Genomic DNA, 121896 nt, shown 5'->3' with positions numbered 1-121896 from the left:
TACAGTCCACGGGGTCACAAAGAGTTGGACACGACTGAGCAACTTCACTTCACTTTTTTCTGTTGGCACAAGCGGAAGTCTGCTTAACTGTAGTGAATGAGTGAATGAGAGTGGCTGTTGGTTTCTCACACTGAGATGGGACAGGGTGGATTTGAGGCATAAACTGAAAGGACTCTGTGTTCCCAGGACCATAAGGAAATGTCTTTGTTCTGACACACAAAATTAAGTGTTCATCAGTCAAGGGAACGAAAGAACTGGAGAGAGACAAGTTGCCTCCAGAACACTAGGAGCAATGGGAAGTCCAGTGTCAGAGGACACTCAGCTAACAGTATTTGTCATGTGATTCTCAAGCATGACCAATGTCTGCCTTGTGTTCAGGCTAGGACGTGAAGTAGGCAGTTAAGAGTCTGTGAAAACTCTCCACAAGCTCATAGTCACACATAACAGTACAAAGGCTGGACTTTAAAGCGGGAATTAGAACCCAGCTCAAAACGGAAGCCGCTGTTGCTACGGGGTCTATGGAGGCATATGAAGGGTCTCCCAACAGCCAATCATAGCACCAGACGTGTTCAGGTGGCGTAACCATGGAGAGACGTTGGCCAATGGCAGAGAGGACCGTGAATAGGCTGAGAGCAGCCAGCTCTCGAGGACAGCAGAGTGCAGTGGCCAGAGGAGGTTGAAGAACTCTAGCTAGGTTGGCGGTTGGACTGTTGATGTAAACGGTAGTAGTACTTAAGCTGCCACCAAACTTCTCGCCTGCCATTAAAGATCATGGAAGATTCACGGAGTGAACAACAGCGGATGTTACGACGCCACTACCGTGAGAAGAAAGAGCTACAGGCCCGCATTCAGTTCATGAAGAGTTCGGTCCCCAAGACCGACAAGAAGAAAAGAAAGCAGTTGAATCTCGACGTGGCCCGCCTTGAGGCCGAGATGGAGCAGAAGCACCAGCAGGAGCTGGAGAAGTTCCAAGAGAGTTTCCCTAATATCAGCATCATTGATTCTGTCACTGAAGATCTAGCCAAGATGGATCTCGAGAACCAGCCTCCGGGCTTCTCCAGGGCACAGAGAAAGCGCGAAAGAAGGGCAGCCCTCGAGAGAGCACGCCAGGAGAGGATTGCGGAGGTTGACATGGAGTATCTGGCCAGCTTCCGCCAAGATGAGGAAGAGAAGCTCAGCGCCATCCTGGAGGCCAAGCATCTAGACATGAAGGATATGCCAACTGATAGCCACTGCATGTATCGTGCCATCCAAGACCAGCTGGTGTTCTCCGTGACCGTGGAGAGCCTGCGGAGCCGCACCGCCGAATACATGCGGAAGCACATCGATGATTTCTTGCCTTTCTTCAGCCACCTCGCACCCGGTGACGCCCACAGCCGCGACTACTTCTTGAGCTACTGCGACGACATCGTGGGCAGTGCATCGTGGGGAAGCCAGCTGGAGCTGAGGGCCCTGTCACACGTCCTGCAGACCCCCATCGAGGTGATCCAGGCCGACTCGCCAGCCATCGTCGTTGGAGAGGAGTACACCAAGAAGCCGCTAATCCTGGTCTACGTGCGCTACACCTGCAACTTCGGGGCGCACTACAACTCCGTGAAGCCGCAGGAGGCCGGCGCCGCTGGGGGCGCAGCCCCTCGTCTCTTCTAGGCCCGCCTTTGCCATCGCTGTGGCCGTTGCCACCAGAGCCAAAGCCGCGGCTACCGCGTCTCCTCAGTAGGCTCTGTTTTCTTTTTTCCTTCGGTTTTCTTTTTCTTTTTTTTTTTCCTTCATTTTACTCAGAGCTCACCCCCTCTCTCTCTGCCCTCCACCCCCTACCTACCCACCTCGCTCTTCTATCCCCTACCAAGAGATCTGTATAGTCCTCTCTAAGGGGAGTGAGTTTGCCAAGTTTTCACCACTTCTGGCCCTGAAGGGTCTCTCTCCCCACACTCCACCGTGAGAATTGGTCTTGTTGCAAATAACTTTAAGGTTCAAAAAATGGCAACTTGGTTTGATGCTTTCTTCACCTGGGTGGGGGGGAATCAGTTTAGCTCAGAATCTTCCCGTTGTCCTGTGAATGTATTAATTACTTAAAGGAGCTGATGTGATCAAAATGATTTGTTTTGAGAATAACTTTTGCTTAGTTCTTTGGGGAAAAATGTACTGTGGGCTGTTGGAGGGGGTTGATTTTCCCTTTATCTGGGCTACTCAGGAGATGTCTCAAGTTACAAACAAGACCTCCTCTAGTATTTTGTTTTGTTTTTTCATAAAACCTTGTGTGGTTGCAAATTAATTGTAGTTTAGATGTTTGCTGAATTCTAAATAATAGCATTTGTTAAATTTAGAAGTTAAATGTAAGCATTAAATATAGAAATAGATTTACCTAAACTGATAAGCTCTCTAAGATGTGAAAGATCTCAATTTAATTTCCTTTATTAATGACAGGAAAGGATGTGACTTTATTCAAGTAGTTGATCCATTTTATTATATCTGCAATTGGTGTGAAGTAAAAACAGACAAACTGATAGGTAGCTTAACTTACTGTGAGGGGTGAGATCTGAACTAGTAAGTTTCCTTTATTCTCAGACATAAGAGGGTATAACTGTATTCAAGTAGTTGGTCTACTTTGTTCTATCTACAACCGATATGAAGTGTGAAAATCTGAACTTAGTAATTTTCCTTAATTCTTAGAGATAACAAGTATTTTAAAAGATTTTAAAAATATTAAAGTAGTTGATTATTGTTAAATCTGCAATTGGTATGAAGCAAAAAAAAGTGAGCAATATACTTTTGTTGATATTTGAGACATGTTGTTATCTTGAATTTGCCAAAAAATAGTTGAAGTGAAAAAAAATAACCTTTACATCCTGTATTTCAGTGAGATTACTTACATTCATTTAAGAATTGTTTGTACACATCAGATTTCTAAAATAAAATATATAACATCAGAAAATGTATGCTATGTGTTTAAAGAATAAAAGCAGTTTAAAAATACCTAGTTCTCTATTTTTGTATAGCTGGCTTAGTTCATATAGAGCTTGTATCCCAGAATCTACTTCAGCAAAGGAAGCCTGGAGGGTTAGGGAGTAGGAGTGAAAGGGGAGGACACAGTAAAAGGTGAGGCTTTTCCTCCCAAAGGGGAGGAGGTATGGGCCTGCAGTCTTGGTGGTAGCATGGAGTGGAATGCCTTCCAGGGAAGGATTTAGGGAGTAGCAAGATAGTTGAAGCTATCCTGAGTTGATGTTTCACTCAGTGAAAACATGAAATGGCTTCAGTTAAGGGTGTTCTCATTGCTATGCATGAAAAAGTACTCCCACTTTCCAAAACTTGCCAGTCCAGGGCTAGTTGCAAGAGTGAAAGTACCACTGCTTTTTTTTTCTAAGGGTCAGGGGTCATGTTCTCAAAATACAAATATGGAATCTTGCCAGATTGCTCACTGTAAATGTAAATGTGTGCATCAGTTACATTTTCATATAGACAGCTGGCTGAGAAGAGGAAGTCCCCGAGAAAACTGAGTATTTGGATGCATTGTGAGAGGAGAGCCTTTTATAGGGGTGAGAATGCTGGCTGGGGAGAGAAGAATAGGCCAGGAAGGGAGGCATAATCTGTAGAAGGAGGCCTGGCTGGGAAGGAGGGTGAAAACTGGGGAAGGGGTCAGTCTAGGAGGATGAATGGGACATGGCAGGGGAAAGGGGAACAGGCAGAAGAAGGGGAGATGGCTAGTTAAGGGAACCTGGCACAGGGTGAAGAGGGAGGCCAGGCTAGGAAGGGGATAATGGGGTGGGGCTGGTTAGGAAAGGAGACGTGGCTGATCAAGGGAAAGAGGCCTAGTTGAGTTAGGGGGCAAAGGATAAGAAAGGAATACTTGACTGATAAAGGGGGGAAAGACTGGGAACTGGCACCTGACCAGGGAACATATGGCTAGGAAAGTAGGTTTAAGCTGGGGAAGAGAGAGAGGCTGGGGAAAGAGGCCTGTCTTAGATAAAGGATCACAGACTTGATAGGATGGCACAAGCTGAGGATGGGAGTCTAGCCGGGATGGGGGGATTAGGAGGTGAAAATATCCTGGCAGGGAAAGGTGGCCTGCCTGGGGAGGGTTTCTGGCAAGGGAGTGGTGCCTGGGAGGGAGAGGACATCTGCCTAGGGAATGAGAGGGTGGTGAGAGGCTAGAATGCTGAGATCGACACAGGCTGGGCATGCAATAATAGGCGGGTTGATGGACCTGGCTGGGAGAGGGGGCTTAGCAGGTGGGGAGAGCCTGCTAGGCAGGGATTCTGCTTGGGAACAAGGGTGTGTATCCTGACAGGTCCTGGCTGAGGGAGGGCACATGGTTGAGGAAAAGGATCTAGCTGAGGGTGCGGGGCACAGGCTAGGGATGGGGGGAAGGTCTGGCTGAGAAGAGGGAATAAGCTAGGGAAGGGGTTTGGCTGAGGAAGGGGTACAACAGTTGAGGAAGAAGGCCTTCCTGGGAAGGAGGCCAGCCTGGGAAAATAAGCTTCAATTTGGAGAGAGGCTGTAGGTTCTGGTGTGAAGAGAGCCTGGCTGCGGGGATGGATCCAGATGGGAAAGAGTTGCCAGCTGGGGGTATGTGTGGGTTAAGGGTTCCTGGCAGGGAAAGGTCACTTGTTTGGGGAGGGACCTCACTGGTGATGTAGAGCTGAGAGAGGGGGATGCCTGCCTGGGGAAGGAGGCACTGGCTATGAAAGGCCAGTGAAGGGGAACTCCTTAGAAAAGTGGTCCAGCTGAAAAGGGAAAAGACGGGCACAGGCACCTGGCTGTCGGAAGGAGGCCCCTTCTGGGGTAGGGGTCCCATGAGGGCAAGGGAACAAAGATTTGAAAAGGGGCCTTGCCTGGGGAAGGGTAGCTTGGCTAAGGAGGCTGTCAACAGGGTCGCAGATTTGGGGAGGAGCCTGGCTGGGTGAGGGTCCTGTGAGCAGACGGGTCCTACGTGGGGAAGAAGATGGACTGGATTGGGGCCTGTCTGGGGAGGGGAGGCTGGGGCCATAGGATGATACAGAGGCCGGGCTGCAGCACAGGGTGGGAAAATTTCCAGGTAAGTGGTTAGAGGCTGGAGAGTTGGGCACAGGATAATAAGATGGCTGGTTTAGAAAGGGGCAAATCCAAAGAAGGAGGCATAGGCTGAAGAAGAGGGTCTGGCTGAGAAAAGGGTCCTGGCTAGGTAAGGGGACATAGACTGGGAAAGGAAAACCAAGTTGGGTCAGGGAGCCTGGGTACAGGCTCGGAGAAGGGAGCAGTAACACTCTGGGACAAGGGCCTGGGTAGGGTTGCTGCAAAAGGGGGATACTGGCTGGGAACATGACTCGGCTGGGGAGAAGATCTAGGTGGGTATAGAGGAAGCCTGCCTAGTTGGAGAAGGAAACCAGGCTGGAGAGCTAGACTTGGCCAGGGAAGCAGGCATAGGTAGCTAGGGTGGAAGGCATAAATAGATAAAGAGAGCCTGGATGAGGAGGGTCTGGCTGATTTTGAAGTACAGGCAGGTTATGGGCTTCTAATAGGGGATGGGTTATGTACTGGAGCAGGCTGCATAATGTGGGGAAATGGGACTACCTGGAGGGGGCAGTGGGGCTGGCTCCAAGGATACGTAGACTGAGGAGCAACATTTGGGAAATGAGAAAGGAGGAATAGGCTGGTGACAAGGACTAGGGGCCTGGTTGATAGAGGGTATAATTGGTATAAGATGAAAAAGGGATTCCTGGCTTTTGAAGTAGGAAGGCCTAGGGCGTGGCACCTGGCTAGGGAAGATATCTGCACATAAAGTAAGGAGGGGCTGGGTAGAAATCGGGGAGGAAGGGTGCACTGGCCGAGGAAGGGGGCATGGGTGGAGAAGAGGCCCTGAGTGGAAAAGAGGGCTTAGGTTGGTGCAGACGGCACTGTCTGGATAATGTGGACCTTGCTGGGAGTGGTGGAGGAGGGGCTGGTGCTGCCCAAGGAATTCTTTGGCAGAAGGCACCAAACAAATCAGCAGAGTCCCATTTTACAGGCTTGTCCTTAAAAAAAGAGAAATAACTATTTCTGTCTTGGGAACCCTTAAGATCTTACTGGGTCTGTCCCAGCATCCTCCACTGGATTTGCCTTCTTCTGGAAGTACAGGGAAGAGTAAACCCAGGCCAGATCCCACCTAGGCCCAGAGCACAAAAAACAAGGGGCCTTCACTGAGGGATCTGGCAGGACAGAGGGACTTGCAGTCTGTCCCATTTTGTAACAGTGACCACAGTCACTAAGGACAGCGATTGTTCTGGGCAATTTTGTGTGCAAAAGCCATGGGGTGCTGTTCCCAAAGGAATCCAATTCCAGAAGCAACTTCATTAATTTGCTTACTCTTCTTCATTCACTCATTATCATGTCTTTTTGCCTTAGGAGCCAAAGACAAGGACATCTAACTGGATTTGAAGCCCAGTCCCTGGTGGCTCAAACGGTAAAGCATCTGCCCGCAATGAGGGAGACCCGGGTTCGATTCTTGGGTCGGGAAGATCCCCTGGAGAAGGAGATGGAAATCCACTCCAGCACTCTTGCCTGGAAAATCTCATGGACGGAGGAGCCTGATAGGCTGCAGTCCACAGGGTCGCAAAGAGTCGGACACAACTGAGCGACTTCACTTTCATCTATCCACTTCTTGTTTTTGTGACTTGGATAAGTCATTGAATCTTTCTGGGCTTCAGTTTCCTCATCAGTGGCGTGGGACTGTTAATACTTGTCTTAGAGGTATCTCTTGGGATGGTAGGTACATTAAATGAAAATACACATAAAATGTACAATAAATGTTGGTATCATTACCTAGGGGCCTAAGACTATGACACTATCAGGTATGGCAGCAGCCACTCCTTCATTTTGTCTGCAGTAACTTTTGGAGCCACTTAGCTTCTTTCCACGGGTCCCACAGTGGGAGCCAGAGCTCCTTGGTCTACAGTGTAAAAGCAAAAGCCACTGGAGTTTACCAAAGTGCCCTCTTGGGGACAGGGTGGCCCATGTACAAGGACTCTTCAGGTAAGTCAGTATCTTCCTTCCAGGCTTTTTCTACACAAACACATAGACACACATATTGTAAAAAATCAAACTCGTATCATTCTATTCAAACTACTTTTTTCTTTTACCTAACAATACAATATAAGCATACAATATAAACTTTGTCCTTAGTCTTCAATACAATGATTTTAATGCCTGCATTCTAGCCTGTGAATGTGCCATGATTTATTTATTCTATTCTATTGTTGGACATTTAGATTGCTTTCAATTTCTCACTGCTATAAATATGCCATTGTAATATCCTTGTAGCTGAGTCCTTGTCTATATTTCTGATTATTTCCTTTTGATAAGATTTCTAGAAGTGATCTAGATCAAAAGGAGAGGCTTTTAATGCATACTGGTAAATTGCCCTCCAGAAGAGTGCACCAATTTACACTCCCAGGGAATGAGAGTGTTATTTTTCCATATAGTTGTGAACACTGAAAATTATCATCTTTGCTACTTTGTTAGGTGAAAAATGTTGTATTAGTTCACCCTTTGTTGATTACTACTAAGATGGAATATTCCTCTAAGTATTTATTAGCATGTATATTTCATTCCTGACCTTTGCTTAATTTTCTATGGGTAAGTTTGTATTCTTCTTAGGGATTTTTAATAGGTCTTTCCACTTGTCATTCAGATTTTTAAAAAATAATTTTTCCCATATATTATTAACCTTTCAGTTTTCCATATGCTAAAGTTTAAAATTGTAGTGGAGTCTATCTACTGATCTTTTTCTTCATGGTTTCTGTCTTGTTATCATGCTTAGAAAGGGCTTCTCCATCCCTAGATTGAATCAACATTTGTATACACTTTCTTTCAAGTTATTTATGCTTTCTGTTTATATTTAATACTAGCATATCCACCTGGAAATTATTTGGGTGTAAGATAAAGACATACATTGATTTTCTCCAATTATGGTAATTAAGCAGTTAGCCCAATGCCCCTTATTGAATAATCCACCATTTCACCACTGATTTGAAGTGCCACCTTCCACATATATTCCATTCTTAATGAGAGGGTAGATTGCTTTTCAGTCAGTCACACAGAATAGCTGCATTCCAGTGACCTCCATTTGAAACTGCCAGCTGTCCATTCATCCATTCACTTCATATTTATCGAGGAGAATGATGATAAACAATAGAGGTAGAGAGATAAAAAGTCTAGTCCTAGTGCTCACCATCCAGTAGAGGTGGCAGATAGGAAAACATAAATAAACAGAAAGTAGCATGATCAGTGCTGTGATGCAAGGAAGCACAAACGAAGGACACTTCATCAGACCTGGGGGTGGCAGGGAGGCTTAGGAGCAGCTCACAGGGAACACAGCCAGACCAGAGGCAGGAGTGAAAGAACAGGGTGTCTCGTGTTCATTGGAGCCGGGGGATAGAGGTGAAAGGTAAGGGACCTGTGGGAAAGAGGCTGCAGGGAAAAGCTAGCATGGTCTCACAGCTTTAGTTTTACCCATCAGTTTTACCCATAATATTACAAATTAAGTAAATACAAATGAAATTAGATACCATTTTTCATCAGCCAGATTAGCAAAGAAGTCAAGTTTGATAATATTCTGTGTTCATGGGAGAATGCAGAAATAAGCATTCTCAAACATTGTTGATGATATGTAAACAGGAGGACAATTTGGCAATAGATACCAAGTTTAAGGTGTGAAAAACCACTACTATATATATATAAGTATATTTCATAGATATAAATATACTGTTTCCCTTGTACATGACTACAGAATATATTTTAAATGATAAGATTGGTTGCTTTTGAGGAAGGGAACCAAGTTGCTAGGGAAAAGGATGGGAGAGGGCTTTGCACTGTGTAATCTCTTAAACAGCTGAACTGTTTTGAACTATATGAATTCATAAATAAATCTAAATAAAATGCATGTAGCTTTTGACCTAGCAGTCTATATCCAGGGATCTATACTACAGATGTACATATTATACAACAGTATATTTCAAAGTTATTCATTACAGTGTTGTTTGTCAAAGCAAAAACCTAGATATAGCCTAAATATCCTCAGTAAGGACTAGCTGAGTAAATTTTGGATCATCCATATGAATTGTTTCCTCTAGGGAGAGGGAAAGAAATGGGTGAGTAGAAGGAGAAATGTGTTGCACTGTTAAACTATATACTTCGATATAGTTTAATTTTTTTTCTGTAAAGCTATACATCTCCTCATTCTCTCTCACACTAGCCCCTGGCAACCAACATTCTACTTTCTGTCTCTCAAATTAACTACTCTATGTACCTTATATAAGTGGAATCATACAGTATTTGTCCTTTTGTGACTGGCTTACTTCACATAGCATAATGTCTTCAAGATTCATGGACATTGTAACAGGTGTCAGGATTTCCTTTTTAAAGCTAATATTCCATTGTGGTATATACCACATTTTGTTTATAATGATATCACTGAATTTTTAAGTAGAAACTTTTAGCTATGTATCAACTAAAAAATAGAAAAAATGATTTCAAAACACTATTTCCTTTCTTCCTCTTCCTCTGGGGTAATTTTAATAGCATAGAAATTATCTGTTTCTTGAAAGTTTGAAATAGTCCATTCACTTGTGAAACTAGGCCTGGACCTTTTTATGAATGAGACTCTTTGGCAGTCAGGTACAGTCCTTGGAAGAAAAGCTATGTGATGAAAAAATAATCATAATTAATCTAAAACAGATAGGGACAAAAACTAGACAACAAAAATCAGGAGGTAAAGAATAAGTGTGAAATTTTTCTTATCTCTCAGAGGGTAAATCAGAGATACCACTTCACTTTTGAAATTGAAAAATTGAGAATTAGAGGCTTAAGCATGGTGCTTACCATCACAAAAATAACTAGTAGAAACTAAAGGCAAATTGCTTATGCTACCATTTAGAAGATTAAAAAAAAAGAAGCAAAGAGAAAACTTAGCCCTTGGAGCAACAGATAGAAAACAAAGGAAACAGAAATAAACAGTGGACTGCCTTTTGTCATCGGGTAGGGGAGGGTGTGGGAGGAGCCAGGTAGCTTGTGCCTTTTTTTCCTGGTGTCTTTGTTTTTGTACTTTGGTTTAAACTATTTTGCCTATGGAGATACCAAGGTTGTGCTGTGCGACTGTGGCCTGTTCCTAGTTTGAAAAAGAAGACATTTTCTTATCTCATTTTGATTCTTTTTTCAGTGGTATCTCCTAGGGAGATTATGCAAATGCACATTTACTCAACCATCAAGTCCCAACTTCACTTTGAATAGGAAAAATGTGCCCCCTAAATATGTTTGTGTGTGTGTGTTCGTCACTCAGTTGTGTTCAACTCTTTGCAACAAGGTCTCCTGCATTGCAGGCAGATTCTTTACCACCTGAGCCACCAGGGAAGCCCAAAATATGTTTATTGCTCCTGAATTAATCTTGCCAAAAACTGTTAACCACAGACCTAGATGATCTCTATAGGCCCTTTCAGTTCCCTCTGTGTCTGTTTTGGTCACCCTCATCTCTCTCTCTCTCTCTGTCTCTCACACACACACACACACACACGCACACACACAAATTTAGGACCTGTCTCTGAACACTGTATATGACTCCTGCAACACCACATGGCAGAACCAATAGGAAAGCAGTTTTGGTTTGGCATAAAAAAGGTTTTAATCATCAGAGCTAGTCCAAGATATGAAGAATCATCTCACGGTGGTGAGTTCTCCGTTATTGGAGGTATGTGAGCCCAGGCTGGATAACCATCACCTCACAGAGGTTTTCAGGCCATTCAAGCATCTAATGGGAATTTAGAAGCTTTCCACTTTACCTGAGCAATTTGAAAATGAAATAGGTTTCTAGAATCTTTCCTCAGAGAAGGCAATGTCACCCTACTCTAGTACTCTTGCCTGGAAAATCCCATGGATGGAGGAGCCTGGTGGGCTGCAGTCCATGGGGTCACCAAGAGTCCGACACGACTGAGCGACTTCACTTTCACTTTTCACTTTCATGCATTGGAGAAGGAAGTGGCAACCCACTCCAGTTCTTGCCTGGAGAATCCCAGGGACAGGGAGCCTGGTGGGCTGCTGTCTATGGGGTCTCATAGAGTTGGACACGACTGAAGCGACTTAGCAGCAGCAGCAGGGAGTGAGCCAGAAGAGAACCACAGAAGCCCCAGGGCATGGGGGAAGGCTGGGCTGGAAGCTGGGGGAGTGCTGAAGGAGGTTTGCAAGGCCTCTTTTACTCAATTGAGTCCTCTTTTTAGAACCACAGAAATGTTAATCCCTTCTCCAGGCCCTGATCAGTCTTGAGTTTGGGAAGACACCACAGTATTGGGTAGCTGCATGAAGACCCTAAGGTAGAGACACTACAGCTGCAATATTGACTCTAGCCCATGTTCCTAAGTGCAAAACTACAGATTCAGCGGGCTTCGAGAGTTGCCCAAGGGACCTGTTCTAATGAATAGCCTAGAAACACTGGAATACATTAAGTGTGTAAATAGTGCTTCTGAAATATTTGAGGGGCCTTGAAAACAGTTTAAGTATCCTAATCAGTTCAACCAAATACATTAAGTGTCTCTAATAGCAGGCACTGCTGGCTGCGTAGGGGCCCAGGAAGGCCAAGCGAGGAGCCCCAAAGTAATTAAGAGTGAGTTTGTGCTCTCCAAGGTGGCCTTACAGCCTCGGAGATGAGAACCATACAAATCCTAGTGACTGCCAACCCAAAGCCCACCCTTAAGTGCTGTAGTCCACCAAGAAGATGAGGAAATGAAATGGGAATGCTCGGGGCCAGCTTGCAGTGGGAAGAAGGAACCGGGAGCCTTGAAAGTTCAGCTCAGATTTAGGGGGAAAGCACTAAAGGGAAAGGCATCCCAGGTTGTGAGGATCCCAGTAGGCAAACACCAGAAGTGGCAGTGGACAAGACACGAAGTAAAGAAGGCTTGTTCACATCTCCAGCATCTGTTTCCCTCCATCCCCACAGAAGCCTTCAATTTCCTTTTGGGGGTGTTCGGTGAAAGTGGTTCACCCCCTAGGACCCTCCTCTTAAGGTCTGCCAATCAAAGCACTGATTCTCCCTGACCACAGTGATTGGCTCAATGTGAATCTATGGCTTGGGCCCGTCCAATCAGAGTGAAGCCCATTGTTTGATGGGCACATGCACTTTTGAACCTGTGAGAAACAAAATCTGGAGCCCCAGCCATCTTAGATCTGTTGAGTTGGGGGCTGGGGGACTGCAGTGACCAGGGCTGCTCAGGTGAAGCCACCGTGGTATATCACCAAATTGAATCAGCTCCTGCTGCTGCTAAGTCGCTTCAGTCGTGTCTGACTCTGTGCGACCCCATAGACGGCAGCCCACCAGGCTCCCCTGTCCCTGGGATTCTTCAGGCAAGAACACTGGAGTGGGTTGCCATTTCCTTCTCCAATGCGTGAAAGTGAAAAGTGAAAGGGAAGTTGCTCAGTCATGTCCGACTCTTCGCGACCCCATGGACTGCAGCCTACCAGGCTCCTCCGTCCATGGGATTTTCCAGGCAAGAGTACTGGAGTGGGGTGCCATTGCCTTCTCCAGAATCAGCTCCTAGAGGAGGCTAATAAGATTGGCCTTCCTGGAACCGGAGGCGAGTTCAAAGTTCTTGGAAAATCCCAATCAGAATTTTGGTTTAAAGAAAAGAGGAAGGAGATTGGTAGCAAAACAGTGTTTTTCCATGTCCTTGAAGCTGTTTTATCTGGATTTCTTGGCTACCTTGGAACCAAGGAGCTACGCAAGGTATTCTAACCCCTGGCAAGTGGCTTCTCAAAGGAGTAAGTGGGAACTCTGGGACCTGTGGCAGTCTAATGTGAATTAGTATTTGTCCATTCCCAGGAATGCAAGTATCACTGGGGGATCTTGGGAGTATCCAGTTTCTGATCCTTATCATGAGTTTCTGATCATGAGCTGCCTTCCTGTAGGGACCAGATGTAGTAACGAGCCACACCTGAGAAGAGAGAATACTTCTACCACTTGCTTCGTGCATCCATGCTCAGTCGCTTCAGTCGTGTCCAACTCTGTGCAACCCCATAGACGGCAGCCCACCAGGCTCCTCTGTCCATGTGACTCTCCAGGCAAGAATACTGGAATGGGTTGCCACGCCCTCCTCCAGGGGATCTTCCTGACCCAGGGATTGAACCCCTATCTCTTATGTCTCCTGCATTGGCAGGCAGTTTCTTTACCACTAGAGCCGCCTGGGAAGCTCCCCACTTGCTCCACCCTTCCTGAAAAAAATCTTTTGTACTGAGGAGTTACAATGTTACACTAGAGGCAGTGGAATCCATTAAAAGGTTGTTTTTCAGAAGGAATGAGACATCAGAGCTCTGCTTTGGGGATAAGGAATCTTAGGGAAAGAAAAGATTGCAAGAACAGAGATTGGAAACAAGAAGATGATTTGAGACGCTCTCTTTTAATCCATGACAGAGGACACTGACCTGGCCTGGGGCTGTGACAGCAGGGAGAGAACAGGGGACCAAAGTGATGGACACTGGGAGTAGAATTAACATTTATGTGGACGGTAAAGACAAAGGCGATGGCACCCCACTCCAGTACTCTTGCCTGGAAAATCCCATGGATGGAGGAGCCTGGTAGGCTGCAGTCCATGGGGTCGCTAAGAGTAGGACACGACTGAGCGACTTCACTTTGACTTTTCACTTTCATGCATTGGAGAAGGAAATGGCAACCACTCCAGTATTCTTGCCTAGAGAATCCCAGGGACGGGGGAGCCTGGTGGGCTGCCGTCTATGGGGTTGCACAGAGTCGGACACGACTGAAGCGACTTAGCAGCAGCAGCAGCAAAGACAAAGGAGGGAACAGAGTTGATTCCTTGGTTTCCGTCTGGAGTAACTCAGGAAATGGTCCACTGACATAGGCCCTTAAAAATTCCTCAACTGCCAATCAAGTAACATGTCCCCAGTTTTTCTTTTTGTACCTCTGAGCCAAATTGAAAGGAGTGTGTGAGTGAGCAGACTATCTTAGAAAGGATACATAAGAAACTCCCAGGAGATGAACTCAGCAGCTGGGAATAGGGTGGGAATGCATTGCTTAATCAAAATACAAGTATAGTTTAAAATTTTAAATATATAGTCAAAATTTTAAAAAGCAGTACAGGATTTCCCTGGTGATTCAGTGGTTAGTACTCCACACTTTTAGTGATTCGTGCTCTACTGCCAAGGGCCCCAGCTCAATCCCTTGTCAGGGAACTAAGATATCACAAACTGCATGGTCCAGTGCCCCCCCCCCCAATTACTAATACATAAATAAAAGCAGTAGCAAGGCGAGTGTGTGTCACCCAACAGTACTGTTACCAAGCTTGCAAGTTTTCAGTTGATAATAATAAGACAAGAACTTCAGCAGGACAATGCAGGGAGGGCTCTGCATCCTTCTTCCTATAGTTCTCTAGTAGATAATATTTGACCACAGTGCACAGCCTCTCTCTTTTTCCTATGCACATCCCACTGCTTTCAAGGAAAGCAATGAATTCTCAGAGATAATTGTCTGAATTCCCTATTTTAAAAGCAATATAATTTTTTCCTGAATTCGGACCCACAATGAATTTTGAGTTTTGCATCATTTGCAAAGCAAAATTTCTTTCTTCAGCTTCTACTCATACAGAGATCTGAGGTCCACTACAATGCCTTGTCTAAAAGCAGAACCACTAAACTGTGGTGACACAGAGAAATTGCAGCAGAAGCTTTGAAATTTAATAACTTTTTGTTTTGCTTTGTTGTTTGTTTGTTTTTTACTTTGAGCCACGTCAAATTTTTAGCCTTGATGTATTTCCCTCGCTGATCTTTGAAGACAGAAAGGAAGTCCCCAGAGGCTGAGGTTGGAAGGGTGATAGGTGGACAGGATGGCAGGGAGCACCTCTTAGAATTCTGTCAAAAAACAAAAATCACCTGAGTAAATCTGAAGATCAATTAGCTTTGTTCAACAATTCATAAATCAGGCAGCATCCCATCTAGCAAGTAGAGAGGAGCTCCAAAGAACTGTACAACATGGAAGGGTTTTAAAAGCAGAGGTCTATGTGGCAAATTATCTCAGTAGTACTGGCCAGGAAGTTCCAGACTGGCTGGTTAAAGTCACTTTCCTGGGATGGGCTAAAACTGCAATTTGATTAGGTGTTAAGTCTGGGTTTACTGGTACGGAACTCAGCTCAGGCAATTCCATTTGGAGCCTGTTGTTTCTCCCACAGTTCCACTTGTATAGAATAGGTATGGTAAGAATAGACACAAAACCCTAACAGAGGCTCGCTCCCAGTGGGATCACGGACTTTAACTTCTCCAGATTATTTACAGCATATATTACAGTTTCATTTTAAATTATATTGCAATAAGAACAAATCAGTGTAGAAATACTGTAAGAGACTCATTAAAACTATTTTGTAGTATTTTTTCTGCAAACAAAATACCTTTTTTCAGTTAAGAAAACAAATCATTTAAAATTGCAAATGCTTTCCTTTTTTAATGAAAAAACAATCAGCCATGATTTTTTTTCAGTGAATAAAAATTTCCCTAATAGGCTTGGTCTAATTGTTAACTTTTACAAATTTCAGTATTATAGTGTGCTAACTCTGTGCACAAAGCTAACATGATTAAAAGTTAAACTCTTTCTTAAAACACTGAAAATCATTATAATGAATAATTCAAATTAAAAATTCAGTGTTTTCCTAAAAGTAGCTTCATATTTTAAGTACTCAGAAAAATGAAGCTGCCAAGTAATTTGTAAAATGAGACTATATAAGTAAATAGGTAATTTATAAGAAAATTAATTGTTCTAAATTTTTAGGTATTATATTAAAACAAAAAATGTTTTAAAAATTCATTTGTACAATGGGAAAAGCGACTAAGAGAGTGGGTGGAAGCTTCTGAGTGTAATGATACTACTACTCCATTTCTTAATCTGAGCACTGATAATATAAGCATATTCATTTGAAAAAACTCATGGAGTTGTACCCTTATGAAATGGGCACTTTTCTGTATGTGTATTATTCTTCAGTAAATAATATTAAAAAGAGGGAAGTCAAACAGAATTGAAGGTCACAGAATTTCAGGATGAGGACTGAGACTAGATTGTTGGCTATTGTGAATAATCATAATAGCTACCATGTACATGGTTCATAATTATTATATTGAACACTTGCCAGGAATTACTTGAAGCACTTTGCATATGAAATGAAATACTAAATGAAATCCTTCCTTATCCTATGAAGTATGTGCTATTATAATCCTCGTTATATGTATTCACTATCATAATCATCATTTTACAGTTGAGAAAGCCAATGTACAGAGTGGGTTAAGTAACTTGTCCAAGGAGGTTATAAACTACTCTTGCTAGAAAGTGAAAAGTGAAAGTGTTAGTTGCTCAGTCATGTCCAACTCTTTGTGACCCTATGGACTGTAGCCTGCCAGGCTCCTCTGTCCATGGAATTCTCCAAGCAAGAATACTGGAGTAGGTTGCCATTCCCTTCTCCAGGGGATTTTCCTGACCCAGGGATTGAACCCAGATCTCCTGCATTGCAGGCAGATTCTTTACCATCTGAGCCACCAGGGAAGCCTCACTCTTTCTAGAATTTGATAGTAAATGAGAACAGTAATTCATGTAGAAAGCAGGAAGGTTTGTTTTTTGTTTTTCTGTTGGTCTAGGCAGAGCTGAGTGCATTTATGGTTTGAGGAGAGAAGCCAGAGAGGAGGGGAAAGAGAGCAAAGGTGCTTGATCCTCCCCAGAAGCCCAGGAGGGGATGGATCAAGAACCCATATTTGTACAGTTTTGCCCAGGGCAAGGCACCTTTTAAAATCTGAAGAAAGGAGAGGTCTACGCAGTGGAGAGCCGAGAGAGCCTAACATTAGGAGATGGTGAGAGCCTTTGCTGGCCAGAAGGAGTCCAGGAGTGGGTAAAGAGAGCTGGAGAAAACCTGCAGTGATGATTACTCAGTGTTCATAACAGTGAAAATTATGGCAATTGCTCATTTCTGGATCCCACCTCAGGCCTGCCGAATCAGACTCTCTGGAGGCGGAGCCCCAGTGCCTGTGTTTTTAATAAGCTCTGAAGGAGGTTCTGATAGCCCCTGAGTTTGAGAGACATATTGGCTTATAAAATCCACAGGCCTCAGAAAATGAAGCAAAGATGGGTTCACCGTGTATGATTCTGATAGAGGTGGTCTGTGGATACACTGCAAAATTTTTCCTCTACAGTGACCGTGGCTAGTATGTGGGCTTTGGAGCTGGATTCTAATTAGTACTATAGTCTATGGCCATACCACCCTGAACATGCCCGATCTTGTCTGCTGCTGCTGCTGCTGCTAAGTCGCTTCAGTCGTGTCCAACTCTGTGCGACCCCATAGACAGCAGCCCACCAGGCTCCCCCGTCCCTGGGATTCTCCAGGCAAGAATACTGGAGTGGGTTGCCATTTCCTTCTCCAATGCATGAAAGTGAAAAGGGAAAGTGAAGTCGCTCACTCATGTCCGACTCTTCGAGACCCCATGGACTTCAGCCTACCAGGCTCCTCCATCCATGGGATTTTCCAGGCAAGAGTACTGGAGTGGGGTGCCATTGCCTTCTCTGCGATCTTGTCTAAATAATACTATATATCTCTCATGCCACTTTTGGCAGAGTTAGTTAACCTCTCCATGCCTCAATTTAATCATCTGGAAAATGGAGCTAATAATAGTATTCACTTCAGAGGGTTGTTGTGAGGATTAAATAAGTTAATGTATGTAAAATGTCTGAAACATAATCAACACTTAACACTCAATAAATGATAGCTATTATTGTTGCTATTTTTATTATTCACCATAGTTGCAGGGCCCATGGCCACTGAAAGTATGATCTATGAAGAGCAGCTTAGGCAATGGAATGTTCAGGCAGATTCATGAAAATCACCCAGAGAATAAAAAAGACAGTCTTGTGATCAGAGAAGCACTCATGAGGAGAAAGGAGAAAGGTGGCAGAATGAGGGCTTTTCCCTGTCCTGGCTGGCCTTACAGGGGTTCCTGGCTGGCAAAGACAGTCACTGACCAGGTGTTCTGGAGTTCCACCCTACTGATTTAGTGAAGGAAGGCTCAGTGGGGGGAAAGGGAGTGGCAGAGAGATGAAAGTGCTGGTATTCCCTCTCCAGGGGGACAGGAACCAGTATGCATCAAGGACTAACTGCTTAAAACCTGCCTTGATTTTCCTCTGGTGGAAAGTACCAGGTTCTAAAATATTATCAAATGAAGAAAAGTCCTTTATTATTTATCTGACTAAAGGCCTGCCCTTAGATTCTAAGCCAAGCCTCTTGGACATACACTCGGACCCCTCCCTTCAGCCATGGGTTCAGGCTGCTGCTTAGCCTCTTGGTCTCTCTTTCTGCACCTTTGAACTTAATCCTGCTAGGTTTCCAGTTAAGGGGTGCCCAGACAGCTGGGGAGAGAGCTAGAATCCAGGTCCCATAAGAAGCAGTTGAAGGAGGAGCTGTTAGCTTGGAGAAGAGAAGACTGAAGACAGTGTGGAACCTGTATCTCTAAAGGGCTCTTACAGGACAGCAAAAGCAGGTGGGGTGGGAGTCCCGAGGGGCAGAGCTAGGGCTTATAAATGGATAGAAACAGTGGGAAAGCATATTTCAGCTCAACACAAGGAACTGGCTTTCTAACAGAATCGATCATCCATGAATCAAAATAGATACCTTGTGAGGTAATGAGCTCCCTGACACTGAAGTGCAAGCTGAAGTTGGATGATAGCTTGATAGAAGAGAACACTTCAATGTCTGCTTAACCTTTATAGCTAAAACACTTGTTCTGTGCTTTTGTTCAACAGCATGGTTTCATTCCATAACCATTGGTATACTTAACCTTGCTTTAATATCTGGTAACCAGGTCATATCTAAATATACTGCATGTGTGCATGCTAAGTCACTTCAGTCACGTCCAACTCTGTGCAATCTTGTGGACTGTAGCCTGCCAGCTCCTCTGTCCATGGGATTCTCCAGGCAAGAATACAGGAGTGGGTTGCTGTGCCCTCCTCCAGGAAATCTTCCTGATCCAGGGATTGAACCTGTGTCTCCTATGGCTCCTGCATTGCAGGTGGATTCTTTACCACTGAGCCACCAGGGAAGCCCATCTAAATATACTAGAGAATACCTATTGGGGAGCATTCTGAGTTTCTCACAGGCCTCGTGTGGGTCTACGTGTGTCTCTCCTTTCTATCTACCATCACCTCTCCCCTCCCAGACTACCTACAAAGTCTGCTACACTGCTCTAGTTCCCAGCTTGTTGGCTGGCCAACAACAGACTCATTGGCTGTTTAGGATCTAAGGTATAAAGTCAGTGATGGAAGGTGAAAAAACTGGAAACGTGGCAAGTAATCCAGAGGCCCAAGAACTCTGGCCAAGTTCCCGTGGCTGTTGTCCGTGGTCTACGGAACAAGTGTTTCTCAAAGTTTAGTGTGCATAGAATCACCTGGGATCTTGTTAAAATGCAGATTCTTGTTCAGAAGCCTGAGATCCTGCATTTCTAACAAGCTTCCAGGTGCTAATGATTAGCCCAGTCCATGAATCTAAATCATTATACAAATAGGAGGGTTGTTGCTGTGGTTATATTTACCAGTGTGATTATCATTCATTGTTTCGTGCCAGAGTTGTAGTAAGGGTTGCAAACTCAAATGCCCATCAACATTAATAAAAGTGGGTGAGAGAAGGCAGATGTACAACAATGAATTCTAAACTATTTGGATTGAGACCCAGCATAGCACCAAATAGAGGGCGTCCCCGGTGGCTCAGCTATAAAGAATCCACCTGCAGTGCAGGAGCCGCAGGAGATGTGGGTTTGATCCCTGGGTCAGGAAGGTCCCCTGGAGAAGGGCATGGCAACCCACTCCAGCATTCTTGCCTGGAGAATCCCATGGACAGAGGAGCCTAGCAGGCTACAGTCCACAGGGTCACAAAGAGTCAGACACGACTGAAGCGACTGAGCGTGTATGCACATAGCACCAAATACAGAGGGTAGACACCTGGCAGCCACCAGCCCAGGAGCTGTGTGAGTCTACATCCACTCTGCATGCGTGTGTAATTCTTTGTGAGAAGCCTCTAATCTTGATGTCAGTTTGGTGGAGGTCCCAGGGGTTCTGAGGGGGAACAAAAAGCTAAATCAGTTACTCTTCAGGTGCCTCCAGACCCCCTGGGCCTAGAGCACCTCTCTCTTTTGCAGAAGTAAAGCCCTCCTTGGTTCTTTGCTCAGATTTCTTGCTTCGAAACAAAGGGTTCATTTTTCTTCATTCAAAACAATTAGCACTGGGTGTGTCTCTTTCAAGCCCTATGCCCTCCTACATGCACATTAAACAAAAGGTTTGCTGTGGGCATTTTTGGCCAGTAGACTACAGCACAGGGCCCAGTTCAGAGGGGTAAGAGGTGAACTGGGCAAAGGCCTGACGGCAGAGTCCCAGCTCAGCGCTCTGTCCCTAGGTTTGGGGAGAGAAATTCCTTGGAAGAGGAAATGATTTCTCAAGCTGTCACTCAAGCCAGATCAAATGATCCCTGCAAATATTTGCCTTTGCTCTGAATCTCCCAGATGGAGGAGATCTTACAAAGTGCCATTTCACCCAACTCACCATGGCTGTCTCCCACTCAGCAACACCTTAATGTCTTCTTTATTCCCTAAGCATGTTTTTTGGTTGGCCTTTATTTTCCTGAGTGATTTTCCTCCCCTAAGCAAGAATTTTACCTGTCAGGAAAACACTGTTCTTGAGTATAAGTTAGTCTTCAGGGACTGTGAGCTCTTTAAGATTTCAGGGCCTGATTTCTCTGTCAGGGTCAGGTGCCAGAAGTCACAATGCTCAATGAGATGTATTGTTCTTCCACAAGAGGCCCATCCAGTAAGAAAAATGGCAACATAGCAGAAGGCTTAATCCCAGGTTTATGACCAGGGATAGGAAACCCCCCCTCAACCCCCTTGGTCCCTTGGGAAGTGGCACTGGAGAGTCAAGTCCAGCTATTCCACAGAAGAGACAGGACAGTGCGCTTCATTTTCTCACAGCCCCAGCCCTTTTTCACAATGGCAGCACCAACACCTCCTGGAAAGGAATGGTGCTAACTTTCAAGAGTGGGCAGCCCATCATTGCACACAGCCTGGGCACAGAGCCAAAGGAGCCACAAATGGGGAACATCAAGGATGCCAAGAAGGGAAAAGGGCTCAGAGAATTAGCTGCCTCCCCTGGGAGGAGGAGAAGCTGCTTCCAAGGCTCCAGGGACACTGCGATGGTGGTGGGGGGACCCTCTCCCCCCTAGAGTGTCAAGTGAGACCTCTACTGGCCTATCTCTCCACACCATCCCCCTTAAATTGCTCCTCTGTGTGCTGGGTCAAGGCTGATGAGAACTTACAGGAGCTGAGGCTGGTCCTTCACAGGTGTGATGAGAATGTGGCCAGTCATGAAGGTAGGCCCCAAGACGGAGAACCCCAAGATGGGTCTGCTCCCAGGTGGCCTGCTTCATCGGAACATCCAGCTGGTGAAGAGAGACTGTTGAATTGCAGGAAAAGCTTGCTCTGGGAACTAATCCCATTAGGTTGGAATTTGGTTCCCCACGTTCTAGCTCTGTGACCTTGAGCAAGTTATTTCACTGCTCTGTGCTTCGGTTTCCTGATCTGTGAAAACAAAAAAGTACCTACCACTTAAGTGTACTATGAGGATTTAAAGAGGTATTTGTAAAAGCACCTTTTTTACCATCTGAGCCACCAGAAGACCTAGGTTCGATCCCTGGGTTGCAAAGATCCCCTGGAGAAGGAAATGGCAACCCACTCCAGTATTCTTGCCTGGGAAATCCCATGGACAGAGGAGCCTGACGGGCTACAGTCCACGGGGTCACAAAGAGTCAGACACGACTTAACGATTAACATTTTCACTTTTTGTAAAAGCACCTGATGCAGAGATGTGCTCATAAGTGTTTCTTCCCTTCCCTTGGCTTGGTAGAATATGTTTACTAAGGACAGGTGAGATACACAGAGGCCTGCCCTATCCTTCGGACTGGTATCAAATTGGAGGCCTCTAGATACCATGCCCCCCAAACAAAAATAAGACCAGAAGAACGTTAAGTAAAGCTGCTGTCTGCCTGCCAAATGCATAGCTGATCCTCTTGGTCCATGGGCATGTTTGAGGGAGTCATACCTCTATGCCAGGCTTGTCATAGTCTGTTCTTCTTGTGATCAGAAGCAGTCATTTGCAAGACTGCTGGCCTGAGGAACGGTTTCTCTTTGTGAAGCTAATTAATCCATGAAGTACTTTGAACTTTGCTCCCTCCTGCACAAATCCCCTCTCCCCATCCTTCTCCTAGCTAACCTCTCCTCCTGCTGGCCTCAACTTTAAACATTAATTCGGCAGAGAAGCTTTCCAGACAATCAAACTAGGCTATACTTTCCCTGAGCACTTTGCACACCAACAAGTAATGAAAGGATCACACGGTTCTGTATATAGACTGTTTCCCCTGTTAGGCTGGAAGCTCCTGAGGGAGAGACAGGGCCTGTTTTGTTCACCTCTATCACCTCAGCATCTAGCATAGCACCTGGCACACGGCATGTCCTCAGAATAATTGCTGACTGACTAGATGATGCCTGTAGTCCCCCTCAGTCTTAGGAGTCTAGTGTCACACAGGCAGGCTGCTGCTGCTGCTGCTGCTGCTGCTGCTGCTAAGTCACTTCAGTCGTGTCTGACTCTGTGCAACCCCATAGACAGCAGCCCACCAGGCTCCCCCGTCCCTGGAATTCTCCAGGCAAGAATACTGGAGTGGGTTGCCATTTCCTTCTCCAATGCATGAAAGTGAAAAGTGAAAGTGAAGTCGCTCAGTCGTATCTGACTCTTCATGACCCCATGGACTGCAGCCTACCAGGCTCCTCTGTCCATGGGATTTTCCAGGCAAGAGTACTGGAGTGGGGTGCCATTGCCTTCTCTGCACAGGCAAGCTATTCCCCTGTAAACCCCCAATGGCAAGGCCATGGCTGACTAGCCAGAGTCCAGTCTGGGAATGGTTTGAGATACCCTGAAATATCCCCTTCCCTCTTTCTCTCTCCTTTCTCTCTTTGTCTCTCCTTTCTCATCACCATCACCATTCAGCCTCTGCTGAATTACCCAGTGATTCTAACAGCTCTTTTGGGTTCTGACATAGGAGAGCAAGCCAGGATAAACATAGCACCAGCTTTGTGTGTTTCAGATACCAGATCAAGGTCCTAAGTCCTGGGTAACAAAGATAAAGTCCTTAATTGCCCCGCCTGGTGTACAGTCCCAGGCTGGCAGATGTGTAGGAGAGGCCTAGATTGGGGAGTCATGATAGCTCAGACTGTGACTGCCAGGAGAAATGTAGTTTCTGGAGTCAAAGGTCAAGAAGCTCCCCTCCCACTGAGTGCTGGAGAAGAGTTCCAGAATGAACAGGAAGTTCAGCACAGAGAGAGCCAGCTGAGAGGCAGCCCTGAAGGAACCATCCATCAGAGGCTCAGATTGTAACTGCTCTTCTGTGTGTTGGCTTAAAAATCAAATTCCATTCTAGACAAATTTCCTTATTGCATGCAAGCTGCTCTAATTTCAAGAATGTCAAATACGCGGCCAAATGCAATTACACTTTAAGCACAGCACTCACTTGAAATATAGCACAAATCTCTAAACCAATTTTAATCACATTACAGAGAGGGCAGACATGCTTAGCAATCTGAAATTCCACCTTATCCAGAGAGCCTCTCGTGATTAGTTAGAAGAGTGGCCAAATTGTTGGTTCTGCCCTGCCTATTCTGTTCGCTCTCTGCTGTCAGGTAAGCATTTACCCTTATTCTTGTACATAATGTAGATGTGTTTGTTGATTATTCATTCTGCCCTGGTTACCTATTCGCTTGGTTAATCACAGGAGCAGCCTTTTGGCTGTTTCTTTCTAGTTCCCCTCTGTGAGCCTAGGCCTGGCTTTGGATTCCATTCATGCAGCGTAGGCCGCAGCCCTGCTCCTGCCCAAATGTTTAGTAAGGATTCTTTGAGAATGAAAGCTCTGGGAGCCGTAGACCAGATCTGGTGGTGGCTAGGACAATATGTAGCAGCAAGTCCAAGCTCAGCCACAATGTAGGCATAGGTGATTTCTGTCTGGACAGTGGGTCCAAGCACCTTAACATCACTCTGGTCTGGGAGACTGGCACACTCCTTGTGGGTCAGCATCACTTGAGATGCCTGTATATATATTTCTACCATGGGGTAGCTGGAAAAAGGACCATATGGGTGCTCTCTGTGATCCCCAGCCCAGTGACCAAGACTTGAAGGAACCACACTCAGGGGCCAGCTAATAGTAGGGAGATCAGAAACTAGCTAGTTAGAGGGCCTGCAACTGACCTTTGGAGTTCTTCCAGGTGGAAAAATCTAGGCTGCTGATCTCTGGGTTGCCCCAAAGGCTTCAGAACCATCCTTCAGGTGGGAAAGGATTCCAGGCTCCACATACAGCCTGAATCTCATGCTCGCCTGCTCTTGCTGGCTTTGTGTGTGTCTGTCTCTCATGTTCAGGCCCTAGCTCCAACTCTGTGTGTATGTGTGTGTATTAATATATAGATACGGTCTGTTTCTCCTTTCTCTTTTTTCTCTCTTCCTCAGTCCTTCTCTCTCCTCTTTCACTTCTTTTCTATGTGTGTACACGTGTCTCTTTTGGTTTCTCTGTATCACTCTCTCTTAGTCTGTCTCTCTCCTCTCTCCCTCTCTCTTCCACCCCCCCTCACTCCTCTCTCTGTCTGCTCTTTCCGATTCTTGCTCTCTCATCTCTGTCTGTCTCTGTCTCTCTCTGTGTCTCTTTGAGTGTGTGTCTCTCTCTTCTCTGTCTCTCTTTCGTCACTGCTCACTTCACAGGCCCAGATACAGAAACACCACTCTTTCCCTTTGACAAACCCACACATTTCACTTAGAACTGAAGGGGAAGGAATCTGGCCCAAAGCACAGATACTGCCCAGTCAGGATGTTAAGCCCTTAACTCTTCTTCTGGTATGTGTTGAGGCCACAGGGCTTGAGCTGCCACAGAAACTGCTGTCCTCCCAGAACCTGGCTAACTGGGATATTCATGCATTGGACAACTTCCTGGGGCTGGTAGAATCAGGTGGAGGAGTTGGGAGATGAAGCTAGACTTCATGGCATAGATAACAGACTTTTAAAATCTATCTATCCCTGATGTGAGATTCCGAGATTTTATGCTTGTAACTTACTCGAACCTGAAAGAATCACAGTATTTAATTCTGGGCTTCATACATTAAAGGGAACAAACCAGACTATGTCCAGAGAAGAGTGAGTAGAATGGAACAGGGAATCGAGGCCATATCACCATCTCATAGCTGACATGAATTACGTACCTACTGTGCAGATGCTGGACTAAGTACCAGGCATAGATTAATAAGGCACAGCTTCTTGCCTTCAAAGAGTGATCCAATCTAGAAATAGGAGTTTAATAATAATAATCCACACTTACCAACTGCTGTCTAACGCTGTTGTAGACTTTTGCATGTATTATCTGGTTTAGTCCCCATTTACAGGTGAGAAAATGGAAACACAGAGAAGTTACACTTTGTAACAGTTTAATACTATGAAGATTTACTGAAAGAGGGCTCTCTAGCCTGGAGAAGAGAGGATTCATGGGTCTCTTGTCTTCAGACTTCTGTCAGAGCCCAAGAGAACAGATGTATGTGGCTCCAGAGGGCAGAGCTGGAACCCAGGAGTGGATGCACACTTGGACTCAACACAAAGGGAAAAAATCTGCCTTAGGAATCAGAGTGCTCCATGGCTAGAACAGGCCTCCCAGGGAGGAAGAGGGATGTCTAAGCAGAGGCTGCATGACCATTCAGGAAGGGAAGACAGGGGAACGTGTCTAAAGGTCTCTCATAGTTGTGGCAGGCTGCACATCTCCATTTCCTGGCTGCACACTGGCTTAAATATCCAAACATGATACTTTTAAAGTCCTCTGGGGATCCACACTTCTGTTGCCAAAGAGAAATGTGTCTCCCTCTGTACACAGGAAGCCCCTGTGGACTTGTTTGTGCTCATCTGCCTTCACACGTTTACCAATTCTCTTACCCCGCTTCAAGGAGTTTGGGCCATCCCTGTCTTGCAAAAGAATACCACCCACAGTCTTTCAGGCCTTTGGCTGACATTGTTGCTGTGGAACTGCAGGCCAAGAGTCAAGCAGTGACTCTTTCTCAATCAGGGGTCAGACCACAGCAGATGACCAACAGACCAGTCACCACAAGCCAGGTCCACATAGCCCAAAGACCCTTATGCCTCATACATGGTGAACTGTGATTACCCATTTATCGAACCCAGGTGCTCTTCTGACTGCCAAGATAAATACTCTTGGCCTTCCTCTAAGACTGGCCCAAAGCAGAGCATCTGGCAGTGGAGAAGATTGCTAGAAGCGGCCAAGTTGTGAGGTGGTCAGGCATGGCCCTCAGGGTCACCCCTTTCATAGCCTTCAAGCTCTGGTAGTGAAGGTCCAGACTGGCCAAGAGAGAGCAGCCAAGGCCCTTGCTTGGGAAGGCTACTCTGCTTGAAGCCAGAGAAGTCAAGGCACTGAGCTCCTGTCGGCAGGGAGGCTGTGACTGGAAGTCCTTCATGCCCTTCAGAAAGAGCTTCCATGGAGAGAAGTGCAGGCCTCAGAAGGTCCCTGTAGTTAAAGTCATCCCCATGTTGCCCGACCATGTTACCCGAGGGCTTCCCACATGGCTCAGATGGTAAAGAATCTGCCTACAATGCAGGAGACCCAAGTTTGATCCCCAGCTCAGGAAGATCCCTTGGAGAAGGAAATGACTACCCACTCCAGTATTCTTGCCTGTCTTGCCTAGAGAATTTCATGGAATTCTGTGGACAGAGAAACCTACAGTTCATGGGGTCACAAAGAGTCAGACACGACTGAGAAACTAAAACTTTCACTTTCCATGTTGCCTGAGAGAGCCAGAGAGCAAATGGTGGTGAGGGAAGACTCCTGAATGTAAGACCCTGGGCTTGTTCCATGAAGGCCCAGATGCTTCACTAGGAAGACTGCCCTGAAAAGACTTTGTGGAGGGGGCTTTTGAGGGGCTCTTCCCCTCTGGCCCTGTGCCCCCAACACAGGTGCAACCCCTTGTTCCCCCAGTCCACATAATCTCAAAGAATCAGGTGGGTGAAGAATCAGGTGGGTTAAGAATCAGGTGGGTGAAGACTAAATAAATAATATTCATCCAGAGATGTCAAGGGCAAATGGATGGTGGCGAAGTAGGGACTGGCCTCAGAACTAGTGGTGCCATGGGGCAGTGGGTTGTCACATTCTGGAAATGGTTCCAGGCCATTATGAGGTGCTGAAGGGCAGGAAGCCTACCAGGGAAATCTCTTGGGGAATGCTGCCTACTTAGGTCAAGTGTGATATGCCAAGATAATACTTTCAGGTTGAACATTATATCATTGTACCAACTGCAACCCCCCTAAGCTGGGGATAGGGGACTTGATTCTAGAAAGACCAGGTTGGATGAGTATAAGTAGGAAGTACTCAGTCAGTTATGACCCAGGTCTAATACCTGAAACTTGTATGCCCTCAGCTATGGATAACTGCGGCCACTGGGGCTCCCGTGGAGCTGCCACAGGTTGGGAGGCTGAAGATGGAAATGCAATGAAGAGAATTCCTGGCTGAGATGAGCTCTTACACCATGGGCAAGCCAGCAAATTTCCAGAGTGTAGCTGTTGCTCAGGCTGATGTCCAACAGAAAAGGGGATCCGAGAAGATGCCCCGAGCCAGGCAAGTCATGTGGTTGTTTGAGAGATTTAGGCTCTCCAGTGAGCTGAGTTTGATCACCTGGTAAGCAGTCATGTCACTGTTGAGGTAGTTGACTGAGAGGTCCAGAACCTGAGGGTAACACAAGAACTGGAGTGCTCTGTCATTAGCCAGATGGTTATGGTCCAAGAGACTGGATGCCAGGGTGAGGGAGCTGAGCTGACAAAGCTGGTCAAGGGCTTCTGAGGCTAGAAGCTCCAGCTGGTTACCCCTAAGGTCCAAGCCTTGGTTGCACCATCCCCTCTAGGGCTTTTACAAGGTTGTGAGAGAGGTCGAGTTGTTCCACACTCTATGTTAGCCCTGCCAGAAAAGTTTGGAAGCCGAGACCCTGGCAAGAAACACTCGGCCTGGCCGTCAGGGTGGAGGAGAGAAAAGAATATCCTGTGCACTAGACAGAGTAGGGTGGAGTTGGGGAGAAAGAGCTAAACCCCTTTTACACACACACAGAGGCACACACAACCTTGAGCACTTCCTTTGGCATTGTCACGTACATTACCTCACTCCAAGAAATAGGAGTGGTGGTTCCTATTTTATAGATAATGAAGGAAGCTCAGAGAAGTAAAGTGACCTGCCCAGTGCACAGAATTTTAACCCAAGTCTGCTGCTGCTGCTGCTGCTGCTAAGTCGCTTCAGTCGTGTCTGACTCTATGCGACCCCATAAACGGCAGCCTACCAGGCTCCCCCGTCCCTGGGATTCTCCAGGCAAGAACACTAGAGTGGTTAGCTGACTCAAAACCTATGCCCTTTCCACTATTTATCTTGCCTCCTTGAGCGTATCTTTTTCTAGTTCAAAAAGCCCTTGTTCTCTATGGCAACAGGAAATTTGTTTCCATCCATGAATGAATCAGGCGATCCTACAGTACAATACAATCAATACAGTCCTTGAATGTTAGGGCTGGAAGAGACCTTCGAGACTATTTCTCTCTGACAACACTGTCATTTTATAGCTGGAACAATGAAAGGCTCAGAGAGGGGAACAGGTTTGTCTAAGGTGACAGCAAACCTGAGTCTGAATCTGACCGCTCACCCTGTTCCCCAGAAACTCACCAAGTGGGGGCAAAGAAGAGGGAGAGGCAACAATGGATCCATGTATAGATTGCTTATACATGGATAGACACTGCCTTCCCCTGGTTACTCTTTTCGTGGAGATGGGGCACCCATCCAGGACAGGAGAAACCTACTTCCAGCCTTTTCTCTTGGGAGAAAGGTCAACCAGGGAAGTTCTCCTCCCACCCCCCACCCCATGCCAATGCTCCCCCAAATAACTTACTGAATAAAAATTCATCTTGGGGTAAAAACACATGAGTCCAATTCCTGATTTCACCATTAACTAGCCTAACAATCTTAGGCAAATTCTGTTATTGCCTTGAGCATCACTTTTCTCATCTGTAAAATAGTGATACTAATACCTCCCTCATAGAGTTGTTGTGGAGATACAATGCAATGACATCTATAAAGCACTCAACACAAAGTACCCACATATACGTTTTCATTTGTCCTTTTCTTATCCACGACAAACTCGTATATTTTCACCCCTGAGTGGGCCAGAAAGGCAAAAGTCCCCAGTACGGGGAAGATAGCCTTGGGGCAGAGGGGCAGAATTTCTACTACTGCCCATGAGGTGCAGAGACAGCCAGACCAGAAGCAGTCTGAGTTCTAATTGGGCCTTGCAGTTGGGTTCCTTTAGTTTTCCTCCAAACCGTGAACCTGGGCTGGACCTTGGGTAATTTTAAATACTCCCATGCCAGGGCAGGAAGTGCTGATAAAAGATGGGAAAAGCAAGAACCAACAATTCGCCCTGGGTAAAAGTAATGCAGAGGAGAGGATGAAGGCGATTGAAAGTGAAAAGGAAATAGAGGAGAAGCGCTGGACTTTCCTAACCTCTCCAAATGCCAGGAAATAAACAAACTGGGATACCTTCCTGGACTGGCCTATAAGTTTCCCTCTAGTCCTTGGGGACTGCTATAGGGAAACTCCTTAAGTGGAAGGGAAATGCAGGCTCTGAGTAAATTCCCCAGCCTTTCAGCCCCTGTATCATGGACTCTGGCTTCGAGATGAGAGGGAAGTCAGAGGGTGGGAGCCATGTTGAATCTGGGATAGGCCCCTACCACTTGGCAGGTAAAGGGCTGGGTGGCCTTGCTGCTGCTGCTGCTAAGTCACTTCAGTTGTGTCCGACTCTGTGCGATCCCATAGATGGCAGCCCACCAGGCTCCCCCATCCCTGGGATTCTCCAGGCAAGAACACTGGAGTGGGTTGCCATTTCCTTCTCCAATGCATGAAAGTGAAAAGTGAAAGTGAAGTTGCTCTGTCGTGTCCAACTCTTAGCAACCCCATGGACTGCAGCCCACCAGGCTCCTCCGTCCACCGGATTTTCCAGGCAACAGTGCTGGAGTGGGGTGCCATTGCCTTCTCCGGCTGGGTGGCCCTTCCTCCAGTTATTCCATTAATTAGTATCAGGTGCTGTGGGGAATAGAGGCGCCTCGTCTCACCTATATTAAAAACAACAATAACAACCTGTACCACAATTTCCTTCCCTGGCCCTAGCACTCCTTCTTTTTTTCAGGCAGGCTTTTAGAAAAACTTGGTTGTTGATTTCTTCCTCTGAAAAGAATCCATACTCTTCATCTGTTGGTCTCCATCCCCACTACAACTTCTCCCATCTGAGCCCAGCTTGTCTCTCACCTCCCTCCAGTCTCTGCCCTTCTTCAAGGTAGCTGGATCACCAAGCCAGCAAGTGTAACCATCCATTTCCTTGCTTTAAACTCTGATGGCTCCCCATTGCATGCCAGATTAGGTCCCAGTCTCCTTCTCATGAGGCCCTTTGTGATCTGGCCCCTGTCTTTATTTCTTGTCACTTCGCCACAAAAAAACAATCATTCAGTCTTACTTTACTTACAGGTACTCTGGGATATACACATACTGTTTCATGGCTCTGTCTATTTACACCTACCATTCTTTCTTGCTGGGATTCTCTTTCCAGCTTGATTGCTTGGCATATTTTGACCTGACCTATGAGCTACAGCTGAAACATGGTCTCTTATATGAAGCCTTCCTTGATCTCCCACCTTCTCTTGGCTTCAGTCTTCTAGTCACCTAAGCGGCAGCCTATTAACACTCACTAGTCAGTTCTTGTCAAGTCTGGTCTTATTTATCCCCATCCCTGACCCTGATTTTTCTTCATTTGAGCCTTCTTCCATACCAGGCACTCTGCTAATGTTGTATACATACAGCATTATCCCATTAAGTCTCCCTACCACCCTGTGAGTTTGGAACTATTATTATCCTCAATTTACAGCTGAGAAAACTAAGGCTTGAAGAATCTGGGCCAATTACCCAACATCACCCAGGATACAGGGCTAATAAGGGTTAATACAGCGGCGATCCAAACCCAGGCTGATTCAAAAGGCTTCACCCTGGCACTAAAAGCACCTAGCCTTTACCCCTAAACATCCCTTAAGGCAGAGGCTTGCTGAAGCTGGGCAGAAGTGGAGATAAAATATCTTTAGGTCCCTATGCCCTGACGTCCTAGAGGCTGCAGACAATGACCTTGGAGCAGCCCAGTGCCTAGTATCTGTGGCTTCTGGAAAGAAATGAGTACCTTTCTTAGGAGAAAAAGATGCAAGGCTTCAGGCACTAACACTGCCTGCTTCAACAGCTCACACAAAATCCCCTAGCCCAGACTTGACAGAGAAGGTCAAACAGTCCTGGGCAAGACTGACAGCCGGCAGGGAAAAATCAAGGGGCAGAGGCAGGGGGGCGAGCAAATGAAGCCAGAGTTCAGGCTCCAACTGCCACCTGGTGGTCACCTTAGAGAGGCAAATGGATGGGGCTGGCTGGGGTTCTGTCTTGGCACAAGCCACGAGGCAGAAAGACTGCTGGTCCTGGCTCAAAGCATTCTTTCACTCACTCATTCATTCATCTATCTATCCACTCATTTCTTCATTCATTTTACAAAGGTGTCTTGTACTAGGCACAGTTTTGTTGTTATTTTCCAGTTGCTAAGTCGTGTCCAACTCTTTGTGACCCCGTGGACTACAGCACACCAGGCTCCTCTGTCCTCCACTGTCTCCCGGAGATTGCTCAAATTCATGTCCATTGAGTTGGTGATGTTATGACTCAATGGTAAAGAATCAGCCTGCCAATGCAGGAGATGTAATTTTGATCCCTGGGTCAGGGAGATGCCCTGGAGAAGGAAATGGCAATCCACTTCAGTATTCTTGCCCGGAAAATCTCAAGGACAGAGGAGCCTGGCAGGCTACAGTCCATGAGGTCACAAAAGAGTCGGACACGACTTAGGAACAAAACAACAATAGGCACAGTTTAGGCACTGGGAGTATAGCAGTGAACAAAACAAAAATGCCTGCTGTCATTGAGCTCATAGTTTAGTTGTAGGAGACAGACAAAAGATAAATAAAGTAGATGACATTGAGTATTAATTAGATGGTGGTGAAAAAAGAAAAATGAAAGTCGTTCAGTCGTGTCCGACTCTTTGAGACCCCATGGACTATACAGTCCATGGAATTCTCCAGGCCAGAATACTGGAGTAGGTAGCTGTTCCCTTCTCCAGGGGAATCTTCCCCACCCAGGAATCAAACCCAGGTCTCCCTCATTGTGGGCAGATTCTTTACTAGCTGAGCCACCAGGGAAGCCCAAGAAAACTGGAGTGGGTAGCCTATCCCTTCTCCAGGGGATCTTCCTGACCCAGGAATCGAAGCAGTGTCTCCTGCATTGCAGGCGGATTCTTTACCAGCTGAACTACCAGGATGGTGATGAATACTATGGTGAAAACACAGGGAAAGGGGAGAAGCAAAGGCTTTGCCATTTTAAATAAAGTCTCACTGGGAAGATGAAACTTCAGAAAAGACTTCAAGGAGGTAAGGGAGGTAGCAATAGAGATGTCTGTGGAAAGAAGGTTTTGAGATAAGGAAACAGCCCAGGAAAGATTCTACTGCTGCTGCTGCTGCTAAGTCGCTTCAGTCGTGTCCGACTCTGTGCAACCCCATAGACGGCAGCCCACCAGGCTCCCCTGTCCCTGGGATTCTCCAGGCAAGAACACTGGAGTGGGTTGCCATTTCCTTCTCCAATGCATGAAAATGAAAAGTGAAAGGGAAGTCGCTCAGTCGTGTCCAACTCTTCGCGACCCCATGGACTGCAGCCTACCAGGCTCCTCTGTCCATGGGATTTTCCAGGCAAGAGTACTGGAGTGGGGTGCCATTGCCTTCTCTGAGGAAAGATTCTAAGGTAGGAGCGTATGTGATGTGACTGAGGGACAATCAGGAGGCCAGTGTGGCTGGAGCAGAGTGAATAAGGGGAGGAGTAACAGGAAATAAGGGGTTTCACTGGTGGCTCAGTGATAAAGAATCCACCTGCAATGCAGGAGACGTGGGTTCAATCCCTGGGTCGGGTCAGGAAGATTCCCCTGGAGAAGGGAATGGCTACCCACTCCAGTATTCTTGCCTGGGAAATCTCATGGGCAGAGGCACCTGGTGGGCTACAGCCCATGGGGGTCACAAAAGTCAGACATGACTTAGTGAGTAAACCACCACCACTAATAGGAGATAAACATGGAGAGGTAAAGAATCTGCCTGCAATGTGGGAGACCTGGGTTTGATCCCTGGGTTGAGAAGATCCCCTGGAGAAGGGAAAGGCTACCCACTCCAGTATCCTGGTCTGGAGAATTCCATGGACTGTATAGTCCATGGGGTAGCAAAGAGTTGGACACGACTGAGCAACTTTCACTTACTCACATACTCACTTATGGAGAGGTAGGCGGGGTTAGATCGGGTGTAGCGCTGAAGACCTGCTTTATATACCTACTGAGTGAGATGGGACACTGGAAGGGTAAGTTGCCCAGGATCACCCAAGCTAGCAAGTGGCACTAGGCATTCTGTCTCGAAAGCCGGTGCTCTGCAAACTGACAGGGATAGACACATAGACCAGTGGGAAAAAAGAACCCAGAAATAGACCCCCACAAATCTTTCCAACTGAGTTTTGACAAAGGTACAAAGCAACTCAATGGAGGAAGGATAGTCTTTCCAACAAATGGTAGTAGAGCAATTGAACAACCATAGGGAAAAAAATAAATCCCAACTTTATAAAAAAAAAAATGGATTACAAAAAAAATGGATTACAGACTTAAATGTAAAACATAAAATTATAAAACTCTTAGAAAAAAAAGGAGAACATCTTTAGGACTCAAACATGTTTGGAACCAAACATTTTTGACTCTAGGCAGAGTTTTTAGGCTTGACAATAAAAGCACAATCCATAAAAGTAAAAAATGATAAATTGGACCTCATCAAAATTAAACATTTTTCTATGTGAAAGACATGTTTGATTCACACAAAAAGACATGAATATTCATAGCAGCTTTATTCATAGTAGCCAAAAACTGAAACAATCCAGATGTCCTTCATCAGGTGAATGGTTAAACAAACTGATACATCATACCATGGGATACTTACTATTCAGCAGTAAAAAGAATGAACTCTTGATATAGGTAACAACTTGGATGAACCTCCAGAGAATTATGCTGAGTGAAAAAAGCCAATTCTAAAAGGTTACATACTATGTGATTCCATTTTATAAAATTCTTGAAATAACAAAATTATAGACATGGAGAACAGATCACCAGGGACTAAGAATGAAGGGAAGGAAGTAGGTTATAAAAGGACAACACAAGGAATTCCTTGCAATGATTGAACACCTGTGTCTTGACCCAGGCTGTGGATACATGAATCTCCACATTTGATAAAATTGCATTAGAACTACACACACACACACACACAGATGAGTTCCTGTGAAACTGGTGAAATCTGAATAAGCTCTGTGGATTGTATCAGTGTCCACTGACTGGTTTTGATACTGTATTGTAGATAGAGAGGATGCCAGCATTAGCAGAGGTAGGGTAAAGGATCTACAAGACCTCCTTGCAGATTCCTGTGAATGATTTCAAAATAGAGATCACAAAACAAACAAAAATCTTAGAAGAAACCATTCAAGATTCTAAACAATAAACTCAGAGTATTTGATCAAAAAAGTTTGAAGATCTCCACTATGTCAGCTTTTAAAAAAAACAAAAACACCTTAACAGATTTAATAGCATTGATACCCACAAAAGTCAGTTCCTCAAGAAAAGATCAGAACTACTTATGATCTGACATTAATAAGGGGATAGTCAAGATGATGATTAGTCTAATACTCTTATTTTACAGATGGGGGAAATGAGGCTCAGAGACAGGAGGCTACTTGCCAAGGTCATACAGCAGAGAAGAAGGATAGAATTAAATCCTCTTGGTTCCCAGTTTTAGAGAGGATGATAAGAGGCTCAGCAGGGGAAACAAGGTCAAGTGCCTCCCTTTCTGTGGGCCTCTCTTCCTTAAACTCTAACTTAAAATGGCTGATTTGAGTATGTAAAGTGTCTAGCCCAGTGCCTGGCACCTAATTGGTATTTTATAAACTGTAGTTTCCTTACTCCCTTTGTTGAGAGGGGGGCCACCATGCCTTCATTCAAAACCAGAGGGAAAGAGACAAAGATTACAGCCACAGCAGGGAGTCACCCTTACCTTCCTTCCAGTTCCCCCTGATTTCTAGACCTCTAGTAGGGATTGATCCTGGTTATGTCCTGGGGGTAGGGTTGAGGGTCACCATGGAGATGCCTGGGAGGATGGGGACAAGATTTCTGTTTCTATGGTTACTGCCTGAAAAGCAGGATGTGATTTGGAAGAAAGGTTAGGGAGCATAGAGTTCTTTCCATGGAGATGGGGTGGGGGCTCTCTGAGCCCCATCTAGGGATGGAGGTAGGGGAATTAGAGAAATGAAGCCACTCATCTCCATGGCAACAGATGGGGAAGGGGTGGAGTCACCCAGGGAACAGTGGGTGGTAAAGCTTTCTATCATGCTAGAAAGCTGCTAGGAGTTCACTTAGAGCTATTTAAATGTTTTAAATGTTTCTCCATATACCACCTAAATTCATCTCTCATATCACCAGTATGCCTCCACAGTTTGGAAAGACTGACTAGTATACCTACTGTAGTCTCTTTCAGAGCTACTGTGTGGGGGGCAGTTAAGACATTATCTAAGTTTTTTGGAAATAAGTGCCATACAAATGGGCATGCAGTAGCTCCTGCTTGCCTTGCAATCCATGGAAGCAGGGGTTTTGTCTGTTTCATTCGCTCCAGCACCTAGAACAGTGTCTTGCACATCCACACATCCAATGAATGCATGTTGAATGAATTAATTACCTACTTCTCATTGCCTCAAACTGTAAGTTCCAATAATACTGAAATACTTCAAGTTCCCTACACATCCTGTCACGATTCAAGGCTCAGGCTGGGCATTATCTCTTTTGAGAGTCTGTCTATGAACCCTTTGAATAAGTTTCCCTTCTGGGTGTTTCTGTCATACCTACCATGTATCACTATAAAATCATATACCACTTTACACTGAGACAGTGGAAACAGTGTCAGACTTTATTTTTTTGGGCTCCAAAATCACTGCAGATGGTGATTGCAGCCATGAAATTAAAAGATACTTACTCCTTGGAAGGAAAGTTATGACCAGCCTAGATAACATATTCAAAAGCAGAGACATTACTTTGCCAACAAAGGTCCATCTAGTCAAGGCTATGGTTTTTCCAGTGGTCATGTATGGATGTGAGAGCTGGACTGTGAAGAAAGCTGAGCTCTGAAGAATTGATGCTTTTGAACTGTGATGCTGGAGAAGACTCTTGAGAGTCCCTTGAACTGCAAGGAGATCCAACCAGTCCATCCTAAAGGAGACCATTCCTGGGTCTTCATTGGAAGGACTGATGCTAAAGCTGAAACTCCAGTACTTTGGCCACCTCATGCGAAGAGTTGACTCATTGGAAAAGACCCTGATGCTGAGGGGGATTGGGGGCAGGAGGAGAAGGGGACGACAGAAGACAATATAGCTGGATGGCATCACCGACTCGATGGACATGAGTTTGAGTAAAATCCGGGAATTGGTGATGGACAGGGAGGCCTGGCGTGTGGCGATTCATGGGGTTGCAAAGAGTCGGACACGACTGAGCGACTGAACTGAACTGATTGTCTCTCTCCTTCACTTAGCAGTTAGTGCCCCAGGAGCAGACTATACATACTGTTATCCCAGCAGCTAGCACAGTGGCTGGCACATAATAGGTCCTTAATAAGTATTGAAGTAAACCAAATGCCTCCCTATTGCTTACAGCACATAGAGTTCTACGTACTTCTGGCTGACTCTGCATCCTCCATAATGTGGGTCAGCCTACTGATACAAGCTTACTTCCTTTTACTTTTTAGCACAATCTGTTACATGTCCATTTCCCCTTTCCTTCTTCTCTAGGGATGTAATTTCCCCCTTCTTTTGTAGTGTAGGATAGTGGTTAAAAACATGGGCTCTGAGATAGGATCTGGATTCAGTGGAGTTGGGTTCAAATCCCATGATAAGGGAACACTACTGAGCCAGTTATTTTAATCTGTCTGAGCCATAAAGTTCCTCATCTGTAAAATAAGGACATAGCAACACCTATTTCTTTTGGCAGTTGTAAGGATTCACTGAGAAAATGCATATAAAACACTTAGCACAGTCACCTGACAATAAATGAGCACTCAGAGAAGGTAAGGTTTTCATTGTTTTGTAATTCATTTAACATTGAGTCCCTACTTAACACGTGTCAGGTGCTGCGCTGAGGCAAACAAAGTGGAATGACACCCTCTCCCTGACCTCAGGCTAGTGAAACACGGCTGTGGATAAAGAAAACCAGAGTCCAGTACTATCACAGGGAGATGAATCAGAGGAGGGCACCTCACCTGCAGGTGAAAGATCAAGAAAGACTTCCTTCAGTTAAGTTGTCAATACTAAATAAAAATTTGCCAGGCAGACAAGGGAGAGAAGGACGCTGCTGGCAGAAGGCACCATGTAAATGCATGAAGGCCTAAGAGGACATGGTAGTTTTAGAGAACTACGAGGGTCTGCTGAAGGTGAAGCTTAGGATCCATGGGTGAACAGAATGAAAAGGATATCAGCAGCAGAGATATCAGAAAGTCAGGGATGGAGTTTGACCTTTAACAGGATGTGCCCCGCCCCCCACCGAGCTAAAGTCATTCCTTACATTCTTACCAAATTCCTATTTGATTATTTGTTTACTGGTCTTTTCCATTGAATTATGGATCCCTTAAGGGCTCAAATCCAGTGTCTTGTTCTTTGAATTCTCAGCGTCTAGAATTCAGGTGGGCTTCCCTGGTGGCTCAGATGGTAAAAAATCTGCCTGCGTGACTCAGAGTCATCCGTTCTGTCCATAAAGAAAAGTTAAAACAAAATTCAAATCCTAGTTTGAAGAATGTCAGTAAACCTAAGCAGGGACTTAACTTTGCTTCAAAAAGTGCACAGAATTCTAAAGGTTTATTGGAGAAAAAGCTGTTCTCATGAAGAAGAAAAAGAAAGGACAGAAGAAAAGTAGACGAACTAAGACACAGAAAAAGCAGAAGTAACAACCTGAAGCTTTTTTTTTTTTGTTTTCCCCTCACTGACTACTAGTAATAAAATTGTGATTAAAAAAAAAAAAATCTGCCTGCAATGTAGGAGACCAGGGTTTGATCCCTGGGTCAGGAAGATCCTCTGGAGAAGGGAATGGCAACCCACTCCAGTATTCTTGCCTGGGAAATCCCATGGACAGAAGAGCCTGGTAGGTTACAGTCCACAGGGTCACAAACAGTTGGACATGACTGAATGACTAACACACACACATATACACAGGATTCAGGTAGCACATAACACATGTGGAAAGAGGAAGGAAGGGACTTCTACAAGGTCACACAGCTACTCAGTCACAGAGGTAGGTCTCAAATATCGGTCTCCAGGGTGTTTTTAACTGCTGTACCACATTCCTCAGAGTTGGATATAAAAGTAGGAATTTCAACCTTTCATTTAATTACGTCTTCATCATACTGGTGTTCTTCCTTTCATGGCTCAATGAACATCTTGCTACTAGTCAGGCAAAGTCAGACCTCAGAAATACTTAGTGAAGATAGTTTGAAAACTAAGGATTAAGTCATTATTCCATAAATAATTTTTGGCAAATTACAACCTACTCTTGGCTTTATGCTACTCACAATTTGATCTCATCTAGTGTTACTGCTGGCATTACAGGTACGAGTATCAGTGGACTATTATTCACTCAAGACAAAACAGCAGTAGATCAAAGATATAAATTGCCAAGTGCCCCAATTCAGACAGGCAGGAAAAGGCCTACTATAACATTTCTCTCATGACTCACAAATCTAAGATAACATGTGTTGATTCAAACATGACAAATGAACATCCATCATTTCAAACAGGGAGTCACAACTGGGAATACTTAAAAAGTTCATCTCTTTTCTATATTCATGCATAGATTACTTAAAATGCTTCCTACTATTTTCCTGGACTCTAGTTTCTCCCGATTTCAACTTACTCTATATACTGTTGCCCAGTTAGTCATCTTAGCTCTGTGACTTTGGGCAAGTTACCTAACTTCTCAGGGTCTCAGTTTCTTCATCTGCTAAATGCTATGCTATTAGTAGATTAGTGCTTTTTAAACTGTGTTACTTGGAGCCCTTGAGTCCCTCAGGCTTCCCAGGTGGTTCTAGTGGTAAAGAACCCACCTGCCAGTGCAGGTAGACGTAAGAGAGGTGGGTTCAATCCCTGGGTCAGGAATATCCCCTGGAGGAGGGCATGGCAACCCACTCCAGTATTCTTGCCTGGAGAGTCACATGGACAGAGGAGCCTGGGGAGCTACCATCCATAGAGTCACACAGAGTCGGACACAACTGAAGCAACTTAGCACACTCACATGCACTTGAGTCCCTCAGAGGTGCTTTGGTGCCTTGGGTGCCACTGCACAAGTTGGGGGAAAGATGGGTTAAGTTGGCAGGCTTCTGTGTATCCACTTCAAATACAGCAGCCCTTTTAGAAATTATGGTCCTGTCTAAAATTTGGTTTGGAAAAAGAGTTCTGCTACTACACAAAATTTAACATTACATTTATAAGATTTCTAAGGGCCCTTATAGATCCCCTAAACTGGGATTTAAAAAAAAAAAATCTCCCATACACAACAGGGATTTAATGTGATAAAATGTTTATACACAGAAACACAATAAACAGCTCATTTTTAGTATTACTTTTTTTCTAACCACTTTTTAATCTTGGTATTATCTCAAAATAAGATGCAATGCAATACTTAAAATGATGACGTGAATATATCATATGCACTTTGAAAGTGATTGACAATTCTCATGAAGACTATGTTGAAAGCCATAGAAAAATGGCTTACAAAGTTCAAGACCAAATTCAAATTCTGTATATATTTTTTTCTCTTAGGCAACAGTAAATTTATGTCTTAATCCAAACAAATGTACAGGAATGAATTATCTTTACCCTCACAATTACTGTGTCTAAGTCTCCTTCACAAGTACAGTATCTTTCTTCTTTGTATTCTTGGCCAAGGCAGACCCTCAAAGTTCAGTTTACCAGACTCATTAGAAGTGCCAGACAAATCAGACTGGTAATTCACCAGAGCTTCCTTTCCTCCTCAGCTTCTAAAGTGTGTTGCAAGGGGAGGCTTATTAAAATCACCTGGGGAGCTTTTTCAACCCGCACTTATGCCCTTCTTCTTGCCAAGTACTCACTGGAGAAGGAAATGGCAACCCACTCAAGTACTCTTGCCTGTAAAATCCCATGGACGGAGGAGCCTGGTAGGCTACAGTCCATGGGGTCTTGAAGAGTTGGACACAGTTATGACCAACCTAGATAGCATATTCAAAAGCAGAGACATTACTTTGCCAACAAAGGTTTATCTGGTCAAGGCTATGGTTTTTCCTGTGGTCATGTATGGATGTGAGAGTTGGACTGTGAAGAAGGCTGAGCGCCAAAGAATTGATGCCTTTGAACTGTGGTGTTGGAGAAGACTCTTGAGAGTCCCTTGGACTGCAAGGAGATCCAACCAGTCCATTCTGAAGGAGCTCGGCCCTGGGATTTCTTTGGAAGGAATGATGCTAAAGCTGAAACTCCAGTACTTTGGCCACCTCATGTGAAGAGTTAACTCATTGGAAAAGACTCTGATGCTGGGAGGGATTGGGGGCAGGAGGAGAAGGGGATGACAGAGGATGAGATGGCTGGATGGCATCACTGACTCGATGGACGTGAGTCTGGGTGAACTCCAGGAGTTGGTGATGGACAGGGAGGCCTGTGTGCTGCGATTCATGGGGTCGCAAAGAGTCGGACACGACAGAGCGACTGAACTGAACTGAACTGAGTGACCTCACTTTCACTTTTCACTTTCATGCATTGGACAAGGAAATGGCAACCCACTCCAGTGTTCTTGCCTGGAAAATCCCAGGGACGGGGGAGCCTGGTGGGCTGCCGTCTATGGGGTCACACAGAGTCGGACACGACTGAAGCGACCTAGCAGCAGCAGCAGCACTGGTTTAACTTGGGGCTTCATTCTGTCCCACATAAACGATCTCTCCATCTTTTAAAATCCTACTCAATTTAGGGTAGATGGAGTAAAAACACCTGAACTTAGAAGACATTGGCTTTGTCACAACTGGTTGGGCAACTCACTTAACTTATCTGATCTCAAGTTTTTTTTCCTCTAATTTTTGAGATCCCCTTCCAACTTTGAAATTGTATGACTGCACGTCACATCAAAGAAGCTTTCAGACTACTCCTAGCATAGAATGATTTGTCATTTCTTGGGTTTCCAACAATCTGGGCAAAACAACATATCCCCTAGTTATATACTGTCCTATATTGCCCTCTAGTTGTTTTTACATGAAAACTTTTTTTCTTCTCAATGACAGTTAACTATATTTAGTTTAAAATCTTATTTTCCATGGCAGACAATATGCATTTTACTTAACTTAAATCTCCTAGGACAACTCAGGGTGTGTCCTAAGGTGAAGTGAAGTGAAGTGAAAGTCTCCAGTCGTGTCCAACTCTTTGTGACCCCGTGGATTATACAGTCCATGGAATTCTCCAGGCCAGAATACTGGAGTGGGTAGCTGTTCCCTTCTCCAGGGGATCTTCCCAACCCAGGTCTCCCGCATTGCAGGCAGATTCTTTACCAGCTGAGCCACGAGGGAAGCCCAAGAAAACTGGAGTTGGTAGCCTATCCCTTCTCCAGCAGATCCTCCTGACCCAGGAATCGAACTGGGGTCTCCTGCATCAGCTGAGCTACCAAGGAAATCCTAAGGTAATCGGAATATATTTATATTGATTTGTTCAAACAATGAGATCTCTTCTCTCAAACTCCTGGAATTATATTTTTAAATCAGTGCAGTAGAACGGGAAAGGGTGGGAGGTGGGAGGGAGGTTCAGGAGGGAGGGGACATATGTATACCTATGGCTGATTCATGTTGATGTATGGCAGAAATCAACACAATATTATAAAGCAATTATCCTTCCATTAAAAATAAATACATTTTAAAATAAAAAAATATATAATGTGAGCCACAAACGTGAACTTGATATGTAATTCTAAGTTTTCTAGTAGGCATATTTAAAAAGTGAAGACAAGTTAAATTAATTTTAATAATATATTTAACCCAATATATACACAAAATATTAGCATTTCAACATGTAGTCAGTGTAAAAATGATTGAGATATTTTGTATTATTTTTTCATAATGTTTTCAAAATCCGGTGCATATTTTACATTGACAGCACATCTCAATTCAAATAGCCACATTCAAGTGCTCAATAGCCCCATGTGGCAAGTGGCTACCGTATTGAGCAGCGCCGTTCTGCGTAATAGAGCTGCTTTCCAAACCGAACACTTATTTTTCTATTCATATGATGACACTGGGCACGTACTAAGTACCAGGCACTGGGCTAGCCAGAGGAGCGCAAAGATTAATCAGACTCATACTGGTAAGGGAGATAGATTTGTAAGTTGCTACCTGTGGCAACCCACTCCAGTATTCTTGCCTGGAGAATCCCAGGGACGGAGGAGCCTGGTGAGCTGCCGTCTATGGGGTCGCACAGAGTCGGACACGACTGAAGCGACTTAGCAGCAGCAGCAGCTGTAATATAACGTGGTAGGTGTTCTGATAGAGATGCACCGAAAATTTTCATCTGGCAGGGGAAAGGGGCTCAAGGAAGTTTTCAGAGGAAGTGACTTTTGAAAACGTGTGCGTGTGTATAGGAGGGGTGACTTTTGATTGTGTATGTGTGTAAAGGGGTGACAGTAACGTGTGTGTGTGTGTGTGTGTGTGTGTGTAAGAGGCGTGACGTCACGGGGAAGAGGAAGGGCGAGGATTGGCCGATAGGAACCCAAAGCTCGAGCTGCTGGGTGGCCGGAAGCCGGAGGGGGGCGCTACTTGCACTTCGCTCTCACGCGCGCAGACCTGCGAACCCGGCAAGATGCGCGGAGTTCGGAGCCCCTGGGCGCCCTGGCCCTTGTGGCCAGGGAGCGCCTCACGAGGTAAGGCGCTCGCCTGGCCGGCTCCTGGAGTGCTCCTGCTCCTGCCTTCTCGCGCCCGCCCTAGCTCTGAATTCAGCCTCGTCACACCCGCTCCTCAGAGCCGATGGCACAGTCCAGGCCCGGGTCGGCGACGAGGAGTCACGCTAAAAGCAGCGCCTGGGGTTTGCTTTTTTATTTGCGTGTCATTATCAGTAACAGATGTCTACTACTTGTAATAGGCAGCACAACAAAATGAGTCCATGGAAACGGTTGCTAGGCTGTGAGTTAACAGCAGCCTACGGAGATTTTCAGACGCTTAGGTAACAATGGAGCTACTGGACCAATGCGGCACCCCTTCCGGTTTCTTCATCTCTCGCCTAGCTCAGCTTTCCCAGGGTTGCCTTTAACCCCGGAAGTGAGGTTTTCCGGGTTCCTCCCTCCCTAAAATGGCAGCAGCCGAAGACGAGTTACTGTTACCGCGGCTCCCCGAGCTGTTCGAAACCAGCAAGCAGCTTTTGGACGAAGTGGAAATCGCAACTGAACCCACCGGCTCCCGAATAATCCAAGATAAAGTGTTCAAGGGACTGGATCTCCTGAAGAAGGCTGCAGAAATGTTGTCGCAGCTCGAGTTGTTCAGGTATGGGCGAGAGGGTAGTAACCAAAGGCAGAGAACGTAGGTAATGATGATCACCAAAGGTGGAGCCATTGAGCCTGGGTGGAGGAGACCTTTGAAACTGGGAGCCTTTCTATCCTACCTCCCCCTGCGATCTTGTGTACATTGTTTGCATTCTCTACCTCTCTTCCAAGATAGTTAATTTCCCACGACTCTCCTCCCTAGTTTCGGTTATTTGCAGAGGCATTGGATGTGAGTGCTCAGCCACTTTCATTGAAGAAAGCCGGCAGCTGTTCCAGGTGCCGCCTCCCTTTGTCCCACCCCGATCCCAGCCCTCCCCTCCCCCAGGAATCAAGGGCCACAGTTGGAATGCCTAGCCAGACTTTACAGCCTACTCTGCTCTTTGCAGCCAAAATGAAGATTTGGAGGAGATCGCGTCCACCGACCTGAAGTACCTGATGGTGCCAGCATTTCAAGGAGCGTTCGCCCTGAAACAAGTCAATCCCAGCAAGCGTCTAGATCATTTGCAGTGGGCTCGAGAACACTTTTTAAACTACTTAACGCAGTGCCAGTACTATCATGTGGCAGAGTTTGAGCTGCCCAAAACCAAGACCAACTCAGCTGAAAATAACACTGCTAATTCCTCCATGGCCTATCCTAGCATCGTTGCTATGGCATCTCACAGACAGGCTAAAATAGAGAGGTGGGTCATTTGAGGACTGCCTAATTGCAGTGCTATTGGGGAAGGGTGCATGTTTTTTTCTGGGGGGTGGGAAACAATGGTGTATGTACTCTTTGGGTTTTTATTGAGCATAGGTCCTGGTGAGAGCAAACTCGCAGTTTTTCAAGAAGCCTCTGTCTTGGTTGAAATGATCATACCTGTCAGACTCCTAGCACCTTATGGTTGCCAACAGCAACAATGTAGTTTTAGCAGTGTTTCCCAATCTCTCCCACATCACAGCATAGCAATATTCACACGGTACAGTGGGGTACTCCATGGACTGTATAGTCCATGGGGTCACAGAGTCGGACACAACTGAGCAACTTTCACTTCACTTCACTTCACTTCACAGTGGGGTAAGTATCTCTGAAAGGCCCAGATATCTTATAACTATAGTCCATTTTTGGTCCATTGATTGAGAAGCTCTGTTCTAACAATACTGGATCAGGTGTGTAACATCCTGAACTAATCTTAATACTGGCATAGCTTCATCATGTGAAAGTGCTCACAGTGTTTAGGAGCTATGCTAGGCAGTGGGGATTCAAACTGGGTATGGGCATTTGTATGAATATGGGTGGTCTCTTCCTTGGAGGAGCATACAATCTGGTGAGGAAAAGAAGCATAGAAATGATATAAATTATAGAATGATATGATAAGAAAATGTGTAAAGTATTGGGAGAGCCGAGAATAAGGGCACCTAACCAAAGAGGGAGCAGGAGAGAAGAGAAGGCTTCCTGGCAGAGGTGACTCCTGTGATGAGTTGCTTAAGGATGCATAGGAGTATTATCTAGAGGAAGAGGAAAGGATGGCTTTAGCCAGCAGAGATAATAGCAGTAGAACAGCTACAGGGGCATTAAAGACCACAGTGTTGGGGTGAAGAACAACTGTAAGTAATTAGGTGATGCTGAAACACAAAGTGGGTGGTGAAGAGGGGGAAAGAATACCGAAAAATGTTGTAGGGTTCAAACCAGGGAGAACTTGGGGTGTGAGGAAGGTGAAAGAACAACTTTGTTCTGGGAACTTGGGAAGGGGGTTTGAATCCCAGCTCCAGCATTTAATCATTCTGACTGGGTAGATTGCTTAGCCTCTCACTGCCTTAATTTCCCCAGGTGTAACACTGGATGATAATAGGTCCTATAAAGTAGTTAGGAAGATTAGAAGAGAAATGAATTTTTAAAACTCAGCAGTGTCTGATACAGTAAGCACTCAGTCAGCTATTGTTAGATCTTTGTAGCTAAGTACAGGTGGTGGAGTCAGAGACCTGGGTTTGAGACTCAGTTCTACTTATAAGCCATTGAACTTTGGGTAACTTGTGTAACCTGTCTGAGCCTCAGGTTTCCTCATATGTGAAGTATAAGTAACAATGGTACCTATCTCATAGGGTTAAGAGGCATTAATAAAATAAACCATGTAAAACAGCTGGCACAGTATCTGGCACATAGTGAATATTCTATGTTACCTACTATTAGGCCATGCTAAAGAGCTTGAACTTCGGTTGGTGACTTGGGATCCACTGGAAGTCCACCCCCCCCCCACTGCAAAGAGTAGCAAGGTCATATTTGCACTTTAACTTGCATAATCTGGCAGTAGTTAGGAAGCATTTTGAGGGAGAAGATTAGATCCAATTAGGTCACAGAGGTGATGGAGGCCTTACTATCCCAATGGCAGAAGGGATGGGGGGATATATTTATAGGGTTGAATCTGCAGAAAACCTGGTGATCAGTTGGTTTTGGCAGGTAGGGTAGAAGGAAGCAGCATGGGAGATGTCTATGTTTCTGACATAGGTGGAAGGCTGTGGAACTCATTGAGATGGGGAATAGAAGAGGAAGAATAGATAGGGGAGAGTATGAATTCTGTATTGAGACATGTTGCATTTAAGGTGCCTAGAAGACATCCAAGTAGAGGTATCTGTAGCATGAAACTCAGGAGAGGCCTGGTCTAGAGAGCTGAAAATTGATTGATTCATTTAACATATTTATTGAGCCTTTGCTGTGTGCCAGGAACTGTTCTGGGTAATGGAGAACTAGATGGAGTCCATGCCCTCATGGAGGTCTTGTTTTGGTGGAGGAGACAGACAGTAACTAGTAAATAAAAATGTGACTTTAGGTGGTAAGGGCTTTAAATAATAAAGTACGGTTAAGAGCTAGTGAGCAACAGAATGATTTTTGAGGAAATGGGGTAGAATGATATGAAGTGGAATTCAGTGTCATGTCCTCTGTAAAAAGGTAGAGGTAGCCTGTTGGCATATACCAGTTTAAACAGTGAATTTGGTATCCAAATAATTGCAATATATCAAAAAAACAAAACCAACAACTAAATGCTATAGAGAGATACAAATGGTGTTGTGGAGAATGACCAGGGAGTGATCATATCTGGTTGGAGGGATAAGGGAAAGATTTCACAATGTAGTAGCATTTGAGATGAGAGGAGAAGCTTGGGTAAAAATGTAAATTACAGGTTTGCCTGAATGTAAAAGTAATTAATACTTGTGAAAGTTGGAAAACAGAATATTTTTTTAATTAAAAATAAGCTTTCATCTTAGCACTGAGATGATCTTTGTTAACTTCCTTATGTCTTTCCTTTCAGATATATAGTTATTTTAGTTAATACATTTGGAGGAATACCATCTATTCTTTTTTAAAACCTAACATCCTATTGTGATTTCCCTTTGTCTTTTGAAGCCAAGATATTTAATGGTTAAATAGTATCAGTCTTATATTGTAATTATTTAAGCTAATCTTTTGTCAAATGCCTAGACTGTTAAAGGGTAGAGGTTTTTATTTGATTTTGCTATTCTAAGTAATGCTACAAAGAAACATAAATGTATCTCTCACTGTTTCCTTAGGATAGATTTCTAGAAGGACCAGTGAGTGCCTAGATTAAAGGGTTTGAATATTTTAAAACTCTTGATGGTAACAATATTGCTTTCCATAGTAACAAAGTTTCAAAGTATGTTCCCCACACCAGATGGGCAAACAAGAAAGATACCTCATTGTTTTGATTTGTATTTCTTTGATTAAAAAGCTTGATCTTTGAACTTTTTTTTTAATGCCCAACAGATGCAATATCAACATTATCTTTTTGTTAATGGCTCCTGTATTTATATACTAGCTCAGGCCTTCCTTGACCTTCAGACTGGTGCTTCCAGCACTGTTTGTGGATGTTTCACAGACATCTCAAACTTAACTTGCCCTAAATTGAATTGTTGGCTTTTTAATCTGCAAATGTGCCCTCACACCCAAGTCCTAACGATCTCAATAAAGAGACTGCCATTCACCCAGTTGTTTTAAGCTAGAAACCTAGGAGTTGGCTTCAGTTCCTCCCTTCTGTATTGCCACATCCAGTCCATCAACAAGGCCTACCAGTTCCAGCTACAAAATATACCTAATGTCCTTCTGTTTATCTCTTTCTCCACTGTCATACCTTCACCTAGGCCGGCAGCATGTCTTACCTAAAATATCTAAGCTGTTAACTGTAAAGACGTGGATGATCTGCATCTGCCTCTCTCCGGTCTCACCATATATTGTACTTCCCCTGTTCCCTGGACTCCTGCCATAATAGCCTTCTTTCAGTTCTGAACAGATCCAGCTCTTTCCTTCTACAGACTCTTTGTACGTGTTGTTCTCTTTGGGGGAAATGCGCTTCATTTATGTCTTTCTGGGCTTTTGTCTTTTTTCACTACTAGAATGTATATTCCATGAGAGCAGTAGCCATTTCTCTCTTGTTCTCTGTGGTATGTCTAGCACAGGTCCTGGCATATAGAAGGTGCTCAAAAAATGTCTTGTTGACAAGCGGCATGTGGGGACAACATGAGCAAAAAAAGCCTAAGGCAAGGTAGTTTGAGATATGTACAGGAAATGGAGAAGAGTCTGGTTTGGCAAAAGCTAAAAGTAGTATGGTCAGAGGACTATAGGGAAGTGATGTGTATAGAACACTGAAAGGGAAGAGAGATGCAGAAAGACAAGTTAACGTGTTATAATAGTACTTCAACTGGGAAGAAATGATAATGAAGTTACAACTGTCAGAGATACTACTTTTGCAAGAAGCATTTATATGATTAGAAAACAAATTGTTTAAATCCTTATTCAATTTCTGTAAGTCCTCCATCCTCTGCCTTATTTACACACTGAGATCATCCTACATAAAACACCTAAATAGTATGTCCTCTCTCTCCCGCTCAAAGCGTGTTTCTTCATGTATCTTCTCTACTCTTAATTCCCATCGTTGAGGAGTAAGTGTAAGTCTTGTTGATTAATTGAACCTACATTCTTTTGACAGAAGTGGAGAAGTAGAAGCCGGGTAAATAATGAGTCTAGTTTAGGACTTACTGAATTTAGGTCCTGATGTGACAACTGGACAGCTGTGTCCATAAACAGATGGAAATGTGTAACTAAAACTTCAGTTCAGTCACTCAGTCGTGTCCAACTCTTTGTGACCCCATGAATCGAAGCACGCCAGGCCTCCCTGTCCGTCACCAACTCCCAGAGTTCACTCAGACTCACGTTTATCGAGTCAGTGATGCCATCCAGCCATCTCATCCTCTGTCATCCCCTTCTCCTCCTGCCCCCAATCCCTCCCAGCATCACAGTCTTTTTCAATGAGTCAACTCTTCACATGAGGTGGCCAAAGTACTGGAGTTTCAGCTTTAGCATCATTCCTTCCAAAGAAATCCCAGGGCTGATCTTCAGAATTGGATAGTTGGATCTCCTTGCAGTCTAAGGGACTCTCAAGAGTCTTCTCCAACACTGCAGTTCAAAAGCATCAATTCTTTGGCGCTCAGCCTTCTTCACAGTCCAACTCTCACATCCATACATGACCACAGGAAAAACCATAGCCTTGACTAGACGGACCTTTGTTGGCAAAGTAATGTCTCTGCTTTTGAATATGCTATCTAGGTTGGTCGTAACTTTCCTTCCAAGGAGTAAGCATCTTTTAATTTCATGGCTGCAGTCACCATCTGCAGTGATTTTGGAGCCCCCAAAATAAAGTCTGACACTGTTTCCACTGTTTCCCCATCTATTTCCCATGAAGTGATGGGACTGGATGCCATGATCTTCGTTTTCTGAATGTTGAGCTTTAAGCCAACTTTTTCACTCTCCACTTTCACTTTCATCAAGAGGCTTTTTAGTTCCTCTTCACTTTCTGCCATAAGGGTGGTGTCATCTGCATATCTGAGGTTATTAATATTTCTCCCGGCAATCTTGATTCCAGCTTGTGTTTCTTCCAGCCCAGCGTTTCTCATGATGTACTCTGCATATAAGTTAAATAAGCAGGGTGACAATATACAGCCTTGACATACTCCTTTTCCTGTTTGGAACCAGTCTGTTGTTCCATGTCCAGTTCTAACTGTTGCTTCCTGACCAGCATACAGATTTCTCAAGAGGCAGGTCATGAGACTGTTTTGCAGCTAGTGATAAAAATTTAGGAGCATCGATGGGTATGGATAGATTGCCACAAAAAAAAAACATGCAGAGGGAAAAAATCCAAGGATAAAACCTTGGGGCAAATTAAGGAAGAAGGATGAGAAAGAAAAGGGCAGTCAGAGATAAGAGACTCAACAAGGTACAGATGGAAGTACTTATAGAAAGAATCCTGGGGAAGATAGAGAACAAATGTCATGTCTTCTTTGAAGTTTCTCCCTACCTGTCTCTCCTCCCAGATACTATAGCATTTAGTTTTTGTCACTTATCTGGGCATAACTATCTGTTATTCTCTAGACTTGGAACTTCTAAAGGTCAGAGACCATGACTAATTGTATCCCTAGTATTGTAATTATGTCATTGTATATCCTTGGTACCCAACCCAGTACTTGGGGATCATGGTAGGTACTTGAGGTATCTTTGGGAAGGACAGAGTGGTCATCAGAAAGATGGACGCAATATGGTATAGCAGAAAAAGCCTGGGCGTTTGAGTTAGACCTGGGGTGACCCATCCAGTTTCTGCCACCTAATAGATGGGGCATCATCTAGCCCCTCTCAACTTTTAATTTTTCTCATCTGCTAACATTATTTATATTGCTGCTTACAAAGCACTTTCATGAGTATTGGTCATTTGATCCTCTTAACAGTGCCATGAAGCAGATATTATCCCATTTTAGAAATAAGGAAATGGGCCCTCAGTATTGACTTGTCCAAAGTTACATGGCTAGTAAGTGGCCAGGCTAGGATTTAAACTCAGGTCTTCAAATTACCAATTCTAGTGTTGTTTAGAAAAGAGAGAAGAGTAGTCATTTGAAAAGACAGAACAGGTTAGGGGAAAGGCACTGGTAGAGTGAAAAATTCTAACTGCAAATGACAGGGAGGATAGGATTGAGTGAGGCCTGGAAGAATGTGGATGGGGACTGGATTGATAGTGGAATGGTAAAGACATTTCCTTGGTAAAGACAACAGTGCCTCCTTAAAGGCAAGAGAAGAGGAGGAAAGCTGACACTATAAAGATATGAAGGTAAAAATGGAAATTCAATTTCCCCATTGACTGGTCATCTGATTAGTATGATGGTGGCATGGAGTTCACAAAAGATGAAGAAGATGATAACTGAACAAGAGTGACCGTTGCACTGAAGTTTGATCATACAAATTTGTCTTTGACTCGTTTGACAACAAATTTGTAATTGGTTAGCTCTCTTCAGCAGCTTGGGAACAGAAAAGGGCAATGATGAAAGTTGCCCAGAGTCAGAAGGGTGACAGGCACTGGGTGATAAGGATTGTTTGCATGTAGTGGCTCACCATAGGAAATCTACAACAGTCATGAAGGTCTAGGACAGTGGTTTACAGTCTGTTCCTGGAGCCCTAAGATTTCGTCACAGTGCCTGGGTAGGGGAGATGTTGGGAGCCTTTCTCTGATTTAACCAAGGTAGTTTTATCTTTTATTGCTTATTGGAATTCAAAATAAGCTCTCATAAGAAGAAAGGATTCTTCTGCTAAGAAAGATTTGAAAAACACTGGCCTCAGAGATCAGGTATTCAGGAGCTTAGAAGTCCCAAAGATGACTGGGAACAAAGTCATAGGAGCAAAGGAAGTAGAGAAGACCAGAGAGTACGATTAGACTGCATATATGTGGAGGGTAGGAAAGGAAGCATAAGAACCTTACTCAGAGGCCCAGCAGACTAACTCAGAATTTACCCCAGGTTATGTACATTTAAGGTCCTGGTATTCTTTTTTTTCCTGACTCAGGTACATCAGGAAAGAGGGTGGGGGTAGGAGTGGGATCAGAGTTTAATGTTCTCAAGCGATGTCTGTGATAGCATTCATGAACTAGGAATTGACATGTGTGGTGTTTTACTCAGAAGGCCACCTATGATGGTGCTGTGACATTTATTTGTAACATTGCATAAAGTGCCCACTTGTTAATTAAAAGGAATAGAAGAACCTAAAAGTTTTTATAATAAAAAATGTTTCCAGAGCAGTGGTTCTTGACTTTTTGTGGGTCATGGACCTCCTTTAACGTCTTCTCAGCAAAAAAAAAAAAAAAAAAAGCATACAAATAGAGTTCTATACAAAATTGTGGGGAGTTCAAAGACACCCTTCCTCCTCAAATTCTGTCCATTGAACTCAAGAATTCCAGATTTGAGTGAACACCTGCAGAGAAGCATCTGATCCTGGAGGTCTGGAGTGGAGTTTTAGACATAGGTATTTCAAGATACTTCTCTTGGAAACTGTGGAGTTTTTCCTTTATTCCTCTTTCCCTCAAGCCCTTACATCCAGTAAATCAACAAATACTGCTTTATATTTTAATTACATCTGGATCTTACCACCTCCCTATTTCAAGTCACTCTCAACTTGGATTATGGCAGTACCCTCTTCAATTGATTTTCCTGCTTCCACCCTTGCCTCTCAGCCTCCCACAGTCTAATCAGAGTAGTCTGTTAAAAAAGTTTTCACGTCATGTATTCTATTTTAAAGCTTCCAGTGACTTTCTCTTCTCATTCAAAACATTATGACATCTGATATTTCATGTCTTATTAGCCTGTTGGGTTCTATATGGCCCTGGCTATCTCTCTGCCCTCATTTCCTGTCACCTTCACTCCATGCCAACCGCACTGGCCTCCTTGCTATTCCTCAAACATGTCAGGGCAGCACTCATATTTGCTTTTCCCCCTTGGAACACTTCCAGATCCTGTCATGGCTTCTGTACTTATTTCCTTGAAGTCTTTGCTCAAGTGTCACCTCTTTATAGAAGTCTCTCTTGAACACCCCTACTTTCACACCATCATTCTATCCAGTTTAGCTTGCCTTTTTTTTTTTTTTTTTTGGCTTGTTCAGAGGACTTATCACCACCTGACATCTATTTCTTTTTGACTGCTCACACTAGAAAGAAAGCCTCAGGAGAGCAAGGACTCGCTTGTAAGTACTGTTGTGGCTCAAGCACTGAGAACAGTGCATGTCACACAGTAAGTACTCAGTAAATAGTTGTCCAATGAGTGATAGATGACATACTAGAATGCATCTTGGAAAAGGCAGGCAGGGTGGATATGAGTCTTTATATAGGATGAGTCAGAAGAGCTGGAAACATTTTTGACCAGAAGAAAAGAAGAGATGACCATTTTTTAGGAATTCCTGCATCAATGGCAGGTAAATAAAAATTCTATGATTATTTGAAGCTTTAATTCCCAAATGGACATTGTATGATACTAAGCACCTGACCTAATAAAGGTTGATGTCATAAAATTGCTAAAGTACTCCCATGTTGAAAGATGATGGGAAGAGTTGCTCAGATCAGGTTTCCTCTATATTTCTCTGGCTTTAGAATGTATTTCTCCAGCTCTACTGATCCCTTCCTCGCCTTGTAGTCTTGCAAGAATGGCCTTGATGGCAAATTCTGAGGTATAAAATCAGTATTTTTGCCAAAGTGAAAATTGTCATCCTTACTATCTGATCATTTGCAAAGGTAAAATCGTATTTTGGCCTTCTTTTCAAGGAGCACCTCTTTATTTTTAAGTTCATGGGTAATACTTTTCTGTGGAACAGATACAAGCAGAAGAAGGAGGTGGAGCATAGGTTGTCTGCACTGAAATCTGCTGTGGAAAGTGGTCAAGCAGATGATGAGCATGTTCGTGAATATTACCTCCTTCACCTTCGAAGGTGGATTGGTATCAGCTTAGAAGAGATTGAGAGCATTGACCAGGAGATAAAGATCTTGAGAGAAAAAGACTCCGCAAAAGAGGTAAGCCTGGTCACTGCCTAAATAGCTCAAAAAGCTACTGTCAGAGATTTGAATCTACAGGAGAGTAATCAAATTAAAATCCTTTCATGTTTCCATAAAATCACTGCTTTCATTAACCTTAGTGGAGGAAGGCTGAAGGTTCTCTAGGATAGCTTTCTCTCTAGTTTTCAGTAGTGTTCCCTAGTGCTTTCTAACCTGTAACACAGTTCTAGTCTTTTGTAATTTTGTGACATGCCAGGAGAGGGAGAGTCTTCTCTGAAGTGAAAACTGCTTTTGGCTGCGAGCAGTCATGACTGTGGGGGCTTCCCAGGTGGCGCTAATGGTAAAGAACCTGCCTGCCAATGCAGGAGCCATAAGAGATGCAGGTTTGACCTGTGGGTCAGGAAGATCCTGTGGAGGAAGGCATGGCAACTCACTCCTGTATTCTTGCCTGGAGAATCCCATGGACAGAGGAGCCTGGCAGGCCACAGTCCATAAAGTCATAGAGAGTCAGAAATGACTGAAGCGACTTAGCACACACGCAATCATGACTGCTGAAGGAAGGCATAGGGAGGTGTGCCTTGAAACTCTGTGCTTGACTGTAATAAACAGGAAGAGGGATAGGATGTGAATGAAGAAGAAAAGTGGAACTGGAGAAGAGAGAAAAAACTTAAAAAGAATATAAAAGACATGAAATATGTTTTGGTTGGGGGAGAAATCAAAAGTTAACCTTACACAGTGATATACTCACACCATAGGTCACCCAAGTATGAGACACAGCAAGGACCTCTGTATGCACAAAATGTCGGGCATAATGGTAAAGAAAATTTGGTATAGTACCACTTTGGCTGTACCTGAAGACCATAACTATGTTTTGGAGCTGATTTTTCAAAATATTGGGCTCTGTGTCGGGGTTTTGTACATAGCAGAGCAGCTGCCTCACTGTGATCTATTGAAAGTCAGCCCTCAACACAAGGGTTTGTAAAAAAAAAAAAAAGAAGAAGAAGAAGAAGGAAGAATTATAGAAAAGAAAAAAAAAAATATCGGGCTCTGCTACCGGTTACTTTTTGGTTCAGGATGTAACATGAATTGAGTTGAATTAATCAACTAGTTACAGGCATTTAAGTCCTCAGAGAACTCTTGCTAATTTGATTTGTACTAATTAGCCCAGGAGCTTTTGCCTCAGGGTAACATCAACCTAGTTCTTTATGTTAAGGGATCCAAGAACGAGCAATTAATATTCTAAAGCTTTAAGGCCCTTTGAGTATATCTAGATGAATGGGTTTCAAACACTATGAGGCTGGACTATTCTGGATCCTCCTGTCTCCTTCTTTGTTTTTTGTTTTTATGCTCTCTCATTTGGTATTGGGATTGGCTATGTAAGTGATAGAGTTACAAAGTGAACATTTTTTCTTAGACCATAGTTTGTTTCGGTATGCCCCTGAACAGCCAAGATTCCTTGAAACATTTCTATACACCTGTATGTGAGAGATACTAACCCGTTCTTCCTCCCCCTCTTGCATTTAGGAATATCCACTTCTTTTTTTTTTATATTTATTTGTGGCTGTGCAGGGGTCAAACCCGTGTCTCCTGCGTTGGTAGGCAGATTCTTTACCACTGAGCCACCAGGGAAGCCCCTAGGAACATCCACTTCTAATACACCGTAGGGAGCTCTTGACAAATAGCATAATTACATTGGACAGGGTTTTAGCAGAAAGGTCTTAATAATTCAGCTTTAACCCTGAAAGCCAGGCTGAGGAAAGGGGCTTCAAATTCAGCTCAAGAGGTTTAGGTGGAACATGGAAGAAAGCTTTGGAATCTGCCTCTTTGGAGGGGAGTGTTTTAAAGTCAAGTAATTTTTCACTTGTGAAATGATTCCTGGAAGAGCTTTCTCTTCCTCCCTTCCCAGCATGATACTTGGGCCATCTCAGGAGAGCTAACCAACCTCCACCATTGGTATTTTGCTAATATATCTTAGAGTCTGATAAATAGGGTTTTTCAAGCACCTAAAGACTTAAGAACCTGCATAGTGGGGTGGGCACAATGACAAATACACTTCTGATAATTAATTTCCTTTTTAGGCATCAACTTCTCAGTCATCTCGTCAGGACAGGCCTCCAATGAAACCGTTTGTTCTCACTCGGGACATGGCCCAAGCCAAGTAGGTGGTATTAAAAAGTGGATTGCCTTTGCAAGCCCCTATTTTTATGGTTCATTTACAGTGCATGAGTAACAGAATGGGCATTGTTAATAAAGGTCATGGCTTCACCTGGGAAGACTGTTCTTCCATCCAAGGAATATTATCTCTTCCAATACTTTCTCTGTATCTCTCATCATCAGACACTTCCCTTACAAACTTGAGCTTAAAAATAGGCTCAAAAGGAAACCAACAAAAATAAATAAATAATGAATTAAATACAGAAAGAAGGAAAAAAGAATCTAAAGAAGAATTGTAGCCCTTAAAATTGTTTCCTTCAGCTGCAATTCTCAAATGGTCATGTTTGCCTATCTAAGTTTTAATTCTGAGATTAAAGATTAACCTTTTCCATAAGGTTGCAGAAGAATCTCCTTCCTCTGTGTATCTTTTAGACCCACCAAGAATAAATACTCCTTCCATTATATCATCATTCTGTGGGGCATTAGCCTCTAAGATTGCTTATTGGGAGATAACTCTGGGCCTTTATCTTCTTGTGAAAGCTCTTGCCTTTAATTCTCCTCCCTGGATGTCTCTTTTCACTGTCCTCACAGAAATTTACACAACTCCTCAGAGGATAGCTGGATAAGAGAGCAAGGAGGAAATAGACACAAGCTTTGCCACTAAAGAGAAGAAACTTTTTAATAGTGCTATTTATGTTTACTTTTCTAAACGCAGTGTGATTCTTACAGAGTATTTGGAGCTGGTTATCCAAGTCTGGCATCTATGACAGTGAATGACTGGTATGAACAGCATCGGAAATTTGGAGCATTACCAGATCAGGGAATAGCCAAGACAACGTCAGGTATGAAGGGGTGGGAGGCGAGTAGTAATACTACTACACTACTGGTCCCTAACTCTCTAGCAGTTAAATTCAGACCAAGTATCTTTGCCCTTTAGAGCAAAAGAAATCTGGACAAAGATTCTGAGTAACAAATTCTAGTCAGTATTTTATTTCATTTATTATTAAAGTAAATAGCATGTGATTCTGGGAGTATGGAGGCAATGAAGCAGCATAGTTTTTTAATTTTTCCATATATCGTGGCATAAAAACAGACTGAACAGATAGATAGCAAAGCCAAAAATCCATAGTTAGCAGTTCCGCTTCTGGTAACAGCAGAGTAGGTTGTTATCAGGCCAACCCCTCCTATAGATAACAGTTACAGACTGAGCAGAATATAACAAAACAGCTGTCTGGAGGCCCTGAGAGTGACCAAAAGGAGACACAGACTGTAGGGCAGTCACCAATTAGAAGGCAGTGGTACTTGGACCTTCTTGTGGGTAAGAACTTTAGCTTACTGTGTTCTTTGAGCTCACCTTGGTAATTAGATCATAGTAGGTACTTCCAGGTGTCTTTGGGAGGGAAAGGTTGAGTTGGTAGTCATTAGATGGAAGCAGTATGATATAGCAGAAAAAGCATGGTCAGATCTGGAGTAACCAATGACTCCTACCACTTAATAGGACAATCATAGCCCCTCTGAGCCTATTTTCAATATCTCGTATATTATCTCACTTTATATTCTTAACAACCCCATGAAGCAAACATTCTTATTCCCATTTTAGAATGAGGAAATGGTATCTGAGAACTGACCCAAAGTAAACATAGCTAGAAAGTGGCCAAGCTAGAACTTTAATACAGGCCCTAAAATTCCCAGTTCTAATGCCGTTTCCACTATAGCACAGAGAAAAGTGGTCATTTGAAAGGGTTTTCTGTGTTTTTATAGCGTTTTATCCATGGGCAGGCTGCAGTTGCTGTAATATGGAGATAAATAAAACTTGGATAGAAACTTGCAGTCTTATAGTTTGAGGAATGAGAGAACAGATTCAGGATGATTATAGCCACTGAAAACTAAGGAGATATCCCAGGAGAGAAACCACTGAGGAGGAGCCCTAATTCTCTATATAAACCCTTCCCAAATCTCTGGCAGACTGATAAACTATGCATGCACAGGATTGATTCCAAGCACCCTCAGTAAGTCTAAAATAACTGAATGGATAATCCAGCTTCACCCAATGCAGAGAAACAGAACTTGGAATTTTCATTCTAGAGAAATTAAATGAAAAATAGCTAAAACAAAAAAATCAGTACTTTTTACAGAATTCGGAATCTCTACAACATATCATTCAGAATGTTTGGGATTCAATTCTAAACTACTATACAGGGAAAAAAAGAAAATGTGACTTATGCTCAAGAAGAAAAGCAGTCAGTGGAGACCAATCCCAAGATGATTCTCATGTCAAAATCAGCAGACAAGGACTTTAAAGCAGCTTATTTCTATGCTCAAGGGTATAGGGGAAAATATGCTTATAATGAATGAAAAGGTAATAAATCTCAAAGAAGTAGAAACTATACACAAAAGATTCCAGAACTGAAAAATATAATATCTGAAATTTAAAAATTAAAACAGACTCATAGATTCAGAGGGGAAAGTGGGTGGTTGCCATGGGAGAGGGAGGTTGCAGAGGTGAAATAGGTGAAGGGGATTAAGAGCTACAAACCTCACACGTGCACACACATAGAGAAGAGATTGCAGAGACTGCCCCTTGCATGATCTTGGGCCATTTTTGCTTATGCCAATCTGTCCAAGCAACTTCTACACAACACCAGTCTGAGCATGACTCTCACTTGGCAGCAAATTTCTATGGTATTCATTACCTACTGGAGGGAAACAAAGATAATATAGGTTTTATCCTACATTATCTTCAATAGTTTTATATTTTACATTTATGTCTATGATCCATTTTAAGTTAATTCTTGTGATAGGTGTAAGGTCTATGTCTTAGCTAAGACTCTGTAAATAATTTTGTCATACAGATGGACTTACCAACTCCATAATCTTATAGTCTAAAGGTCAAACTTACCCTACGGGATAAGAGAGGTGTTTAATTAATATTGATTCTTTTTTTCTCATTGCAGAAAAGGGCATTCTTCCTTGTATAAAATTTGGAAACTAGAGATAGTAAAAAAAAAATTCACAAATCTACAATCAGATAATTAATCTTAAACAAAGAAGAGCTACAAACCTCTAGTTATAAAATAAATAAGCCACAGGGATGTAATATACAGAATAAGGAATGTGGTCAATAATATCATAACTTTGTGGAGACAGATGGTTACCAGACTTAAACGGTGATCATTTTATAATATATGCAAATGTCAAACCACTGTAATGCACCTGAAACTAACATATTGTATGTCAACTATATTTCAGTTTTTTTTAATTTGAATAAGCTTAATAGCAAATTCTGGATAGGGAAATGGCAACCCACTCCAGTATTCTTGCCTGGGAAATCCCATGGACAGTAGAGCCTGATGGGCTACTGTCCATTGGGTCGAAAAAGATTCAGATAGGACTAAGCGACTAAACAACAATAGCATATTGGCAATGACAGAAGAAAGGGTTAAATTGAAGATAGATCAATAAAAATTAGCCATTCTGAAAATCAAAAGATTAGAAAAAAATGAAGAGTCTCAATGACCTGTGGAAAAATATAAAAAGGTTTATCATGTGTACATTTGGAATACCAATAAGAGGAGAAAGAGAGAGAAGGGGCCATAAAAAAATTTGTGAAGAAATAATGGCTGAAATTTTCCCCGAATCTGTGAAAAACAAATTTAGAGATTCAGAAATTTCAGTAAGCCCCAAGCAAGTATGTTGAATACAGTGCAAACCACACATAGGCATGTTGTAGTCAGACTGCTGAAACAAAAGTAAAAGAGAAAATTTTGAAGGCGGTCAGAGTACATATTACACATAGTAAAAGAGAAAATTTTGAAAGTGGTCAGAGTACATATTACACATAGAAGAGCAATGATATGGATTGTTGTCACCTTCCCATTTGGAACAGTGGGTCCCAGAGATAGTGAACTACTGCCTCAATTAAACACCTCAATTTAAAAATGAGCAAAAGACCTTAACAGGCACCTCACCAAAGAAGATTATACAGATGGCAAATAAGCATATGAAAAAATGCTCAACATTGTATGTCATTTGTTGTTCAGTTGCTAAGTCATGTCTGACTGTGACCCCATGAACTGCAGCACACCAGGCTTCCCTGTCCTTCACTATCTCCCAGAGTTTGTTCAAACTCACGTCCATTGAGTCGGTGATGCCATCCAACCATCTCATCCTCTTTCACCCACTTCTTCTGCCCTCAATCTTTCCCAGCATCAGAGTCTTTTCCAATGAGTCAGCTCTTCACATCAGATGGCAAGAGTTTTGGAGCTTCAGCTTCAGCATAGTCCTTCCAGTGAATATTCAGGGTTGATTTCTTTTAAGATTGACTGGTATGATCTTGCTGTCCAAAGGACTCTCAAGAGCCTTCTCCAGTACCACAATTCAAAATCATCACTTGGCACTCAGCCTTTTTTTATAGTCCAACTCTCACATCCCTACAAGACTACTGGAAAAACCATAGCTTTGACTATATGGACCTTTGTCAGCTAAGTGATGTCTCTGCTTTTTAATATGCTGTCTAGGTTTGACATAGCTTTTCTTCCAGAAGCAAGCATCTTTTAATTTCATGGCTGCAGTCATCATCCACAGTGATTTTGGAGCCCCCAAAAATAAAGTCTGCCACTGTTCCCATTTTTTTCCCATCTATTTGCCATGAAGTAATGGGACCAGATGCCATGATCTTAGTTTTTTGAATGTTGAGTTTTAAGCCAGCTTTTTCACTCTCCTCTTTCACCCTCATCAACAATTCCTCTTTGCTTTCTGCCATTCGAGTGGTATCATCTGCATATCTGAGGTTGTTGATATTTCTCCTGGCAATCTTGATTCCAGCTTGTGATTCATCCAGCTCTGCATTTTGCATGATGTACTCTGCATATAAGTTAAATAAGGAGGGTGTCAGTATAAAGCCTTGACATACTCCTTTCCCAGTTTGAACCAGTCCATTGTTCCATATCTAGTTCTAACTGTTGCTTCTTGACTTGCATACAGGTTTCTCAGAAGGCAGGTAAAGTGGTCTGATATTCCCATCTCTAGAATTTTCCACAGTTTGTTGTGATCCACACAATCAAAGGCTTTTGCATAGTCAATGAAGCAGAAGTAAGTGGAATTCTCTTCCACCTACTTCTGGAATTCTCTTCCTTTTTCTGTGATCTAACAGATGTTGGCAATTTGACCTCTGGTTCCTCTGCCTTTTCTAAATCCAGCTTGTACATCTAGAAGCTCTTGGTTCACATACTGTTGAAGCCAAGCTTGAAGAATTTTGAGTATTACCTTACAAGCATGTGAAATGAGTGCAATTGTGTGGTAGTTTGAACATTCTTTGGCATTGCCCTTCTTTGGGATTGAAATGAAAACTGACCTTTTCCAGTCCTGTGGCCATTGTTGAGTTTTCCAAATTTACTGACATATTGAGTACAGCACTTTAACAGTATAATCTTTTAGGATTTGAAATAACTCAGCTGGAATTCCATCACCTCCACTAACTTTGTAGTAATGCTTTCAAAGGCTCACTTGACTTCACACTCCAGAGTGTCTGGCTCTAGGTGAGTGACCACACCATTGTGGTGTCTGGATCATTAAGACCTTTTTTGTATAGTTCTTTGTATTCTTGCCACCTCTTCTGAATCTCTTCTGTTTCTGTTAAGTACTTGCCATTTCTGTCCTTTATCATGCTCATCTTTGCATGAAATTCCCCTGGTATCTCTGATTTTCTTTTTTTTTTTTTTATCGTCGACTTTTTTGGTTTCATTTCACGTTTGTTTTTTTTTTTAAACTTTACATAATTGTATTAGTTTTGCTAAACATCAAAATGAGTCCGCCACAGGTATACATGTGTTCCCCATCCTGAACCCTCCTCCCTCCTCCCTCCCCATACCATCCCTCTGGGTCATCCCAGTGCACTAGCCCCAAGCATCCAGTATCGTGCATCGAACCTGGACTGGCAACTCGTTTCTTACATGATATTTTACATGTTTCAATGTCATTCTCCCAAATCTTCCCACTCTCTCCCTCTCCCACAGAGTCCATGAGACTGTTCTATACATCAGTGTCTCTTTTGCTGTCTCATACACCGGGTTATTGTTACCATCTTTCTAAATTCCATATATATGCGTTAGTATACTGTATTGGTGTTTTTCCTTCTGGCTTACTTCACTCTGTATAATAGGCTCCAGTTTCATCCACCTCATTAGAACTGATTCAAATGTATTCTTTTTAATGGCTGAGTAATACTCCATTGTGTATATGTACCACAGTTTTCTTAGCCATTCATCTGCTGATGGACATCTAGGTTGCTTCCATGTCCTGGCTATTATAAACAGTGTTGCGATGAACATTGGGGTACACGTGTCTCTTTCCCTTCTGGTTTCCTCAGTGTGTATGCCCAGCAGTGGGATTGCTGGATCATAAGGCAGTTCTATTTCCAGTTTTTTAAGGAATCTCCACACTGTTCTCCATAGTGGCTGTACTAGTTTGCATTCCCACCAACAGTGTAAGAGAGTTCCCTTTTCTCCACACCCTCTCCAGCATTTATTATTTGTAGTCTTTTGGATCGCAGCCATTCTGACTGGTGTGAAATGGTACCTCATAGTGGTTTTGATTTGCATTTCTCTGATAATGAGTGATGTTGAGCATCTTTTCATGTGTTTGTTAGCCATCTGTATGTCTTCTTTGGAGAAATGTCTATTTAGTTCTTTGGCCCATTTTTTTGATTGGGTCGTTTATTTTTCTGGAGTTGAGCTGTAGGAGTTGCTTGTATATTTTTGAGATTAGTTGTTTGTCAGTTGCTTCATTTGCTATTATTTTCTCCCATTCTGAAGGCTGTCTTTTCACCTTGCTAATAGTTTCCTTTGATGTGCAGAAGCTTTTAAGGTTAATTAGGTCCCATTTGTTTATTTTTGCTTTTATTTCCAATATTCTGGGAGGTGGGTCATAGAGGATCCTGCTGTGATGTATGTCAGAGAGTGTTTTGCCTATGTTCTCCTCTAGGAGTTGATTTTCTTGAAGAGATCTCTAGTCTTTCCCATTCTAGTATTTTCTTCTATTTCTTTGCACTGTTCACTTAAGAAGGCTTTCCTCTGTCTCCTTGCTATTCTTTGGAACTCTGCATTCAGTTGGGTCTGTCTTTCCCTTTCTCCTTTGCCTTTTGCTTCTTTCCTCAGCTATTTGTAAGACCTTCTCAGGCAACCAGTTTGCCTTCTTGCATTTCTTTTTCTTTGGGATGATTTTGGTCACCACCTCCTGTGCAATGTTACAAACCTCCGTCCATAGTTCTTCAGACACTCTTGTCTATCAGTTCTAATCCCTTGAATCTATTTGTCACTTCCACTGTATAATCATAAGGAATTTGATTTAGGTCATACCTGAATGGCCTAGTGGTTTTCCCTACTTTCTTCAATTTAAGTCTGAATTTTGGAATAAGGAGCTCATGATCTGAGCCACAGTCGGTTCCAGGTCTTGTTTTTGCTCACTGTGTTAGAGCATCTCCCCATATCCAAGGACAAAGAAGTCACAAGGAGATAGTAGGAGGGGCACAATCATGTTAAAATCATATGTCATTAGGGTATTGCACATTAAAGCAACAATAATCCCACTGCAGCACTAAAAGAATGGCCAAAATCCAGAACACTGACAACACCAAATGCTAGCATGGATAATGGAGCAACAGGAACTGTCCTTCATTGCTGGTGAGAATGTAAAGTGGTATAGACACTTTGGAAGACAGTTTGTCAAAAACATTCTCCTATCCTGCAATCCAGCAATCATGCTCCTTTTTACCCAGATGGGTTGAAAAGTTATTAATAGGTCCACACAAAAGTTTCACACAAGTGTTTATAGCAGCTTTATTTATAAGTGCCAAAAATTGGAAGTAGCCAAGATGCCTTCAGTAGGCAAATGGATAGGCTGTGGTATATACAGACAATGGAATAATACTCATTGTTAAAAAGAAATAAACTTTCAAATATATTTTATTGAACTTTAGCTGACTTACAACGTTTCAGGTACACAGCAAGGTGATTCAGTTATACATATACACATATATTATTTTTCAGATTATTTTCTATTATAGGTTATTACAAGTTATTGATTATAGTTCCCTGTGAATGTGTTAGTCGCTAAGTCCTGTCTGACTCTTTGCGACCCCGTAGACTGTAGCCTGCCAGGCTCCTCTGTCCATTGGATTCTCCAGGCAAGAATACTGGAATGGGTTGCCATTCCCTTCTCCAGGGAATCTTTCCAACCCAGGGATCGAACCTGGGTCTCCTACATTGCAGGCAGATTCTTTACCATCTGAGCCACCTAAACCTTTGTTGCTTGTTGCATATCTTTTTTTAAAACTAGAAATGTAGCATTCTATTCATTCTAAGTCAAACAAGTGGAATCAAAATGTCAAAATTTTTTTTTTTTTTTTAGTTTTAGGTAAAAAAAATTCTTAAGTTTTCTAAAAAAAATATATATATATATATATAATACATACTATTTACATATATGCATGCAAAAGCTTTTCTACTACACTTGAAAAAGGCTTGAGAAAGACCATCAAACAAAAGAAGAAAGGGAGAAATTGGAAAGCATAAACTAACTGAAATGGGAGCACTGAATATGAAATAGAAAAAGTACATGCACATATTTTCGTCCACCCACCCAGTCTATGTCTTTTGGTTGGTGCATTTAATCCCTTTTCATTTAAAGGTAATTATTGATATGTATGATCCTATTACCACTTTCTTAATTGTTTTGGGTTTATTTTCTGTAGGTCTTTTCCTTCTCTTGTGTTTCCTGTCTAGAGAAGTTCCTTTAGCGTTTGTTGTCAAGCTGGTTTGGTGGTGCTGAATTATCTTTAACTTTCGCTTATCTGGAAATCTTTTGATTTCTCCATCAAATCTGAAGGAGAGTCTTGCTGGGTAGAGTATTCTTGGTTGTAGGTTCTTCCCTTTCATCACTTTAAATATATTGTGCCATTCCCTTATGACTTGTAGAATTTCTATTGAGAAATCAGCTGATAGCCTGATGGGAGTTCCCTTCTATGTTATTTGTCATTTTTCCCTTATTGCTTTTAATATTTTATCTTTGTCTTTAATTTTTGTCAGTTTTATTACTATGTGTCTTGGTGTGTTCCTCCCTGTGTTTATCCTGCCTGGGACACACTGCTTCCTGGACTTGGTTGACTATTCCCTTTCTCATGTTATGGAAGTTTTCAGCCATTATTTCTTCTCAGGTCCTTTCTCTCTCTCTTCTCTTTCTGGGACCCCTATAACGTGAATGTTGATATGTTTAATGTCCCAGAGATCTGTTAGGCTGTCTTCATTTTTTTTTTCATTCTTTTTTCTATATTCTGTTCTACGGCAGTGATTTCCACCATTCTGTCCTCCAGGCCATTTATCCATTCTTCTGCCTTAGTTATTCTGCTATTGATTCCTTCTAGTGTATTGTTCATCTCCATTTGTTTGTTCTTTAGTTCTTGTAGGTCTTTGGTAAACATTTCTTGCATCTTCATTGTTTTCCTGAGATCCTGGATCATCTTCACTATCGTTTTGATTTCTTTTTCTGCAAGATTGCCTATCTTCACTTCATTTAGTTTTTTTTTCTGGGGTTTTATCTTGTCCCTTCATCTGGACCATAATTTTCTGCTCTTTCATCATGATTAACCTTCTGTAATGTGGTTTTTGTTTTAGCTGCTGTGAGACTGCTTCTTCTGTCAGCTCTCTGGTGGATGAGGCTAAGAGGCTTATGTAAGCTTCCTGATGGGAAGGACTGGCAATGGGAAAAACTGGGTTTTGCTCTGGTGGGCAGGGCCTTGCTTAGTAAAGCTTTAATCCAATTATCTGCTGATGGGTGAGGTTGCACTCTCTCCCTGGTAGTTGTTTGGCCTGAGGTGACCCAGCCCTGGGGTCTGTGGGCTCTATAGTAGGATTAATGGTGACCTCCTCTAAGAGGGTGTACACCAAGCAGGACTTTCCCAGCCTGCTGCTGCCATTGCCCTGTCCCTGTGGTGATCCCCTGCCGAACCATGCCTCCACAGGAGGCCCTTCAACACTAGCAGGTAGTTTTGGTTCAGTCTCTTATGGGGTCTGAAGGAGAAGGCAATGGCACCCCACTCCAGTACTCTTGCCTGGAGAATCCCATGGATGGAGGAGCCTGGTGTTGCTGCAGTCCATGGGGTCGCTAAGAGTTGGACACGACTGAGCGACTTCACTTTCACTTTTCACTTTCATGCATTGGAGAAGGAAATGGCAACCCACTCCAGTGTTCTTGCCTGGAGAATCCCAGGGACGGGGGAGCCTGGTGGGCTGCCGTCTATGGGGTCGCGCAGAGTCGGACACGACTGAAGCGACTTAGCAGCAGTAGCAGCTTATGGGGTCACTGCTCCTTTCCCTTAGATCTTGGAGCACACAAGATTTCGTTTGTACCCTCAAAGACTGGAGTCTCTGTTTCCCCAGTCCTGTGGAAGTCCTGTAATCAAATCCCACTGGTCTTCAAGGCCAGATTCCCTGGAGATTCCCAGTGCCTTTGTTGGATCCCCAGGCTGGGAAGCCTGACGTGGGGTTTAGAACCATCACAACAGTGGGAGAACTTTGGTATTATTCTTCTGCAGTTTGTGGGTCACCTACTCAGCAGGTATGGGATTTGCTTTTATCATGATTGCGCCCTCCTACTGTCTCACTGTGGCTTCTCCTTCGTCTTTGGATGTGGGGTATCTTGTTTTGCTGGATTCCAGTGTCTGCCTGTCAGTGGTTGTTTAGCAGGTAGTTGCGATTTCGGTGCTCTCATAGGAGATGAATGCATGTCCTTCTACTTGCTATCTTGAAACAGAAGCCCCTTAAACTGCTTTAAATTCCCAGGCAGTCCAGTGGTTAGGGCTCTGTGCTTCCACTGCAGGGGGCACAGTTTTGCTCCCTGGTTGGGAAACTAAGATCCCACTAGCTGCACAGCATGACCAAGAAAAAAAATAAAATTGCTCTAAAAATAAGGTCTATTTAAAAGAAAATTAATGCAAAGAGACAGAGATATAAAGTCAATGGAGAAATTCAAAGGGAAGAAGGCAAGAAAGAATGAACAAAACAACAAAAAATATAGGAAATGAACAGAAAACCAATAGAATGGTAGATTCTAATTCAGCTGATCAGTAATTATATTAAATATCAATGGAATAAACCTTCAAATTAGAAATCAGATTATCAGACTCACCTGTATACTGTCTACAAGAGGTACATTTTCTTTTTTTAATTGAAGTATAGGTGATATTATATTATTTTCAGGTGTACAGTATTCATTATTTTTGTAAATTATGCTCCATTACAAGTTTTTACAAGATAATGAATTTTGTTCCCTATGCTATATAGTGTATCCTTATTGGTTATTTATATTATACATAGTAGTTGGTATCTGTTAATCCCATAACCCTAATTTGTCCCTCCCCACTCCCTCTGCCCCCGTCCCTCTGTTTTATATATCCATGAGTCTGTTTCTGTTTTACGTATCCATTCATTTGTATTACTGTTTAGAGTCCACATATGAGCGATGCACATTGTTTGTCATTCTCTGTCTTATTTTACTAAGCATAATACCCCCAGGTCCATCCATGTTGCTGCGAATTGCAGAATTTCATTCTTTTTTATGGCTGGGTCCATTGTGTATGTGTATATGTATATACCACATCTTTATCCATTCGTCTGTTGATGGGTACTTGAGTTGCTTCTATATAATTGGCTATTGAAAATTGTGCTGCTATGAACATTGGGTTGCATGTATCTTTTTGAATTAATGTTTTCATTTTTTCTAGATATATACCTAGGAGTGGTATTGCTAGATCATATGGTAGTTCTATTTTTAGTTTTTTAGGAACCTCCATGCTGTTTTACACAATGGCTGTATCATTTACATGCCTATCAGCAGTATATGAGGGTTCCCTTTTCTCAACATTGTCTCCAACATTTGTTATTTGTAGACTTTTTTATGATAGCCATTCTCACTGGTGGGAGATGATATCTCATTGTGGTTTTTATTTGCATTTTTCTAATAATTAGTGATGTTGAGCATCTTCTTATGTGCCTGTTAGCTGTCTGTATGTCTTCTTTGGAAAACTCAGGTCTCTGCCCATTTTTCCATTGGGTTGTTTATTTTTGATGAAGAATTATATGAGCTTTTTATATATTTTGGATAATAACGCCTTATAGGTCACCTCATTTATAAATATTTTCTCCCATTCTGTAGGTTGTTTTGTCAATATTTCCCTTTGCCTTGCAAAAGCTTTTAAGTTTATAATTACATTCCATTTGTTTAGTTTTGCTTTTATTTCTTTTTACTTAGGACACAGATCAAAAAAAATATTGCCATGATTTTTATGCGAGAGTGTTCTGCCTATATTCTCTTCTAGGAGGTTTATGGTTTCAGGTCTTAAATTTACATCTCTAATCTATTTTGAGTTCATTTTTGTATATGGTGTGAGGGAATGTTCTAATCTCGTTGTTTTACATGTAGCTGTCCAATTTTCCAAGCACCACTTATTGAAGAGACTGTCTTTTCTTCATTGTGCATTCTTGCCTTTTTTGTCATAGATTATTTGAACATAGGTGAATGGGTCTATTTCTCTGCTCTCTATTCTGTTTCATCAGTCTATTTGCCAGTTTTTGTGTCAGTACCATCCTGTTTTGATTACTGTAGCTTTGTAGTGTAGACCGAAGTCTGGGAGGGTTATACTTCTGGCTTTGTTCTTCATTCTCAAGATTTCTTTGGCAATTCAGGGTCTTTTGTGGTTCCATATGAATTTAAAGGTTGTTTATTCTAATCCTGTGAAAAATATCATGGGTATTTTGATGTGTGTGCTCACTCAGGCAGTTGTGTCGGACACTTTATGACCCTCTGGACTTTAGCCTGCCAGGCTCCTCTGTTCATGGGATTTTCCTGGCAAGAATACTGGTGTGGGTTGCCATTTCCTCCTCCAGAGGATCTTCCTGGAGCAGGGGTCGAAGCCACATCTCCTGCATTGCAGACAGATTCTTTACCACTGAGCCATTCTGGGGAAGCCCTGGGTACTTAGATAGGGATTTCATTAAACCTGTAGATTGTTTTAAATAGTATGGCCATTTTGACAATATTAATTCATCCAATCCACAAGCATAGGATATCTTTCCATTTCTTTGTATCATCTTTAGTTTCCCTCATAAATGTTTTGTAGTTTCCAGAGTATAGTATGTTTCCCTCTTCTTGGTTAAGTTTGTGTGCTGTGCTTAGTCACTCAGTCATATCTGACTCTTTGCAACCCATGGACTATAGCCCGCCAGGCTTCTGTACCCATGGGATTCTCCAGGCAAGAATACTGGAGTGGGTTGCATGCCCTCCTCCAGGGGACCTTCCCAACCCAGGGATCAAACCCAGGTCTCCTGCTTTGCAGGCAAACTCTTTATCATCTGAGCCACCAGGGAAGCCCAAGAATACTGGAGTGGGTAGCTTATCCCTTTTAAGTTAAGTTTACTCCTTGGTATTTTATTCATCTTGATGCAATTTTAAACAGGATATTTTTTTTGCTTTTGCTTTATGATATTTTATTATTAGTGTATAGAAACAAAAGATTTCTGTGTATTGACCTTGTATCTGACAACCTTGCTGAATTCCTTTATTAGTTCTGATAGTTGTATTAGTTCTAATGGGTGAAGACTTTAGGGTTTTCTAGGTATGACATGTCATCTGCAAATAGTGACAATTTTACCTCTTCCCTTCCAACTTGGATACTTTTTTAAAAATTTTTCTTGTCTGATTGCTGTGACTAGGACTTCCAATACTGTGTTGAACAGAAGTGGCAAGAATGGGCATACTTGTCCTGATCCAGAATTTAGTGGGAAGGCTTCCACCTTTTCACCACTGAGTATGACATTGGTTGTGAGTTTGTCTTAAATGGACTTTATTATGTTGAGATATGTTTCCTTGATACCCACTTTCAGAGTTTTTATTATTATTGTTGAATTTTGTCAAATGGCTTTTCTGCATCTATTGAGATGATCATGTGATTTTTAGCCTTTTGTTAATGTGGTATATCATATTAATTTGCATATACTGAAGTATCCTTGTGACCGTGGAATAAATTCAACTTGACCATGGTGTATGATCCTTTTTATATATATTTTAGATTTGATTTGGTAATATTTTGTTGAGGATTTTTACATCTATATTCATCAAAGATACTGGCCTGTGGCCTTTTTCTGTAGTGTCTTTGGTTTTGGTATCAGGGTATTGGTAGAATGAATATTGGTAGAATAGAATCGTAGAATGATTTGAGAGTGTTCCTTCCTCTTCAATTTTTTGAAAAGTTTGAGGACAGGTATTAGTTCTACCTTATGTTCAGTAGAATTCCCCTATGAAGTCATCTGGTCCTGAACTTTTGCTTGCTGGGAGTTTTTAAATTACAGATTCAACTTCACGTCTCATGATTGGTCTGTTCAGATTGCCTGTTTCTTCTTGTTTCAGTTTTGGCAGGTGTAGAGTTTCTAGAAATTTGTTCATTTCTTGTCAGTTGTCCAGTTTGTTGGCATTTAACTGTTCACAGTATCCTCTTAAGACTTTTGGTATATATGTGGTTTTGGTTTTCATTTCTCCTCTTTTCTTATTTTGTTTATTTGGGTCCTTTCTCTTTTCTTCTTAATGAGCCTGGCTAAAGTTTTATCAATTTTGTCTTTTTAGAAAACTAGCTCTTGGTTTCTTTGATCTTTTCTGCTCTTTTGGTCTCTGTTTTATATATTTTCTTTCTGATCTTTATCATTTCCTTTCTTCTGCTGACTTTGGGCTTTGTTATTCTTTTTCTAATTCTTTCAGGTCATAGGTTAGGTTGTTTGAGATTTTTCTTGTTCTTGAGGAAGACCTGTATAGCTTTAAACACCCCTCTTGGAACTGCTTTTGCTATATCCCATAGATTTTGAAAAGTTGTGTTTCCATTTTCATTTGCCTCAAGGTATTTTATGATTTCCACTTTGATTTCATCATTGACCCATTTATTTTTTTAGTAGTATATTGTTTAGTCTCCACGTATTTGTTCTCTTCCCATTTTTCTTTCTGTGATTGATTCTAGTTTCATACTGTAGTGGTGAAAGAAATGGTTGATTTAATTTCTGTCGTCTTAAATTTAAAAAAATATTTATTTGGCTGCATCGGATCTTAGTTGCAACATGTGGGATCTTTCATTGCAGCACACAGGATCTTTCATTGCGGCACGAAGTCTCTTCTTTGTGGCTCATGGACCCTTTGCTGTGGTGCATGGACTTCTCTCTAGTTGTGGCACACAGGCCCCGCAGTGTGTGGGCTCAGTAGTTGTGGCATGCAGCAGGCTCAGGAATTGCAGCATGTAGGCTTAGTTGCCCTGTAGCATGTGGGACCTTAGTTCCCTGACCAGGAGTCAAACCTGCACCCCCTGCATTGGAAGGTGGATTCTTAACTGCTGGACCACCAGGGAAGTCCCCTGTCCTCTTAAATTTGTTGAAGCTTGTTTTGTGACCTCTCCTTGTATGTGATTTCTCCTGGAGGACATTCCATGTGTACTTGAATGTGTATTCTACTGATTTTGGATATAATGTCCTATAGATATCTATTAGGTTTAACTGGTATATTGTGTCATTTAAAACTACCGTTTCCCTATTGATTTTGTCTGGATGCTCTGTCCATTTGATGTGAGTGGGTTGTGAAAGTCTCTTACTATTACTGTATTATTGTTATTTTCTTCCTTTATGTCTGTTAGTATTTGCTTCATTTATATAGGTGCTCCTGTATTGGGTGTATATATGTTAATGAGTGTAATAGCCTCGTTTATTAATCCCTTTAGCATTTTATAATGCTGCTCTTTCTCTTTTGGTATAGCTTTATTTTAAAGTCTATTTTGTCTGAAATGAGTCTTACTTCCCTCTCTTATCATTTCCATTCACGTGAAGTATCTATTTCCATCCCCTCACTTTCTGTCTGTGTACTCACTAGCCCTGAAGTGAGTCTCTCACATGGAGCATATTGAAATGTCTTGTTTTTTTATCCAGTCAGCCTATGTCTTTTGGTAGGAGCATTTAGTCCTATGATTATGGTATGTACCTCATTGCCATTTTATTACTTATTTTCCAGGTTTTTTTTTTTTTTTTTTGGTAGTTCTTCTCTACTCATTTCTTCTCTTTGTTTCTACTGTTGTGGTTTGACTTTCTTTTGTACTATGCTTGGGTTCCTTCTTTTTGTTTTTTGTGTTATCTGTTTTAGATTTTTTATTTGTGATTACCATATATGTTAGTTAACATGTAATTATATCTACATGTTTTAAACTGGTAGTCATTTAGATCTACATTTCTACTCTCCTCCCTCACCTTTTGTGTTTTTGATGTCATGTTTTTCATCTTCATACGTATCTGTTTATTGTAGTTGTAGTTGCTTTTACAATTTTTTTGTTTTTTAATCTACACACTGGCTCATTTAACTAATCTTTGATTGTTACTATATATTGTCTTTCCTAGTGGGGTTTTCTCTTTCCTATAGATTCTTCTTTTCCATTTAGAGAGATCTTTCACTGTTTCTTTTAGGGTAGGTTTAATATTGATGAATTCTTTAAGTTTTTACTTGTCTAAGAAGTTCTTTCTCCTTCTAAATGGAATAATTATAAGTGGAATAATCTTGCTGGGTAGGGTGTCCTAGGTTGCAGGTTTTTCCCTTTCAAGGCTTTGAATATATAATGTCATTCCCTTCTGGTTTGCAAAGTTTCTGTGGAGAAATCGGTTGATAGCCTTTTGGGGATTCCCTTGTATGTGACTCTATTATTCTCTTGCTGCTGCCTTTAAAATTCTTGCTTTATCTTTAACTTTTGCTATTTTAATTGTGATATGTCTTGGTGTGGGTCTGTATGGTTTCATTTGCGGGGGGACCTTCTGTGCTTCCTGTACCTGAATATGTTTCCTTTTTCAGGTTGGGGACATTTTCAGCCATACTTTTCTTCAAGTACATTTTTGATCCCCTTCTGTCTCCTTTCTTGAATTCCTATAACGTGAATATTGGTGAGCTTGGTGTTATCCCAAAGATCTTGTAGATTCCTTACATTTCTTTTTTTTTGTTTGTGTTTCTGCTCTTCTAATTGGGCGATTTCCATTATTCTATCTTCCAGATCATTTGTGTTTTCTTGTGTTATCACTTAGTCTGATATTCATTCCTTGTAGTGTTTTTATTTCAGATATGAAATTATCTGTTTTTGATTGAATCTTTTAAATATAATCTGTGATCATTAATATAGGATCATTCCTTGTTAAAATGATCAGTGTTTAGATCAGTTATTTTCCCTATTTCAGTTAATATTTTTTATTGCCAATGTTTCAAATTCTTTTTCTAGTAAATTGTTTCTGTTTCATTATTTATTTGGGGATTTACTCTTCCTCTTTCAATTGAGAGCAATTACTCTGCCTTTTCATTTTACCTAACTTTCTATGCCTCTGAATTTAGGTGAAACAGGTACTTCTTGAAGGGGTGTTCCTATGTGGGAGCATCCCTTTTCAGACTGTGTATGCCCATTGCATTTCATGGGAGAGATGGATTTGATGTGGACACCAGTCATGTCTTTCCTCAGGGTGTGCTCATAGCTATCACCTTGATAGAGGGTATGGCTGGAGATGGAGGTGCTAGCACAGGGTGGGAAGTGGAACTTCCTCTCTGCTCAGTGTCTGTCACCACCCTGTCAGTACTGAGTCTGATCCCAAGTTGCGGGAGCGGAAGTCCTGAGGGATGAGCTTGAGCTGGCTCCATTCCCATTAAGTATGTGTTTTCCCTGCTCCCCATACTTGGGACCGTTGCCATAAAGGATGAGAATGCCAAGCCAAGTAGGGCTTGTGTGCCTACAGAGATCCAATGCTCTGCCTTTGTAGAGGTCTGCAGCTTTCCTAAGATGCAGTCAATGGTTGTGTCTTTTCCCCAATTGTGGCTACCCTAGGGCTAGTGCCACACTGTGACATGGAGTGGGCATGGCCAGAGCATTCTCTCAGCTTGGAGTGGGGCACCCATGCGGCAAAGTGGTTGTGGGCAACCCAGCAGCTGTGTTGCCATCATAAGCCTAGGCTGCTTCTGAGATGCCTCTTGAGTAAATTCTGCCACTGCTGCCCAGCCTGGGGCTCTGCCCCAGGACCAGATAACCTCTCCATCTCAAAGTCAAGTCTTTTCCCAGATCCTGGCCACCCTAGTTCCAGTACCACACTTGTGGCATGAAGTGAACAGGGCTGGAGCATTCTTTCAGCTCTGGCTGGAGAGCATAGCATGGCTGTGCATAGCATGTTGCAGGGAAGCAGTAGCCTAAGCCACACTTTTCTCTGTCCTGCCTGGGGGAAGTCCACCTGTGCTCTACTCATGAGTGGAGTCCAGGCTTCCTTATGGACTTCCGTGTACCTTTACTTACAACCTTGATTGTACAGGAGTCTTTCTGCCAATTTCCAGTTTTTAGTGAGAATTGTTCCACGTGTAGATTTATTTTTGATGTGTTCATGGGGAAAGGTGAGCTCCACATCTTTCTCCACCCTCTTGATCTCCTATCAAGAGATACATTTTAAATATAAAGGTACAGTTTGGTCAAACATAAAACGATTAAAAAAATAATACCACACTAACAACAGACATAAGAAAGTTGCAATAGCTATAGTAATGTCAGATAAAGTAGACTTCAAGACAAAAGGTGTTATTGGACTCTCAAAAGCACGTTTAGTGCTAATAAAAGGGTCAATTTATCTGGAAGACATAGGAATCCTAAATGTGTTTGTGTCTAATAACAACCTTCAAATTACACGAAGGAAAAATTGACAGAATTAAATGGAGAAATAGACAAATCTACAACCATAGTTGGAGATTTTCATACTTTTCTTTCAGTAACTGAAAAAGTTTCTGGACAGAAAATCAGTAAGGACATAGAAGATCTGGACAGCACTGGCAGCCACCTTAGCCTCTTTGACATTTACAGAAAAATATATCCAATAACTGCAAGATAACACTTTTTTTCAAGTGCACATGGTATGTTCACCAACTTACATCATGTTCTAGGCCACCGAATAAGTGTCCATAAATTTCAAAGATAGAAATCACACTGTGTTCTCTGACTACAATCTAATTTAATTAGCAGTCAATAACAGCATACCTGGGGCTTCCCTGGAGTGGTAAAGAATCTACCTGCCAATGCAGGAGATGCAGGTTCAATCCCTGAGTCGGGAAGATTCCCTGGAGAAAAAAATGGCAACCCACTCCAGTATTCTTGCCTGGAAAATCCCATGGACAGAGGAGCCTGGCAGGCTATGGTCTGTGGTGTTGTGGGAGAGTCAGACACAACTTAGCGACTAAACCAGGCTTCCCAGGTAGCTAGCTCAGTGATAAAGAATTTACCTGCCAAGCAGGAGGCATGGGTTCAATCCAAGGGTCAGAAAGATCCCCTGGAAAAAGAAATGGCAACCCACCCCAGTATTCTTGCCTGGGAAATCCCATGGGCAGAGGAGCCTGGTGGGCTACAGTCCATGGGATCACAAGAGTCAGACACAACTTAGTGACTAAATAACAACAACATACCTAGGAAGTCCCTAAATTTTTTAAAGTTAAACAACTACTTCTAAATAACCCACATCAAAGAAGAAATCACAAAGAAAATTAGGAAGTATTTTTAACTGAATAATAGTGAAATACATCAAAACTTGTGAGATACAACTGAAGCAGTGCTGAGAGGGAAGTGTATAGCTTTCAGTAGTTATGTTAGAAAAAAGAAAGGTAAAATCAGTCTCTAAGATACTACCTTAAGAAGTTGGAGAAAACAAGAACAAAATAAGCCTAAAGTATATAAAAGAAAGGAAACAATAAAGACAGCCTGGGAGGCAGGGTTGGTGGTAGTAGTGTTGCACAAAAGTTGAACATATATATACTCCCATGACAGTTTCACTCCCAAGTATATACCTAAGAGGGATGAGAGCCTTCTGTCTTCAAAAGGTTTGTACAAGAATGCTCATACCAGAATTATTTGCAATACCCCAGAGTGAACACTACTCTAAATGCCCATACATAATAGAATGGATAAATAAATTTTGGCGTATCTGCACAGTGAAATACTGTTAGCAATAAGGTTAAACAGACTATAGTTCTTCAGTTATAAGTAATAACAAATAGTAATTTGTTAAATTTTACAAATACAATTTGAGGGGGAAAAAACACAGAAGAGCATAGAGTTCAGACACAGGTGAAACTTGTGTATGCTGGTTAAAAGCCAGTATGATGTTCACCCTTAGTCAGAGATTATGAGTGAAATTGGACCTGAGGGTGATTTCTGAGGAGTTAGTAATGTTTTGTATCTTAATTTGGGCACTGATGATATGGATATATGTTCAGATGTGAAAACTGATTTAGCTATCCTGTGTTTGTGTATTTTTCTGCATGTATGTTGTTATACTTCAATAAAAACACAAAAGAAAAAATTCATAGACAATATTTATAACAAAACTAAGTGACAGTGTATCCCCATGAAATTCAAAAACAGGTAAGGGAAGATCATCATAACCACAAGATCAACTAGTAATGGGCATCTGTGTAAGCAGAAAGAGTTTGACCATCTGAAAGAGCTGAAAATGGGAGAATTCCAAAACAGCAAACAGTATTCACTAAAAAAGTGTGGCATTCTGACAGGTGCTGTTTCATTGCATTTGAGGTGGTTTTGATTCGCATTTCCCTCATGATTAGTGATGTTGAGCATCTTTTCATGTGCCTGTTGGTCATCTGTATGTCTTCTTTGGAAAATGTCTGTCTCAAATTGTATTGAGTTGTCTGAGTTCTTAATATATTTTGGATATTAACCCCTTATCAGACATATCATTTGCCAATATCTTCTCCCATTCAGTAGTTTTTTGTTTTGCTGATGGTTCCCTTTGCTGTGCAAAAGCTTTTTAGTTTCATATGGTCCCATTTGTTTACTTTTGCTTTTGTTGTCCTTGCCTGAGGAGACTGATCAAAAAAGAAAATATTGCTAAGACTGACTTCAAAGAACATACCGCCTATGTTTTCTTCTAGATGTTTTATGGTTTCAGGTCTTATATTTAAGTCTTTAATTCATTTTGACTTTATTTTTGTAAATGATGTGAAAAAATGGTCTAGTTTTATTTTACATATAGCTACCTTGTTTTCCCAACACCACTTAGCCATAAAAAAGAATGAAATCTTGGAATCTGTGACAGTATGGATGGATCTGGAGGGTATTATGCTAAGTGAAATAAGTCAGAGAAAGATGAATACTGTATGTTTTCACTTATATGTGGAATCTAAAATATTAAAAAAAATGAGCCCCCCAAAACCCAGAAACAGACTCATAGATACAGAGAACAAACTAGTGGTTGCCAGAAGGGAGAAGAATGGGAGGAAGGGTGCAATAGGTGAAGGGGATTAAAAGATACAATTTACCAGTTATAAAAGAAATAAGTCACAAGGATGTAACTTATGGTACAAAGACTACAGTCAATAATATTATAATACCTTTGTATGATGCATAACCTGTACAAATATAGAATCACTGTGTTGTACATCTGAAACAAGTATTGTAAGTCACCTATACTTGAATTAAAAAATTTTAATGAAAAAAAAAAATAAGTGTGGCAGTTCATTTTAAGAACAGTAATTGAAATGGGAGGGGTTTTACCTTCCAATAAAAACTGAATGAATACAAGGAATCTCTTGTCAGAAGGTCTGAAAGGGATGGAGCTGTCTAACCCTTAATGAACTCTTGAAAATGAGGCACCAGATCTCCCTACTCACACAGTCCCACACTGAGGAGAAATTGTTGAGAATAGAATTCAAATGAGCAGAACAGGGACAGTAAAGGAGGAGGAAAGAGAAGGTCCGAGAATGGGAGAGAGGACCACAACCAAGACTGTAATCAAGTAAGTCATTATATTCCTTTAACATACATTAAAAACAGAAAGGGTGCCTCTGTGAAGTTAGAAAAGCCACCCTGAACCATACTTCTTTCTGAAAGTTCAGGAAAGCTTAGTACACCTAAGAATGAGCAACAAATTGTGATGATGGTTGCACAACTCTGAATATACTAAAAACCACTGAATTGTATACTTTAAATGGGTGAATTTTATGGTATGTGAATAATATCTCAATAAAGCTGTAAGAAAAATGAATGGAAAATTACCAAGATCAAATGCCACACAAAATTATTATAAGGAGAAAAAAGAATCAAAAGCATTCCATGTTGCTTATCTGTTTTATGTAAGTAGTATGTATGTTAATCCCATACTCTTAATTTGTCCCTCCCTCTCCCCTTTGGTAACCATAAGTTTGTTTTCTATGTCTGTAAGTCAGTTTCTGTTCTGTATATAGATTCATTTGTATTATTTTTTAGATTCTACATGTAAGTTAGATAAAAGAATATAATCTGAAAAATATATAGATATATGTAAGTGAATCACTTTGCTGTACACCTGAAACTAACAATTTTGTAGATCAACTATATTTCAATTTTTTAAAAAGGGAAAAAAAGCATTCCAGAAAGACACACTCAAAGAACAGTAAATCTAAAATATACTGTTTAAAAATTAGTTAGAAGACATTAATAAAATTAAAGAAGACATAGAAGAACCATAGATAGCAGGATTAGAAAAATTCAGAAATGTAGTGACAACTTGGGCCAATAAGAGGAAAGAATCATTTCAGAAATGAAGGATAAGGCAGCACACTCTCTGACATAAATCATAGCAATATTTTAAAAGCTCTGTCTCCTCAGGCAGAGGAAACAAAAGCAGAAATAAACAAATGAAACTGATTTAAATTTAAAGACTTCTGCACCACAAAGGAAACCAACAACAAAATGAAAAAATAGCCTACAGAATGGGAGAAAATATTTGTAAATGATATGCCCAATAAGGGGTTAATATCCAGACTACATAGACAGCTCATATAATCAATATGGAAAAAATAATTGAAGAATAGACAGAAGATGCAAGGAGCTCAAACTTGGTAATCTGTGACAACTTAGAGGGGTGGGAGGTGGGAGGGAGGTTCAAGAGGGAGGAGACATGTATACCTATGGCTGATTCATGTTGATGTATGACAGAAACCAACACAATATTATAAGTCAATTATCCTCCAATTAAATAAATTTTTAAAAAAGAAGTAAGGAACTATACAGAGGGAAGTCGGAAGGGGGAAAACAAATATTTATATTAACCCATACTTCCAGAATCTAGAAAAATGGTACTGATGAACCTATTTGCAGGACAGGAATAGAGACACAGATGTAGAGATCGGACTTGGGAAACAGCAGGGGAGAGACAGGGTGGGGCAAGTTGAGAGCGGCACTGACATATGTACACCACCGTGTGTAAAATAGACAGCTCCCTGCTGTGTAACACGGAGCTCAGCCTGGCACTGTGATGGCCTAGAGGGGTGGGCTGGCGTGGGAAGTGGGAGGGAAGTTCAAGAGGGAGCAGATATACATATACTTACGGCTGATTCACATATGGCAGAAATCAACACAACACTAAAGCAATTAGCTGCCTGTTAAAAAAAATGGACAGAGGACCTGAGACATTTTTCCAAAGAAGATATACAGATAACAAACAGGTACATGAGAAGATGCTCAGCATTGCTAATCATCAGGGAAAGGCAAGTCAAAACCATAATGAAATACCCTCTCACACTTGTCAGAATGCCTATCATCAAGAAGTGTACAAATAACAAGTGTTGGTAAGGATGTGTAGAAGTGGGAACTCTAGTACACTGTTGCTGCTGCTGCTTAGTTGCTTCAGTCATGTCCGACTCTGTGAGACCCTATGGACTACAGCCTGCCAGGCTTCTCTGGCCATGGGATTCTCCAGGCAAGAATACTGGGGTGGGTTGCCCTGCCCTCCTCCAGGGGATCTTCCCAACCCAGGGATCAAACCCAGGTCTCCTGCACTACAGGCAGGTTCTTTACCGCTGAGCCATCAGGGAAGCCCAGTACACTGTTGGTAGGAGTATGAATCGGTGCAGCTATTATGGAAGGCAGTGTAGTGGTTCCTCAAAAATTAAAGTAGAACTACCATATGATCCAGCAATTCCACTCCTGGGTTTTCTATTTCATTTTTTTAAACTGGAGGATAATTGCTTTACATTGTTCTGGTTTCTGCCATACAGCAGTATGAATCAGCCATAAGTATATATCTATGTCCCCTCCCTCTTGAACCTCCCTCCTACCCTACTTCCACCCCATCCCATCCCTCTAGGTTGTTACAGAGCACGGGTTGAGCTCCCTGGGTTGTACAGCAACTTCCCACTCAGTTCAGTTCAGTTTAGTCACTCAGTTGTGTCCGACTCTTTGCGACCCCATGAACTGCAGCGCGCCAGGCCTCCCTGTCCATCACCAACTCCCGGAGTTTACTCAAACTCATGTCCATCGAGTCGGTGATGCCATCCAACCATCTCATCCTCTGTCGTCCCCTTCTCCTGCCCTCAATCTTTCCCAGCATCAGGGTCTTTTCCAATGAGTCAGCTCTTTGCATCAGGTGGCCAAACTATTGGAGTTTCAGCTTCAACATCAGTTCTTCAAATGAACACCCAGGACTGATTTCCTTTAGGATGGACTGGTTGGATCTCCTTGCAGTCCAAGGGACTCTCAAGAGTCTTCTCCAACACTGCAGTTCAAAAGCATCAATTCTTTGGTGCTTAGCTTTCTCTATAGTCCAACTCTCACATCCATACACGACCACTGGAAAAACCATAGCTTTGACTAGACGGACCTTTGTTGGCAAAGTAATGTCTCTGCTTTTTAATATGCTGTCTAGGTTGGTCATAACTTTCCTTCCAAGGAGTAAGTGTCTTTTAATTTCATGGCTGCAATCACCATCTGCAGTGATTTTGGAGCCCAGAAAAATAAAGTCAGCCACTGTTTCCGCATCTGTTTACCATGAAGTGATGGGACCAGATGCCATGATCTTAGTTTTCTGAATGTTGAGCTTTAAGCCAACTTTTTCACTCTCCTCTTTGACTTTCATCAAGAGGCTCTTTAGTTCTTCTTTCCTTTCTGCCATAAAGGTGGTATCATCTGCATATCTGAGGTTATTGATATTTCTCCTGGCAGTCTTGATTCCAGCTTGTGCTTCCTCCAGCCCAGTGTTTCTCATGATGTACTCTGCATAGAAGTTAAATAAGCAGGGTGACAATATACAGCCTTGACCTACTCCTTTTCCTATTTGGAACCAGTCTGTTGTTCCATGTCCAGTTCTAACTTGCTTCCTGACCTGCATACAGGTTTCTCAAGAGGCAGGTCAAGTGTTCTGGTATGCCCATCTCTTTCAGACTAGCTAGCTGTTTTACATATGTTTTTACATACGGTAATATATATGTTTCAGTGCTACTCTCAATTCGTCCCACCCTCTCCTTCCCCCACTGTGTCTACAAGTCAGTTCTCTATGTTTGCATGTCTATTCCTGCCTTGCAAATAGGTTCATCAGTACTGTTTCTCTAGATTCCATATATCTACATTAATATATGATAATTTGTTTCTCTCTTTCTGACTTCACTCTGTTTAACAGGCTCTCGGTTCATCCAGCTCATGAGAACTGACTCAGATTCATTCCTTTTTATGGCTACCACTCCTGGATTTTTAATCCATAGAAAATGAAAACACTAATTCAAAAAAATACTTGCACCCCAATGTTCATAGCAGCATTGTTTACATTGCCCAATATATGGAAGCAACCTAAAGTCTCAATAAGTGAATAGATAAGATGTGATAAATATATACAATGTATTATATCTTATATGCGATAAGATGTGATATATATATATATATTCAATGCCATTAAAAAGAATGAAATATTGCCATTTGCAACAACATGGATGGCCCCTAGAGGGTAATATGCTTGGTGAAAAAAGTCAAGAAAGACAAATACTATATGATACCACTTATATGTGGAATCTAAATATATATTTGCCGAGGTCCAGCCCCCGCTGATTCAGGGAGTTTGAAACGGGGACAGCGTCGGCGAGGATCAGGATACAATAGCTTCAATTAGATATTAATTAGAGATGTAAAGAGTAATAGAATGAGGATAGCTCAGTAGGAAAATTCAGTGGAGAAAAGAGGCTGAGTAGCTTGGTTTGCGCGGGAAACCAATAAAACTTCAAGACAAGAAGTTTGCACCACTTACATAGGCCGCAGGCGTCCTTCCGCTCTCCCGAAGGAGAGGAGACACTGAGGCCTCCCCGGTCGGATCTTAGAAGCCCAGGCATAATTAGTAAACATGGTGGGCTCCGCTCTCCAGATGGAGACTCAGCCAGAGTTTGAGAGAGAGAGAGAGAGAGACATGGGGAGACCAGTCTTTCGAGGAACTGATCCCAATTCTTTATTTTCCATGGTCTACTTTTATACATTGAGATGTTATGCAAAAGTCATGCGGAGTCAGCAGTCCTGACTTTTATCAAAGTCAGGTGCTTCATACAAATGTATACAGAGGTCTTAGGGGTGTTACATCATCTTCTGGCCAGGGGGCCTGCTGACAATTTATGACCCTCTCCTTGTGACAGTGGTCAGTCAACCAGGACACTCATTTCTCCAGGGGTGATTATTCTTAAAAAAGACTCCACCTTCCAAAGGTACCAGATAAAGTTACATTCCTATAGGGTGAGGGTGTAGTGGGTTTTAATTAAGGAAAGAATTTACTTAGCCTAAGGTCTAACGTGATTAATATCAAAGGTTAATACTTATTTCTTCTATATATTCATTAATGTATGTAAGGGCAGGGGATGTGGAGACTTAGCAACAAACATTGGCTCAACAAATGAAAAACCCTTCACCAATACAATTTCTAATCAGCCCACTATACTTACACTAATGGTTTTCTAACTTTTCTAAGGAACCTGTTTTTAGAAGGTTTAAAGCATCTTGTGCCTCTCACGGTTGGGAGGCTGTGAGCAATCACATGTGGCCGGACAAGCCTGTCAGGCAGGCTAGAGAACCTTCAGAGGAGTTTGTAGGTTGAAACACTCCTATCGCGCCCAGGAATTATTATTAACTGGAGCTCTAAGTTAACTCCTTCTCTGAAAGAGGTGGTGGGGGACAGCCCCCCGTAAAGTCAGAGGTGTAGGTGAGAGCACAAGTAGTAAAGTAGGCAGGCTCTGGTTATGGGGGTAGATGCTCCAGAATTTCCAGGGAGACTCCTGAGGCTTGATCCCGCCTTTGCATACGTTGAGCCTCCTTCCTCATGACCTTTGCCATGGCCTCACGCTGGCCCCCAACATATATTAATAAATATAATAATATAATAACATAAGTAATCTAATAATAAATATATCTGTGAGAACTAGAGTCAGAAATACAGAGAACAAACAGGTAGTAACAAGTGAGGAGAGGAAAGGGAGGGAAGGGCAAGGTGGTAGGGGATTATGAGGTACAAGCTACTATGGATAAAACAAATAAACTATAGGAATATATAGAATTGCACAGGAAATACAGCCAATATTTTTAAACTATAAATAGAGTATAATCTATAAAATACTGAATTACTATTTCGTACTCCTGACATTGACTCATTTGAAAAGACCCTGATGCTGGGAAAGATTGAAGGCAGGAGGAGAAGGGGATGACAGAGGATGAGATGGTTGGATGGCATCACCAACTCAGTGGACATGAGTTTGAGTAAACTCCGGGAGTTGGTGATGGACAGAGAGGCCCGGCATGCTGCAGTCCATGGGGTCACAAAGAGTCAGACACAATTGAGTGATTGAACTAAACTCCTGAAACTAATATAATATTGTAAATCACCTGTACTTCAATTTGAATAAGAAAAAAGAAACAAAACAAGTGAGTGAACACAACAGAAAATACCTTTCTAAAGTAAGAAACTTTTAAATCAAAAAGAAACAAAGATAAACAGAATTCTAGAAAAAGTGAAACATGAAAAGTTAGCAGAGACATATGGAATAAGATTATCTGAAAAGAAAACTAAAGCAAGGAAAATAAATAAATGCTCAAAAATAACATTGAGGAAACTTTCCTGGAACTAAAAAAAAAGGTTTGATTTTTAAAAGCACAATATGTACCTGAGAATTTTGACCCAGAATGACTAACAACAAAATCCACATTCTAATAAAATTACTAGATTTTTCTTTCTAAAGAGAAATGTCTTGGATACTTCAGCAAAAACAGTAGGTAGTTTGTAAAGGAAGGAAAATTAGATCATCTTCAAACTTTTTGACACCAATACTTTGTACTAGAAGAAAATGGAGTAACATTTAAGATACTCGAGGGGAAAAAATGTAAGTCAAGGACATTATATCTGGTAAAAATGACTTTTAGGTATAAATGGCACAGGTATTTATCAACATGCTAGAACTCAGGAAATATTGGTTCCATAATCCCTTACTGAGAAATTTGCTGAAGAATGAACATAAGACAACCAAAATAAGAGACACTGATACCAGGACTGGTGGTTAACATTAGTTACATATAGAACTAAGACTAAATGAGATTTACAAGGGAGAGAGTAGAGTATTAATACCTATATGCCCTGTGCTCTGATAACACAGATATAGCATAACTTTTTTCAATGAAGAAATGGGGAAAGCACATGCAAAAAAAAAAAAAAAATGAACTATTCTCAGCAGTTATATTGGTAGCAGTATTAGTTATTCCAAGACTGTGTACTGTGAGATAATATAACCGAGTAATTATGAGTAATTATTCAAATTCCATCATCCTCTGTCTTTGAGGGCTAAGACTTTTAGTGTGGAAGAATACAGATGTACTTCAAAAGAATTTAAGTTAGAAACAAAACAGCCCTGTAGTCTTGAATATGAACTCATGAGGAATTTTATTTAAAAGTAAACATACGCAGACACACTTTTGCTTTATCCACTGAAAAGACTTAGAAATAATGAACAGCCCAGAAGCAGTGAGCACATGTAGTAACTCAGTTTGTGTTCTTGAAATACCGTTCCCATTCAAAGAAACCAGGATGTATTCGAAAGAGAGCTAATTCCAGGCCCGGAAATAAAGAAGATTAACTTGGAACATCTTGTTATAGAAGATAGGAAAGAAGCTTTAAAAGACTACTACAGTCATATCAGAAAGTCTCAGAAACCAATTTGAAGGTGTTTCCACAGGCCAGACAGTTTGGCTTCAAAAAGGATAATTGCCAGTAGCAACGAGCACATCTAGTACCCAAACCTTGGTTTCTAATACCATTTTCCAATTAAAGGAACCAAGGGCTCTTTAGAGCAAACAAACTTTTGAGGTGTTAATGTGACAGAGCCTGCTGAAAGAACTGTCACTGGCCAAAACTAGAAGAATGTGAGCAGAAAAATAACAGTATCAGATTATAACAAAAGGTATAAAACAAGTATCCATGAGCGTATAGTGATAGAAATAAATGACTAAACTGTACAGAAAAATTCAAAATAATTTGTGTGTATACACCTGTCTAAGGACTTCCCTGGTGGCTTAGACAGTAAAGCGTCTGTCTACAATGAGGGAGATCCAGGTTCAATCCCTGGGTCAGGAAGATCCCCTGGAGAAGGGAATGGCAACCCACTCCAGTACTATTGCCTGGAAAATCCCGTGGACGGAGGAACCTGATAGACTACAGTCCGTGGGGTCGCAAAGAGTCGGACACGACTGAGCGACTTCACTTACTCACTCACTCACACCTGTCTACACCTGTCTCAAGGAGGTGAAGCATAACTCCTCACTTCATAAGTGGAGGCTGTGTTTAGTTACTTGCTTCCAAAGACTATAATGTAGAAGAAGGGAGGAGCAGTAACTTCACAGTTGGGAACCGTACAAACACTACCTTAAGTGATCCTAGCTAACATCAGCAGTAATAAGTCATGTAATAAGGTGTATAGCCTTGATTTGATGTGATGAGGAGGGAGTCTCACTGTGTTTTTCTCCTCCAAGTCATAACCCTAGTCTAATTATGAGAAAAATATCAGGCAATGCCAGGTTGAGGAACATTCTGCAAAATACCTGAGTATACCTCAAAACTGTCCAAGTCATCAAAAACTAGGAAAGGGAGAAATTGTCACAGCCAAGAGCAGACTAAGGACACAGGGGACTAAATGTAATATGGAATACTTGATGCAATCCTGGAACCAAGAGAAAAAAAAAACAAAAAAAACAGGACATTAGGTGAAACCTAAGGAAATTTGAATAAAGTGTGAGCTTTAGTTGTTAATTCGGAGAAAGCAATGGCACCCCACTCCAGTACTCTTCCCTGGAAAAATCCCATGGATGGAGGAGCCTGGTGGGCTGCAGTCCATGGGGTCGCGAAGAGTCAGACATGACTGAGCGACTTCCCTTTCACTTTTCACTTTCATGCATTGGAGAAGGAAATGGCAACCCACTCCAGTGTTCTTGCCTGGAGAATCCCAGGGACGGGGGAGCCTGGTGGGCTGCTGTCTATGGGGCCGCACAGAGTCGGACACGACTGAAGCGACTTAGCAGCAGCAGCAGTTAGTTGTTAATTATGTATGTATCAGTATTGGTTCATTAGTTATAACACACAAACCATAGTACTGTAAGATGTTTACAATAAAGGGAACTGGGGTACAGATGTATAAGAACTCTGTATTATCACAATTTTTCTGTAAAACTATTCTAAAATTTAAAAGTTGGAACATCTTTTAGAAGTCATTGCAATTCATTGAAACCCACCAAATATGAGTCCCACCAAATCCATGAGTCCATAACTGTATTTAAAAAGAAAAATTGTTCAATTTCAAAGGATGGTAAGGAGCTAATTTATTGCCTTGAGAAATGGTAAATTAGAGCGAAAGAATCAGGCATTTATCTTGTCCTTTTTTCTGGGTGACTAGTAGTAGATGAGGGGAAGCCTCTCTTTATAAAAGCATTCTACTTAATAAAAAAGAAATGTTAAAGTTAAGAGTATCACCTTTTTGAAACCCCAGGAAAATTAATGAATCTAGACATTGAGCATCAACAGCTGCTAACATCACAACATGTGGGACACAATACTGTGTGCCAACACCACCTATTTTCATGTGGGAGGGATCGACCCTGAGTCACATCAAGCTCTGTAACCACTTGCCAATCTGCAAAAATACAGAAGAACATGTTGGACTCCATCACTACTATGTAGTCAGCAAAATCCAGATTTTTCCAGAAACTACAGGTCAAATGCTCCAGCCTCTTCGATAGATAACTTGTAAAGAAAGAAAGGGATTGAAGAAGAAACCTGTAAATTAAAAATATATCAAAATATTTTTAAATGGGTAAAACTAACCTCAGAAACATAATGCTAAGTGAAAGAAGTCAGACACAAAAGACCACATGTTACTTGATTCCATTTATGTGAAATCTTCAGAATAGGCAAATCTATAGAGATAGAAGGTAGATTAATGATTTCCAGGGAAGGAAGTAATGGGAATTAACTGCAGATGAGTACAAGGAATCTTTTAGGGGTGATAGAAAATTTTTTTGAGACAGCAATTTTTAATATTTATTTGGCTGTGTTGGGTCTTAGTTGAAGCATGTGAGATCTAGTTCTTCGACTAGGGACCGAACCTGGGCTCCCTGCATTGGGAGCGTGGAGCCTTAGCTACTGGACCACCAGGAAAGTCCGGGGTGGTAGAAATTTTAAAAATTGGATTGTAGTGATGGTTGCACAACTCTGTACTAAAGATCTTTGAGTGAAAAATCAGTGTAGAAATGGACAGCTCTGGTGTCTAGGGATGCATGCTTGGATAATAAACTTGAAGAAGTTATTACTATAAAAGGCAATATAGCGGTTACCTTTGGAGGGTGAGGATATGATTTGGATGCTCATAGAGAAACCTTGTGGATGGGTACAGAAAATCTTATTTCTTGAGCCAAGAGGAGGCTATAAAGGTATAGCCTCCTTCTGAAAGTTTAAGTTATATATATTTTTGTGTGATTTCCAATATCTTTTATTTTACAATAAAAGGGTTAAATAGAACACAAGACTCTTAAGCTATTAAGACAGATCAGGTTCCCTACATATTTCATTCTTTATCATAGTGATGAGAGTATTTCTCGTGGGCAAATTCAAGGTAGCTAGGAAATGTTCCCCTTAGCTCACAGCAGAAAGAAAAAGTCAGTGCAAAAGAGAAATGGAGCATTTTGTTTCATTTCTTTTGCGTGTACACTGCATGACAAGTGCCATTTGGACCTCACACCCTGTTCCAAACATGTGCAAAATAACATACATTCTTTTCTGGTGGGTTCAACTGCCCTGTGATATCCAGTTTTACACGTAAAATTGTAGAACTGTAATAAAGGAAGGAGGAGGAGCAGTCACCTATAGTCAAATCACAAATCATAAAATCAAATATTTTTTACTTTAATGTTTTGTCATGCAAGTGGGATAACCACTATGCTACGGAAATACTTCAGTGTTTTTGGTTTGCTGGGGTTTTGTTGGTCAGTTGGCATTTCTGTTTTATGTTGTGAGGGCTTAGCCATTTTAGCAAGAATTCTTTCCCAAAATAGAATTCATTTTGAGGGGCAACTTTTATGTGTTTGCCTTCTTATGAAAACAGCTCAGACAATTTTGTCTTACATGTCACTTGTTAAGTAATATTAAGTACTGTCCCCAATTCTGCTTGTCCCAGGGTAGACAGCTAGCTATATTTTCCTTGTCTTCATGTTATGTGGTCGTGTTCAGAGTGGAGCTGGGGCCCATGATGGTCCCTCCTTTCCTCACCCCTGCTTTCTCATTTTTATGATTGGGCAGAGTTTAAAAGAACAGCTCAGCAACAAGAAGATCAGGAGCATGAGGAGGAAGAGGATGATCAGGCAGTCCGCAGAGCTCGGGAGTGGGATGACTGGAAGGACACCCATCCTAGAGGCTACGGCAACCGGCAGAACATGGGTTAGCCTTCCCACAACAAGACAGGAGAACAGGGGCTTACATCTTCCCCGCCAAGGACAACTGTGCTGTCTCCCCCTCCCTGGTCTTCTGCTTCAGCTCTGTACAACGAAGGCAGAGATGCTTAGTCTTGCTTAGTGTTCAATAAAATGTCAAGCAATGAAGTGTGTATTTGTACCCTAAATGATAAGCCAGAAATCTTGTTTTGGCATTAATCATTCTCATCATGGTATATTTTAATTTTCTTAAGTGGAAAGAAAAGAGGACAGAGAAATGGCTCTGTATAATCAATCAATGTCTGTATGAATTATCTTGAAAAAATAAAAATAAAGGTCCCTTCTATCACATGCGCCTGTGCAGAAATAATGGTATCAGCTGCTTTTTTGGGAGACTAGGGGGAAGGGGGTCAGCTATGGGTCCCTGGCCTTATGGCAAGATCCTGGTCATCTCTCTTTGATGTTGCCAGTGAGTTACCCAGCGTCAGAGCTGCCCAGGCTAGCTGGAGCTTGCTTTCTCCTTCTTACCCTGGTACTGTGAACTAACCCAACACTTGCTTTACCAAAATGAGCACAAAAGCCAGGACTTTTCCTGTCATATGACCCTGTTTTCAGGAATTATAGCTATAAAGGAACTGACCATAATAATCCTATCTACCCAGTCTTCCTTGCCTCAGCCATGAGAAATGAGGAAACAGATAAAGCACTATGAGAGCCATCCTTGTGTGTGCATCTGAGACTGGGGCCTTTATTCTCGAATTATCTGAAACCCTTAGGGTAAAGAATAGTTGAGGCTATAGCCTAACTCTTAAGCGGGCTGCTGGAAGATCATTTTGGCCCTCTTTGCCTGTTCTGTGCATACCTGGCATGGTCCCAAGCAGTCAGTGTGCTGTGGTGGTCATTTTGCTGGTAATAAGGTACCTGCAGTCATGCCAATAACTGGGAGTGGACAAGGGGGGATGGCACAGATGACAAGGAAAAGTACCTGCTTTCTGCAGTAAAGCTCCTCAGCTCCCGAGCATGTCCTCAGCTCCCTCAGCTCCTGAGTTGATACCCTAGAACAGCAACCATGTGTTGAAACAAATGATCTGTATAGAAAACATACTTTTGTTCTATGTGGCTTTGGTACACTTAGATTTTCTGTTAAGAAGATGACTCAGCCTTCCTATTCTAGCTCCTGCACTCTAGCTTAGAAGAGGGGTTTGAAAAGGAGACTTAGTTCCCTTTCCTTTGCAGGGTGTTATGTGGAGTGCTGTCAGGCGATGAGTAGGAGGTTGTGTTTAGTGAGATGACAGAAAACTACCAATAATACATTTGTAAATTGCTTAATAAACGGTTCGTGTCACCCTCACAACATAAGCTCCTGAAACTGGTGGAGCACAGATTAACTTCTCCAAGGATTTGAGAAGCAAACATTCATTTTTTTAGTTCTCTTCCAATTATTGCCAGGCTGCCTCTAGCAATGGCCTATTTCCTGCCCTCCAAACTCCACCCTGAGCTCATTCCCCAAATGGGCCAGGTTAGGGTTTTCCCCTTGGTCCGAGTCTATTTAAAGATGGTCTTTTCAGAAGATCAGCTTGATTAAGCCCCCTCACATTCTGATATCTAAGAGGCAAACTAGACAAGGTGGATTTGAATCCTGGCTTTAAAAGTTGAAAGCTGTGTGACCTTGGGCAATATAATCTCTGAACTGCTCCTCTGTTTTCTTTACATTTGCAGGTGAGCTGTTTCATGGGATTGTTTGTAAGAGTTCAATGTATAACAGACTAAAGTGTTTTCATCTGAGCCCAGTGACTACAGTCTGTCCACTAGGAAGGGAAAGGAAATGGACAGATAAATATGGGAAACTCTGTTCTGTGCCAGGTACTGGAGCCAGCACTTACACATGCTATTAACACTCACAATGACCCTGCAAAATAGGTGGCATTGTCCCCATTTTACAGGTGAGAAAACAAGCCCAGAGAAGCTGAATGATCTCTTCAAGTTCACCTGAGTAAGAAGCTCTGCTTCTGTCATTTTCCATGTGCTTCCCAATTGCTTGTGCTTTTAAAGGGCTTAAAAAGGGAGCAGCTTTAAAAATCCAAGCCCAAACCACCACTTACACGTTATTGGAGCTCTAGAAATTCCTTTTTAGCTGACTCACCAAACAAAAGGTTATGCCAGCCTGCCTCCCCCCTGCCATTTCCCCCTCAGATGGAGGATAAGAAGACGGAGGCGGTGAGCAAACCCATCTTCCTCCATTTTCCTCCCCAGTCCTCTGCTCCTGCCAACCGGGCTGCCAAAAACAAACAAAAAAGAACCACCTTCTCATCATAAGGCATTTCAGGATCCTAGAGTGAGTTGGGTTTGGTGCACTCCGTGAAGCCAGGACTCAAAGCATTCCACAGATATTAATAATAGTTTGCACTATGTTTATTTCATGTACGCTGCTTATTTCATTCTCACAGTCTGGCGGGCAGGAGATGATGCCTTCATTTTACAGGGAAGGAAACCGGCTTGGGGAAATGCAGTGAGTGACTTAGTTCAGTAACACAGCTAAATAAATACATGGACTGTGCAAACATCAGTGCAGCCCAAGTATTTGCCCTCTGTAGCTCTCACATGGAGGACAATTATTTAGAAAAGGTGAAAACTGAGCACTATTTCTTTGAATGCCATTATGTGGTGATTTGTCCTTTCCACTCATTCTTTTCAACACCCCTGTAAGAAAGACAGGGCAGGGGACTGAGTGAGCAGATTTCAAGCTCAAGAAATTGGAGTTAAGTGTTCTGAGTTAGAGTCTATCCTCTGGGCTCCGCTGCTCCCTAGCCAGGTGACCCAGGCCACCCAGGTCAGCAGGGTCACTGCTGTCATTTAAAACAACATGTAAAGGATAGAGCTTTTGAAACTTAATCCACCTCTCTGTGTCATCTGAAAGCCAAAATCCTCCCCTGCTTACTGTGGGCCTCCAGTTTGCTCATCAGCACAATAGACACACTGCCACCTGGTTCTGTCGGACAGCCAAGACAGCACTGTGACCGCTGCCTCCTTGCGAAACAGCTCCTTCCAACACCTGCACGTTGTTTCCTCACATTACTTTTCACCCATTCATCCAAGGTAAAGTTTAACCTCGGCTCAGTTCCCTCACACTCCATAGAAAGGAGATGTGGGTTTTGTCAGATGCTAAGAGTATCTGGCCTACTTACCTCACAGGCCAGAATGAGGAGTTAATGAAATCAAATATGGAAAAGCACTTTGAACAATTATAAAACATGGCACAATTATTTCTAAATTTGGAAACCAGAGGAGGGAATGTATTTTTTTTATTCAATGTTTCACAGCTATAACCCCTATGCCCCCATTGCTTTGGGGTTCCCCAGGTGGCTCAGTGGTAAAGAAGTAAAGTGAAGTGAAGTGAAGTGAAAGTCAGTCGTGTCCGACTCTTTGCAACCCAATGGACTATAAGTCCATGGGGTTCTTCAGGCCAGAACTCTGGAGTGGGTAGCCTTTCCCTTCTCCGGGGGATCTTCCCAACCCAAGGATAGAACCCAGGTCTCCCACATTGCAGGCAGATTCTTTACCAGCTGAGCCACAAGGGAAGCCTGTCAATTCAGGAGCCACAGGAGATGCAGTTTCAATCCCTGGGTTGGGAAGATCCCCTGGAGGAGAAAATGGGAACTCACTCCAGTATTCTTGCCTGGAAAATCCCATGGACAGAGGAGCCTTGTGGGCTGTGGTCCATGGGGCCACAAAGAGTTGGACATGACTGAGCGATAGAGCACACATATATCACCACCAGCAAAAAGGTTTGTGACATGCTTTTCTTTGTATGCTGGAGATGACCAGCATAGGAAAGAATTGTTACATGCAGTGGAAATTGAGAACTGGTTTTTACTTATCTGCCCACCAGGTCACCCTTGACAAATGTATGTGAAAGGATGGTAAACAAAGTCTTAATTTCAGTTTCTTGTTCCAACTGGCAATAAATCCCTCCAAGAGAGTACAACACGGCAATGATTTAGGCTAGCCTATTCCTGTGTGGGAGCACGAATAAAAAGAATAGCTGCCATGTATTGAGTACCTACTGTATACAAGGAGTTAATACAACAAAAGCCCATGGTAGATCATATTATTGCCTCAATTTGTAAATGAGGAACTTGAAGCTCAGAGACAGGATTTCTCAAAGATCGCTTGTTCCTCAGAGTTGAGCTGGGCCTGGATTCCAGGTGGGCCTGACTCCACAGGCCACATCCTTCCAGTCCACCATGCTCCCTAGGAAGTACGAAGCAGGGGGGACATATGAAGGTGGGTGAGACACCCTGCTCTAGGGATAACCACTCCCCTCCTCTCTCTAAATTTTGAGCAACAATTCCATCAGTTTTGCCTGCCAGGCCCTTCAAGGGCACATCTGAGACCTACATACCAAGGGAACATCCCTGACTCATAAATCTCCCCTTCCTGGGGCCCCACATCCCTCAGCCTGTAGAATATTCCTGCTCCCAAGGCCAGGCCCACCTGCTCTCCCCTCCCAGCCCCTAACTGATGTTGGTACAAGTCAATCTTTCCACCCTTTCACCTAGGGGTTCCTACATATTTTCTGAGCCAGTCAAAGCCCCCCCTTCTTGATCTACCAGGCCCTCCTGGACAACTTAGACCAGTCCCAGGCCATGAGCATGTGACTTTTCAGCCAGGGGCCAGGAGGGCAGATTTCTGCCTGAATTCTGAGGCCCTTCCACACTCAGCAACAGATAGCACGTCTGCTATCCTGCTGCCCTTGTCCTGGGCTCAGACATTGAGAGATTGGCAGAAAGGCTCGTCACCAGCTTTATGGAACCTGTCTTTTCCTTTCTCTGTCTACCTTCTGCCTAGGTGAGCTCACCCCGCCTCCACCCTCCGTGACTGACCACATGTGTGCTGATGGCCCTGATCTTTCTGCTGAGCTCCCTGACCTATATCCTAGTGCCTCTTGATGATCAAAAATGCAAATTCAACAGCCTGGTGATGAACTCATTCCACTCCTCAGTCCCCACCCTTCTGGCTCCATTAGAGCTTCTTAGGGCCCCTTTGCCTATTTAGTTCTCTTTCTGAGAAGCTCGGCACTGTGTCTGGCCTTCTCCCCTTGACAAAGCCGGCATTCAGTGTCTGCAGAATGAATTGCTGAATGAATGAATCCCATCATGAATCATGCTTCTTTGTCAGGCAGATTCACCATAATGCAGCCTCTTTCTTTTCATATTCAAACAACTTTCCATAAAAGAAAACCTAGTATCCCTTCACCTTAAAGCAGCAATCATTTCTCTCTCAGACCTCCTTTCATCCTATCACTGAAGGGACCACATTTTCACAAAGTATAATCAGTGGAGAGGTCTGCTTTATACTTGACTTTGAAATTTTAGTGTATCATATACTATAGAGTCTGCCTTATAATAATTTTAATGACTGCTGATTAGTCTATAAGACTGCTATATAATAGCTTACTTAGCCAGGCCCAGATTTTGAACATTTGGATTGTTTCCAGGTTTCTCCCGCTATTTCCTTTATTCATTTAACAAAGCAAATTACCTTATTTGCTTGGATTCACACAAAATATCCCTGGAGGAGGAGGGATGTGGGGTTGTTAGAGGCCAGGAGTGGGAAGGAGACTTTTCAGTGAATTTCCCTATAGGCCCTTTAAAATTTTGAATCATGTGAATATGCTGATAATCCAAGATATATATGCCAAAAACTTACTGTACATGGAGCATCCCACTAGAAGCTTGATATAGCACTGGAATCTACACTAACTTCCTAATATGTGTTCTCCCAAAAAATATGTATAATGTACCTTGGAAATCCAGAGGAAAGAACAGAGTGGAGAATTTCAGACAATGACATTTTCACTGAACCTTGAAGCATGGGTAAGAGTTAGTCAGGCTGATAAATAGAGCACCATGGGCCAAGGCCCAGAATAGCAAAGGGCACTTCCTGGATGGGAAAAAGAGACTGTATCCGGTGTGTTGTGAAAGTTATGGGAAATGAGTCTTTCAAGGAGGGCAGAAACCAGTGTAGAAAGAGCTTTGGAGGCCAGGCTCTGGGGTTCGAACTTGATTTCAGAGGCCATGGGAGCCTTTGGAGGGTTGGAAACAGGGCAGAGGGTAAGAGCTGTGTTTGATAGCAATCCTCTGGCAGCAAAGGACCAAAGGAAAGGAGAGCAGAAGGGAGCAGCCTGCTGAAGTCCAGGAGACAGTGACCAAGGGCTGATCTAGGAGACCAGCTGTCCCAGTGAGCCTTTGTTTTAGCACTGAAAGTCCTGTGTCCTGGGCAACCCCTCAGTCTCTGGCAAATAGACATGTTAGGTCATTCTAGCCTGAATCAAGGCACTAGATACTGCATTCTCCACAGCCTGCCTGCTCTGAGAAGTGATCTCATGACTTCCAAGAGATTTTGAAATACCAATCTCTGGCCCCCTCGGTCCCCTTCTCCAGCCACTGCTCTTGGGTTCATTTACTTTCAGTAGGTTCTTTCTGGGCTTCCCAGGTGGCTCAGATGGTAAAGGATCTACCCACAGTGCAGGAGACCCAGGTTTGATTCCTGGGTCAGGAAGATCCCTGGAGAAGGGAATGGCAACCCACTCCAGTATTCTTGCCTGGAGAATACTATGAACAGAGGAGCCTGGTGGGCTATAGTCCATGGGGTCAGGAGGAGTTGGACACAACTGAGCGACTAACACACATACAGGTTCTTTCTAGAGCTGCTGATCTCCAGACATAAAGTGATTTATAAGGAAAACATCCCCACTCACCGAAGTCCAGTCTTCTCTCCTTCTGTTCCCCTCCACAAACCTGAGGCTCCCACCAAATGAAAGTAGTCCCTGTGCCAAAGCAAACCTGCAGACTCTGGGTCTCCCAGGCCACCTCAAGACAGATCGTGCTCCCTGCTTCTCTGCTTGTCAGAGCCCGTTGCAAATGCACCTCCCCGTAGCTGAACACCAGTACCATGAAGCAGCTCCTGGGTGTCACACTGCCTGAGAACTTTTCAAACATTACCACTAGTCCTCACAGCAAATAAATATGATTAGTCCCTTTTTCCAGAGGAGGAAAACCGAGACTCAGAGAGGGGAAATGTCTTGTCCAGGGTCACACAGCTACTAGCTTTCCTCTCTGTCTTCTTCATAATTCTCTGATGGCCCTAATCCTTGTATTGATGATGTGTGCATTTCTCTCACACCCTGCCAGCCCCATGACCCACCAGACACACAACTGTCAACCTAGAACAATGCCATGCTTATAGGAGAACCCCAATAAAAAGTTGGTGAAAGAAGGGACTATGTATCAATATGTCCCTTGTGTAGTACCTAACACAATCCCTGGTATTAGATAGAATCTCCTATTTAGCAAAGAAAAAGCAAGAGAATTCCAGAAAAACATCTATTTCAGCTTCATTGACTACACTAAATGAAGTTTGACTGTGTGGATCACAAAAACATGTGGAAAACTCTTCAAGAGATGGGAATACCATATCACCTTACCTGTCTCCTAAGAAACCTGTATGCAGGTCATGAAGCAACAGTTAGAACTGGATGTGGAACAACAAATTGGCTTAAAATTGGGAAAGGAATATGTTAATGCTATATATTATCACCTTGCTTATTTAACTTATATGAAAGTACATCATGTGAAACGCTGGGCTGGATGAATCACAAGCTGAAATCAAGAGAAATATCAACAACCTCAGATATGCAGATGATACCACTCTAGTGGCAGAAAGCAAAGAGGAACTAAAGAGCCTCTTTTTTTTGTAATAAGAATTTTATGAAGTCTTTATGAAATCAAAATACTCATCACCAAATATTTCTGTAAAATTTTCATCATGAAAAGCAATAATCAAAGTAAATACATATTACAATGCAGAAATAATTGCAAGGATACTGAGAATAGAAGAATCAAAAAATTATAAATACTATACTGAAAGATATGTGCAAAGCTATCACATCCATAAAATAAAAATCAGAAGGTATAGAAAATGCAGAACCAAAATTTTAAAATAATAATAGAAATATAAAAATCATTAAATGTTTTGGAAGCTGACATAAAGAGCTCTTGATGAGGGTAAAAGAGGAGAATAAAAAAGCTGGCTTAAAGTTCAACATCAAAAAACTAAGATCATGGCATCCAGTCCCATCACTTCATAGCAAATAGATGGGGAAACAATGGAGACAGTGACAGACTTTATTTTTGTGGGCTCCAAAATCACTGCAGATGGTGACTGCCCCCACGAAATTAAAAGATGCTCTTCAGAAGGAAAGCTATGACAGACCTAGACATCGTATATAAAAGCAGAGACATCACATGGCCAACATAGGTCCATATAGTCAAAGCTATGGTTTTTCCAGTAGTCATGTACAGATGTGAGAGTTGGACCATAAAGCCTGAGCACTGAAGAATTGATGCTTTCAAACTGTGGTGCTAGAGAAGACTCTGGAGAGTCCTTTGGACTGCAAAGAGATCAAGCCAGTCAATCCTAAAGGAAATCAGTCCTGAATATTCATTGGAAGGACTGATGCTGAAGCTAAAGCTCCAATACTTTGGCCACCTGATGCGAAGAGCTGACTCACTGGAAAAGACCCTGATACTGGGAAAGATTGAGGGCAGGAGAAGGAGACGACTAAGGATGAGATGGTCGGATGGTATCACCGACTCAATGGACATGAGTTTGAGCAAACTCCAGGAGATGGTGAAGGACAGGGAAGCTTGGCATACTGCAGTCCATGGGGTCACAAAGAGTCAGACTGACTGAGTGACCAAACAACAATTCTGATATTGCTGAAATTGCAGTACCGTACCAAATAAGGGCATGACTGAAGGGGAACAATCAGAAGAGATACTGTTATGGCAAAACCTCAGCTGTCCAAAGCTTTCTAGAAATGAATCATTCTGAAGGCTGAGGGTGAACCTTCAGAAATCAGGAAGAAGAATCCTAGAGGTGTTGCTTTTTTCTCAGAGATTCCCTGGCTTCCACTCCCCACCTTCTGAGCTACCTGGTCCCCTTGATTTTCTTTTTCTTCCAGTCTGCTTTGTTTTTCTGTTGTTCCTACAAAGCTTCTTAGCTTCTGGTTTGGCAAGCTAACTGCAGTCTTTGCTGGACTACTCCTCCCCATGCCCTTTTTGCCCTTTCTCCTCACTGCAACAATCCCACCACCATCGCCTCCACAGAGCCTTCCCTGCCCTCCTCAGGCTGGTGGATGCTTCCCTTACCTGAATCCACACACCCCACAGCACCCCATATGGGTGTCTGTGATTACGCCCACCTCACATGCTGGACTGTGTGTTTCTTGATGGTTAGAATCATATCAGCCCTAAATGTTTAGGAATGAAATTTATAGACCATTTTGTGCTTCTCAGCTGCCTCTCCTTTGCTTACTCCAGGACAGCTAAGGTTTTGCTTGTTGGTTGGTTGGATTGTCATTGGGAAATCGTGAGTGCTTGTTGTTCAGGATTTGTCACTCACCTACTTCTCTTCTTCCTGCTTTTACTGCATTCACTGGTGTTTATGTTGCACTTATCCATTTGGCTCAGGAAGGTTCCAGCTCAGACATTATGCTCTTTGTTTTGTTGGGGGAAGTGTTGGCCAATCAAGGTCATGGCCCAGCCCTGCCAGTCCATCTTGCCTAGGAAACCAGGAGACCAGACCTCATTATTTGTTCCACGAGTGTTTACTTGAATGACTACACGGTACCAGGCCCTGAGCCAGACATTAGAGAGACAGAGATGGAAATCGTGTGTCCTTGCCCTGCCTCTAGCACCTCATGTGAGCCTTTTCTATGTCTCTTTCATTTGCCCATCTGAAAGTAAAGCGGAGTAGAGACCTGATTTGTAAGCAGCCTTATCTGTCAACATTGGGAACTCATCTATACAAGTTGCTCTCACCTTCCCCACATCTGTGCTTTCCCCCAGAAGAGCCCAGGCCTGTGTTGTACCTCGCTCCCTCCTCCCCTACAAATTCTGAGCAGATGTGCTCTAACACATCTCACTCTGTATGTGGCCAAGTATTAATAGCCCCAAGAAGCAGCTTGAGAACCTCAGCTAGACAGAGAGGGAAAAAAAATGAGAAAGAGGAAGGGAGTATAGAGGGTACACTGGGGTACATGGCCATAGAGAGTACATTGGGAAAGGCAGTGCATCCCACAGTGCATCAGAGACATTCCCTAAGCCCAACCCTGAAGACTGATATTAGTCAGTCTAATCAAGAACCCCAAACCAGAGTGGGATATGGGGAAGGAGACACAGTTCCACTAACCTTTCTGGACAAGGCTAAGGAATTAACATTTCCCTGCACTAGTAGGACACTTGATACTATCTTTGTATTTGGTATTCCTAGCAACCTTTTCTATTACATTCAAAGATATTTTTGAGAGCCTACATTCAAAGCCTCCTGTTGAGAATTACTGGCCTTTTCCAGTAGGACACTTATCACAAATTCAAGTGTATAGACAGTTTCACGATTTTTTAATATGTTTCCTCCACTAGACTGTGAGTTCAGTAAAGGCAGGAATGATGCCCATCTTCTTCCACACTGAATCCTCAACACATAGAACAGTACCTGGCAAACAATAATCACTTAAGTTACCAAAAGATGATCCACAGGTCTGGGATCTAGAGATAATCTTTAATTCTGCAAAGGCTAGTGCACAGAACTAACCCCTTTAGCCTTAAACATAATAGATATTTAATAGACATTAATTTAATGAGAAGAATAATAACAGGAAACATAATAGTACTTACCGTGTGCCAGGCCCTGTGCCAAGCGCTTTACATTCACTCACTCAATCCTCAGAACAACCTGATGAAGTAGGTACTATTATTATCCCCATTTTACAGGTGGGGAAACTGAAGCACAGAGGTTCGCCAACTTGTAAGTGGAAGAGCTGAGACCTGAACGCCAACAATCTGGCTCTAAAGTCCATGCCCTTAACTGCTGGGTTGCCTTCCAACAACAGAGAGATGGTGTGATTCCCCCTAGTGTCCTGGGAGGAACTTGGTGGAACCTGGACTGGAAGCCAGGTCTGCACTCTGTGCAGTGTTTCTCCCACTGATCACTGGTACAGAGATGTACCACTGATCACTGGGAACAGAAGCGCAAGGAGGAATCTGAGAAGCCTAGATATTCACTCAGAAAAAGGCTCTAGTCAACTAGGTAGCTCTCAGCAGAAGCCAGGCAGTGTCAAAGAGCATCCACCAGGGCAGAAACAAGTGTGATCACCAGATGCTTTTCCTTAAGCAGGGGAAAGTAGCAGACTCCTTTTCAGAGATCCCGTTTGAGGCCTAAGCCATTCCCTTTTCCTGCACTAATTTATCAGGGACCCCCTCCCCCACACACAGAGCTAGAACCACCCCAAGGCAAGGCAATTGAGTACCCGTGGGGAAAGGATGAATGATAGGGAGATGAATGTGTGTGTAGGATGTTGGGGTGGGGCAGAGAACAGGGAAGACTGGAGAAAAGGTTAGGTCAAGACTAAAACCTCCAGCAGATAAAAGGACTCAGTAATGAGATTAAAGCAAAGCACCTATAATCAGCTCAGCTTTAGAGGCACTGGCCTTCTGTTTGGGCTTCTTGCCACAACAGAACAGCACTATGGCCATGGCCTTCCTCTCCCAGCTGAATCTTCAGGAAATCCTCCAGACCCTCTCTGTTTTGCAGTGGATGCCAGTCTACGTTTTTTTAGGTGAGTGAACCCCAGGGCCTGGAGACCACAGAGAACAGATGAAGAAAGAGAGCAGGAATCTCCAGATGATTGGGAGGGTTCTAAAGAGATCATTCGGTCGGTCCCCTCTCTCTGGGAAGGACTGTGCCTCTCCACTCAGAGAGATGGCTATTGTTGAGTTCACTAGATCTCTCTCCTCCCAACTGAGGAACACGAAGGCCAGGAGTGAAGCTGCAGTTGTTCTGGTTTAAAGTCCACCCCGGCCTTCTCTCAGGACTGCCCCTCTGTGAACTAGCTGAAAAGAGTCTTATTTGGGGACAGGGGCAGAATTGGTACTGGGCAGAGGTAAGGTGATTTTCTTTATTATGATGAGAGAATTATGGAAAAGCTGGGGGCTGCCTGAGTGACTCATTAGATGGAATTTTGAGAAAGGGCCAGTTCTTCAACGGACTCAAAAAATCACAGTCATCAGTGCTGGGCAAATGGGCTGAGAATTCCAAGTTTTTCCCAGTCAGAAACCAGGTCTTTGTGGGCAGCCGATTATAGGGCCGAGTTTGGAAACTGGACATGGAGAAATTTCATCCTGAAGGATGGGACAGGATAGGAGGCTGCCCAGTCCAATCTGTAGGAGGATATATGTCCCGTAGAGCAGAGGTTCTTAGAGACCTAGAGACACTAGTGCCTTCCAGGTCGCACTAGTGGTAAAGAACCCTCCTGCCAATGCAGGATAGTTAAGAGACAAGGGTTTGATCCCTGGGTCAGGAAGATCCCCTGGAGAAGGAAATGGCAACCACTCCAGTATTCTTGCCTGGAGAATCCCGTGGACAGAGGAACCTGGCAGGCTGAAGTCCAAGGGGTCACAAAGAGCTGGACACGGCTGAAGCGACTTAGCATGCACATAGACCTAGAATGAGACGGGGAGGGACAATGTTGAATTTTCACTAACTTCATATTGAATAGATGAATGTAGGCAGTAAACCACAGTTTGTCAGTAACAGACATCACAGAGATTTAAATTTCACATGCCGGTTGTTGCAGGCATCTCAAAAGTTCATTTATGCTTGTTACCACTTCCGAATCCCAATAGTTATTGGAACTACCATTAGGTGTGGTTGTCTACTGCATAAATCAAGAATTCATGTTACTGTACCACATTTTTTTCAATATTTTGATAACCGTGTTTTACTATGATGAGTTTCCTTTGTGAGTCTGTGTATTTTATTTTGTGCGTTTAAAAATAATATTCAGAAAAGTGATCTATAGGCTTCACCAGACTAACAAAAGAGTCCATGGCCACCCAAAGATGAAAACTTAGTGAGCCTTATAGAAATCTAATCATGCTAAGCCCTTAGCCTATCAATAACTTGACTCTAGTTGCATTAAGAGAAGGAAGTGATTTTTCTATAAATTTATTTGTTTTTAATGTTTCATTTTTTATTGTTGCTGTCCTTTGCATCTATGTTTAACTTCCTCAAAAAGACCCCTTAACAAGTTCCAGCCCTTAGTTAGGAAAGTGGGGGTCACCAGAATGTCCTAAGAGACTTGACATCGTGGTGGCATCTGTCATTTCAAATCTGGACCCCAGAAAGAGTAGGCAAAGATGGGCAGAGAGAGCAAGGAAAAGAGGTTCAGAGAAGAGCTGTATGAGCTGAGCCTTTTAGGTGTGGGGTCAGTCCCACCCTGGGAAACCTCTGTATGGTATTCGAACACAAGTGCCTAGATTGTTCTGGCTCTTCTGGAGAGAGCTTCTCAATATAATGTTCTCATTTTTCTCCCAGAAAATCATATTTCTTGAGTATTTTTTCTCTTTCTTCCTTTTCCCCTCTCAAAGGACATGAACTAGAATAAAGGGTATGTTCAGCACTGAATATATAAAGATCCAAACGATAAGGACTAGCCTCCTGGTAACACCCCCTCCTCCAATCTCACCAGCTTCCAGCCATCCTAGAAGAGCTATGACACCTATGTGTCTTGAGCGGAAAACTCTCTGTCCCACTTCAGATGAGTGGAATACTATTTGTCCTTTTGTGATTCCCTTCTTTCACTTAACACAATGTTTTCAAGATTCATCCATGTTGTGACAGAATTTCCTCCCTTTTTAAGGCTGAATAATATTGTATTATATGTATGTACCATTTTTTGTTTATTCATTATCCATTAATGGACTCTGGTTTTTTCTACCTCCTGCTGCTGCTGCTAAGTCACTTCAGTCGTGTCTGACTGTGTGCGACCCCATAGATGGCAGCCCACCAGGCTTCCCCGTCCCTGGGATTCTCTAGGCAAGAACACTGGAGTGGGTTGCCATTTCCTTCTCCAGTGCAAGTGGAGTGAAAGTGAAGTTGCTCAGTCGTGTCCGACTCTAGCGACCCCATGGACTGCAGCCCAACAGGCTCCTCTGTCCATGGGATTTTCCAGGCAAGAGTATTGGCTATTGTGAATAATGCTCTATGAACATGAGTGTTCAAATATCTCCTTGAGAGCCTGCTTTCAATTCTTTTGGCTATATACCAAGAAGTAGAATTGTTGGGTTATATGGTAATTCCATTTTTAAAATTGTTGTGCAATTGTCATACTGTTTTCCATAGCAGCTACGTCATTTTACATTTTCACTGACAGTGTACATGAGTTTCAATTTTTCCACATCCTCACCAACACTACTTTATTGTCTGTTTTTTTAGTAGCCATCTTACTGAAATGAGATGATATCTCATTGTGGTTTTGATTTGTATTTCCATAATGACTAGTGAACTTCAGCATTTTTCGTGTACTGATTGGCCATTTGTCTTGACTTCTTTTAGATTGATTATCATTCCACTTGCCTTCTGTTAGTTTAGGTTGCTATACATCCTGTTTCCCTTCTTCTAGTGATTATGCTAGAAATTACAACACAAATCCTGGATCTTGGAGGTTATCAAGGTAGCTAAAACATGTAACAGTGTATGATACCCACAGAGATGCCTAAGACAGTCAAATCTGTCCAACAGTTACAGAGCAATTACAAAGTATAAGATTTTGGCTGTTCTTGTGACACTACAAGAATGAGTCCAGTATAGGCTCCTTCTGTTAACAAAGAGAAAATAATCATTCATTCCACCATTCTACCATTCCAGGTGTCAGTGCTGAACACATAAGTGAATCATTACGTTGTAAGATTGACTGTGTTAAGTGCAATGAACAGACACAGTGAAGCCACTAGAAAATATTACACAAGGTTAACAGGATCAGGGAAGGCAGGAAAGAGCAGCAATGTGATGCAGTGAACAGGACATAGGTTCTGCAGTTTGTCAAACTTGGTTAACAACTAGCTGTGTGAATTTAGACAGGTACTGTAACCCTTCTAAGCCTCCATATCCCCATCCTCTCAAGCCTGGTTCACAATAAACCCTCCATACAAAAAAGTGTCCTTCCTTCCTCCCTCCCTTCTTCCTTCCTAATTCCCTTCTGTCTTCTCTTTCTCACTCTTTCCTTCATTCTTTCTGTCTTGCTCAGAGTCGTTCTGAGCACTTCTCCTCCTTCCTGAATGATGGTCAGAATCATGACTGATTACTGAGCACTACTGGAAGTGGGCTGGGGGCGGAAGTAGGGAAAAGAGAAAAGGCAGAGGGACAAGAAGGAGGAAACAAGTGAGAAGAGAGGAATGGAAAGATGGTTTGGGGGAATGCAAATGTTCATGACCTTTGGAACTCAGCAATGCTCCTGAGAGCCTCTTTGAGGCCCAGCTTCCAGTTAAAGGATGGCTCTCCATCTGTCTCTCTTTTTCTGGGCTTGTATCACCAGCTATCTAAACTACTGCAATATCCTCTTTCCTGGCCCTCTACTCTCCACCCTCTCCAATATATTCCACTGCTTACATCCAGAAGAGTCTTTCAAATGCGTCTTTGATTATAGCCCTCTACTGCTCAAAAATAGTCACTGATTTTCCCTTGCCTACTTGATGAAGTAAAAATGTGTCATCTGGGGCATTCGAGGACCTCCTCCACTCTCTGGTTTTAACTCTCTGCCAGCTCATCCCCCTACTTGAAGCTTGTATTCCAGGTATCTTATTCACAGAACAAATGGGAAGGATACTTACCCTCCACTCCTTTACTCTTGCTCTGTTTCCTCCACTTAAAAAATTTCCTGATCACCCTTCCTGGACTATCTATGGACAATCCCTTCTTTGAGATATTGCTCAAGTCATACCTTCTCTGCAACCCTTTCCTGGTAACCTGAGACTACATTGTCTTTGAAAATCTCTGCACTTTGTAAAAATTGGTTGAGTAGCAGCCTTTACACCCTTTGTCTCCTCTACCCAATAGGCTTCATGAAAACAGGAGTCATGCCTTGTCAGTATTATATTTCTTGCAAGACCAGGCTTGACACAGTTGATTCTTCCACATTTCTTCTCCTCAGTAAAGACCTCTCCTCAGTAAAACAAGTCTACCTCTTGTTCTTTTCTCCCTCTCCTGGAAATCCTTTTTTTCATGGGCTTGCCTCCTTTCTCTGGTTGCTGATACTACAAAAAATAGAACATAGTCTTGGGAGTCAAACAGACCAAGTCTGCCATTTACTTATTATGTGACCTTGTGCAAGTAAGTCATTCACCCCCCACCACTGTAGAACACGGCTCCCAAGACCACTCTGACAATCAAAGAAAACCCTCAACAGGTGTTCATTTTATTTTGGGGGGTTATAGGAATTGACATTACTTGGAGTCCAACTACTCCACCTCATAAGACATTTTTTTAATGTTTTTATGTGTTTATTGGTCATTTTAAAATGTATTTATTTTTAATGGAAGGATAATTGCTTTATAATGTTGTATTGGTTTCTGCCATATATCAATTTGATCAGCAGAAGAGTGACTACCACTTCTGAGACAGGCACCCTAGACTCTGATTTCATTGCACCTTCAAGAAGAATGAGTAACCAGATCCTAGAAAATGAGGCAAATAGAAATTTTGATACCTTCCCAGCATTTAAACAGGCCCTTTCAAGGCATCACTCCCTACTACCTCTTCTTCACTCCCCTGCATCCACTCAACTGCCAAATCCTGAAAATTCTGCCTCCATAGTATCTTTCAAATTGATTTCAGAAATAGTAGCCTATTTCAGGTTCTCACTATCTCTCATCTAAGACACTGCAGCTCTTAGCTGACCTCCCTCCCTCAGTTTCTCCTGCTCCCACAGTCATTTCAAACAATCTTTCTGATGCACAAATATGATCATGCTCTTCCTCTGATGAGAATCTGGGTTCTCATTCCCTTAAGCATCAGACCTGAGCTCCTCTGCTTCTTTCCCAGCATCATCTGCTACTCCATGGTTTCTCATACTCCCTGTGCTTTTGCAAGTTATGATGTTACTCACAGACCTTGAACTCTTCCATATCTAGGCCTTTGTTGGAGCTCTTCCTTGCTTGTGGAAGGCCCTTTTGCCGCTAATCCATCTGTCAAAATCCTACTTTTCCTCCAAGATTCAATTTAAGTCTCACCTTCTGCAAGAAACCTTTCTAGGTTGCCCATAAACCTTTCTAGGTTGTAGTAAAGAATGGTTCCCATATAATGACATTTGAACCCTGATTGTATCATTCTCACCCTCTGGGATATATCCATTATTTATGGTATCAATCTTCCCCTCTAGACTATGAGTTTCTGGAAGGCAGGAAGTTTATTTTTATGTTTTAATATGACTTAAAATTAAGTATATTTAAAGTGCTTAAAATAGTTTTTGGTTCTTAAAGACTCAACAAATGCTACCTATTTTTTCTCCCAAATCATGGATTGAAGATACATGACCTCTCTGAGCCTCAGTTTCTTCATATGTAAAATGGAGATAATAAAATTATCTACTTCTCAGGGTCGTGAGAGTATTAAATGAAATAATGCACATTAGGTGCTGAACAGAGTGCTTGTTGACAATAAATGCTCCATACAAGGCATCAGTGACCATACCCACATTATTTTCATCACTTCCATATTTTTCATCCTCCAGCACAGGGATTTCACATGATGTGTGCTCAGTCTATGTGTGTTGAATCAAGTTATCTTTTTCACTCCTGTTGGTTCTTATACAGATCCAGTATAGTAATTGTAAAGCCACAGAAATTCATCTTTGACAAACCAGTCATGTTCTTGGATTTCTGAAGGCTTTGAGCCAACTGATTAAGAATCTTAGTTTTCATTTTATTCTGGAAATGACAGGCTTCCATAACCTTACACACTCATGCACACCCTGGAACATCAGAAACTCCTTTCCTAATTTAGAACAGGGCACTGGTGGTTTCTCTCCCAGTTAACATTCACTTGCTACTAGGAGAATGTTGAAACCAAACTTCTGTGCACTTCAATTGAATGTTACAAATATATTTCTTGTGAGTCATCTCCCTGTGCTTGGCACGTTGCTAAAGGCTGTTTTCAAGAAGCTTACTGTGTAGTAGGCAGAGGGCCTACTGTGTGGTAAGTTGCTAACCACACAAACAGCAAATGAAACCAGGAACAGCATCACCAAAGGCATGGACATGTGAAATTGCATGGTGGGTTGAGGGAATGGAGAGTAGACTAAGGTGGTTGAACCTCGGTTTCCCATTCTTCAGTCATTTGCATCCCACCTTCTGGTTCTTTCCACAGCTAAGTACCACCTATACTATTATTACTTAACATTTTCCCCAAACTGACTCACTCCTATAATCTAAATTAATATATTTTAATAGGAAACTTTATACCACTACCATGAACTCACTTTGATTCAGTACATATTAAAATAACTTTCCATCTATGAACCACTTCAGATCACCCCATGTCCCTACAGTGGTTGGGGACCACATGCTAGATCATATGGGGTATGAGTGCTGGTGCTGAGAGATGAGGCTAGGAAGGTGAGTGGGGCCGGTCCATGGAGGGCCTTAAATGCCTGACTAACATGTTCAGACTTTATCCTGTTAGCAGTAGGACAGTACTGAAGGTTTCATAGGAGGCAGACAACTCTACAACTGTGCTTAGTTAAAAATAAATCTGGCAGCAGCATGGAAAACAGAGTAGGGGGAAGAGATCAGCAGGCAAGAATAGACAAAAGACTGCAGTCTAGACCAGAGGAGATCAAGTTCTGGACCATGGCAGTAGCAATGGAGACAGAGGCAGAAGGATGAATGGGAGAGATTTTCTCTTTTTTTTTGAAAAGGGAGAGAAGTTGAAGATATCTCCAAAATGTTGAAACTGACGTTTATCCTGAGGCCTGAAATATGAATAAGAACTAGCCAGGCAAAAAGCTGAGGGAAGAGTCTTCCAGGCAAAAGGGACAACATGCACAGAAGCCAGAGGCTGGAGAACAGAATAGGTAGAAGAAATCTACAGTAGAACAGTATGGTGGCATGCAGAGTGCAAGGGGGTGGCCAGGCGCTCCATCACGGAGGACCTTCAGAACCAAGGTTACAAGACTGGACTTGATCCTGAGTCACCAGAAGCCATGTGAGTTATTGAATTCTTAAATTACCACCAACCCCATCAGTTCCCATATTTATCATCACTTTTGATCCATTAAGTAATCACTGAGCCACAGAAATGTCTCTTTGACAAGCCAGCCATGCTCTTGGTTATATGCTGTAGAAGGACAGAGATCTGTATTTAGCCTTCTGGTTGCATCATGACTCAAATGGACGCAGGGAACCTATTAGAAGACATTGGCAGTTGGCTTAGAAAGAGAGAGTGGTAACTTGGACCGGTGGTAGCATGGAGGTATGGAACAGAATAATTTGAAAGACGTTTGAAGCACAGAACTGACAGAAATTAATACTTGACTAAAGGAAAGCAATGATTCGAGCTCAGTAGTTAAGAGTACAGTCTCCTGGTCTTAGTGTTGAGATGGAGGCCTTTGGGAGAGCTCAGTCTCTGGAGGAAGAGTGTGAGTTCTCAACTCTGGCTCACCCACCAGCTAGCTGTGTAACCTTAAGTAGTTATTGAACCTCTCTGAACCTGGGTCCCTCGTCCACAAAATGAGAATGCTTATTGTCCTAATGGGGTCTTTATGAAGATTAAATAAAATACGCATGTACAATACTTAGTTTTACACGATGAGTATACAATAAATGTTGCTATTACTATATGGGAAAGTTAGTAAGAAAGGTGAATCAGAGATGATTTGAAGAAAGGACCCACTTAGATTCATACTGGTATCATCTTTAACCAAAGCTAGTAATCATTAGTAACTTGAGGCTCTACATGTTTATCTTTTTAAAGTCACAACCAAGGTAAAGTCACAACCAAGGTAAAAGGGTCAATTCACCAAGAAGACATAACTATCCCAAATGTCTACGTACCTAACAATGAAGCTTCAAAGTGAAAAATTCTGAAACTGAGAAAATAAATAAACAAGTTAACAATTACATTTGATGACTTCTTTGAAAACTACAAACAACCAAAACTCACCCAAAATGAAATAGGTAACCTACAACTACTAATTAAATTAAATTTTAATTTTGGAGCGTTGTAAACTTCGAACCAGAAATCTGCAGACCCAGATGGTTTCAGTGGCATATTCTTCCAAACATTTTAAAGATGATATATCACAAATTCTACATCATCTTTTCCAGAAAATAGAAGAGGGAGGAACACTTAATGACTCATTTATGAGGCCAGACCCTGATGCCAAAACCAGACAAAACAATACAAAAAAGAAAACTACAGACCAATATCCCTCATGAATATAGATGCAAAAATCCTCAACAAACTACTAGCAAATCAAATCCAGCAATATATTACAAAGAGTAATATACCATGACCAAGTAGGCTTTATTCCAGGACTGTACATGTAAATATTTGAAAAACATATTAACCATATTAACCACCGAAGGGAGAAAAATACACAACTATATCAATTGTTGTAGAAAAAGCACTTGAAAAAAAACTTTTTCTTAATAAAATTTGCTATCTTGGATTTAAGCAAAAAAGAAAGAGAAGGCACTTGACAAACTTTAATCCATGACAAAATCTCTCAGCAAACTAGGAATAGAAGGCAACTTTCTCAACTTGATGAAGAGCATCTATATTAAAAAAAAAAAAAAAACAAACCTGCAGCTATTTAATGGTGAAAAACTGAAAGCTTTCTCCCTAAGATGGGGAGCAAAGCAAGGATGTCCACACTCACCATTTGTATTCAACATCATACTAAAAGTCCTAGCAATAAAGCAAGAAGAAAAAGAAAGAAAAGCATACAGATTGAAAAGTAAGAAATAAACTGTACTAATTAACAGATGACATGATCATCTGTGTAGAAAATCCCATTAGATTACATATTTCTAAATCTATTTTAAAAATATGCTAAAAAATATCCCTCTAAGAACTAACAAATAGGTTAACAAAGTCCTAACAAATGAGGTTAACAAAGTCCCAGGTCACAAGATCTCACATAAAAGTCAACCACGTTTCTATATACTAGCAGAGAACGATTGAAAATAAAAATTTAAAAACAATACCATTTAAATGCCTCCAAAAATAAAATACTTATGAATATATTTAATAAAACCTGTACAGCATCTGTAGGCTGAAAACTATAACATGGTAATAAAATTAAAGACCTAAATGGAGACATATTGTGTTCATGGATTGGAAAACTCAAATATGTCTGCTGCTGCTGCTAAGTCACTTCAGTTGTGTCCGACTCTGTGCGACCCCATAGACGGCAGCCCACCAGGCTCCCCCGTCCCTGGGATTCTCCAGGCAAGAACACTGGAGTGGGTTGCCATTTCCTTCTCCAATGCATGAAAATGAAAAGTGAAAGTGAAGTCGCTCAGTCATGTCTGACCCTCAGCGACCCCATGGACTGGAGCCTTCCAGGCTTCTCCGTCCATGGGATTTTCCAGGCAAGAGTACTGGAGTGGGGTGCCACTGCCTTCTCTGTCAAAGACGTCAGTTCTTCCCAAAACTGATCTATAAATGTAACACAGCTCAAATAAAAATTCCAACAGACTGCATTTGATAACATTTTTTCCTAAATACTAAATATCCCAAATTTGATAATGGCACTGTGACTGCCTTAATTTTTATAAAATACAGTTACTTAGGAGCAAAGCATTGTAATCTCTGCAATGGACTATAAATACAAACATATATTTATATTTAGGAATAAGTCAAATGCAAAATGTTAACAAAAAAGAGATCTAGGTGAAGCTTATATGGGATTTTATTAAAATATTCTTGCAAATTTTCTTTTTAAGTCTTTTTCAAAATAAAAAGTTTAATTTGAAAAGCCTCATCAGGTGTTTTTATGAACATCGACAAGATGATTGTAAAATTTATATAGAAAAACAAAAGAACGACAATATCTAAAACCATTTTGAAAAAAGAATAGAGGATCACACTATCTGGTTTTTAGACTTAGTGGAAAACTATAGTAATCAAGACAGTGATGTATTTGTGAAGAGATAAGCACATGGATCAATGGAACAGAATAGAGTCCAGACAGCCCTGCACAAATATGGCCAATTGATATTTGACAAACAAGCAAAAGCAATTCAGTGGAGGAAGGATAGTATTTTCAACAAACAATGTTGGGACAATTGGTTATCCATATGTAGTAAATGGATCTTGACCAAAACCTCACACTTTATTATAATATGAACTCAAAATGGATCACAGATCCAAACAGTAAAACATAAAACTTGTAGTAAAAACGTAAGAGAAAACCTTCATGACCTGAGGTTAACTAAAGAGTTCTTAGATTTAATATCAAAAGCACAATCTGTAAAAGAAAAAAAAATGATAAATTGGACTTCATCAAAATTAAAAGTTTTTGCTCTAAGAAAGACTCTGTTAAGAGAATAAAAAAATAAACACAGGGAATTTCCTGGCATTCCAGTGCTTAGGACTCTGTGCTTCACTGAGGGCCTGAGTTCAATCCCTGGTCTGGGAACTAAGATACCACAAGCCTTGTTGTGTGGCCAAAGAAAAAAATTTTTTTTAAGATAAACACAAACTGGAGAAAATGTTTGCAAATCACATATCTGATAAGAGACTTGTATCCAAATAAAAGAAATTATATCCAGATTGTATAAAGAAACTCACACACAAAAAAACAAACAACCCAGTTTAAAAATGAGCCAAATGTTTTAATAGATATTGCACCAAAAAGGATATACAAAAGACAGGTGAACACATAAAAAACTGTTAAGCATGATTAGGTATAAGGGAAATGAAATAAAAATGATGATGAGATACCATGCTACATATCTATTAGAATGGTTTAGCCATCTTCAGTACAAACTAAATTAAGAGTCTGCCTTATGTGAAATTCCTCCTTGATAATCCACTCCAAAACTACTCACTTGAACATGGACAAGATGTTGGAAGCATCTCTTTGTGTCAAGGCCATAATGTCTAAGATAGCGCCACACATACACATGCACAAATGTGTCCTTTATTTTTGCCTCAGACACCCTAGCTTTCTTTCACGGAACTCCTTGTTTCACAAAGTCAAACCCTTCCATGTTTGGCCTGTGTTTCTCCTATCTCTTTAAATCTCCCTTTTGTCACCATAAGTGACACCGATGATACTCAAACAGGTTGGGTCTGGCAAGATTGCCCTCAAAGGACACTTCTGGTCCTCTGAGGTGCCACATCTGCAGTTCTAACAGATTTCACAAGGGGAGTGATGTTTATTAAGATATGACTCTCAGTTCAGTTCAGTAGCTCAGTCATGTCTAACTCTTTGCGACCCCACAGACTGCAGTATGCCAGGCTTCCCTGTCCATCACCAACTCCCAGAGTTTACTCAAACTCATGTCCATTGAGTCTGTGATGCCATCCAACCATCTGATCTTCTGTCGTCCACTTCTCCTCTTGCCTTCAATCTTTCCCAGCATCAGGGTCTTTTCAAATGAGTCAGTTCTTCACATCAGGTGGCCAAAGGATTGGAGTTTCAGCTTCAGCATCAGTCCTTCCAATTGATTTCCTTGAGGATGGACTGGTTGGAACTCCTTGCAGTCCAAGGAACTCTCAAGAGTCTTCTCCAACACCACAATTCAAAAGCATCAATTCTTCAGTGCTCAGCTTTCTTTATAGTCCAACTCTCACATCCATACATGACTACTGGAAAAACCAGAGCTTTGACTAGACGGACCTATGTTGGCAAAGTAATGTCTCTGCTTTTTAATATGCTGTCTAGGTTGCTCATAACTTTTCTTCCAAGGAGCAAGCGTCTTTTAATTTCATGGCTGCAGTCACCATCTGCAATGATTTTGGAGCCCCCAAAATAAAGTCTGTCACTGTTTCCACTGTTTCCCCATCTATTTGCCATTAAGTGATGGGACTGGATTCCATGATCTTAGTTTTCTGAATGTTGAGTTTTAAGCCAACTTTTTCACTCTCCTCTTTCACTTTCATCGAGGCTCTTTAGGTCTTCGCTTTCTGCCATAAGTGTGGTGTCATCTGCATATCTAAGGTTATTGATATTTCTCCTGGCAATCTTGATTCCAGCTTGTGCTTCATCCAGCCCAGCATTTCTCATGATGTACTCTGCATATAAGTTAAATAAGCAGGGTGACAATATACAGCCTTGACCTACTCCTTTTCCTATTTGGAACCAGTCTGTTGTTCCATGTCCAGTTCTAACTCTTGCTTCCTGACCTGCATACGGATTTCTCAGGAGGCAGGTCAGGTAGTCTGGTATTCCCATCTCTTTAAGAATTTTCCACAGTTTGTTGTGATCTACACAGTCAAACGCTTTGGCATAGTCAATCAAGCAGAAGTAGATGTTTTTCTAGAACTCTCTTGCTTTTTTGATGATCCAACGGATGTTGGCAATTTGATCTCTGGTTCCTCTGCCTTTTCTAAATCCAACTTGAACATCTGGAAGTTCACGGTTCACATATTGCTGAAGCCTGGCTTGGAGAATTTTGAGCATGACTTTACTAGTGTGTGAGATGAGTGCAATTGTGTGATAGTTTGAGCATTCTTTGGCATTGCCTTTCTTTGGGATGGGAATGAAAACTCCAGTCCTGTTCCAGTCCTGTGGCCACTGCTGAGTTTTCCAAATTTGCTGGCATATTGAATGCAACACTTTCACAGCATCATCTTTTAGAATTTGAAATAGCTCAACTGGAATAGACCAGTTCAGTAAACTACTTTTAGGACTGATGGATTACTGAAAATCATTAGATATAAGACATGAAATTAACCCATCTATACTTTCAAAATAACATTGGATTTAAACAACACAAATGCTGACTAAACACTAATCATTTTAGTTTACCTAATATTGAAAAGAGAAAACATTTCCTCATCTTTCAGTCAATCTATAGATATTTGTTGAATACTTACTGCATGCAAAGCACTCTTCTAATTGCTGGTGATACAAACTAAGTTTATTAGAAGTAAGATATAAAAGAAATTATATACCTAGGCTCCCTTTAATTAATAAAGATTCATATTTACTTTTACCTGAGTTTTCTTCTGAGGCTTACCCAACAAATTTACTCTCATCTTTTATTAGAGTCAGAGGTAGCAGGATGTTTTTCCATGGCAAGCTTCCCATAAAATTCCTCCCCCTACTATTTCTTATTTAATTAGCATGCTTACAACAGTCATCTCAGCCAGATCTTTTTTTTTGAAATGTCCATTCCATCTTTTTCCTGTTATTTCCATCAGAGTCCAAGATGCAACAGACATATCTGCTGTTTGGTAACTCTTGAGTTTCTTTCCCTTCTCCGAAACTTTTTATCTACTGTGATATGGTTATCTGGTCAACAAAGTCATTCTTTTAGCTGAAATTTTTAAAATTCACAATATGGGTACGAGCCCTTCTGTCTCATGGATGCAGATTTTAAAATGGAATTCAACTCCCACAGCTGTAAGATGTATCACATTCACATTTCACAGTCTGCTGTGACCCTTTGCTAACAGAGGTGATTTTTCCCCCTTCTGAACTTTTGACCCATTTTGAATGGGATGGAATTGAACACAGAAAAGCTGTTTCTAATATGTATTTTCCTCTCAGCATCAAACAGCCTGTACAGTGCAGGCAGCCCTCTCCACTGGCATGTGCTGACAGAGCAGTTTGACAAAGGAAGGAGGGTTGAGGACTTCCTGAGGTCTCAGAATGGGGATGTCAGCCATTGGCACAAGATACTGTTCCTTTCAGTTGCCAAGCAGTGCTGTCCTTTGACCCCAGGTGAGGACCTACTCTGAGAATGCCATGGTTCTGCCATTTTCTCAGTTAAGATCGCAGCCATCAAGGGGGCCCAGATTCAGGGACTCAGCGGTCATCTTGGACCACAGCAGCGCTAAGAGGGAGATGGGGGGTTGGGGGGATGAGGGAAGAACAGTCTCACACTGGCCTTGACCTGCTTCCTCACTACAGAGCAGAGACTGGGATAATGAGATGTGTATTAAACTTGAAGGGAACTAAAGGGCATGAACCCCTTGTGTCCCCTCAGGAGCTATTCCTATTATCCTTATACCCTACTTTCTGGTGTTCACTAAGTTCTGGATGGTGTCTGTGCTCGCCTTAGCCTGGCTCGCCTATGACTGGAACACCCACAGTCAAGGTAAGAAACAGGGGAAGAGCAGTGATCCCTGTCTGTGCCAAGGAGGGAACCACAGGGATGGAGTGAGGGTGGAAGGGAAGAGTGAGAGAGGCAGGGGGAGAAGAGGTGAGGAGAGGAAAGAAGGGGAAAGGGAAAGGAGGGCAAAGAGTGGAAGTTAGGGAGAGAGGAGGAAGGGCAAAGGAGAGAGGGAAGAGAAGAGAGACAGGGGTGCAAAGCTCAGCAGGAACAGAGGGCTCAGCCAGGCTGCCCAGGAAGAATTAAGAGGCTGATTTCTGAGTGGGTGCTCCCAGCCTCATGCTATTTCTCTCTCACCTTTCTGGTGGCTCCAGAAGAGCAGGGGCTGCCTGTGTCTTCTTGGGGATTGGATTCAGGGGTAGACCTTATAGCTCTATGCCCAAGAAACATGGAAATGTGAAAAGGAGCCCCCTCCTGTGACCCGAGGACATTAGGAAGATCCCTCCACCTCCAGAAGAAGTAGAGGGATTGGCAAGATCTCAACCACTCTTCCCTTCCCTCTGTACTTGCAGGTGGTAGACGTTCAGCTTGGGTACGAAACTGGACAATCTGGAAATATTTCCAAAATTACTTCCCAATAAAGGTAACGACCCTTCCTCTGAAGGGCCTCAGTCCCTGTTGCCCAGATTCTTCCCTCCCCACTCAGCCCCATATTTTCAAAGGCTTTTGTGGCCAACAGTGGAGGTCAAAGCCCAGAGGCATAATATAGAGTATGGTCCCAAGATGGATGGGCAAGTGGGGAAATGAATGAATAGCACCTTGCTTCACAGTGGCAAACTCAGGTCAGCCTCACCGAGCATCATAACCCCTGGCAATTCTATGAGAGTGACAATATCCCAGTGAATAGGGATTAGGGGCTCCTCAAGGGAAACACAGGCTACCTGCTGGCCTCTGAGTCCACATGTCCTCTCTTCCTTCTATCTACTGCTCTGACTCAATCTCCCACTAACAGCTGGTGAAGACTCATGACCTCTCTCCCAGACACAACTATATCATTGCCAGCCACCCCCATGGCGTACTCCCTTATGGTACCTTCATCAACTTTGCCACTGAGACCACTGGCTTTGCTCGGATTTTCCCAGGCATCACTCCTTATGTAGCGACCTTGGAAGGGATCTTCTGGATCCCAATTGTGCGAGAATATGTGATGTCAATGGGTGAGTATAAGAGATCATTCCATTCTCTGACCTACCTTGGGGCTCCAACTTTAATAAGCCTTGACAGTCAGTCCAGTACTCACTCCCTGCTGGAAGAACACTTAGTAGAAAATGAGTCCCGAGCACACTGGGCCAGTGACAGGAATATGTGGCCGAGCCTCAGGTTTAATCTGGGAGGCAGGGTTTGATTAGGTAGGAGGGTAAGTTATAGGCATTCATAAGAGTTGCCAAAAATCCTTTCAGAGGAGGAAGCAGAAGCCTGGGGTTCAGGATCAAAGCCAAAGTGGAAAGGAAAAGGCAAAAGTCAAATATCAAAACCAAATGTAGGGAAAATCAGGCATGAATGGAACAGCTCAGATATACTTTGCCAGACTGTTTCGGCGATGTCAATTGGCTTATTTGGGGCAGTCATTTATGTAGCAGGTCTCATCCAGGAGCAACTCAAAGACATTTTTGAGACTTTCATACTAGCTGGTACTCTCCTGGCCCATGACCTTCATTTCCTGATCCCTTCAAATTTGTATAAGATATCAAGGGATAAAAGGATAGGCATCAAAAGGAATCCAGGGCAACTTCCCCATTCCAGGCTTCAAGCCAGGGTACTGTGCCAAATGTCCTTCTCTCTGGGTGAATATCCATCCTCTGGACACCAGAAAACAACAGAAGCCAAACATTAAAAGGTAAGATACATTTATATCTGGAGGGGCCAAGCAGGACCACTGGAGTCCCAGGGGATAATTCTGCTCACCTCTCAGGTTGGCATGAATCTGGATCTTAAAGACTGTGGCCTGGAGCCAATGTCTGCCATCCCAGGAGAGAACAGAAAGTAAGCACAGGGCAGAGATGGGAAGCAGAGGTGAGGAAAGACTCTGTGACTGTTGTTGAGCAACAGGATGTCATCCTCATTCCATGGTTCATCTACATGCCAGTTTGGCTTGGACGGGATCCTGGGTCTGCCTACTCTCTAGAAACCCCAGGGAATGGCTTACTTTTACCAGGTTACTCTAAGGAGGAAGCAGTTTGGTGGTGGCCATTCCTGATTACCCTCAGGAAAGAGAACTCTAGAGTCTCAAGTGACATCAGCCTGGCGAGAGTGGGAGACCACTGTGGTTCCCGGGGTAGAGAAGAAAGGATGGGCTTACAAGCTATAGAGCTAAGAGAAAGCAGGCAGAAGAACTCAATGTAGGTCCCACTGAAGTAGCACAGAGCCCCAAGGCAAGCAGCTGGCCCTAAGGACCGACCTCAGGCTAGGACTAACCCAAGATGTGGAGGGCAGGTTAAAGACAGAAGATTGGAAACAATCACAGTCAGGAGACAGAAGAACTGTTTTGAGCAGGAAGAGCCCCAAGGAACACCTTACCCCCTCCTCAAGCACCATATCTGTATGTCATTTGCCTCTTTGGTTTTGCAGGTGTGTGCCCAGTGAGTGAGTTGGCCTTGAAGTATTTGCTGACCCAGAAAGGCTCAGGCAATGCTGTGGTTATTATGGTGGGTGGAGGTGCTGAAGCCCTCTTGTGCCACCCAGGAGCCACTACTGTCCTCCTTAAACAGCGTAAAGGTTTTGTGAAGGTGGCACTGGAGACAGGGTGGGTCCCCAGGTTCTAGTGCCCTATCGTCAGGGCATCCTAGGTTCTCTGTAGCACCTCTCCAAAATGGTGCCTTCTCTTGGAAATGTGTTAGAAGGGGCTCCCTCTTCACCCTCATTGCTTCTTTCTACTCCCTTACACTGTGCCTTAAGGGTGTTTGGGCCTCCAGACACATTATGATGGGTTCTGTTAAAACTTGAAGTTGGAGAAAGAACAGTAAAAGACCTTTATCTTCTGCACATTACCTGGTAGGCTGGGGGTCTGGAGAAGTGGGACTTTAGACTATATCACCCCATGCACCGTAAGGCCCAGAGAAACTACCCAGGGCAAGGAAGGCACTAGACTTGATGCTGTGGGGTTTGCAAAGATGCAGAAGATATGGATATAGCCTCCAAACAGAGCATAATCTGGTTTGAAAAGTAGAAGGCAGTTATTGAACAGCTATTGTGTGTCAGGCATAGTACTAAGCATTGAGGATGTAAAAATAAATAAGACTTGGTCCTTGCCTTAAAGGTGTCATGGTCCAATGGAAAACAGACATAGTCATGTATAATTACATAATATATCCAGAAGTCAACCCCTTACCATCTCAACTATCACCCCCTGGTTTTCCACCCCATCGTCTCTCCCCTGGATTATTGCAAGTCTCCTAAGAGCTCTCCCTGCTTCTATTCTTGCCTCCCTCACATTCCAGAGTCTGTTCTCAACTGTGGCCAGCATGATCCTATCCACCATGAGTCAGATGAGATCATGTCACTACTCCAAGTGCTCCCATGGCTCCCATTTCACTCTGAGTAAAACCAAAGTCTTTAAAGGGCCTGCAAGACCCTAAATGTTCTGGTCCTTAGCCACATCTTTGATCTGTTCACCCACTGCCATCCCCCTTGCTCCCTCCGTTAGAGCTGTTCCTTGCTCTTCCTCAAACAAGCCACATGCTCCTCCCTTAGGGTCTTTGCCCTAGCTGTTTCCCCTGTCTGGGACATTATTCCTCCAAATAGATGTTTGGCTCATTCTTTTACCTCCTTCAGGTCTTTGCTCAAATGTCTATTCTCAATAAGGTCTATCTTGATCATGCTGCTCTGTTTTTTCCCATTGTACGTATTATCTTCTCATATGTCATCAGTTTTATTTCTTTACATATATGGCTTTTTATTTGTTCATTATTATTATTTATTGTCTGTCTTCCCTTAACAAAAGATAAGTTCCATGATGACAGAGATTATTTTTTTAATCCACTGTGTTCACTTATGTATCCCGAGGGCTTGAAAACAGCACTGGCACACAGAAGGAACTCAATAAATATTTATTGAATGAAAAATGTGTGATGATGGACATGTACAAAGCACTATGAGAGCACCAACTGATGGAAAGCCTTTCACCCAAAGTAGAAGTTTCATAAGTGGGTGACATCTGAATTGTGAATTGAAATATTAGTAGGAGTTGCCAGTCCAACCAAAGGGGAGAAAGAACTCAGGTATTCAGCAAGGGCCTATGACAATATGTCAGGCACTATGCCAGGCCCTAGGAGTTTAGAGATGAATAAGACATTTTCAAATGGCTTGCTGTCTACTGGGAGTCAGCCAGGAAGGAGTACAGAGTTGGGGTAGTGTTAGTATAGGAAAGAAGCAAGCACTAGATGCAGGGGTTGGGGGTGGGAGAAGTTGGAGGCGGTCAAAGAACTGAAGGTGACTCAAGGGGATGAAACTGGAGCTGAGTAGTGAAGGGTGAAATAGAGTAAGCCACATGAAGACAGGGGGAAGGCATTTTTGGCAGAGGGAGTGGGACGTACAAAGACGCATAGATGAGTGTGAACTTAGCACACTTAGTATGGCTAAGCGGACTGTGACAAAGGGCTGGGGAGAGAAGAAGCTAGCCAGGTAGGCAAGGCTGGAGCATGTAGGCCACGCTAAGTGCCTGGTACAAAGTGAGGAGTTCTGGGAAGAGTTTTCAAGAGAGGAGTGACGTGTCCAGACACACAGTTTAGGAAGATCTTCTGGATGTGTACAATTTAGGCAATTAGATTTCCTGAGATTAGTGATTCATTTCCTCCCATCACAGGACAAAGTGCAGCAACTCCACTCAAAATGTTCAGTTGGAGGGATGTGGAGCATAGCAAGGATAATACACAAGGCTGGAGATGCTTGGGTGCTTGGACTCTTGTCCCATAATGGGGCCATTGTAAAGCTTTCCTACCTTGGAGAGGGTTTCACTGTGGGGAGCTTCCTGGAAGAACTCACACTTCTGCCTGTCTCTTTGCAGAGCATACCTTGTCCCTTCCTATTCCTTTGGACAGAATGAAGTTCACAATCAAGAGACCTTCCCTGAGGGCACATGGAAAAGGTTCTTCCAAAAAGCCCTCCAGGACACGTTGAAAAAACTCCTGAGACTAAGTGTCTGTACCTTCCATGGACGGGGCCTCACTCGAGGATCCTGGGGATTCCTGCCTTTCAATCATCCCATTACCACAGTTGGTAAGCTTTCCAGCATCTTTGGACCACCCTGGTCCTTGATGCCCCCCATCCAGCCCTCAAGTCCCAGGGGGCCTGGCACACAGCTGGAATGGGCAATGGGAATTTCGGTGGTTGTGGTTGAGGGTAGGGCAGGGAGGACAACTACGCAGATAAGAATTGTGGCCATTCACAGGAGAGACAGAGTTCAGCTGCTGCCATGAGGGCATCATTATTCACACACGTGCCTTCAGCACTCTCCTAAGTTTACTCTCATTCTCTTAAGCATGCATGAGATTAGGTATTTGGAGAACATGGGACAGGGTGGGGTTGGAGCAGGGAGAAAGAATAAAGGAGGTAGAGGGGACAAAGATACCGAGTTTCAGTATGTGACTTCCTCTGAGAGATGCTAATTTGAGTTGCGGGGGAAGGTTTGATGCTTGTCTCTTCTCCTGCCCCACAGTTGGGGAGCCCCTGCCAATTCCCAGGATAAAGAAGCCAAACGAGGAGACAGTGGACAAGTACCATGCACTCTACATCAATGCCCTCCAGAAGCTGTTTGATGAGCACAAAGTTCAGTATGGTCTGTCTGAGACCCAGGAGCTGACAGTCATCTAACAAGAGTTGGATTTCCCCATTATTAAACTCCCAAAGCATTGAGGGATCCAAGCAGGGCCACAAGGAAAGGAGAATCTGGGAAGAGGGGAGGAACTCGGGGTTGAATGATGAGGCCAGCGAAGCCAAAAAGTACTTAATGAGTCAGTCTGAGGAAGGAACCAGAGTTATGGGGAAGACTGGGCAACAACCCAGTTTAGCAAGCAGTCTCTTGTGAGTACACAGAGTCTTGTGAGTCTCTGTGTGTGCCAGTTATTTTGGCTTCCTAATTCCAACCAACTCTGATCAGAGGAATAAGAAGCTAAAGAATACCATGTCCTTCCTCCTGAGCCTTGATAACACCGCACCATCACTGTTTAGGTTGAGGCTTAGAAGCATTTTTTTATTTAAGATTTTAATTTTTATTTTCATTAATTAAAAACCATCTCATTTACATCAATAAATACTTTTTCCCATCACTGTCAATCTTGTTTCCTATTTTTATGTTTGGCTATTTTGTATTTGTCTATGAATTTTAAACACATACATATACATTTATATGCCAATAGTTTTGTCATTGTTTTAATTAAAATAAGGATGATGGGATCATATGAAGCATACTTTTCTGAAACTTGCATTTGTCCTCCATGATATTTTGTGGCAATCCACGGAGAAACCTTCTTAAGAACAGGGATGCTTTGTTTCCTTTTAGGCCCTTTCCTTACAATTTAGGGGCTACCACAAAGTAAACCGGTGACCTGAGCTGTGATTCCCTAATCCAAGCAGGCATGATTCCCTCAGCTGTGATACAGTTCTACACTGGCAAAAAGTTTATTAAAAACTATACCATTTCTTGAACTTCCCTGGGAGTCCAGTGGTTAAGACTCCATACATCCAATGCAGGGGGCATGGGTTCAATCCCTGGTTAAGGAACTAAGATCCTATGTGCTGTGCCACTTGGTAAAAAAATAACAAAAATAAATTTTAAAATTAGGAAACAGTGGAAACAGTGTCAGACTTTATTTTTCTGGGCTCCAAAACCACTACAGATGGTGACTGCAGCCATGAAATTAAAAGATGCTTACTCCTTGGAAGGAAAGTTATGACCAACCTAGATAGCATATTCAAAAGCAGAGACATTACTTTGCCAGCAAAGGTTTGTCTAGTCAAGGTTATGGTTTTTCCTGTGGTCATGTATGGATCTGAGAGTTGGACTGTGAAGAAGGCTGAGTGCCGAAGAATTGATGCCTTTGAACTGTGGTGTTGGAGAAGACTC

The 121896-nt window shown here is 42.5% G+C and overlaps 3 protein-coding genes across 4 annotated transcripts in view; all 3 read left to right on the top strand.

Annotated features, from left to right (window-relative positions):
• Positions 1 to 771: 771 nt before the first annotated feature.
• OTUD6A (OTU deubiquitinase 6A) lies at positions 772 to 1647 on the top strand. Its single transcript, XM_005896192.1, has one exon. The coding sequence runs from the start codon at positions 772 to 774 to the stop codon at positions 1645 to 1647; it is 876 nt and encodes a 291-aa protein (XP_005896254.1).
• Positions 1648 to 23628: 21981 nt separating this feature from the next.
• Positions 23629 to 89020, top strand: IGBP1 (immunoglobulin binding protein 1). 2 transcript variants are annotated; one of them, XM_070365697.1, is made up of 8 exons: positions 23629 to 23742; positions 41839 to 41979; positions 43428 to 43825; positions 44211 to 44504; positions 53489 to 53684; positions 55745 to 55824; positions 56550 to 56662; positions 76312 to 76346. In XM_070365697.1, the coding sequence occupies exons 3-8, from the start codon at positions 43635 to 43637 to the stop codon at positions 76329 to 76331; spliced, it is 894 nt and encodes a 297-aa protein (XP_070221798.1). In that variant the 5' UTR covers positions 23629 to 23742; positions 41839 to 41979; positions 43428 to 43634; the 3' UTR covers positions 76332 to 76346. The 2 variants fall into 2 exon arrangements, with proteins under 2 accessions (XP_070221798.1, XP_005896255.1); XM_005896193.3 differs by lacking the exon at positions 76312 to 76346 and adding an exon at positions 88520 to 89020 and having other exon boundaries at positions 23635 to 23742.
• Positions 89021 to 100239: 11219 nt separating this feature from the next.
• The window catches only part of DGAT2L6 (diacylglycerol O-acyltransferase 2 like 6), a 21681-nt gene continuing 24 nt past the window's right edge, over positions 100240 to 121896 (top strand). The window contains exons 1-7 of the mRNA XM_005896194.2: positions 100240 to 100330; positions 114711 to 114821; positions 115349 to 115419; positions 115789 to 115993; positions 117405 to 117579; positions 119839 to 120050; positions 120490 to 121896. The exon at positions 120490 to 121896 is cut by the window's right edge and continues 24 nt beyond it. Coding sequence (XP_005896256.1) covers positions 100240 to 100330; positions 114711 to 114821; positions 115349 to 115419; positions 115789 to 115993; positions 117405 to 117579; positions 119839 to 120050; positions 120490 to 120644 — 1020 coding nt within the window. The 3' untranslated portion in view covers positions 120645 to 121896. The remainder of the gene's footprint in view (positions 100331 to 114710; positions 114822 to 115348; positions 115420 to 115788; positions 115994 to 117404; positions 117580 to 119838; positions 120051 to 120489) is intronic.

The sequence above is a fragment of the Bos mutus genome, chromosome X (genome assembly GCF_027580195.1).
Source record: "Bos mutus isolate GX-2022 chromosome X, NWIPB_WYAK_1.1, whole genome shotgun sequence".
Classification (NCBI taxonomy): Eukaryota; Metazoa; Chordata; class Mammalia; order Artiodactyla; family Bovidae; genus Bos; species Bos mutus.
Note: the sequence above shows the minus strand (reverse complement) of the source record. Positions and strands in the feature narration are given on the sequence as shown.

Excerpts from the sequence above, each read along its gene's own strand:
- OTUD6A (XM_005896192.1), top strand. The coding sequence starts at position 772 with ATGGAAGATTCACGGAGTGAACAACAGCGGATGTTACGACGCCACTAC.
- IGBP1 (XM_005896193.3), top strand. The coding sequence starts at position 43,635 with ATGGCAGCAGCCGAAGACGAGTTACTGTTACCGCGGCTCCCCGAGCTG. Across the intron at positions 44,505-53,488 it reads AGACAGGCTAAAATAGAGAG|ATACAAGCAGAAGAAGGAGG; the intron begins GTGGGTCATTTG and ends TCTGTGGAACAG. Across the intron at positions 55,825-56,549 it reads CGGGACATGGCCCAAGCCAA|AGTATTTGGAGCTGGTTATC; the intron begins GTAGGTGGTATT and ends TGATTCTTACAG.